Source organism: Hemicordylus capensis, chromosome 6 (genome assembly GCF_027244095.1).
Source record: "Hemicordylus capensis ecotype Gifberg chromosome 6, rHemCap1.1.pri, whole genome shotgun sequence".
Taxonomy (NCBI): domain Eukaryota; kingdom Metazoa; phylum Chordata; class Lepidosauria; order Squamata; family Cordylidae; genus Hemicordylus; species Hemicordylus capensis.
The window spans coordinates 153,947,050-154,052,602 of NC_069662.1; the positions used below are offsets into that span (position 1 = coordinate 153,947,050).

Genomic DNA, 105,553 nt, shown 5'->3' on the forward strand with positions numbered 1-105,553 from the left:
TTGGTAGAATACCGTGGCCATCTCCCGGCGCAATGTGAGATGATGCCTTTCAGCATCTTCCTATATTGCTGCTGCCCGATATAGGTGTTTCCCATAGTCTGGGAAAATACCAGCAGGGATTCGAACCAGCAATCTCTTGCTCCATAGACAAGTTACTTGCCCTCCAAGGAGCCCAGAACAGTGTGCATGCTTATGTTTATTCTCACAACAACCTGTGAGGTAGGTAAGGTTGAAAGATAATTGACTGGTTCCCAAGAGTTGCCCAGTGAGTTCCATGGCTGAACGAAACCACTACACTATGCTGGATCAGAAACATGTCGCTGACCCCAAGAGTACTCTGGACACTTAATCTCCTGTGTAATAGGACAGGGGAACTGCACACAGGATGCTGCTATGTGCCCACATACCCTCCTCACTTACATACTTTATTAGTCAGGGTGTCAGTCAAGATGTGTTACTATTTTTCCCCCTCACCTCTGAGAAATGTAGTTTTTAGCAACTTCTAAACCACCTTAAGTGGCACAGCGGGGAAATGCTTGACTAACAAGCAGAAGGTTGCTGGTTCGAATCCCCACTGGTATGTTTCCCAGACTATGGGGAAAACACCTATATCAGGCAGCAGTGATATAGGAAGATGCTAAAGGCATCATCTCACACTGCATGGAAGACGGAAATGGTAAACCCCTCCTGTATTCTACCAAAGAAAACCACAGAGCTCTGTGGGCACCAGGAGTCGAAATCAACTTGACGGCACACTTTACCTTTAAGGAATTACAGTACCTAACTCGTTTAGCTTAATTTCATCTAACCATGAGGACAAAATGTCATATACCCAAATGATGATAACTATAGATGATACTTTAATACTCAACAGATGATACTTTATCATCTACCCAAGAGGACAAAAATCTCTCAGATGTTTTTTGTGCACCTGGAAAAGACATTTTTAGCAATCTAGTACACAAATTTTTAATTTTTTTACTAGCAGTTTAATAGTCACCTGAGATCAAAACTCAGCATGCCAACATCTGCATGACGCATCCTACCAGATGTAATCCTTCATAAAGGTAATTGTTTTCCTAATTGGGTGAGATCATGTTCTAGCATCATATTCATAGTGATCTCTTGTCAAGGTTGCAATAAAAGCAGAAGAGAAATAGAACCACAAGACAGCTTTCTGCTGGGCTCCAGAGAGTTCCCTCTTGCGTCTTATCCTAATTTTAGTGTTATGGACACGTAGATGGGGACATAACTCAGGGGTAGAGTATCTGCTCTGCATGCAGAAGGTCCTAGGTTCAATCCCTGGAATCTCCAGGTAGGGCTGCTAGAGACTCCTGCCTAAAGCCTTGGAGAGCCTCTGCCAGTCATAGACAACACTGAGCTGGATGGGCCAATGGTCTGACTCAGTGAAAGACAGCTTCTTATGTTCCTGTGTAATGTTATGTGAACAACCACCTTGCATCAGTCCCTGGTATTTCTAGTTTCCCTTTACATCAAAAGCAGATTTTAGGTATATGCTTAAACGTATTCCATAGTTTGGGATACTGTACTCTGCTTGGACTGTTTCTGCAGAAAAGCAATGAACAGTAATCATAAATAATAAATGTAGCAAACATTTGACCACCACTTCAAACCATTTTCCCCCCAAGGGCTATAATTCAGTAGTAGAACATATGCTTCGGATGCAGAAGATCCCAGCCACAGCTGAGTGGAATTTTCTCAGGTAGCAGGCTGGTAAAGATCTTTGCTTGATACCTTGAATGGTTGCTGTCAATAAAACAAACAGTACCAAGTTACAGACCAGAGGTCTGACTTAGTATAAGGTGGCTTCATATACATCCCCACCACCACCTCCCGAAAGTAGTCATACAGAGGCGTAACTATAGGGGGGGCAGGAGGGGCACGTGCCCCGGGCGCCATCTTTTCTGGCCACGTGGGGGGCGCCGCCATGACCAAGTTTTTTCTAAAAATTTTTTAAATTTTTTGTTAATACAAATGTTTCCTGCTCAGTGCAGCAGCGCTGCAGCAGTCAAGGGAGCACGTCGGTGCCCCCTTCCCCATGAGCGGTCCCTTCCATGCCGCCTGCGGGCCCCCCCCCCCCCCCGCATTGCTTTGCTGGCACCTGGCGGCCAGTCAGTGGCCTGGCTTGGCGGCGGCGGCGGGCACTTGTGAGGAAAAACCTAAGTATAATGTAGTATGTTGGGGGGCTGGCGGGGGGGGCACGGTGGGGGGGCGCCATTTCAGTGCTTGCCCCGGGCGCCGTTTTCCCTAGTTACGCCTCTGTAGTCATATCCAGGAAATTCACAGCCTGCTTGGGAACGTGCACTAAGAAGATATTTGGGAATAAATGTATCAACATTCCACAGCCAGCATCCCAAAGATCTGCAGTTTCTTAATCTCAAAACATTCAGTTGCCCAAGTGCAAATAGAGAGAGCTACTTTGGTGGCTGGCCACTGTCAACACAGCCACATCTTATAGATGTATTCACAATTAGAAAGAATCCTGAGAGCACAGGGAGAGGATGGTGTCTGGCAATCTGACATATGAAGTAAGTGCTTGCTTTCTGAGGGACTCCAAAGGTTCTTAGAATAAAGACACACACACACACACATACACAGCAGTGGCTAAATCAAATGCCTTTCTGCAAAATCCAATGCATATTTGTCTCATCTTCATTGTACACAGACCACACTGCTCAAGTTATAGGGATTCTAAACATTCCAGAACCCTACGTCTGACGTCAGGTGGGGAGGGGGGGCATGGTTTGGCTCCTGAATGGGGACACACAGACCCGCTTGGGAGCTAGAATGGGGCCAGTGTTGTGTTCACAGCACGGCCAGATGCGACTCTCCCTGCCTTTAAGGCCCCACTCGGGAGCTAAACCAGCCCCCCCCCTGCATCTGACATCAGCCACAGGGGGTGTGTCAGGGCTGCGAGGTGTGGCCCCTGAGAGGCGGCGGCCCGGGTTCTTTGAACCCGGTCACCCAATAGTGGCTACGCCCCTGTTTCAGATTATCATTTCCCAGCTCTGCCTAGAGATGCCATAGACTGAACCTGGAAAGACTGGACTACGACCCTTCCCAGCCTCACAGGAGAATAGTGAAGATAAAACGAAACATGAAACCAGAGGTGCCGCACCCGCGATTAATTCTTGAAATCATGTATCGCATTGCAGATGTTCATCAAACCGCAGCCCAGCAACCTCTGGTTTCAGGGTAGGGGAGCCCCTGCCTCTTCCTTGTCTGCTGAGGCCACAACCCAGCAATGGATGCAAAGCGGCGCTCGCATCGCCAGGCTGTGGGCAAGGTGTCAGAACGTCTGCCGGGCAGCAGCCATTGGCCACAATCTTCAATGGGGCATGCCAAGCACGATTGTACCTTTCCAGAATGAATGGACCACCCACCCTCGGCAGGGAAAGGTCGTTTAAATGGCATGCAAGCCCTTCTCCTGACAACAATTGCCACTCTCGTATGAGCCCCAGAGCGAAACAGTCTTGCACAAGCACAATTGCTGGCACCGGGGGAATGCAGAGGGGGAATATTTTTCTGCTACTCTGAGAAGAGATCATGAGGACTTCCTTGGAAGGAATATGTATATGAGGGAGGGAAAGGGACCTTGGGGACTGGTCCACTGTGACCATGTTAGAGTTTGTAATTATTTTTCAAAGTGCCAGCCAAGGCAGCTACCCACTCCAGTTACAGCATAGAGTGCAGAGTTTTTGTTGCTGCAGTCATCTAAAGTCATCGTGGAGATTGCAGTCATCTAAAGAACATACATGGGGATTTTAGTACAATCCAAACTAAATAGTTTATTGGTGAGATACATTCTGGATAGGAAAGACCTAGCCCTGTCTAAAAAGCTACATAATGGATAGATGGGGCTGGGGGAGATGTTTCCATCTACTCTCTGAGAGGAAAGGAAGTGGACTGACTCCCCAATACCTGAGGAGTCAAGGCAGGGGTCACAGACCCGTAGCCAGGAGGTGGCATGGAGTGCACCTGCCTCTCCGAAAAATTTCTTCTTCCTGCCCAGCGGCCACCAGGAGCTCAGCTGAGGAGGGAGAAGAATAGCTCACCTCACAGCCTGCTGTGCTGGCACTCCAGCTGCTGCTCCTCCTCCCGTTCCCGCTGAGCGAGCAAGCAAGCAGCTGCTAGGCTGTTCTTTCATCTTCTCCTGCCTGCGCGCCTGCTCAAAAAGCCAGTGTGAGCGAGGCTGGCTTAAGGCACTGAGAAAGATGGCGGGAGAGACTAGAAACGACCGACCCAACAGCCGCTGCCGAGAGAGAGAGACTCTGCAGCTGCAGCTCAGAGCAGCAGAACATGGAGGAGGAGAGAGATGACTAGTCTCTAGTCCTCGCCTTCAGCTGGTAATATTGGGCAAGTGGCTGGCTGTGTTCTTGACTTGATAGATATTAAGCCATTATGCTGGGGGGGTGTTTACAAGTGAGGCAGGTAGTATGAGTAGGCATGTGTCCGTGTGTGCCTATGTCTGTCTTCCCACTCCCCCATGATGGATCCTGGCAGCAGGCTACTGCTAGCAAAGCAAAAAGAGAGGCTAGTGGGATGGGATGTGTGACTCTTGTCTGGGGCTCTGCAAGAGAGAGAGAGAGAGAGACTGTATGTACAGTCGCGGGCAGGCTCTAAAGCCCATCAGGTCCAGAAGCCAAAATTACCTAGGTGTGCCCTGTTAGCAGGGGGTGGAGAGGGATGCATAAAGGAGGCTGAGTGGAAGGAACACTGACCTTCAGCACATCATAAACCTGGAAGTCTTTCAGCATTCAAGGTGCATTCCTCTTTTCTCCACCTGGCAAAAGTCCCAAGAAGCACAGTCATCCCTTATGACTAAGTAACTGGAGAAGGAAGCCAAGATCCCTGCCAGACTCCTTCCTCAAACACTTCCATTCAATTACTGATATCTAAGAGTGTAAACTAGAACACCAGAGAGAAGGAAGAGAGGGAAAATGTCAGGCACACCAGCAGATATTTTCCAAATATTTGAATCCTGGCATAAATAGTGTTTCTATTTATGTGGTGCTCATCACTCTCATTGACTGGAGCTTTTATAACAGCTTGTTCATTCATTCACTTTTGATCTTGTGAATGTGGCATCTGGAAGCTGTGCCCTAGGATCACAGTTGTGTTAGGTTTCTTATAGGTAAAGTGGGCCCCAAGCTGGAATGATGCAGCTTGCCCAGATCCTTTAGGGCTCTTCCATGGCTGTGCCAGGTTTGAACCACAGGGTGGGGTATAAGTTTCATCTTCTGGCCTCAAACAACCACACTCAGCGTAGCTCACAATGTCATGCAGGCATGGACAACTCTGACCCCAATTTATATTTCATGTAGATTTTCTTATTGATATGGAATCATGTGCATGGGGTGATTCCATGTGAACCTCTGCTAACTGGGCAAAGAGGCACCTTGTAAAAGTGGTGACTCTCTTTATTTAGCAGGGAGAGAGCGGCTGGCCCTATCCATCCCCAGCACAGCATCCCTCCAGCGGCTGTTGCTGGTGTCTACCTTATGTTTCTTTTTTAGACTGTGAGCCCTTTGGGGTCCAGGAGCCAATTCTTCCTTCCTTCCTTCCTTTCTTATTATTTCTCTATGTAAACTGCTTTGGAAACTTTTGTTGAGACGTGGTATATAAATATTTGCTGTAGTAGTAGATTACATTTATATTCCACCATTCCTCCAAGGAGCTCAGGGCACTATATATTATTTCTCCCCACACTCTTTTATCCTCACAGCAACTGATATTGGCTATTGAGATTGGGGGGGGGGCGGTTTCCATCCCCTGAATTTCATGTCTGAGAGTGGATTTGAAGATTTGAACCCTGGTCTTTGCAGTCCATTACACTACACCGGCTCTCAGCAGTGCTGGCCTAAGGCTTTGGGGAGCCCTGGGGCATTTAAAACTGGGGTGCCCTTGTGGTCTTGTTCATATGACCAACACACGAGATACATGAGAGAGGAAGAGTGCCTTGTGCAGCCCTGTGAAGGTAGGAAGCAGGCTAGAGAGGGCAGGATTGTCCCTAGAGAGTGGTGGCAGTTTTCAGGGCCTGGGACAAATCAGTCAGAGCAGGGCCCACTTCCAGCTAACGTTAATGGCAGCAACAAGTGCATGGAAGCTCTCCAAAGAACAGGCCCTGGACAGTCACTCTGCCTGTCCTGCTCTAAGGAGAGGAGAGCTAGTCTTGAGGTAGCAAGCATGACTTGTCCCCTTAGCTAAGCAGGGTCTGCCCTGGTTGCATATGAATGGGAGACTAGAAGTGTGAGCACTGTAAGAGATTCCCCTCAGGGGATGGAGCCGCTCTGGGAAGAGCAGAAGGTTCCAAGTTCCCTCCCTGGCTTCTCCAAGATAGGGCTGAGAGAGATTCCTGCCTGCAACCTTGGAGAAGCCGCTGCCAGTCTGTGAAGACAATACTGAGCTAGATGGACCAGTGGTCTGACTCAGTATATGGCAGCTTCCTATGTTCCTGTGATCCTAACAACAGCCCGGAGTGAAGCAGACAACCCTATTTGGGGAGGAGGCAGAAGGGCAATATGAATGGGGGGCAGAAGCAGGGGCAGAAGACATGCTCATCTATGCCCCTAATTACCTAATTAAGATTCAGCTTTTGCTCTCAGGGCAAAGTAGTTAAGCACACCCTCAGTGGTGATGGAAGAGCAACTAGAAAATGCTCCTGGGCATCCTTCGTCATTCCAGCTCTAGCACTGAAAGCAAGTTAAGGCTACAGTTGCATGCACCCTTGTCTGAGAGAAAGCCCAACTGAACACAGTGCATTTAGCTTGAAGCAGACGTGCATAGGATTGGGTCCGCATGTCTGTGGCAGAGGAAGCTGCAGTCTGTTAAAAACAATAATCATTAATTATGTGTTTGTATCTTCCCTCCCCCCACTCTTTTAATATTTGACACCAATTTTGCTGTTGCTGCTTTTATACAAAGGAGATATAGTTGAAGAGACAGATGTATACTGTAAAAAGATCTTATCATATATTTGCTGGAAATGGTTTTTGGTTTTTTGTGGGGCAGGGTTGTAATAGAGCTTGTGACCAAAAGATTATTATTTTTGCATATTTTGGTGCAGTTTTGATGTTTTCATCTGCAAGCTCAATAAAAAGAGTGGAGAACTCACAAAGCACTACAGGCACCCTTCATGTTTGCATCCTGCCCTTCCTCAAAGTTCCTCAGGACCACTTGCATGGGGTGATTCCAGATGAGCATCACAACAGCCCTGTGAAATCACTAAAGTGGTGAGTCAGCAGCCTATCAAATCATCTAGGGCTCTTCCATGGCTGAGGCAGGGTTTTTCAGCCGAGGTGGTCTCTCTGCTCCAAATCCAATAGTAGGCAGACTTCAGAATTCCAGGACCTGTGCAAACAGCGGTATGGTCATGACAGGGTGGGGGCGGGGCTAAACTGGGATTTAACAAACAGGGCAGAGCAGCTGCGGAATTCATTTTCAGTACCAGAACTGAGCCACTATCGTAGCCCTATTCAGACATTACATTGTACATGCATGCAGATATCTGAACACATGAACATTTATGTGTGTGTGTGAATTACTGTGGACTTGTTCATTTAAAATGTGAGCCATGGTACAGGCTCCCTCAAATGCAGTGTACATATGGGGCTGTATTGTTGTATGTGCACTGAACATAAAGTGTGAATAACCGGCGCGCTGTTCAGACATTATATCTGTGTTCAGATATGTGACTAATTTCATCTGAATTAACACCTGAGTTCAGGCCCCCTGCAATGCAGGATATAGACTGGAAGTGTGCATTGCTGTAAAGGTAAAGTAAAGTGTGCCATCAAGTCCATTTCGACCCCTGGCGCCCACAGAGCCCTGTGGTTTTCTTTTGGTAGAATACAGGAGGGGTTTACCATTGCTTCCTCCCGCGCAGTCTGAGATGATGCCTTTCAGCATCTTCCTATATTGCTGCTGCCCGATATAGTACCAGTGGGGATTTGAATCAGCAACCTTCTGCTTGTTAGTCAAGCATTTCCCTGCTGCGCCACTTACGGTGGTGTGCACTGCTGAACCTGCGTTCAGTGTAACATGTGAATAGTTGCAAATATCTTTGTTTACACTCACTGTATACAGATGGTATGACTGTTGAACATAACATGTGAATAGGGCTATGTGCATGCCTTGGTATACACACATTTGATGTACACACATTTGAATGTAAAGTGTGATTAAGACACAAATCCACTCCTGAATGTAAGGTGTTCTTAAGACACATATCCACTCCTGGATTTCCCCCCAAGGTTCTTCATTTTGTCAGCTTTTAAAAAGTCCTTATGTTGCTGCTGTTGTTAAACTATTAGGAACCAGAAATCTTTATTGATCCTGCAAATCCCCTAGACAAAGGTGCAGACAGAGGGAAAGCAGGCTTGAGGAAAAACGCTTAATTTCATCTCCCGAGGGAAGAAGACACTTTTGCAGTGGACTTATGAGTTATTAGCCTTGGCGGGGGGAGTTTAGTAAAATGTGTGTGTGATTGGGGGGAGGGGACTCCTAAAACTCGTAGGGTGCGGTGTCTCCAGAGATCTGCCAGTAGATCCCGATCTTTTTTTCCTGCCGGCCTCTGCTCAATTCAGTGAAAATACATATTTTTCAAACGCAATTTCTCTGCATCTCCATTGGGGGGAAAGGCTGCACCTGCTGTACTTCTGCCTGTCACGCAGCTGTTCTACACTACAGGCAGCGGTGCCAGGAGGATTTAAAAAAAAAAACAACACACCAAACAAACAGAGGTGTCAACCGCAGGCAGCGAATGGTGGAGGAGGAAGAGGAGGGCCAGAGGAAAGCCAGAGGCCGAAGGAGGAGTCTTGGCGGCACGGTAGCGCACAGGACCCGGGCGTGCCGAGGAGCCAGTCTGGGCTGGGAAGCGTCGGTGGCGGCAGCAGCAGCCGGACGGCCAGGAGACAGGCAGGCAGTGATCGGCGGAGGGAGACCTCTGCGACTGCAGCCCGGCAGTGGGGCAGCAGCAGGAGCGTCCCGCGTGCGCGCCCGCGGAGAGAAGCGCGCTGGGGAGCTGCCGCCGCCGCGTCCGCTCGGCGCCCTTATGTTTCTGCGCGGGGTGGATGCCTGCAGCTTAGGAAGCCCGCGGAGCCCACCGCGTCCCCCTGGCCCCGGCTAGCTGCGCCCTCCCGTCCTGCACTCGGCTGGGATGAAGAACTTACTGATCTTTCTCTTCTCTGCCTGCTGGACTTGGGGGCTGGTGAGTACCTCTCGGAGTAGCTTCTCTGGAGCCCTGGCTTAGCCCCCGGGACCTCTTCTCCTGGTATGCCGGGACTCAGCCGCAGAACCGGGGGAATGACGAGCCTCAAAGCGGAGGGAGGGCTTTTGAGCATGTGCAAAGTTCTTTTCCCGACTACAACACCGCTATGTCACCGAACTAGTGCCTTAGGCGTCCCAGAAGGGTCTGAGCCCCGGCTCCTCGCCCTGTCAGAAGGAATGAATGCTTTCATTCCTCTCCTTCACTTTTATCCCGTCCCCTCGATCTCGCCAGGATCAGCCTTTTCGGGCCATGGAAGGTATTTTGTATATTGTCTCCGAGATGTTCGCAACATCTCGGGTTGTTTGGGGATGGGGGGAGTGAATGATCCCCTCCCTAAGGAGAGCGCGTGCACACAGCGGCACATGGAGCAGGACACACCTGTCTGTGTGCTGCGTTCGGAAAGAATGGACACTGAGACTGGTTCTGTACTTGCAGTCACGAACCCACATTCAAATCGTTACTTATTTTATTTGTTTTATATACTGGCTTTCTTCCAAAAACTTGGAACCCTAGGCAAGTAAAAAAAATGGCAGCGAATAGGCAATTAAATATCACAGCTTACAATAAAATACAGTAACCAAACCAGCCATTTTAAAGTAAATTAATTGTAAATTAAAATTAACTTTAAATTAGAACCATTAAACTTTAAATTAAAACCACCCTGATTGTCAGTCCTGTATGATAAAAGTGGTGAAGATGATAGGAGGTGGTGAAATGATGCTAAGTAGTCTTAAAACACCGCATTAAATACACAGACACTCAGGCACACCTTGCTGGTAAACTTGGGAGTCTTTTGGGAACAGGGTTGGGCGGATATTGATTGTAATGATAAATAAGCACTGGAAAGCAGATTTAACCGGCAAATTGCAGGCGAGGAAACCCATTAGAGGGGGGGGTTTCTTGATTCTTTTGCTCACAGAATCACAGAAGTGTAGAGCTGGAAGTAGAGTAGAGTTGGGCGTCTTCTAGTCCAAACTCCCGCTCAATGCAGGAAGCAGCCACTGCATCCTTGGCAGATGGCTACCCAATTCAGTTTCAGAGCACTTGCCAAGGGTCCACTCAAGTTTAGTCCCCAGCACCTCCAGGTAGGGCTGAGACCCCTGTCTGATGCCCTGGAGAACTGCTGCCAGTTAGTATAGACCAGGGTAGGCCAGTCAATGTAGACCCAGTGTAGATCGCCCCCCCAGGCAAACACCCCCCCCATTATTTGGTGGGTGGGGGCCGCCAGGAGCTCTCCGGAGCTTATTTCTAGGCAGGCGGCCCTCGCTTTTGGGATAACATTCATTTTGCTGCTTTGCAATGAACATAATCCCAGCAGCGAGGGCTGCTTGCCTAGAAATGAGCTCTGGAGAGCTTGCCCAGGCTCTGCGGGTCCTGGGACCTGCCCCCTTTGCGCATGACATCACTCACAAAAGGAGCAGGGCTCAGGATCCACAGAGCCCAGGTGAGCTCCCCGGAGCTCATTTCTAGGCAGGCAGCCCTCGCCGCTGGGATGACATTCATTTCGAGGAAGTGAAAGGAATGTTTATCCCAACAGCGAGGGTGGCCTGTCTAGAAATGAGTTCCTGAGAGCTCCTGGTGGCCCCCACCAGCTCAAAATTGTTTTGGTGGTTGCCTGGGGGTGGGAGCGAGGGGGGGGGCCACCCCTTTACTAACTGCTGGTCCGGGAAACTGTGCACAAAGGATGTACCGGTCCATGTCTCCAAAAACATTAAGAAACACTGATGTAGACAATAGTGAGCTAGATGGACAGGTAGTCTGACTCAGTAGAAGGCAAGAAGGCATCATTCTGTTCATATCAAAAACCGCATTCACACTTGGCTCCAGAGGAACCATTGCTAACATTCCAGCATTCCAGAAAGAAGAGTTTGACACATTTCCCTGAACTGCAGGATTCCTTCGTGACAGGACTGAAGAATCACGTATGACATCACCCAGAATTCCTCTGAGGTATTCCCTGTCCCCATAAACTTCTAGATTGTGCCGGAATACAATTAAGAAGGTCAGTCCAAACTAGCCAATATTAATCAGTTTATACATCAATCATCATAACCAGAAGTGTTCCAGTGGCATTCTTTTCCGCACCATTCACACAGACAGATTTGCCCCAAGGCAAAATACTTTGAGCCTCACACTTGAGATCATTTAGGGCAAGTTCATTTCCCTTGAACATAGAGCAAACTCTGTTTTGCACTCAACATCATGATGACTAAAGAGCAGTAAAAGGACCAAGTCTTTCCATTATTTCAATGCTAATTCATAGTTGGAGTGGACATTCTATTGTAATAGTAATATAAAATATGAAACCAGGGTGTGATTATTATTCTTGATTAAATACTCCAGAATAAAAAGTATTGTCTTTTGCATCTGCCCTTGGCAATTTTTTGTAAGACAAAGGCTGCACCAGATGAAAAGGTGTTCCTGCCCCCACCCCGGAATGGTGGGGTGTGTAGCATATTTTTATACTGCCCAAAATATATGTGCCATGGCGGTTTACAAAAAAGTTAAAACTAAAAAAACACATTAAAATCATACAGCAATCTAAACAAACAATTAAACAAAACAACAGTAACAATTTTTAAAAAAAACCTAACTAACAGCAAACTGAAGGCTTGATTAGGCAAATGTATCATAAGAGCACTTCTAGAAACAGAGCCCAGGGTCAGCAATGAAGAAGTCCCAACCTCCTATTCCATTACTAACTCCTACTAAGTGAACTTAAAATCAAATTTAAACTGATTTAAGGAGGACTCAGCCTGTTAAGTGGCGCAGCGGGGAAATGTTTGACTAACAAGCAGCAGGTTGCCAGTTCGAATCCCTGCTGGTACTATATCGGGCAGCAGCGATATAGGAAGATGCTGAAAGGCATCATCTCAGACTGCGCAGGAGGAGGCAATGGTAAATTCCTCCTGTATTCTACCAAAGACAACCACAGGGCTCTGTGGGCAACAGGAATCAAAACCGACTTGACGGCACAGTTTACTTTACATCTGTACTTACAGGAGAATGGGGTGGGAAAAGCCTCAGGTGGTGGAGTAGACTGCACCATTTCATGCTGTAGGTAGGAGACTCCATTTTTAAAGACTCCTTCATATGCAAAACTCCCAGAAAGAAAGAAAAAACCCGAGCTAGTATGTGAGGGAGAAACACTCTGCTCCACTTTGCTCTGTTTTGCTAGTTTGCTCCTTGCAAGATTTTGTTTTTAAACTGACGGAGGCAGAGAATTAAAAAGCTGCACCCCACACCTGCAGCATGAAGTGGTACAGGCTGTTCTACAACCTACCACTTCATTCTACTGCATGTAGACCACTTAGAGTAAAGCCCTATTTACAGGTTATGTTCAACACACGCATGGTCTGTGTACAGTGCATGTATGTATAGATTATTACAAATTATTACAAATATTATGAATACAGGTGGACTTAGCTGTACGTGGATTCATTATCCACAGTTTCGCATATCCACATATCGCATATCGTTAATTATCCATAGGATAATTAACATCTGACCTCGGCATATGGGGGGGGGACCAGCAAAAGGGGGGTTAATTTCACATAACTGAGGTTTGGAGAAGGCTAGAAATGACCTCGGAGGTAATTACTGGCCGCCATTTTGTAAAATGGAGGAGTTTTGTGGCTCATTTAGTTAAAAAAACCATTCCCCTCCCGTGAAAAATCATGGGAAAATGGAAGAATCTGGATTTGCTGGAGGCCCGCAGAGCATGGTAGGGCACTTTATTTGCCCTTTTTAATGGTTTTTGCAGCTTTTTCCTGCGATTTCCGACCCTCTGGGAACCTACCTCCCAAACATTAATGCCTCGATATCAGTGGCTTCGGCATCCGCAGTATTAGCAGGGAACGGAACCCCCGCAGATACAGAAGCCCACCTGTACTGATAGGAATAGAGATCTATACGCATGTACAGTTATTCACACATTATGCTCAGTGCATCTACAAAGGTATATTTCCTCCTGGTACCCAGTAATTTTTCACTCGGGATTACTTTTTAAATGAATACATGTTCAGTCACTCACAGAAAAAACAGGTAGATCTATAGATATATCAAGCGCCATATGAATATAAATAACTAAAATAAATGTACAGTATGTGTGTACAGAAACGTGTTTCTATGTATAACGTAATGTCTGAATGTGACTTAAGAGAGAACTAAAATGGCTCAGAGGGGAGCACTTTAGGTCCACTTCCAGCAGGGCATTTCCTGCTTGTGCTTTGACAACATACATACAGGGAAGCAGTCAGGAAATGACAGCAGACATTTATCTTCCAAATGGTGGAAAGTTCAAATCCCAACAGGTTTAGGTCCTCTGTGTGAATGGCATAAGGTGGGTGTAATCATGCTATGCGCAGGTCACATGCTCAAAGGCAGTGGCAGCTGCTGCCATCTGGAACTGTGGGGTAAAAGCCACACAGCAAATGTTACATATGAATAAGCCCATTGGAAGCAATGGGCCTACTCACAGGAAACAGCCATGGAGTGATTTGAGTAATTCAAATCTAGCAGCAGCCAGCACTCCTCTACCCCGACCCCCCCCCAAAAAGAATAGAAAATATCCCATGGCTGGTAAAAGATAACTCAGTGTCCATCTAGCTCATAAGGAGACTTTTAGGGGAGAAAAGAGGCGGCCAGTTTGCTAACTTGGCAAAGAGGCACCTTTTTAACGTGGTGATTCTCTTTATTTAGCGGTGGGGAGTAACTGGCCCTCTCCACCCCCAGCACAGGACCTCCAGTGACTGTTGCTGGTGTCGTGTCTGTCTTATGTTTCTTTTTAGATTGTGAGACCTTTGGGGACAGGGATCCATCTTATTTATTTATTGTAAATAAATGTGTAAACCACCCTGAGCCATTTTTTGAAGGGTGGTATAGAAATCTAATAAATAATAATAATAACTTGCTGCTTCCTCCCCACGCTGCCACTGGAGGCAGAGGCGTAACAGGGGGAAACGGCGCCCAGGGCAAGCTCTGCCCCTGAAACTGCTCCCCCCCCACATACCTACGCCCCCCCTGGCCGGAGTGAGCGCGGCGGTGGTGGGAGGTGGCAGATCGCGCGGCGGGCGGCGGCGGGAGTGAGCGCGGCGGTGGCGGGCAGCGGCGGATCGCCGAGTGCGGCGGTGGTGGGCGGCGGTGGATTGCCGAGTGCAGCAGAGCAACACCAAGGCCTGCCATCTGGCCCGGCGTCGCTTCCCAACTGCGAGGCGCGCCTGCACAGTTCATTCTATGAACTGTGCAGGCGTGCCTGTGCAGTTGGGAAGCGATGCTGGGCCAGATGGCAGGCCTCGGCATCGCTCTGCTGCACTTGGCGATCCGCCGCTGCCCGCCACCGCCGCACTTGGCGATCCGCCGCTGCCCGCCACCGCCGCACTCGGCGATCCGCCGCCTGCCACCACCGCACTCGGTGATCCACCCGCCGCCGCATTCGGCGATCCGCCGCCACCCGCCACCGCCGCACTTGGCGATCCGCCACCGCCGCACTTGGCGATCCGCCGCTGCCCACCGCCGCACTCGGCGATCCGCCGCCACCCGCCGCCGCCGCACTGGGCAATCCGCCGCCGCCCGCCACCGCCGCACTGGGCGATCCGCCGCCGCCCGCCACCGCCGTGCTCACTCCCACTGCCGCCCGCCACTGACGCGCGATCCGGGGGGGGTTGGGGGGGCATGCCACTTTTTGGCGCCCACCCACGTGGCCCACCAGAGTGGCGCACAGGGCACGTGCCCTGCCTGCCCCCCCATCGTTACGCCCCTGACTGGAGGGAATAGCCTGCTAATCAAGGCTGTTCCCTCACCTCATTGCTTGGAGCGTCTGGCATCATCATCTCCCTGGAGTAGACATAAAAGGGAGCTGGCTGGACACTGTGAGTTTTTATTTTAATTAACTAACCCCACAGTGTTCCCTCTAAGGCATGCACATGTGCTTGTGCTCACACAATTTTTGAAGTGAGATTCCGCTCGGGTTGAATCAGGAAGGCCCCACTGATGGTGGGGTGCAGGTGCACACACACTGCCTTGGTACTGTCTTCCAGAACAAAATTCATTCTGCACACAGATGAAAACGATTAGTGGGAACACTCTACCCACATGGTGTGTTCTTTTTTTCTGTTCTGTTCCTTTTTTGTTGTTGGGGGAGTTCAGCCCCTCCTGCCCTTACTGGGTGGCAGTAGGGTGTCCAACATTCCATTGCCTGAATATGAGACACAAGGGGGGGGTCATCTATGGGTGGGGTCATCCTAGAAGCCTGAGTAGCAATGCATTTGCAACAACAACACAAGCCCCATGATTTCACAAAGCTTCTTATTCACACAGAGCATTCCACACAGACATAGAGCAAGTGTCAGGTGGAAAATTAAGAGAATCCTCCAGGTTGACACACACATCACATCCCTGCACATTCCCCACTGAAAGCCTCACTGAAAGGCTTGCCAGAAGTGGCGAGTAAGTTAGCAGGAGTCTGTAGGTCTATTTACATTCGATAGCAATGTAAATAGACCTTCGATAACAATTCGATAATTACATTCGATACATTCGATAACAATTAGCAGTGTGCAAGATGTAACTAAAACCAGGCAATTGTGCCTGCAAGTTTGCCGAGCAACTGGGGCTTCTTTTGTGAATCTTGTTGTTTCTTTTACATGATAATATGGACTTCACCCAGACTTCAAAGGGCTCAGTGCAAGTGCTTGAGGGATGAGGGAGAGCCCCAGGCACTGCCAATAATACAGGGAAAACAGCATCCTGTCAGGGACAAGAGATTTTTGCCTCAGATATGGGGCTTCCCATATAATACCGGACAGTTTGGAATGCTAGTGGCCATCACTGCTCAAAGGCCTGCAGCATGGAAAGCAAGCGGTGATGTCACCAACTTCTCACCACACCCAAGGGCTCAGAGCATGCTCAGGGAGGACTGGCCACCTTAGGCTTCTTTGCATACTCCCAGAATGGATCACAGAATCCATTTCAGATTGCAGAACTACTCCAGAGCTGGAGGGGTGGGCTGGATTAATTCTGGGCTCTTCCCAAATTGTTGGAGCTGAAATAGGAGACTCTGTTTATCTCTGCTCACAACACCATTGATCCTACTCACTGTTAATGAGCACAATCGTGAGGGCATATTTTTCCATAAGAATTCAAATGTTCCGCCCAGATGCTCAGGGAAGCCTGCAAGAAGTCCGTAGAAGAGATACCTTACTGAAAACTGCAGTGGGTATTTTTATATGAAATCTCTGTAAATGCAGTGTGGAAAAAGCATCTCAGAACTGAAGGGGAATTTAAAGGGGTATCTTATTGTAGAGGTTTTCAAACATGGGTCCCCAGATTATGTTGGTCCCCAGTATGGCTGGGGATGATGGGGTTTGTAGTCCAGCAACATCTGGGGACCCAAGTCTGAGAACCCCTGTCCCTGCCTTATGGTGTACAGAGAGGATAAGCATGTGGAGGGATTTCATATATTTATGGGGAGGAATCTCCATCCATGTGGTATTTGTAAGTATGGGCTTTTCTGTGTTTAAAGGGACAATGACCTACTGGGTCTGTCCGCCTCTCTGTAAAGTGCCAGGGATGTTGCAACTTCCTAGAAAAGAAAAGTGAAGAGAAATAGACTACTCCCGTTTTTTATAGCACATTACTTGAGGCAGATATATTTGATGCAAAGGGACACTATGAAGATTAAAATAGGATTTGACGCTTATACGTTTGCTATCATGAAATTGGCTCTTCCAAGACATTTCAATTGCTTTTTTGTATTTGCTTAATTGAATGTGTATCTTCTGCAATTTAATGCATACATTAAAATGTGTTGTTTTTTTTTAAAAAGAGGGAGAACTGAGAGTCTGAGATGCACATCTTAAAAAGTTTTTGGGGCATTCAGCACAACTGATACATCTCCTAAATCCAGCTCCCAGTGCTGGATTTAGAAATGTTTGCATCTGAAACAAAACCCATGATGACACTCATTATAACATGTATGTATGCAAGATGTGGAAGAGAACAGGAAGTCACTGCAGGGAATCCTGTGCATTATGAAGCCCAACGCCCTGTTCTAAGGCTGCACTCACACAGAATACAGACATCCCTCGCCAACCCAGAGGGTTCCGTTCTGGCAAAACCTTGCCATTGGCATATTAGCGGTTGGTGAGCAATTGAAATCAATGAAAATCAGGAGGTTAGGGGAACTGCATTCGCAAAAAGACCGAAAAAATCAAAGAAAAAATACCAAAAAATGCCCAAAATCACCTGGAATCCTTTAAAATCACCAAGAACAAACAAGAGGAGTGAGCAAATTGAACCTCTGGAAAATTTTGGAATTCCACCACCCTCCCCCCAGCAAATCACTCAAAGGCACTTTTGAACTCCCCAAACTCACTAAAAATCACTTTAAATCTCAAGGAGTTGGTAGGGCCAGCAAGAGGAATGAGTGGATTGAACCTCTGAACCGCCCCCCCGCTTGCAGACCCCCCCTCCCCCACACACACATCACTAAGATAGCTTGCCAAACCGTGGATAATCGGGTTGCGGCTGGCGAGATCAGTCACAATTTCCCAGTCTTGGATATGGGGAAACCGCCTTTGGGGAGGGACGACTATACAATAATGCCACCTAAGCCCCTTTTATGCTGTTAGTGCCAGGGGCGTAGCAAGGTTGGAGTGGGCCCAGAGACAAGATTTTAAAATGGCCCCCGTGTGTGTGTGTGTGTGTGTGTGTGTGTATCTTCTATGTCCCACAACAGAACATCATCCTAAATTATTTTTTAAAAGGTTTTGTAACTTGTGGACAATGCAAGTCATTTAATGGTACTAGAGAAAGACATTCTGTTCTGGTAGCTCCAGGTCTCAACACTCACATCAATTTCGGAGGATGAATCCAACTGAAGGAAGCCCGGGCGGGTGCGCGGCCTGGGGAGTAAGTCATGTGACTTGCCTCTGGGGGGCCCCCCAAGGCAGTGGGCCCCCAGACAATTGTCTCCCCTTGCCCTATTATAGTTACGCCCCTGGTTAGTGCCATGTGTGAATGTTAATTTGGCCTGAAGGTGATCTTTAAAAAAACCCAAAATACATTCTGGCCAATTTGGTTTTATCATTTGTATTACAGATGAACTTAAACAAACTCACAGGGTAAACTCCAGGTGTAGAAAACTCTGAAAAGAGGATCTGATGCTCATATTATGAAGTCTCCCTTACAGGTGCATTGCCAATGTTTTTCTTTGCAGGCCTCTGAAAAAGGGCATTCTGCATCCTTCTAGCTAGCCTCGTCAGTTGCTGAACTGCTCTTCTAGTTAGACTATTTTTTCTTAATACATAAAAACTCTGATTTCTTCCCACTAAATGTGATGAAAAACATCATCTATCTATCTATCTGTCTATCTATCTATCTATCTATCTATCTATCTATCTATCTATCTATCTATCCTATAACTGCCTGTAAATCTTTCTTTAATCTTCCTTGCAGTAGCCTAGAATAGGGGCTCCCAACCGTGTGTCCCCAGCTGATATTGGTCTACAGTGGCCACAGGCCATCGAAGCTGGGGATGATGGGAATTGTAGTCCAACAACATCTGAGAACCCAAGCTTGAGAATTTCTGGACTGGAAATCTTTTCTGCTTGTCCCTTTCCTTCTAGACTTTTTATCATGCTCGTAGCTTTCTTTTAAATCCTTCTAACATCTTCCCTGAATCTGTTCTCCCAGGGACTTTTACACACAGCAGGCTTTACCTCGAGTTTACAGGGAGACTTCACTGCGAACTCGAAGTTGTCCCAAAAAAACAACACATATAGTGGAATTTTTTTACCCTGGATATAAATCTGGCTACACTCTAAGGCACAGTGGAAAAACCCAAATTGTGTGTGAACTGCTCCCTGATAACTTGCAGGGACTTCGGGGTAAATCTGGCCGATATGTGGACGCATCTCCTCCATTCTGGAGGAGATGCAAGTTAAAGGGCTTTAAAAGCCCCATGTGGAAAACTTCCGGGTGATTCCTTGTGCTTAGTTGCTTGTAAAAAACTCAGCCCTTATTTCTTAGAATTCATTTGAGCTTCAGTAAGACACTGAGGATCCAAGCACGCTATCATTTTCACAGGTCAAATCAAATCAAATCAAATACTTTATTACAGTCACAGACCAGTACAATAATAATTTATACACTCAGAAGCCCAGCAAACCATAAAAGCTGTAATATAAGATTAGCAAGTCAAACCTCAAAACAGAGCAGCTAAATTGAATTCATAATGAGCTCCAGGAAGTTATTCACACTTGGCTTCAGGCTTCAGGGTAAATGTTGAGCGAAGCCACTTCGAAGTGCACTTGCGGCATTGAGGGAAGCAGCCCCTCCCCTCTGCTCTCGGCGTTCGTTTTTGAAAGTCCACATGGCAGGCGTCAGTGTTTTCCTTCCTAGCCAATGGGAACGGGGTAGAGAGAAAGTTCCCCGCAGAGATAGATCTGCATTTCTGAAGAGACCATGCCTGTTATCATCATGCTAATGATTCTACATCAGCGCCTCTTCCTGTTTGCTCGGGCATTTTCAGAAAAAGTAGCTTAAAACCAGCATTTTAAAAATCTGGAAATAGCTCAAGATAAGCTGGAATTCGCATCACAAAGCCCAACTTGTGTGTGGAGTGGATCCAAGGGTCGCGAATGGACTTCGGGGCAAGTTTGACTGGTGTGTGAATGCACACACTCTCTCCCAAAAGAGATTCAGGACAGAAGCCCTGTGTCTAAAGCCACCTGGTGAATCTTACTGGCTACCAAACAAAACTTAGCCACACTATAAGACATTAAATCATTCTGACCAGCTAGAAGATAGTCAAGATAAGAAGAGTCCGTATGACCTGAATGACAACTTATAAAAGGAATTACACTGGAGAGCCAGTGTGGTGCAGTAGTTCAAATCCCCATTCAGCCATGACACTCAGTGGGTGACTCTGGGCCAATCACTTCTCTCTCTTAGCCTAACCTACCTCACAGGGTTGTTGTGAGGAGAAACATAACCATGTACACCACGCTGGGCTCCTTGGAGGAAGAGCAGGATATAAATGTAATAAATACATTTAAAAAAATATTTGTGCTGTAGCTCTCAGTAAAATTGGCAATAAAGGAGCACATGAGCTGTAGTTTTGATATTTCCTGAATTACAGTGGCAAAAACGTTCTTTATAGGGGATTTTTTAATAACTCCCTTCCAGAACTGTTGTTTGTAAAGCATTGCAGTGTGCCAGCATTAAAACTTTACTGTATTTTGGCTCTGTAATCAAGTTAAAATATCGAATATAGATCTCTTATCTATTTAGATACCTAAATAGACACCCACAGGAACAGAGCTTTGGTCAATTTGTCGCCCCATATCATAAATTCATTGTCTGGGGTTTGTCCTGGCCTTTTCATACCCCACAGATATCAATACAGGAGGAGAGAAACTACAGTAGTGCAGCCTTTCCTCTAACTCTTTTTTCCATCAGGAGGGGTAGGTGTCTAATAACACTGATGGAACTAAACCTATGGGGTGGAAAACCAGCTTTAGCCAAAATTCTAAGATGTTAATCCATATTCTGACCTCCACTTTAAGCAATCCTGCTTCCAAATGAAGGACAGCACTAGGAATACATTGAAGTACTTGGAAAAGACTGCATGGATTCCACCTTAGAGATATTAGAATACATGCCAAGTTGAGCTCCATATAGGAGGTGTGCTTGAAATTTGGCAGAAAAAGGTTTTATTGCAGAGGGTACAAATTGAGTGCCCCTAGAGCGGTGGAAAGATTGCATTGCTAGTGCAGTCTTGTGTGCGTCCTGCTTTACGTGTTCTCTATGCAGGTCAAGTCTGTAATAAAAAGTTGCTATTCAAACATTAGATACACACCTAAAATTGTGGACGAGAATGTGTTTGCAAACACAGTTATCAGACTGAGCACTTGTCAGCTGATGTTCCTTGTTGAGTGTACACTCAGTGGTGAAACTAAATGTGCTGTAATATAATGAGCCTTTTCTCACGAGCAGTGAGAAAAGGCCACAGGGTTTGCGGGGAGGAAGCCTTAAAGAGCTTGCCTTCCCTCAGACGATCATGCCATCTTCCCTAGGCGGGTGGATTGCCCACCCAGACGAGTACCGGCTGGTGCCAGCAGCTCCAAGGGTCAGGGTGCTGGGATGCGCCCCCTGCACCCGACCAGAGCTCCAATAATGCACTGTACAAGTGCATGGTACATTATGGAGATCCCACTATGGGGTTATCCCCCTCGGTCGATAACCCCACCGAATCGGCTAGCAGCCACAGCTGACAGATGATCTGGAAAACAGAGTTAAGGGAGTGATCGCTCCCTTGACCTCATTTTCAAGGGAGGCTCTATAGGCGTCTTTTCTGCCATGCTTCCACTGGGATCGGGCCTGGTCCTGGTGGTTCACGCATGTGTGCAAAACCGGGTGGGGCTCCCTTAGCCCGGTTTGGCACATGCGTGTGAATAGCCCCAGAGAACCACTTTTTGACTCCACATTTTCATCAGGTTGTTTGTTTGTTTGTTTCATCGTGAAATAAAACCGCCAAATGTTATATCATGGTTTTAGGTGTCCTAATTGCGCTAGAGAGTTTGCTAAGATCTAGGAAGCATGAAAGTGGACCAGGTGGAATACTGAGTATTTGGAATCTGTTATGTTGATAGATGGCAGTGTGTGGAATTATTGTCTTCTTTAAGGAGCTCCTGTGCTGTCTACGGGAAGCTGACAGGGGAGCCTGCTTCTGCTTGTTTTTTTACTTTCTTCCCTGAAGAAATGAGGGGCCATAAGTTAGTGGTGGAGTACAAGGGTGATTCCTGGATGATTCCGTTGGTGATTCAATGATGGAATACAGGTTCAGGTCTCTGGCACATTCAATGGATGTATCACAGCAAGGCTGGGAATGACATCATCATCATCATTATCTGGAACCATTGATTACCCGCTCTGATATGTTTAATGAATTCTTTGTGGAGAAAAATCTCTCATATTCGGGCCGACTTACACTCCATCTCCACAATTACTTCAGTGTCTGATGTGGAGGTGTCCAGCAACTCCTCTTATGTGATTAGGTTGGATCAGTTCCAGTTTGTGACTCCTGAGGATGTGGACAAGCTGATTGGAACGGTACGGCCTACCACCTGTTCTCTTGACCCTTGCCCGACATGACTTATACTATCTGGCAGGGGGATTATTGTAGAAAGCCTGGTACAGATTATAAATGCGTTTCTGAGGGAAGGTAGGATGCCTCCTTGTCTTAAGGAGGCAATTATTAGACCACTTCTGAAGAAGCCTACCTTGGATCCCTCGGAGTTGAGCAACTACAGGTCTGTCTCCAACCTTCCGTGGCTGGGCAAGGTAATTGAGAGGGTGGTGGCCTCCCAGCTCCAGACAGTCTTGGAGGAAACTGATTATCTTGATCCATTTCAAACTGGCTTTTAGGCTGGCTGTGGGGTGGAGACTGCCTTGGTCGGCCTGACGGATTATCTCCAGTTGGGAATTGACAGAGGAAGTGTGACTCTGTTGGTCCTTTTGGACCTCTTGGCGGTTTTCGATACTATTGACCATAGTATCCTTCTGGAGCGTCTGAGGGGGTTGGGAGTGGGAGGCACTGCTTTGCAGTGGTTCCACTCCTACCTCTATGGCAGGTTCCATGTGGTCTCCCTTGGAGACTACTCTTCTTCAAAATCTGAACTTTTGTATGGTGTCCCTCAGGGCTCCATATTGTCTCCAATGTTATTTAACATCTACATGAAACTGCTGGGAGAGATCATCAGGAGATTTGATGCAGGGTGCTATTAGTACGCTGATGACACCCAAATCTATTTCTCCATGTCAGCATCATCAGGAGAGGGCATAACCACCCTAAATGCCTGCCTGGAGTTGGTGATGGGCTGGATGAGGGATAACAAACTGAATCCAGATAAGATGGAGGTACTCATTGTGCAGGGTCGAAACTCAAGAGACAATTTTGATCTTCCTGTTCTGGATGGGGTCACACTTCCCCAGAAGGAACAGGTATGCAGTCTAGGGGTGCTTCTGGATCCATGCCTCTCCCTGATGTCCCAGGTTGAGGCAGTGGCCAGAGGTGCCTTCTATCAGCTTCAGCTGATATGCCAGATGTGTCCGTTTCTTGAGATGAATGACCTCAGAACAGTGGTACATCTGCTGGTAACCTCCAGACTTGACTACTGCAATGCACTCTATGTGGGGCTGCCCTTGTATGTAGTTCGGAAAGTACAGTTGGTCCAGAATGCGTTAGCCAGGTTGGTCTCTGGGTTATCTCGGAGAGACCATATTACTCCCATACTGAAGGAGCTACACTGGCTGCCGATACATTTCCGGGCAAAATACAAGGTGTTATTTATTACCTATAAGAACATAAACAGCTTGAGCCCTGGGTATTTAAGAGAACATCTTCTTCGTCTTGAACCCCACCACCCACTGAGATCATCAGGAGAGGTCCGTCTGCAGTTGCCACCAGCTCGTCTGGTGGCCACTCAGGGACGGGCCTTCTCTGCTGCTGCCCCGAGGCTTTGGAATGCTCTCCCTAGTGAAATAAGAACCTCCCCATATCTGGCAGCTTTTAAAAAGTCTTTAAAGATGCATCTGTTCACCCAGGCTTTAAATTAATATTGTTCTAATGGTTTTAATGCTGTTTTAAAATATTGTTTAAAATTTTTAAAATTATTGTAATATTTTAAATGTTTTGTTTTTGTTTTACACTGCAAGCCCTTTGGGGACAGGGAGCCATCTTATTTATTTATTATTTCTCTTTGTAAACCACCCTGAGCCATTTTTGGAAGGGCAGTATAGAAATCAAATTAATAATAATAATAAACTAGCAGTTCCGGTGCAGAACATCTGCACCCTCTTCCCCCAGGCGTCTCTGATACCCGTTTGACCCATTCTCCCTGCCCCGTTTCTAGCCAGCTTTCAAGCCGGCCCATCCTCTCCCCTTTTGCTGCTGCTGCCTCACCCTGGCAGCCGACCCGCTGCTGCCTCCTCGCTGCCGCCGCCTCCCCACTACAGCCAGGCCCGCTGCACCCAGGACCGCCGCTGCCTCCCCACCGCCAGGCCTGCTCCTGCTGCCGCCTCCCCACCGCCGCCGCCTCCCCACCGCCGGACCCGACGCCTTCCCACTGCCGTCGGGCCCACCCCCGCTGCCGCCTCCCCGCCGCCGGGCCGCCACCATCTCCCCGCTGCCACGGCTGGGCCCACCGCTGCAGCCACCATCTCCCCGCCCCTGCAGCCGGGCCAGCCACCACCATCTCCCTGCCCCCAAGGCCAGGCCAGCCGCCACCATCTCCCTGCCATCTCCCCGTCCCCTAGGCCGGTTCAGCCGCTGCCACCTCCCCAATGTGGCCAGGCCTGTCGCCGCCTCGACTGCTTCTCCTCGCTGCCAACAGCAGCCAGCTGTTGAGGCCCAGCAGCCAACTGGGAGGCGCAGCCAATCAGGTCCCTCCCTCGCCCGCACGCATAGCCTTGCCACATCCCTACGCATGGCTGGTGGCTGGCTAAGAGAATTAAGTATAATGATAATAATAATTAACTAATGCTTTACTTTTTCTGTTTTTATTTTGTTGTAAACTGCCCAGAGACATATGTTTTGGGTGGTATAAAAATATGATAGATAGATAGATAGATAGATAGATAGATAGATAGATAGATAGATAGATAGAATCATATGCTTTTGCCAGTGCAAAATGACAGGTCATGATGTTGCTATTTTCGCCCAGTAGTTGTCACACTCGATCTTGAATGTTAATTTGCCAGCTCAGCAGACTGCAGGATCGGGCCTTTTAGTCGTTTAAAGCACTTCATCGTACTTCATATGAATTATTGAATAGCTGTTTAATTCACGAATCAAGTGGAAACACACAAGAGGATTTCACGCCACCACACTGTCAAGAACCATCTATTATTAACCAAACGTGGAAAACAGCTTCTATCAAAAATGTTGGGTTTCTGCCAAATTGTTTCCTCTTGAATCCCCAAATGCTGGTTTTAATAATGTTGAAGACCCTTAACAACTGTAGTTCAGCAAGTTGTTCGCAATGGCAGTCGGCGTATTCCCTACTTCCTGAAATCATCTTTTCGTAAACTTGCATGGGGAATATGTCTGCAAATACTGAGCAAAGAGTAGAGTGAATACCTTCTGCTCTAGTATGGCATGAGACTACTGGGTAGCTTAAGGCGAAGCCTCGAGTTCTTCCATTTCCTCACAAATGCATGTGAATTAAACTGGTTCACTTGTTAGAAAATGAGTTCTCTTACACAATGTGACATGCAAAGAACATTCCGACAGGGAGTGTTTTGTGCAGCTAGTCTTTGGCCATGTGATGTGTATCTTGCCAAAGAAAGAAGAAGCCCCAAACATCTTTACTAAAATCACTGCTTATAGAACATTTACATCATGTAATTGAAACATGGAAAAGAAGACGTACTGTATTTGTAGGTGTTATTTAAGCAACTAACGATTACATTGGGATTTGCAATGCACTGACGGTGCACTTAATTGTATCTTTGTTTTTGTTTTGTGATTCTCATTATCAGGAGTAATAATAGGGACTGGGACACCCATTACACATTTGTGAACAAATAACGAAAAAGGAAATGGCGCAAGAAACTATTTGATTGAGTATGCCTTGCTGAGATTGCCTTCCTTTTTTTTACTAGCAGGGTGTATTTTTGCAGAAACCCAACAGTGCTTCTTGGTTTAGGCTGCAGGGTATGATTTTTGTTTTAGATATGACAGGTTCTAGGTTCAAATCCCAGGCAATACTTTGCCCACTGGTGGCTCGAGACTTGTGTACATCCAAGGCAGGGCATCAAATGTGGCCCCACTCTCAGGAAGTCCCCTCCCCACTTTCTCTTTTCTTTGTGGCCGAGGAGGGCATTTTGCTGCCTTGATGCTCCAATAATCTGCTGCCTGGTATGGCTGCCTCATCTCGCCTCATGGAAGGGCCGCCCTTGACTTTGCCCCTGGGTAAAAAGAAGTTTTATTTGGGGAAAAGGTGCCAGAGCTCGGTGGTAGATCATATGCTTTGCAAGCAGATGGTCCCTGGTTCAGACACTTATCAGACTGCACATTTAATGGAGTAGTTGCATGCCCTACTCCTCCATCATGTGCATAATGTAATGTATGACATGAGTGCTTCATATCGATAGGCTGATTCAGGTTGCTCCCAATCCACCCCTTTGTTTTTTAAGGAGAAAAAAATTATGACTCAGGCTCTCAGGTGTACAGGCCTGTGCATGGAACACTTGTGTTGTATACTTTGCAGACAGCAAAGGGATGTAGCCCTTTTCCGGGACCCCTTTGCCTCTTTGAATTGCCCATGTAAAGGTGGTTTTTTTTCACACAACCGAACTGACATGTTTGTCATGTGGGTTTAGTGGAGCCTTGCAACGGTGGCATGATTTCTGTAACATATGCCTTGTTTAACCCTTGTACTTCATGCTACCACAAAGGTCAGTTCAGTTGGGAGCTACAAGGAGTCGCACAACTGCTTCAGCGCTTGCTGAAATCTCCAAGGACCCACTATCTTAAGACAGGGGACTGAACTAGGCAAGAATTCATCATCTGCCTTCCTACTCTGTGGCAGTTTTTGGAAAGATGAAAGTAGCTCATCAGAACTAATTTTATCTCAGCCCTGCAAACACATCCACAAAAGCTACCAGCCCATAAACATCTCTGCTAGTCCAACTTTCTGCAAATGCTTAATGCTAGTCAGTTGTGACTTAGCAGAAAGAAAAGGTAAATTTTGTTTTGCTTCTCTACCTGGTCACCTGGAAGAGGTGGTCACCTGTGTTTTACATGCCACAGGCAACCAGACAACTGGCTATTTTAAACATATCTAGTTTAAATTTCAATAAACTGGGACACTCCAGTCCTAGGGATACTGTAGACATACCTATCCCTGCTAACTTGGCAAAGAGGCACCTTTTAATGTGGTGATTCTCTTCATTTAGCAGGGGGAGAGTAACTGACCCTATCTACCCCCAGCACAGTACTTCCAGTGACTGTTGCTGGTGTCTATTTTATGTTTCTTTTTAGACTGTGAGCCCTTTGGGGACAGGGATCCATCTTATTTATGTATTATTTCTTTATGTAAACCACCCTGAGCCATTTTTGGAAGGGCGGTATAGATATTGAATTAATCATCATCATCATCATGCAAAGAAACAGTTCATCTGCTACATTTCTACACACCAGACAGCTGCTAGATGTAGGAGCAGAGCCAGTTAAAACAAGTTGGCAACCCTAGCTACAGAAGCAGTGCCTGAGTGACAGTTACTGAGACACTTGCAGGGATGATTCCAAGGGGCAGCAGGCTGGCTCTCCAATATATTTCCCACTCCCCCGTCCACCAGGCTAGAACCTTATAACTAAGTGTTAGACAATACAGTCCCTTGCCTATCATGGTTTTCCCAGTCATGGGTTTGAGTATCCGTGACTGGGAAATTGTGACTGCCCTCGCCAATCGCAAGCTGAGTATCTGTGGGTTGGAAGTTTTTTTGTTTTTTAAAATGGGATATTGGGGGGTAATTCTGGGGGTCAGGGGGTCATTTCTGGGCTCAGAGGGTCATTTTGGGGGCAGTTTTGGGGGATTCAGGGGGTCCATTTCCTGGGGTCAAGGAGACATTTCCAGGGGTCAGGGAGCGGTTCTTTCTAATTTTTTAACCTTGTTTTCAGTCGCTTTACAGCCATGATTCTCCTAACCCTGTTTGCCATTTAAGCCAATGACTCATCTACAGCAAATTTGCCAACTGCTAGAGTTTCCAGGAACGAATCCTGTGGTTAGCATAAGAACATAAGAACAACCCTGCTGGATTAGGCCCAAGGCCCATCTAGTCCAGCATCCTGTTTCACACAGTGGCCCACCAGATGCCACTGGAAGCCTACAGGCAGGAGTTGAGGGCATGCCCTCTATCCTGCTGTTACTCCCCCGCAACTGGTACTCAGAGGCATCCTACCTTTGAAGCTGGAGGTGGCCTGTAGCCCTCTGACTAGTAGCCGTTGATAGACCTCTCTTCCATGAAGTTATCCAAACCCCTCTTAAAGCCATCCAGTTTGTTGGCTGTCACCACATCTTGTGGCAGAGAATTCCACAAGTTGATTAGGCGTTGTGTGAAAAAGTACTTCCGTTTGTTGGTCCTAGATTTCCCGGCAGTCAATTTCATGGGATGACCCCTGGTTCTATTGTTATGTGTGAGAGAGAAGAATTTCTCTATCCACTTTGTCCACACCATGCATGATTTTATAGACCTCTGTCATGTCTCCCCACAGTTGTCTATTTCTAAACTAAAAAGCCCCAGGTGTTGTAGCCTTGCCTCATAAGAAAGGTGCTCTAGGCCCCTGATCATCTTGGTTGCCCTCTTCTGCACCTTTTCCAGTTCTACAATGTCCTTTTTTAGATGTGGTAACCAGAATTGTCCACAGTACTCCAGGTGTGGCCACACCATCATTTTGTATAAGGGCATTATAATATTAGCCATTTTATTTCCAATCCCCTTCCTAATGATCCCTAGCATGGAATTGGCCTTTTTCACAGCTGCTGCACATTGAGTCGACACTTTCAACGAGCTGTCCACCACAACCCCAAGATCCCTCTCCTGGTCAGTCACCGACAGCTCAGATCCCATCAGCATATACTTGAAGTTGGGGTTCTTCGTCCCAATGTGCATCACTTTACACTTGCCAACACTGAACCGCATTTGCCACTTTGTCGCCCATTCCCCCAGGGACAACTGTACAGTCATAGTATATTCTAGACCTATAGCTTCAATTAATTATTTTTAAAGGACCCCATTATTTAAATAAACTTCATTCACTCACTCCTCCACCTGAGACCAAGCAATTAATTATATTACCTTGAAAAACTCAATCAGCATTATCAAATATGCCTATTATGTTTGTACAGTGGTTGCCTAGAACTGTATTGTACACTCAAGTAGGAATCAAGGATCTTTCTTTGTGAAGCGGGGTATGATTTTGAAACTTCATCCAGCATAGCCTATGAGCAAGATGAGCACCTACTGTTAAGTCCAACTTCACAAACTTTGAAGTGCTATAAAAATAAGAAGTATTTATTAGCATACGTTTTAGCAGCATAGTGGTTAAGATGGAACTTATTCCCATGTTAAGTCTGTTTAGGATTGCCATCCTATGCATTTTTTCTCTGGGAGAGACCTCCTACAACACAATGGAACTTGCTTCTGAGAAAATATGCATTGGATTGTTTTGTAAACTATGAATTTGGCAACCTCTGAACTAAGTTACAGGCAGGAGTCTTTCCCAGCTGTACCTGGAAATGCCAGGGATTGGGAAATGCCAGGGATTGGACCTGGGACCTTCCTCTCCAGAATGGAGGGTTCGACTTTTTTCTTTCTTTAAGGAAGCCAGAATGTGGGTCAGACCAAAGGTGGGCCAGACCTTAGTCATCATGGCCATCGGCAGTATGTTGCTAATAACCTTTCAGATTTGTTGTTAGAATTGCCGATTAATGTGTGGGAAGCTCTTTGAACGTTTTAGGGGGGGGGGAATTTTTAAACCACTAAAATATTAATTTCTATAATTGATACTACTAGCTGCATTCTTAATATAAAATCCAAGTGTTTCAAAACGATCTTCCCTGTTAATTTAACAGGTAAATAGTATTCATCCAGAATGCAGATTACAGCTGGAGATCCATGAAGAGGAAATAAAGTGTATGGCATTTTTAAAGAATGAAGAAAAGGTGGATTTTAAAGGTAAGAAGACCATCTGCAGTATTGTGCTTGTTTATTGTTTCGTCGATTTATATCTCACCTCTATCCTGTGGGTTCAGAGTGGCATACAGTAATTTTTACAAATGCCAATTATTTCTGTTGCCAAAGGACTCACTGAGCCGGGTCTCACGATCAATGAGACCCGGTTTGCGGAGCTGAACAGGGAGAGCGGGCTAAGCCCGTTCTCCCTGCACACAAGCAGGGCAGGAGCTCTGGGCAGCCGGATCGGCCACCCACACGATTGCCACCTCTGTGACGGAGCTGGCGGGGGCTGAGGGGAACGGGGGCCGATTGGCCCACGAAAGCTCCAGCATGTCTTGTGCAAGTGCACAGGACATGCTGGCGAGACCCCCGGAGCCGGGAGGTAGCTTTTTGCCTCCCCTCCTTGGGTCTCCTCATGAGTAGCTGCATCGCGAAGCCGCACCACAGCTACTCATGATTTTTTAAAAACGGGTTTGCAGAGCGCTCGTTCCGCAAACCCGGTTTTAGGGGCGGGCTACTTGAGCGGGTTACCTGCTCAAGAACCACTGGGCTCGCAGCCGAGCCCGGTGGTTCTCACGATCGCAGGAAATCGGGCTAGCGGAGGCTAAGTAATCAAAATAGCTTGGGGCCAAATGAAAGAGGTTAAATGAACAAATAGCATTTTATAGACCTAATCAATATAAAATGAACACTCCTAATATGCTCTACATAACTAATCTCAAGAGCCATCAAAAAGGCAATGCTTTGTAGCACTTAGCAATAGCACTTACATTTATATACCGCTCTATAGCCGAAGCTCTCTAAGCAGTTTACGATGATTTAGCATATTGCCCCCAACATTCTGGGTACACATTTTACCGACCTCGGAAGGATGGAAGGCTGAGTCAACCTTGAGCCCCTGGTCAGGATCGAACTTGTAACCTTCTGGTTACAGGGCAGCAGTTTTTACCACTGCGCCACCAGGGTAGAGGCTGTCATGGGCAAAATAGCTGTTTGTTGAAGAATTACTACAGAGTGGGATAGGAAAATGGGAACTGAGTCAGACCCTTGGTCCATCTAGCTCAGTATTGGCTACACTGACTGACAGCAGCTCTCCAAGATTTCAGGCAGGAGTCCTTCCCATCCCTACCTAGAGATGCCAGATATATATTTTTTTAATTGTGAGCCCTTTGGGGACAGTAAAGTAAAGTGTGCCGTCAAGTCGGTGTTGACTCCTGGCGACCACAAAGCCATGTGGTTTTCTTTGGTAGGATACAGGAGGGGTTTACCATTGCCTCCTCCCGCACAGTATGAGATGATGCATTTCAGCATCTTCCTATATCACCACTGCCTGATATAGTACCAGTGGGGATTTGAACTGGCAGCCTTCTGCTTGTTAGTCAAGCATCTCCATCTTATTTAAGTATTATTTATTTTTCTATGTAAACGACTTTGAGAACTTTGGTTGAAGAGCAGTATATAAATAGGAGGAGGAGGAGGAGGAAGGGGGGGAGGTAGATTGAACCTAGGACCTTGTGAATGGAAGCAGATGGCTCTAGCACTGAGCTATGGCCCCATTCCCTAAGGGGGATATTTTACAGGAGACAGTGCTCAAATGCAAACCAGGGTAGACTCTGCTTAGCAAAGGGGACAATTAATGCTTGCTACAACAAGATCAATCAACTACACCAACTACCACCAAAAGGGGAAGAAAGGGTTGGAAGGATGTCACAGTTTCCATTCCTTTGTCATCTCCACTTTTGAAATAATTTTTCACTATGGCTTTAACTGCAAGTGGAACAGAAGTTTATCAGAAAGCAAACACAGAAAGTGTGACATTTTCCATAAGTAGGCGCCTGAACCAAGGCCATCTGCTCAGAGCGTAAATAAGTGATCTTTCATTCTTCTCAGTAGGGAGACAAATATACCAAAGGGGGTTAAAACAGAAACATAAATATACATATCTGGGGATGACAAAGAAAACAGATCAGTAGCAATGAATTAAATTAGGCTGGATTTGTGAGACAGAGCTTTAAAAGAGCCCTTTGTAAAGTTGTGTTTTTTAAAAAAATTATTGGCAAGAATCTCTTTATTTGGCAAGGATTATATTGGCTTGTCATCTGACTGGAAGGCGAAACGGGAAGCCAATCAAGACCCAGAAGATCCTTGCTATGATATAAATATGGGAAGACATAAACACTTCCTGTCCTATACTGGCTGAGTGGCTGAGGCTTCTAACAAGACTCCAATTCTAGCACCACAAGGGCCATTGCGTTACACAAGCGGTTCCCAACCTTGGGTTCCAACCTTGGGTCTCCAGATGTCATTAGACTACAGCTCCAATACTCCTCCACCCACAATGGCCAATACACCAAGCTCTTATACCATGGCCTTGCATCAAGCTGTTGACTGCACCTTTGGTAAACCCTGCTGCCATTGTGCCATTAACTCAGATCTGGAGGGTCTCAAAGGATCTCTACGGAGAATGGACTGTACCATTCCAGACTGTAGGCAGGGGTCACATTCTTGAACACTCCCCGATGTGAGAGCCAGCGTGGTCTAGTGGTTAGAGTGCTGGACTAGGACTGGGGAGGCTCGAGTTCAAATCCCTATTCAGCCATGATACTTGCTGAGTGACTCTGGGAAAGTCACTTCTCTCTCAGCCTAACCTACTTCACAGGATTGTTGTGAGGAGAAACCTAAGTATGTAGTACACTTGGAGGAAGAGTGGGATATAAAATGTAAATAATAATTATTTATTTATTTATTTATTTATTTATTTACACAGTCAGACAGGTGTTATTGACTGGTTTGTTTTATCCAGACATTGAGTCCTTCCCAAGGACCTGGGATGGCTGAATTTTATTATCGATGTTGTTCCTGTTATTATAGATATTGTTGCAGAATATAGGCTGTTCCCAGTAAAGCTGATTTTTGTAATTGGCTGATGGTGATTTCTGTGGCCCCTATGGAGCACCTCAACACCATAGGGCACCCAACACTCAGAGTTTTGCACCCTGGGTGGGTGGGGCTGCCTCACCTCCCCTCAGCAGGCTTTCACCCCATGGCTGTTATGATGTTTGGATTCCGTCCGGGCCGAACTAACTCCCAGTCTGTCGCCCGGGGTTGGGCGGTCCTCCTTATGAGACTGATTCTTCGTTAGGGTAACCGCACACTGAATTGTCATGCCTTGCTGCAGGATTTGTGTTATCTAAATTAATTAATGTGGCCCTAGATCATCCAACTATACATGTTTTGTCTTTATTGGGGCCTGGGGGTGCAAACTGCCTAAAACCTTGGAGTGCTGTTGCCAGTCATTAGACAGGGCTAGCCCTAGCGTTTTTGTGCCTTAGGCTAAGTTTGACTTTGGCGCCTTTCGGCCAAGAAGCGCAGAGACCTGGTTTTAACTTGAGCTGAGTCGAAGGCCCAGCCTGCATGAGTGACCATAAAATGACTAGCGTGTGTTGGTTTGGAGGTACAGAGGGGAAAGAGTTAAGGCACTTGGAGCCCAACCAATCTCCACTCTTCCTCTGTTGCTGTGGTCCTCAAGGCCAAGCAGCCTCTCTGTCTCCCTGAGAGGCAACTTTTAGCCGCTTTTAATGGTGCTCAAAAAGGAGCTTCCCTCTGTGACCAACCAGGCCTAACTGCAGCCAAGCCAACTGTTGCATGCCCCCATTACGTTTGGGCCCAGGCACTTGAGGAACTAGGATGGAGGCTCAGTAACAGATGCAGCAGTAACAGAGCAGAGGGTGGCAGGGAGGAGGTGGGGGCAGAACATGCTGCAGGGGAGGAGGAGGAGAAAAGCAAGCCAGAGATCGGACAGGAGGCAGCCTCTTCCCATTCAGTGTCCGCCCAGGGAGCTGTGGCACTGGCAGGGATGCAATATTGCACCACAAGAACCCACCCACACAAAACCTGTGCTGACCCAGGTGACGCAGAGGCCTATTGCGCTGGCACGGTGACCTCCAAAATGGCCACCATGCCGAGGGGGAAAGGCCAAAAACTGACCAATTAATGGAATAAGGGAGGGAGAAGGGGGAACCTCCGCAGACTCTCTCTCTCTCTCTCTCTCTCTCTCTCTCTCTCTCTCTCTCTCTCTCTCTCTCTCTCTCTCTCTCTCCACCTCAGACAACTCCCTCAGAGGGGGTAAGTTAAAAATTAATAATAATAATAAAATCACAACCCTGCCCCTCCCGGAACAGACCCGGGGTGGGGGGGTTCAAGGGGGTGCCAGACCGAACTGGCCCGGTCTGGTTCAAGTCCAGTTCAGACTTGAACTGAACTGGACCAGCCGGTTCCATGCACACCCCTACTCCTCACTGCTTGCTTTTAGTTGGGCAATGAAGACTATTTTATTTCAGCATTTTTAGACTGAGATTATTCCTGCTTCTCATCATACTCCATCTCTTTCTATGATGCTGTTTTGGTCTGTGTTGTTCAGATTGTGTAGTTATCGGGGTGTTTTTCTTTGTTTGTATTGTATTTTTTTATTCAATTGTCTTGTGAGTCACCTTTATATTATAGAAATGCAGGATGCAATTAATAAAACATAATAATACATCCTGACCAATCAGAGTTACTTTGTAAGATTATCTTGCCCTCTGACAGCACTCTCTAACAACTTGCCTTCTTTAATTGTTTCAAGCTGCTTTAAAAACCATTTGGGGAGTTTGATCTGGCTGCTGCTTAAAGAGAAGCTGCTTCTTCGTATCCAAATGCTCCTTGTGTCTGGAGACATGCAGTGCGGTCCTCACATTACATTGTGATGGACTTTTCTATATGTATGTGCCTTCCAGGAGTAAATATGGATTTTTCTGAAGTGAAGTGAGACGCAGCCCTCAATGAAGCCCTTAAAGAAAGTAATTTCAATTTGGTGGTTTGAGACCCACCAGTGGGGAATTAAACCATTTTGGGTAGGGCAGTGTCACGTCAGCAGGGCATGTTAGGGACAATTTAGGAGCAAGGGCTAATCTGATTTCAGTTCTGGTTGAATGGTTTGCAATCCGTTTGTGGCTCTTGGACGCTTTCCAGATTAGACCCTGCAACGGGGTCACGACGTATCTCTGAAGTGTGCTTCCACACTTCCTGTGTTGTGACAACGCAGTCCCTAGGCTGACAGCAGGGTGCCGTTCAGATTTCCAGTGCCTTGTTTCGAATTTAATCGCTGCAATATAGCGACATAATTGCAGCTGCAATTTAATCGCTGCAATATAGCACCACAAAGCTTCACTAGGGAGCTTTGGAATGTGCTCCCTAGTGAAATAAGAGCCTCCTCATCTCTGACAGCTTTTAAAAAGTATTTAAAGACGCATCTGTTCACCCAGGCTTTTAACTAATATTGTTTTAATGGTTTTAATGCTGTTTTCAAATACTGTTTTAAAATCTTTAAATTGTTGTAATGTTTTAAACTTTTTCTTTTTGTTTTAACTAATGTTTTACTTTCTGTTTTTATTTTGTTGTAAACCCCCCAGAGATGTAAGTTTTGGGTGGTATAAAAATGTGTTAAATAAATAAAATAAATAATTTTGTATATCCAGTGTAAAAAAGTTGCTGTTTTTTCAGGTTAGTTTTTGCAAGACTGTTCCCACTGCCGGGTGCTTTGCTATTTACGTTTTAAATGTGATGTCCATGCATGGAAGCATTTTGCTGCTGTTGAGCGGCTATCTGGAAAGCGCTTTGGGAGGAAATCCATTGGTGAATTGGTAAAAGAAAACTGGTAACATCTGGAAATTGCTGCTCTAACACTGCTTTGTGTAATGTGGTCTCCTACGTACAAAAACTAGAAATGTCTTTGAAGCACACTAGAAATGTCTCTGAAGCGCACTTCAGAGATACGTCGTGACCCCATTGCAGGGTCTAATCTGGAAAGCGCCCAAGAGCCGCAAACGGATTGCAAACCATTCAACCAGAACTGAAATCAGATTAGCCCTTGCTCCTAAATTGTCCCTAACATGCCCTGCTGACGTGACACTGCCCTACCTAAAATGGTTTAATTCCCCACTGGTGGATCTCAAACCACCAAATTGAAATTACTTTCTTTAAGGGCTTCATTGAGGGCTGTGTCTCACTTCACTTCAGAAAAATACATATTTACTCCTGGAAGGCGCACACACACACACAGACACACACATATATATACCGTATTTTATGGACTATAAGACTCACTTTTTTCCTCGAAAAATATCCGCCAAAATTCAGGTGCGTCTTATATGTTTTAACAGTCTAATATGTTAAAACTCTGAACAACTGGATTAAAATTAAGGTGCGTCTTATAGTCTGTAGCGTCTTATAGTCTGTAAAATACGGGGGAGAGAGAGAGAGAGAGAGAGATTATATCTATATCTAATCTATATCTATATCTATATCTATATCTATATCTATATCTAATCTATATCTATATCTATATCTATATCTATGGTGGTGAGAAAAATAAGAATGCCCAAAAAATCTATTTCCAAACTCAATACTTTCAGCATTTGTACTCAGTGCAACATTTCTGTCCTGCATGCATTTCTAATAGCAAAACTTAAATTTCCATAGCAATAAATGCCTTCAGGATATTTCTTTTTCTGATTCTGATTTCCATGTATAATGATAATAAACTAATTCCTAAACCATAGAGATCAAACGTAAAAATCATTTCTTATATTCTTGTGGCACAAACTTCATCTTAATGATTCCTGCTACCTTTGTGAAATTTTAATGGAGTGCATCTTTTTAAATGTTTCTTTTATTACCCTGCCTGTCGGTACTAATGTTTGGTTTAGTGTTCTACCATATGCAGCAGTAATATGAAATTTCTGAAAAACTCTCAGCGCTGGGGCCATGATTGATTGATTGAATGAATGCATCTTTAGTTTGATCACAGACAAGAGAAAGGGGAAAAAACTAAAATAATACTAACATAATGCTAATCTAATACTAATTAAACAGTTTAACACAGTTAAAATATAGTTTAAAAAAACCACATTCCAATCAACTTATATTCTGTTGAATCTTCCCTGCTGTAAAATAAAACTTTGCTACACAAAATATCAGAGAAAAGATAACTTATATAAAACTTATCAGAACACCCTGGATAATCATTTTTAAAAGGCAGCAAATAATAACTATGGATATCACTTCAAAATTGCAAACAAAAAATAAGCTGTTGTTTCAACACTTCCTGTGTTACACGGACATAGATAGGAGTAGGATTTTACTTTTAACTTGCTGTAAGAACAAGGATAGGCTGTTGAAAACCTTTCATGAAAGCTTCACAACCAAATTCATAACTAGAGATTTTACCAAAAAAGATTTTATCATTTTGTGTTCAAAATCTTAGTTACTGTTTTTTTAAAAATTCATTTACTCAATACTTGCCATCAGTTTCAAGTAAATTGGAAAGTTTTGATGAGCAAAGATATATAAATTCATGAACAAAATTGATGAGCAAGGCTATAAATTTTGACTATTCAAGGAGTAGAGGTTGTCAAGTATTCCCAGGCTAATTGAAAACACAGGGATTCCTTGAGGATTAATAAAAATAACAACAGCCTGATGTTTAGTTATATGTGAAAAAGTTTAGGAGCAGCATAGGGGAGGTCTCTTGCCAATAAACACTTTTTGTAAAAGTTTCTCTCTCTCTCTCTCTTTTTAAATGAGTAGGACAGCATACAAGCATCACTGTTTATTAGGGCTAGAGAGACAGGTTTATAAAGGCAGCAGATATAAAAATTACATGCTGACACATTGAACTTGTTTCTACATTTTCCTGGCCATCTACATGTGTAAATAATGTGCAACAGATCCTATAATTATCCTCCAAGTGTTTCCGTGACATTTGAAGATGCTGAAGAGATTCAAGAGGGCCTTTCATATAACCGGGGGGGGGGTGAGTTGGGGAGTCAGAGAGCTCCTACCCCAGTAGCAACAGATCAGCAGAACCTCTGTTTGGGTCAGCAAACCCAGGATACCCAAGATAAAGCCAGGCAAGGTGTCTGTTGCTGAAACTGGGAGCTGGAAGCACGTAAAATCATACAGGCCTTCCCAGCATACTTTGCACCGCCTGCAGACTGGAAAGACTCATTACAACAGCAGCTGCCCTCTGGTCATGAAGGATCAGTTAGTGGGCTTAGCCCTACTGAAGCTTCTGCAGCTATAGGATCATACTTGTGCTTTGCAGAGTGGCACATTCATGAATGGCAGCCTCTGTAGCCACAGTTCTCTATTGTTTCCCGGCCAGCTGCTGCTAGAAAAGCTTCGTGGATCCACACAATCAGAAAGGTAGGAGACAGTGTTCCCTCTAACAGGGATTCCCAGATGTTGTTGACAACAACTCCCAGAATACCTAAGCAAAAGCCATTGCAGCTGGGGATTCTGGGAGCTGTAGTCAACAACATCTGGGGATTCCTGTTAGAGAGAACACTGGTAGGAGAGCTCTCCTCTCTTCCTACCTTGGTTAAGAGCAGGGTACAAAAGCTGGGCTACCCATCTTTGAGCAACCTGGGTCAGTGGGATTTTCATGAGTTCATACAATCATGCAAAGGGTACAATGCCTCCTACCCTTAAATTGAGGGTTGTGTGAATAGGCCTAAGGGGTAGGGGAGCAGGGAAGGCAAACTCTTTCGGAGGGTAGGTAAAATAGTCTGGAAAATTTCAAGAGGGGTGGTTACTGGTCTGTGGTGGTGTTGGCGGTGGCGGTGGAGACAACAGTAGGTGTAATTTTTCTTTTTTATGGTTTACTTTATGCCATAACTCTACAGGCAACGGTGGTGGCAGCAGAGCTAGAAGCAATGCACTTCCTATCTGTGCTATGCATCTGTTCCCAGGTTCACTTTTATAAAATGAATGCAGGTACAAGCCCTATCCACACGCTGCCATCCACACTTGTACAAAATGTACAGGTACAGCCATTCAAACAAAAACATGTTCAAGTGTGCATATATCTGTATATTCATGAAACATAATGTCTGGATAGGTTTATGATGTCATTCCAAGGGGATTCTGGAGGAGTGAGGGAAGGCAGGTGCCAATGGGATGTGTGTGTGTGTGTGTGTGTGTATTTGCATAGAGGCGTTGCGGCTTATGTGACGTAAGCCGTTAAGAGCTTTATAGGTAATAACCAGCACTTTGTATTTCGTTTGGAAACATATCGGCAGCTAGTGCAGTTCTTTTAGAATTGGTATTATATGGTCCCTTCAGGTAAACCCAGAGACCAATTTGCCTGTCGCATTTTGTACCAATTGTAGTTTCCAAACTACATACAAAGGCAGCCCCACATATAGTGCATTACAGTAGTCAAGCCTGGAGGTTACCAGCATATGTGTGCCACTGTTTAAAGGTCATTTGTCTCCAGAAATGGACATATTTGGCGCATCAGCTGAAGCTGATAAAAAGCACTCCTGGCCACAGCCTCAACCTGAGAAATCAGGGAGAGTTTGGGATCCAGGAGCACTCCCAGACTACAAACCTGATCTTTTATGGGGAATGTAACCCCATCCAGAACAGGCAGATCTAAACCATCAATCAGATCGCAACCTCCTGAAGACAGTACCTCCCTCCTCTTTGGATTCAATTTCAGCCTGTTATCCCTCATCTAGCCCAATATCCAGCCCAAACCCAGGCAGGCATTTAGGGGGGTCATGCCATTTCCTGATGAAGTTGGTATGGAGAAATATATCTGGGTGTCATCAGCATATTGATATCATCCCAGATCAAACTTCCTGATGATCTCTCCCAGTGGTTTCATGTAGATGTTAAAAAGCATTGGCTTGTGGCTGTAACATTAAAGAACTTGAATTTGAACTTGGAGACAGTATGGAGCCTTGTGGAACCCCACACTTTAGCTCTTGCTTTTCAGAGCAATAGTCTCCAATTGATACCATCTGGAATCTGCCAGAGAGGTAAGAACAGAATTACTGTAAAACTGTGCCATCCAGTCCAACCTCCTTCAAGCAACCCAACAGGATACCATGGTCAATGGTATTGAAAGCTGCCAGGAGATCCAAAAGGATCAGCAGAGTCACACTGCCTCTGTCAATTGCCAATTGGAGATTATCCATCAGGCTGACCAAGGGAGTCTCAACTCCATAGCCTACCCAATAGCCAGTCTGGAAAGGATCTAAATAATCTGTGTCATCCAAAACTGCCTGGAGCTGAGAAGTAACCACTCGCTCAAACACCTTGCCCAACCAAGGAAGGTTAGAGACAGGTCTGTAATTAGTTAACTCTGAGGGATCCAATGCAGGTTTATTCAAATAAGTTCTAATGATAGCCTCCTTGTCTTAAGGCATCCTGCCCTCCCTCGGAGAAGCATTTATGACATTTACCAACCCTCTCTGATAATATGACTGGCAGGTGAAATAAGCCAAGTTGGGCAAGGGTCAAGAGAGCAGGTGTTGGGGCGTACAGTCCGAAGCAGTTTGCCCACATCTTCAGAAGTAACAAACTGAAATGATCCAATTCAAGGTGGAGGGGACATGAACTAGCACCATCACAACCCTAGACAACTCAGCTGGACATAAATTTGGAGAAGCAATGCAGGCAGAGAAGAACCACTTCTTTGCTTTCCACACTGCCCCAATTGTTGTGATAAGGAACATAGGAAGCTGCCATATACTGAGTCAGAGCATAGGTCCATCTTGCTCAGTATTGTCTTCACAGACTGGCAACGGCTTCTCCATGGTTGCAGGCAGGAATCTCTCTCAGCCCTCAGTTAAGCAGCTAAGGAAAACAATTTATAGAGAGATTCTAGAAGTGGGTTTTTTAAAACCTGATTTAGAACGTAAACGCTACAAACACCGCACTTCACAGTACTTGTTGCAACCTGATAACCCTATCGCTCTCTTTAAGGAGAAAAAAGTCCCTTTCCATTTATGGGAAACAAGGTGGCGCTTATACTACCAAGTACTAACACTTAATGCGGCTAAGCCATGGCTTCCAGAGGACGAGCAAGAGTGTCCTAAAATCACCTGCAAACAGAAAGCTAGTGAGCTAGGCAAAACATTCAGGGAAACCCACTCACATTTCTTAAAAGAGTGTGTGGTAGCCAAAAGAGTGTGGCAGGGAGTAAGCAAGTTGTTAGAGTGGCCTGATTTGGAAAAACAGACTTGGGAAGAACTAACCTCGGGTTTGAGCGATAGAACCTCTTTTCGAGGTCCCAGAAAGAAACCTTCAAGGAAACGGGATGGAACGGGTGCCCTCATACTAGGGAATTGGAATGTTCCCCTTCTCGTAATCAGGTTAGTAAACCTGTATGTCATTTATGCAGTGCTACTGCATAGGAATAGAGAGGGAAGACGCGACCAAGAGGTTCACGCAGATGAGACAGTAAATCTCTTCTGGAAAGGTTTGTATGGTTATGTGCAAAAAGACAAGAGTATCTCTTCTAAACAGCAATGGGACAAATTATGGAAATGGACGTTGGATGTAACCACCACCACCCCCGATTACCTGATGTGCCTTGTAATCCTCCACCCCCGAGTTACAGTACTACCTGCATATGCTTCATAACCTTGTGGGTTTCCAAATCCTTGTGTGTAAATCTTTGTAGATATATCATGTACAAACAACCACTTTGTATGTAATTGTGCTTTGGCAACATACTGTATGCTTGGGTAGTTTGTTGGTTCAATAAAAAAATCTTGTCCTATTAAAAAAAAAATCTTGTCCTATCTTGGAGATGCCAGGGAAGGAACTTGGAGCCTAGATGCTCTTCCCAGAGCGGCTCCATCCCCTAAGGGGAATATCTTACAGCGCTCACACTTCTAGTCTCCATTTCGTATGCAACCAGGATGGATCCTGCTTAGCTTAAGGGGACAAGTCATGCTTGCTACCGCAAGACCAGCTCTCTTCCCATTAGCAGAAGGGAGATTGGAGATTGAAGGTTGACTGATCAGTGGAGGATGCTAACAAGCAACAGATTTTCCCATCATAATTGCTAATAATCACAGCCTCTTTTTAATGTATATAAGACCCAAACAGTTAGGATTTTATATATCATAACCAATACCTTGACAGTAGTCTGGTGGTGAAAAAATCAGTAGCACCAGAACATCTCAATAAGGAGTGTGTGTGTGGTGGGGGAGGCGTGGATGTTGCATAAAGAAAAGCATTTTTAGCAACATCTTTTAGATACTTTCCACAAGTGAGAGAAGTATGGACCTTTGCCCTTCATTTTTGGAACACACCCAAAGACATATCACTGGAGCAAAAGAAGTAATTTATTCTTCTGTCCTTTACCGCTGGTATGAATTATGCATCTATTAGAGCCAAGCATTTGCTCATTTTTCAGAATCTGCATAATTATCAGTGCCGCCAGATTTATTTATTTATTTATTTATTATTTAAAAATAGATTTATTGTCATTTTTTAAAAATTCTACGTGTCAGGTTGCTAATGTTATTTTTGGCCTGAAATCAAATGGAAAAAGGCAGCCTCGTCTGAAGTACTATGCATGGGTCCTCATTTAGGTGCTTGCCAGAAGTTGCTGGTTCGAATCCCCGCTGGTAGGTTTCCCAGACTATAGGAAACACCTATATCGGGCAGCAGCGATATAGGAAGATGCTGAAAGGCATCATCTCATACTTCACTGGAGATGGAAATGGTAAACCCCTCCTATATTCTACCAAAAAGAAAACCACAGATCTCTGTGGGCACCAGGAGTCGATATCAACTTAATGGCACACTTTACCTTTATAGGTGTTGTGTCACAAGGCAGTTAAATAGAGATTCTGCCCATGCAATTTAGCTAATGACACTTAAATGTGAAGTTGCCTCAATTAGTGATGGACCAGAAATCTAACTGAACTCTGAAGCTTAGTTAGGTTCTTAACTGAGCTTGAAAAATCAGACTGGTTTTCCTCAAACTTGGAAAATAGCTTTGTTACTCTGAGCCAGTGTTCCCTCTAACATGAATTCCCAGATGTTGTGGACTACAACTCCCATAATCCCCAGCCAAAGGCCATTGCATCTGGGAATGCTGGGAGTTGTGAACAACATCTGGGAATCCCTGTTAGAAGGGAACACTGTTCTGAGCCCAACCAGGAGAAAAACCGGGTACCTTTGGGCCCCATATTATGAATTTAGAAGCACAATGGAATCCTGTCTTCCCCCTGAACCTGCTGGAGAACCTCCAAGCCTCTCCATCACACCACAATCTATCTCTCTCCCCCACTCCCACTTCTACCTGTGAGCCTCCAAACCACCCACCTGTTTACTGTTGGCTTACAGTGGTGGCACAGCAGTGGGAGGTCTTTCTCATAAGAACATAAGAAAAGCCCTGCTGGATCAGGTCCAAGGCCCATCTTTTTCCAGCATCCTGCTTCACACAGTGGCCCACCAGATGCCACTGGGAAGCCTACAGGCAAGAGCTGAGGGCATACCCTCTCTCCTACTGCTACTCCCCTGGAACTGGTATTTAGAGGCATCTTGCCTCTGAGCTTCGAGGTGACTTATAGCCCTCAGAGTAGTAGCCATTGATAGACCTGTCCTCCATGAATTTATCTAAACCCTTCTTAAAGCCTTCCAGGCTGTTGGCTGTCACCACATCTTGTGGCAGAGAACTCCATAGGTTGATTATGCATTCTGTAAAAAAGTACTTCCTTTTGTCGGTCCTAAATCTCTTGGCAATCAGTTTCATGGGATGGCCCCTAGTTATGCGAGAGGGAGAAAAATTTCTCTCTGTCAACTTTCTCCACTTCATACATGATTTTATAGACCTCTATCATATCTCCCCTCAGTCATCTTTATCCTTAACTAAAAAGCTCCAGGTGTTGTAGCCTTGCCTTGCAAGGAACAAGTCAAGGCTACAACACTAGACTTCCCACACCCCAGTGCCTGTGACTTGCTTCAAGATTAGATCTTTGTGTTATTGTTTGTTGTTTGACTTTATAGTAGAAACTGTAATATCTGGTATATTGTGTGTGTGTGTGTGTGATTTGAGAAAAATAATGAAATGTGAAACTAAATATGTTTAAAAGCCTAAAAGTCATATTGATCATATTACTGCTGATGTTTATAGTGTAAATTAAGAGCAAAGTACTTTTGTACTTTGTACAAAGAATACAAGTTTTTGTATTCTTTATCCTTGCAACAACTTTGTGAAGCATATTGGAATTAGGCTTTAACCTAGTATCGACTATACGTATATATTTTTAAATATGCCATTGTAACAAGCAAGAATGCTGATTCTCTTCCACCACCAGTCCTTTCACCCAACCATCCCCCCACCCCCCGCACCTTGCAGCAAATCAGAGAGGAGAGTGATCCCGGCAGGGTGGGGGGCAATAAACCCAGAGCATTGCAGATGATGAAAATACTGCATCTTCCCTCAATGCCTTGTGACATTTAATGTGCAGCCATGATACCAAAACCTGGCAACTCTGTATCCTGTTTTACAGATGGGAAACTAAGGCACAATGAGAGAGAGGGAGGGAGGGAGGGAGTTGGCTTAGGCTACAAAATGAGTCTGTAGCAGAGGTGGCTCCTTAACCCTCCCCTAATTTGGGGAGTCGTGAGTCAAATTTCTATAATATTGCTTAGGAGCTGGAGGATTCAGTGGTGTTCTCATAGGACAGGTCCCATCTTTCAAAGCTATGGTGGATTTGGAGGACTCACCTGAGATGAAAGAATGGCCAAGAAGTTGTCATTCCAGTCAGTTGGGGTCCTGTTCCTCCCACCTATGAATGATGCTTTACACATCTGAAGGAATCCACTAAATCTGCTGAATAATGAAACCCACCAGGTTATACTTTTACAGAGAGACCAGATGTAACAGCATTGCCTTGGCATTGCAAATCACCTCTCACCACAAAGAGCTTCTCATTAAGAGAAGCCAGTTCCTGTTCCCCACAAGACAAACATTAGAAAGCAATCTAAAACAAGAAATCAGTTGTAGGTGCCTCTCAAAAGAGGGGAAAACACAAAAAGCGGTGGCCGGTGACCTAAGGAAATAGATGGGAGATCTGCCTCTCGTGTGGAGCCCTCTTTCCTGAAGAGCAGTCTGATCATGCTGCTTGGCGAACATTTCAAAAAGCAACTTAACTTGTAGTGTAAGATTTAAGGATTTCATTGGGTCAGTGCCAGACTCCCCATATTAAAATAGATTAATTGTAAGCAGCACCTTTCTTCCACACTTCCCTTCACTGTGCTTGGTTCCACTCTGTGTGGCCTAATCCTGCACACCCCTCATGCTCAATTGTTGTGCTTCCCCACTTGGTCCAAACCAGTCTTAGGCAACTTGTTGTTTTTGCTCTCCTCTTCCCTGGCCTTTGCCCACTGTGGCCAGAGATGAGGGGAGTTGTAGTTCAAAAACAAGTTACCCAAGGCTGCTCCAAACCATTTTCCTTCCTCTGAATCCCCATCCAGCCTTGCTCCATCCCTTCCCTGACCCTGCTTAGCAACCAAGAAACACATTTATCTTGTCTGGCTTAGACAATTCAAGAGCCCTTTCATAATTTAGTATCTAGTATCTAATTTAGACGTGGATGGTGCCACGTCTAAACAATACTTGGTGCTTTGAGGGAAGAGACTTCTACACAGCCAATAATTTTTTTTCCTCCCAGAAGTTCTGTGAAGTTTAGGGCAGGATTTTTAGAAATGCAGCAACACAAACATCTTTTGAGTTCAAAGACACTTCCTCAAGATAAAATGTACTGGGACATGTGGCCAGGGGTACGGGAGGGGGAGGATAGATGGACCAATGCTAAATATACATATTCTTCATTTCTTGTCATCATATTATTTGTTGTAAGCTGGCTTGGGGATCAGGCTCTCAGCACTATTGTGGAGGTGCCAGGGAGAGAACATGGAACCTTTTGCATGCAGGTGCTCTTCCATGAGTGGCCCCATCCCCTAAGTAAACTATCTCATAGTGCTCACACATGTAATCCCCCACTAAAATGCAAACCAGAGCAGACCCTGCTTAGCAAAGGAGACAATTCATGTTTGCTATCACAAGACCAGCTCTCCTCCAATAAACCAGTGCACCCATACTTTGAAGTCTGTATTATTATTATTATTATTATTATTTATTAATAATATAACCAGAAAATCAAACATCACCAAGACCTGACAGTGGCTTATGAATGGCAACTTGAAGAAAGAAACAGAGGGTTTAATACTGGCTGCACAAGAACAGGCACTAAGAACAAATGCAATAAGAGCAAAAGTAGACAAATCAACAACAAACAGCAAGTGCCGCCTTTGTCAAGAAGCAGACAAAACAGTGGACCACCTAATCAGCTGTTGTAAAAAGATCGCACAGACTGACTACAAAGAAAGACATGACTAGGTAGCAGGGATGATACACTGGAACATCTGCAAAAAAACCAAGCTATCTGTAGCCAAAAATTGGTGGGACCCTGAAATTGAAAAAGTGGTAGAAAACGAAGATGCAAAAATATTATGGGACGTTTGACTGCAAACAGACAAACATCTGCCACACAACACACCAAATATAAGTGTAATCGAGAAGAAAGAAAAACAAGTCAGAATAATCGACATAGCAATACCAGGGGATAGCAGAACAGAAGGGAAAAAATAGGGGAAAAAACAAAATACAAAGATCTACAAATTGAAGTTGAAAGGCTGTGGCAGAAGACGACCAAAATAATCCCAGTAGTAACTGGCGCCCTAGGTGCAATTCCAAAACACCTTGAAGAGCACCTCAACACCATAGGGGCCACAGAAATCACCATCAGCCAATTACAAAAAGCAGCTTTACTGGGAACAGCCTATATTTTGCGACAATATCTATAATAACAACAATATTGATAATAAAATTCTGGCATCCCAGGTCCTTGGGAAGCACTCAATGTCTGGATGAAATAAACCAGTCAATAACACCTGTCTGACTGTGTAAACGAGAAATAATAATAATAAATAAACTTTATTTGTTAGCCACCCCATAATAATCTATACTCTGGCAGCTCTACCTCTTCTGCAATATAGAATGATGTGTAAATAAGTAAATATATTACAATCTGTCTGACTTGCACAATTTATTCCAAGAAGAATTAAATTTTCTGATTAGAGCATTGTGTACCTTTTTAGCACAGAATTATGAATGATCCTGATTATACCTGAATCATGAAGTCTGAATGTTGAAATAATTCAATCTTGTTGGTATTATGTCCTTTGTTAATGAAAAAAATATATAGTAGTATTGTTCAGTAAATATGCCAGGAGCAAATCAGATTTATTACTCAATGAACAGCAAATTGTTTTAGAAGTGATTAACAGGTGTGTTATGATTTTATATATGCATTAAGGATCTCTTTAAATCGGAGTCAGGGTACACAGTTATAGAGTCTACTTATGAGGAAGTTTTTAAATATTACTGATGTTAACTTCAAACTGTGACTTTCTCAACTACACCATGATTAAATGTCTTTCTTTGTGCCACAAACCATCTCCCAGATGGATCATTCATTTGAAAGACATATTTTGTTAATTGCATCTAAATACCAGGTCGCTGATGCTCAGCGAGGAACACCATGACCTGGAAATACCTTTCATTATAAGGAAAATGGGAGTTTTATTCTGATGTGAGGAAAAAATTCAAGCAGAATAATTGCTTTTGTAATTATGTAGGGTTTGTGTTTTTTCTTTATTTCATTTCCCCCCTCTCACATTTAATAAGCATAACCCCACTGATCCTCAGTTGCTATTCTGTGAGTATTGTATATCACATGTCTAACTGATTTCACAAAACCATTGTTAGCTATGGATTGAAGCTGCTTTTGATGCCCTCTGCTGTCAGGAACACATGGACATTTATTTCTACATCTTATATCATGATTATTTATTATGAAATGAAAGAATCTCTGTTGTTTCTCCAAAGTATTATTCACAAAATATACATTGCTGCTATAAACCTGTATTGCATAAAGATGACTAGTTCTTATCCATAGGAATCTGTAGTTATTAATAATCTCATTTTTATACCGCCCCATATGCAAGTCCCTGGGTGGTTGATTCACACAGTCAAAAACTGTGTTCTACCCAGGTTTGGGAGCTGTGTGTGCTCCCAATTTTCAGTTGTGTGGAAGCAAGGTAAGAGGAAAAACTGGGTAGAAGTGATTGTGTGGAAGCAAGGTAGGAAGAAAAGCTACCCAGGTTTTCCCCTTACCTTTCTTCCACATAATCACTTTAGCCCAGGTTTTCCTCTTACCTTGCTTCCACACCACCAAAAACTGGGAGCACACAAAGCTCCCAAACGCAGGCATAACACAGTTTTTGGTTGTGTGAATGACCTCAACATATGTGATATGATCTAGCACATAGTGAGGCTCTACACACGATCCACTGTTTGCTGGGTGGCCGGATCGGCTGCCCAGGTGACTACCGGCTCCATTACAGAGCCGGTAGGGGATGAAGGGATCGGGGGCCGCCCAGCCCCCGGAAGTCCCAGGATGCCCCAGGGCATCCGGGGGAGACCCTCAACACTGGGAGGCTCGTTTTAGCCTCCCAGTGGGGGTCTCCTTGTGAGTCACCGCAGCACAGAGCCGTACCATGGCGACTCACAATGGGGAAAATTGGGTTAGCTGAGCGCTCACTCCACTAACCCCATTTAAGAGGAGGGCTTCTTTGGCAGGCTAGCCGCCAGAGAACCACCGAGCTCGCCCACAGTGGTAAAGGCTGGGCTCCTTTAGCCCGGTTTTCTCCCACTGTGAGAATAGCCTCAGGTTTGCAAATGGCACACATACCCCTGGGATTATGTGAGATACAAGCAGGGGATACAGAATGGGTAGGAGAGGGGAAAGAAGCCCAGCAAGGGGGGTGGAGGGAGTGCCTGTTTGCCTTTGCTGCTGGTTACTGCCTATAATCTCTCTCTCTCTCTCTCTCTCTCTCTCTCTCTCCTCTCTCTCCTTCCTTCTTCCTTGCCCCTTCCTCCTTGCAAAATGATGGCATGCTGCAGAATGCACAGCACTTGATATTTTTCAACAATAATTTGGCACTTCACACAGCACAGTGTTCAGTCCTTTTATCTTTGGCCAACACCACTGTTAGTCCAGGTACATACTCAGGTTGCGCACCCCTAGTGTACAAGGTAGTGACCCTACGCACACTAGATCAGACATCTGTCGTCTCACAGCCCTCTATATACAGTCCTTCTTCCAACGTATGGCACACATTACTGTAAATATAAAGTCTACTGGATAACTGAGGTACAATTTTTCAGAGGTTAGTGGGGTTCTTAAAAGGTTCAGAAACACTGAGCAAAACCTCTCTCTATTGATCCATAGAGCTCTTTCTTATGAGCAGTGAGAAAGGGCCAGAGGGCTAGCAGGGAGGAAGCCTTAAAGAGCTTACCTCCCTGCAGACTGAGGGCTCCAGCGGGCGAATCGCCTGCCCAGATGACTGTCAGCTGCTGCCAGTGGTTTGGAGGGCTGGGGTGTCGGGATGTGTCGCCCCCCCTCGCCAAAGCTTCCCAGGATCTCCGCAGTCTTCCAGCCACTGGCAGATACTCACAGAAACAGAGTTCAGAGAGCGCTCGCTCTCCTAACCTCATTTTACAAGAGGTTAGGGTTTGCCACCAAGGCACCAACGAGATCGGGCCCGATCCCAGCGGTACACAAGGACAGGCAAAACCGGACTGGGCTTCCTTTGCCCAGTTTTGCCTGCACATGTGACTAGCTTCATAGTGTTGGTGCAGAGCCCTTTGCTCTGTCGACCCTGATGTATGCTTCAATGCAATTTACGTGGATTATCATTGGTATATTCTGCAAAGATGTGCATACCTGCTCAGAGAGTATACTCTGACAATCATTTCTTTGAATATGTTTCTTTCAGAAGAATGGAATGGAAGGAGACCAAGTGCAATATTCACATATTGTTTGGGGGAATAGAGAAGATCACCAAATGGTCCATTCAAAACCAACCACACCAGGTCTAATGAGAGCCAGCGTAGTGTAGTGGTTAGAGTGCTGGACTAGGACTGGGGAGACCCGAGTTCAAATCCCCATTCAGCCATGATACTAGCTGGGTGACTCTGGGCCAGTCTCTTCTCTCTCAGCCTAACCTGCTTCACAGGGTTGTTGTGAGGAGAAACTCAAGTATGTAGTACACTGCTCTGGGCTCCTTGCAGGAAGAGCGGGCTATCAATGTAATAATAATAATAATAATAATAATAATAATAATAATAATAATAATAATAATTCAGATGTAGTCACACACAAGAAGTCATGGGTGGGGGTGCAAATCTATACACACATCAAAGGATGTCTCTAGGCAGTTTAATAGCATTCAGGTAAGCATACTGATGTGATTATAGACCAGGAGTTCCCAACCTTCAATCCCCAGATCTTGTTGGACTACAGTAGCAATGACCTTTGCTATTGCAACTGGAGACAATGGGAGTTGTAGGCCAATAACATCTGGGGACTCAAGGCTGATGTAAACACATGGAAAGGTACACAATTTTATCCATATTGTCTGTATAGACAAAAGCCTGTTTCAGCAGGTGACTCTTCCTTACTGTAATGGGATATTGGGATTGCTGCTGCTACCACTACTGTTGTTGTTGTGTGTGTGTGTGTGTGTGTGTGTGTGTGTGTGTGTGTGTGTGTTTGCTGCATCCTTAATAACCCTATGTTTTGCCAAATGGAGAAAGGATAGCCATTCAGTATGTCTTTTATGTTTTCCGTGGAAGAAAGATCTGAAAATGAGGGTGTCCCAGTGGGGAACCTGTAGAGACTGTGGTGGGGGTCAGAAAGGGATAGAGAGGGAAAGGAGAAGGAGGAAATGGAGTTGTTTCTGAATAAACTCTTAGTCTACAGTTGCCACTGGCTCCTCTGGTGGCTACTTGGGAACAGGCCTTCTCTGTTGCTGCCCCTGGGCTTTGGAATGTGCTCCCTGCCTCCCCATCTCTGGCAACTTTTAAAAAGTTACAGAAGATAATTTTGTTCACCCAGGCTTTTAATTAGATTTATAGTTTTAATACTTTTTAATGTTGGGTTTTAAATAATTTTAATGTTTTTTAATATTATTTTAATTGTAAACCATCCAGAGATGCAAGGTTTGGGCGGTATGGAAATATGTTAAATAAATACATAGATAAATCTAGGTAATATTTCTTTGTGTGCATGAGGGAAGCAGCTATAAAAGACGGGCACAGTTTCTAGGGGTGTGCAATTCGGGTTTTCGGGTGATTCGGCTCGGACCCGAGCCGAATCACCCCCGTTCTGTTTTGTGCCCGAATCTGGGTCACCCGAATCACCCTTGATTCGGTTCGGATTCGGATTTAATCCGAATCCGAATCCGAATCGATTCGGGGGGGTAAAAAGGGGCCCAGGGGCAAAATTTTGGGGTGGGGTGGTAGTGCCCAATGGGTAGAGTCTACCACCCCAATTTCAGGGGGATTGGGCAAAATCCTGATTTTTGGTGAATTTTTAAAGTTTTAGTGACTTTGGGGCAGTTTGGGGGCATAGCATGGGATTTGGGCAAAAGGAGTGGGGTGGAGTGGTAGTGCCTAATGGGTGCAGGCTACCACCCCAATTTCAGGGGGATTGGGTAAAGGGCTGATTTTTGGTAAATTTCTGAAATTTTCATGTCTTTGGGGCAGATTGGGGCATATTGGGGCAGAAAGTGGGGCCTGGGGAAGAATAGTGGGGTGGAGTGGTAGTGCCTAATGGGAGGAGGCTACCACCCCAATTTCAGGGGGTTTGGACAAAGGGGTGATTTTTTGAGAATTTTTGAAGTTTTAGTGACTTTGGGGCAGTTTGGGGGCAGAAAGTGGATCTGCCCCAAAATAGTGGGGTGGGGTGGTAGTGCCTAATGGGTGGAGGCTACCACCCCAATTTCAGGGGGATTGGGCAGAGGGCTGATTTTTTGAGAATTTTTGAAGTTTGGGTGTCTTTGGGGCAGATTGGGGGCAGAAAGTGGATCTGCCCCAAAGGAGTGGGGTGGGCTGGTAGATAGTGTCTAATGGGTGGAGGCTACCACCCATCCCCAATTTAAGAGTGATTGGGCAGGGGGTGAATTCTGGTGAATTTATATTTATGAGGTTTGTCTTCATAAGGTGAAGTGTGCTAAATTGATTACTTCCTCATATTATTCATAGTAAAGGAAAGTGTGAAAAAGTGAAAGTGGGGTCATGAGAGTTGTTTAATTGAAAAAAATCTCATTTGCTATGATAGAATGAGAATTCACACCTCAGAAAAAACTTCTGAGGTGTGAATTCTCATTCTATCATAGCAAATGAGATTTTTTTCAATTAAACAACTCTCATGACCCCCACTTTCACTTTTTCACACTTTCCTTTACTATGAATAATATGAGGAAGTAATCAATTTGGCACACTTCACCTTATGAAGACAAACCTCATACATATAAATTCACCAGAATTCACCCCCTGCCCAATCACTCTTAAATTGGGGATGGGTGGTAGCCTCCACCCTTTAGACACTATCTACCAGCCCACCCCACTCCTTTGGGGCAGATCCACTTTCTGCCCCCAATCTGCCCCAAAGACACCCAAACTTCAAAAATTCTCAAAAAATCAGCCCTCTGCCCAATCCCCCTGAAATTGGGGTGGTAGCCTCCACCCATTAGGCACTACCACCCCACCCCACTATTTTGGGGCAGATCCACTTTCTGCCCCCAAACTGCCCCAAAGTCACTAAAACTTCAAAAATTCTCAAAAAATCAGGATTTTTCCCAATCCCCCTGAAATTGGGGTGGTAGCCTCCACCCATTAGGCACTACCACCCCACCCCACTATTCTGCCCCAGGCCCCACTTTCTGCCCCAATATGCCCCAATCTGCCCCAAAGACATGAAAATTTCAGAAATTTACCAAAAATCAGCCCTTTGCCCAATCCCCCTGAAATTGGGGTGGTAGCCTGCACCCATTAGGCACTACCATCCCACCCCACTCCTTTTGCCCAGATCCCATGCTATGCCCCCAAACTGCCCCAAAGTCACTAAAACTTTAAAAATTCACCAAAAATCAACCATGAACCAAATCACCCGAATTTTTCAGGTCCAAAATTCGGGTGATTCGGCTCGTGCCCGAAAAATATCGGGGGACATCGGGGGTGATTCGGTTCAGCCCCGAATCACCCGAAATTGTTTGTTTCTGGCACAGATCGTTCTGTGCCCGAAATTTTTTGCACATCCCTAACAGTTTCTTCCTGACAATAGTTTCTGTGGTTCAAAATGGTTATTTGTTTTATTCCTCGTAGTTTCTCATTGAAAGGATAGTGCAGGTTCTAATCTTCAAGGCCAGATGCAAGATCTGGCCATCTGATGGTCAGAGGGCAAGCAAGAGGAGTTAGCAGCTGAGAGAATAACAGCTGTCCAGGGTAGGAACAAATATGAGAATGGGATAAACTGAACGTGGCCAGGTGGCTGGAATAGCAGCCAATTGAGTTTTTATGCAGAAGCAGCTGGAACGTTCTGGACTAAAACTGGCCTAACCTGGAAGTTTGAAGGAAGTGAACTTGCCTATCAAACTCTACGATTTTCACATGATATTGCCTTGTTTGGCAAGAACATTCCACAGCTTTCTTGATGCTCTAGGATGGTTGCAGGATGCTACTTTAGACCTATATGTGCAAAAGTCTAACCTCTGTGGTTAGAACTTGATTTGTGGTCACACACACACACCCTATTTTATAACTGGCCTTGAAAATGGCTATCCCGAACACTTCATGTTTTTTGTTTTTTTTTTAGTATAGTGCATTTCTATTCTGCTATCCCAGAAAGAAGAGGCATGGGGCAGTGGTGCTATTAAGACAGTGAATCAGATTTATAAAACACGCCCAACAGATTCCATCACACACTATAGCAGGGGTAGGTAACCTGGGCAGGTTACTCTCCAGCTCCATTTTGTTGTGACTAGGGATGATGGAGCCACCTGATAGCGCAGTGGGAAAATGCTTGACTAACAAGCAGAAGGTTGAATCCCCGCTGGTACTATATCAGGCAGCAGCGATATAGGAAGATGCTGAAAGGCATCATCTCATTCTGCGCGGGAGGAAGCAATGGTAAACCCCTCCTACCAAAGAAAACCACATGGCTCTGTGGGTGCCAGGAGTCAAAATTGACTTGAGGGCACACTTTACCTTAGGGATGATGGGTTATAGTTCAGCAACAGCTGGGGAGTCATGGTTGCATACCCCTGCAATATAGGACTGTTTGGGGAGATGTCAGATAGATTTTTTCATAATTCTTCAGTAAGTCTTTCTACTTGGTAAGCTCTTTTTAATAGCATTCCAAATCTAAAATGAATATGCTAACATTCTAATATGAATGAATATGCTAAAATTGTTCACTAAACATTGCTGTCTTTATTGTATTAACAAATTCAGCAAGCAGATAAAGGCAGTTGCATAAATTGCATAACAATTATATTTCTTGTATGATTATCTTTGTAAACAAACGCATTCTGCAAACAAAAGAGATAATCAATGAAGTATCGGGTTAATTAGTGTACTAGTCAAAGGATGACATTCTTCTTGAGTCGCTGCTGCAGAAGTCCTATAGGAGATAAACAAAACAACACATTTTTTTAAATCAAGCCTGCAACTTTGCTTCAGGTTGCTAGCATCACCATTTTAGGAACCCAGGAGGGATACCACGTTTATTATTTTTCTTGCCTTAACTTCTTATAATGTGCATCTATAATTTTGCTTTGGAGATTGATATCTCGCAGAGAAATAAGCACCTGATAGATAGAGATTTCAAAATATATTTCTTCAAAGCACAAACAATTCATTAAAGGTAGACCAGACCACTGAAACTCCTCTTCTTTGGCTTTCTGTTGGAGGGGGGAAACCCTGATTAAATGCTGACAAGGAGCACATATCAGTTATCCAGAATTGCAAAGCTGGAGTAAATTTGTCTTTCTGTTGTTGTATCCAACTCCCCATGCCTGGAGAATCCATAATTCCTAATGTAAGGATAAATTCCATAATTTATATAACCCCCCAAAACATACACATCTTTGACCAGCAAGTATGGCTGTAAAGTCATATTAACATGCATACGAATTTCAAAGTAAAATGGAGCAATTACAGGACATGACCAAACCATATGTGTAAGGGTTCCCACATCTGAATTACGCTTCCAACACCTAGAAATGTTGGAGCTCAGCTCCTTATGTTTGCAGAGATTCTTGAAGAATGTATGGGCACTTGCTGGTGTAACCTCAGAAGCTAAAGGCAGATTTAAAGCTGAACACGAGTTCCAAAAATTGTATATGTTTGACCCTATGGTTCCTTATGCAATTCCCATCACTGCTGGCATAACTAAATACATATGAACCTGTCTTCCCCTGCTAACTGAGGAGGGACCTTTTTAAAGTGGTGATTCTCTTTATGTAGCAGGAGAAGAGCAGCTGTTGCTGGTGTCTATCTTATGTTTCTTTTTAAGATTATAGATGTTTAGAGATCTGTGTGTGTGTGCGCGCGCGCGCGCGCGCGTGAACAGCTTTGGGAACTCTTGTTGAAAAGTGGTATATAAATATTTGTCGTATTTGTATTTGTCATATTCTACTAAGTCAGACCATTGGTCCATCTAGCTCAGCAGTGACGAGATTAGCTGACAGTGGTCCCTAGGGTTTCATGCTTGATCTTTCCCAACTAGGATGGTAAGACTTCCATTAGGATAATCACAAATCCTGATCACTACTATTGCTATGAGTTCTGTTATACTTTCTTCTTTTCCTTCACTTCTAGCACAACCTTGGTTGTCCAGCCTTGGGTCTAGGGGTGCCATTTCAGTGTGGGGTAACGTTTACAGGAAACCTCGGGGACTCGTCCTTGAATGTAGTGAGAGTGTTTTTTACGTTCCTTGTTTTGAAAGTATTTGTTGTGTGTATTTTTTAATTATTCATAATATCTGGAAATACAGGTGTTCCGTATGAAGTAATTGCATGTGGTCTGGAACACTAAGTGGGACGAGCTATCACCCCCTCCACCCGAAATGGCACCTCTCTTCTGGACCCAGGGCTGAAGCCAACTTAGATTCTATTCTGGAATGATGAATTTCACTCAAGTGGATTAAACTTGGATATTTCTTACTTATTTTTCCAGGATGTCTTGGTGCCTGGGATAACGTGACTTGTTGGCGCCCTGCAGAAATTGGAGAGACTGTGACTGTTCCTTGTCCAAAAGCTTTTAGTCATTTTTTCAGCAAACTAGGTATTTTAAATTTCTTTATTTAGCTTAAACTATGTTTAAATAAATAAAAAAAGATTTCTCGTGCACATCAAGAAGTTTAGAAATCATTTTACGTACAGTGAGAAGTCTGGTTTGCTATTTATTCTAGAGCTTTCCCTTATCCCTGATCTTCCTCATCCTATAATTGGATGAGGCTCTTAAAAAATGCATTTCTAGCAAAATTGAAATTTGTTGTGAGTCAGGAGTGCATTTATCTTTCTGGCTAGTGATTCATCACCGTTGGATCTGCAGGCTTTAATAACCATGCCATGGATCATGCAATATCACCTTAAATAATAGTGTAGAATAGATAGACAGAGACAGTTTTATTCAAATTACGTTCCCTTCAAACACATCTGTAACCACAAATGAGTCCTCACAAAAGCTGGAAGCTAACAGAGTGTCCCCAAAGTGATATTTAAATATTGTACAAAGTCCCTGGGATGCTGCTAATCTGATAATTTGTATAGGTTTGTTACTTCTTGGAATAATGTTTAGGAGACACAATTTAGGATAACCAGGGTTGCACGACTTCAGTCCTCCAGCTGTTTTTGGACAGCAACTCCCATAATCCCCAGCCACAGTGGCCATTAGTCGGGGATTATGGGAGCTGCAGGATGGCCAAGGTTGTGCTGCCCTGGCCTATACCATGGATGGATGTTGGACTTCATACTGGATTGAGGAGACACAGTTTGGCTTATTTCGAGTAGAAATACTGAATTTAGCAAACAGAGGTTTATGGACCTTCACAAAAAGACTTTGCTAGGAAAAAATTGCCAGATGTTTATATATTGCTGTGTGCTTTTCTTTCTTTCTTTCTTTCTTTCTTTCTTTCTTTCTTTCTTTCTTTCTTTCTTTCTTTCTTTCTTTCTTTGTTTCAGGAAATATCAGTAAAAATTGTACAAGTAATGGCTGGTCAGAGATATTCCCAGATGTCTTCTATGCCTGTGGGTTTAAAGACGTTGACGAGGATAGCACGGTAAGACAAACAATTCTATCGTTCAGATTTAAACTGCTGAAGAAAATATTATCTAAAATAGGTATGATGTTTTCATTGCATGGGCAAGAATCAAGTTACTTTTGATTTATTTCATTCTTTTCTATTCCTAGTGTGCTCCATTTTTTCCAAACTAGAAGCTGGTGACAATACATGCGTTTATAAATACACAATTAAAATCAGATTACACTTCAATGCTACAACTGTATCCAAAATTACTTTATCTAAGCTGCTGAAAACCAACATTAACATTGTTTCTGGGAGATACTTTTGGAAGACCTAGAGATCAGAAGTGTGCAGAAGGGAAGAGGAAAAAACTGCTTTCAAGAAAATACATTGAAGCTCTACACACAAGTGGTGTGTAAAGCCTGGGAGGGTTTGGTGGGGAGAGCAGGCTTAGCCCGCGTTCTCCGCAGATGATCAGTTGTGCAGCCCTGGGCGGCCGGATTGGCTGCCCACACAACTACCGGCTCCATCATGGAGCTGGTAGGGGCTGTGGGGATCGGGGTCGCCCAGCCCCCAGAAGTCCCAGGATGCCCCGCATGAGTGTGTGGGGCATCCTGGGGAGACCCCCAAGACCAGGAGGCTCATTTTAGCCTCCTGGCAGGGGTCTCCTTGTGAGTTGCCGCGGTGTGGAGCCACGCCATGGCAACTCATGATTGCCAAAATGGGGTTAGTGGAGCTCCTGCTCCGCTAATCTCATTTAAGGGGAGGATACTTTGGCAGGCTAGCCTCCAGAGAACCATGGGGCTCGCCCACTGGTTCTCACAATGGGGGAAAATCAGGCTGGGCTCCTTTAGCCCAGTTTTCCCCATCGTGAGAATAGCCTCATTGAGTACTGAAGTGCCAGTTACTCTTGGGAAAGTGGCAACAGTTATTCCCCCTTGCCTGTGGAAGGTCACTCGGGGCTTCTCAAACTTGGGTGACCTGATGTTGTTGGACTACAACTCCCAATGCACACACACACCCCGCCCCCAGGGATGGTGGAATTTGTAGGCCAACAGCATCTGGGGACCATCTGATATAAACCAATTTGAAGAACCTCTGCTATAAATCAATTTGGTGGTTGGCTTACTTTTGCAAACCTTGTACACATCTGAATTCTTGCTTTTAATGTAACAACCAATGTGGTCTTGCAGATCATAGCCATATAGTAGCCCTATCCAGACATTATGTCGTATGAGTGTACAGATGTACACGTGTGCATGTGTACACTCACACATGTTTTTTTGTGTGAATGACTATACCTGTGTTCATTTTAAAAGTGAATCTGGGTACAGGTCCCTCAAATGCATGGTACAGATCAGAAGTGAACAGCCATACCTGTATTCAGCATAACATGTGAATAACTGTACCTATGTACACTGTATACTCATTGTACAAGTGTTGAACATAGTATGTGAACAGGGCTAGTGGATCTTTGTGTATGGCCTCTGTAGCATACAGATCTTCCTGGGATACGATGTCTTTGTTTCTGCTTCAGGCATTACATAAGAAATAGGGATTCAGATGGTATTCGTGCTTCTGAATGTCCAAATCTGCTCTAAGGGCTGTTCTACATGCAATGCATTTTTATGTGGGGAAGCAGCATTCCAAAATGGCAATTTCCTACCCAGAGTATGAAATGGCACAGTCCAGAATTCTACCACCTCCTTCTTTGTAATAGGTGGAACAGCTCTTAGAGCAGATTTAGACTTTAGTTCATTAGGATGAAAGGTACAGCATCTCACTCGTATGCTAGTTTATTCCATGAAGAAGCTTGTTCAGGTAAAGGGCATTCAGAAACATGCCCCTTCCTCAATTCTTCTTCCTCAGTCTGCCATGTTATGCTGCCTAATGTGTAGAATGCCTCTATGAAAGCCTAAGAATCCCAGTCGAGAGAGGTTGTGATCTATGAATACATGAGATTCTGTGCTCCCTTGTTTACTATAGTATATCATTAGAAAGTGACCTTTTGGCAGAAGCTTCAGCCATGTTTTCTCTCGAGTTTTTAAAACTATAATTAACTCACTTATTTCTCATTTTGACCTGGCAGAGTCAAGCATGTACATATGAAATGCTTTACACATTTTGTGTGTGCAGACAGCAGCTGCCTGTAGACTTTTTTAAAAGAATGGCTACTTTCTGGTTATACATACAAAGAAGAACCTTATGGGCGGGCGAGGCGGGCGGGACACCCTCATCTAAGTTTCTTGTTAATTAAAGGATTCTAAAAGGCTAAACCATACCAAGTTCTCAAGGAAGCAGTACATGCCATATTGTACCAGATATGTTAACAAAAGCTGTAGCGTTAGCAATTTAGAGTGCAATCCACCAGGAGGTTATCTTGCACAGGCCTCCTTGACAAAAATAGCAGCTGACCAAGAACATGATAGCTCCCATTCATTTCAGGGGGCTGGTGGATTGTGCCCTTACTGATCTCAAAGGAGAATCTCAAGAACCAAGTAAGACAGGTGGGTTGATAATTTATTTTATGGAGTGTCTAATGCTGTGCTAGGTGCTGTACAAGTTAAAAGTAAGCAAAGCTCTTCGAACAGCTTACAGTCATAGGAACATAGCATCACCGGCCAATTCAGATTTCTCCAGAGGCTAAACCTCCAGAGAGCTTAACTTTACTTCATTAATACTGGACAACTGTTCCCATTATTAGAAAGGTCACTTTGGATGTGGGTGAGTGAGTTCTTGGGCTGGCTGGTTGGTTGGTGGTTCATTTGTTTGTTTTAAAACAGAAATATTTTCCTTTTAAACATTCTTCATAAATCTGTAAATCATAAATTAACACAACCTTTTTGAACTGCAGAAGCAAAATAGAAATATTTGTTTTATTACTCTTTACATTCCAGAGGTCTTGGTACATTTTCTTGGATATAAACACTTTCTGAGTTTGGTACGGTATTCAACCATGTAGTTTGCTCTTCCCTTACTCACATGGGGTGTGTAAGCATGTCCCCTCCCTATTCTGACATCATTGGCCTTCCCTGGATACCATCACTACAGCAGTGATGTACCAGTTTAAAGAGGTGTGGGTAACCTTTCATTGCAACTTGTGGAGATTGTGGAATGCACTCCCTGCTGAGATATGATCCTCCCCATCTCTGGCAATTTTCAAAAAACACCACATCTTTTCACTCAAGCTTTCTAACCTCCTAAATTTTGGGTTTTTTAATATCTGGTCTATTTTAAAATTCAGAACCTGATTTTGGGGTTTTTAATCACTGTAATTGTTTCATTGTTGTTTTAAAACGTTGTAAATTTGTTAATTGTTATATTGTTTTTTAATTTATTTTAGCTCTTTACTGTTTTAGTGGTTTGTTTTAATTGTAAACCGCCCTGAGCTATTTTGGAAGGGCGGTATACAAATCAAATTAATAATAATAACAACAACAACAACAACTTCCAGATGGAAGGCCATCAAACACGGCACTCTAGAAGCTGTATATGTGCTTCTCTTTCTGTTTCACTTCTCTGCTTAAGGCACTATAAGCCCTTTAAAGACCGAGGAGGAAAAGTAAGAGGGACAGCAAATTCAGCCATTATAGTGCTGTGCTGTATTTCTCTGTCTAGAAACAGCACCTTGGGACTAACCTGATTGCATTATATATGGATTTAAAGAGCTAAAACAGGCACTGGTGTTAGAACTATAGTGCATAGGGGCGGAGCCACCATTGAGTAGATGGGTTCAAAGAACCCGGGCCGCCACTCCTCGGGAGCCACGCCTCACACCCCAGACATGCCCCCACATCTGATGTCAGACATGGGGGGGCATGGTTTAGCTCCCAAACGGGGCCACATGGCCCCATTTGGGGGCTAACCACGCCCCCTGTGTCTGATGTCAGATGTGGGGGCGTGGCTGACTGCTCCCTGTGTCTGACATCAGATGCAGGGGGCGGCCTAGTGGGGCCACTGACCTCCCTCCGACCCTCTGCATACCAAGTTTCTCAGAAGAATTCAGAGTATTAAAAAGGAGGGGGGAAAGACACATTTAATAACCAAAATCACCTTTTAAAAAGCCAAAACCAAACTGAGAAATCCTAGAGCTTAAAACAGGCCGCTGTCCAGTTAAGCATTAATTGGAAGCTTGCTTTAAAATGGAGAGAGATTGGCTGACAGAATGCGCAACGTAATGCTGGCATTACCAATTGGCTGATGCTGCTGCACACATAAAAGTAAGCTCTGGTGGTGTGGCAGAAATGCTCAGTTGCACAGCTACTTAAAACGATGTAAGTTCTGTTACACAAGCACGCATGCGCCACTTAAGTGATTGTGCAGGTGCGCTCTTATGCAACACCACCAGGGCTGGGCTGACTGCAGATCAGTAATACTCATGTTGCGTTGTGCATCATGTTAGCCATTAGCAATAAGGAAAACAGTTCATATTACACAATTCATAGACGGAGGCAAAAATGAGCGCCATGAAAAGAGGAAAAACCAGCTACAAGGCTTCTGTCTTGTGAGAGAGGGGCTGATGAAGTCAACTCTCTCCTCCTCCGCCTCCGTCTTCTTTGTCTTCTTTTCTGTCTCACTCTCTCTGTATACCCCAACTTCTTCCGCAGATCAGTAAAATCCTCCTCGGCAACAACTGTTTTCTTGAATTGTTCTTGATTCTCTGTACACATAAATTATATGTTTTTTTAAACTACTCTAAGTCTCCCGTAGTCCTGCTGGCATAGGGAGGGATATATATTTAATTTAATAGTAACAAATACATTCTAAATACCGTGGGTGAAATAGTTCTGAGGACCAACTCTGAGGCTGCTCTTATCTAGCATACAGTAGATGCATGTGTGGCTGCAGCTTCAACCTGAACCCAAGGTCCAAACTAGGTGAGAGCCATGGTTGGATAAAACCAGAAGTAAAGCCCAAGCCCTATCTAGTCTGGCATCTTGTTTCCCACAGTGGCCCACCAAATGCCTCTGGAAAGCCCACAAGCAGGATTTCCGACTTCCTTAAATGTTTGTAAAATGCAACTGCAAAGAGGGAGGGGGTTCACCATGCTAGGGTGGGAATGAAGTAACTCTTTCCCCCATGTTATTTTCCTAATGAATTCACCTCCCCCCCCAAAAAAAAACAGCTGGTACAGCCTGGGGCAAATACTGCTTCAGATGGGAGCAATTTTTATTGCAAAAATAGCGGGGGTATTAAACGACTCTTTTAGTACCACTTTCCTCTTTCTGAATCACAGATAGTTAAAAATTACAAAATGTTTAAGAGATGGGAAATTCAATTGGAGGACTTCATCATCTTGTCTAGGTTGGCGTTTAGTAGTAGTTATTATTTTTGTTTGCACAGTCAAACAGGTGTTATTGACTGGTTTGTTTTATCCAGATATTTATTCCCAAGGACCTGGGATGGCTGAATTTTATTGCCAATGTTGTTGCTGTTATTATTATAGATACCATCACAGAATATAGGCTGTTCCCAGTAATGCTGCTTTTTGTAATTGGCTGATGGAGATTTGTGTGGCCCCTATGGTGTTGAGGCACTCTTCAAGGTCTTTTGGAATTGCACCTAGGGTGCCAATTACTACTAGGATTATTTGTTTGTTTGTTTGTTTGTTTATTCAATTTCTATACCGCCCTTCCAAAAATGGCTCAGGGCGGTTGACACAGAGAAATAATAAATAAATAAGATGGATCCCTGTCCCCAAAGGGCTCACAATCTAAAAGAAACATAAGATGGACACCAGCAGCAGTCACTGGAGGTCCTGTGCTGGGGGTGGAGAGGGCCAGTTACTTTCCCCCTGCTAAATAAAGAGAATCACCACGTTAAAAGTTGCCTCTTTGCCAAGTTTGCAACCTTTGCAACCCATCTGCTTTTCCTACAGACGAATGCATTCCAAAATATACTTAGTACAGGGAGGGGCCAGACCTCAGTGGAGTACCTGCGTTGCAAGCAGAAGGCCCCTGTCTGAAACCCTGGAGCACTGCTGCCAATCTGTATAGATAGAAGCACCACTGTCTCTACTGAGAGTCTTTACCGAGTTTCACCACTGACCTGACTCGGTGTAAGGCAGTCAGTCACCCTTTGCTTTTGTTGGAGTTCAGCATCCCACCCCCACCCCACTTCATCTGACACCTTTGCAGACTGTCATCCTCTGAAACGAGGAAGGCTGGCAGATCAAATGCCATACAGACAAGTATAAGACAGCTCGGAAAGGAGCAATTTACACACCAAAGGAACTGTGAATTGGTTAGGACCTCTACTTTGAGAAAGTATCAGAGCCTCATTCTGGGATATGAACGTGATAAATCAAAAATGTGTTGGGAATTTTTAGTCAATTCCTTTTAGGCCTCAAGTATAATGGTAATCTAAGTCTCAAGGGTAACAGCAAGATGCTCCTTCTGTAAAAGGCTTTCATCGCCCCTTAGCAGCTGCATTGAATTGTGGCTTTTTTGAATGTCTGAAAAGGCAAAAATAAGATTTCTGTGTCTCCAATTAAAATGTGACATATCTTACCTTTCATAAATGTTTCCAAACCTGCTCTATAACAAATAAAGTTTTATGAGCTCATGACTGTTCTTGGAAGATGATTCAATAATTTTAATTCTTCAGTTGTTACAAAATGAAACTTCCTTTATTCCTGATCTTGAGCCCGATTCATTCATTATGTTGAACACATATACAATCTGTGTACAGTGTACTCATGTGCAGATCTGTATGCACAGACAATTATTGACACATCAAATCAAATCAAATACTTTATTATAGTCACAGACCAGGACGATAATAATACTTACATACAGAAGCCCAGCAAAGTAAACCATAAAAGTTGCAATATAGTAGTTAAACATCAAAACAGAACAGCTAAATTGGATTCTTAATTAGTTCCTGGCAAGTTTTATTGGCTATTAAGCAGAACTTAGCCATGTTATACTGAATCGTTCTGGTTGGCTAAGAGATAGTCAAGATTTTTAAAAAGTCTGTACAACCTGGATCACGGCATGGCACCGTTTTTCTGTGAAGGAGAGGAAGATGGTCACCTCTGCTGCTAAGCTGCCCATCCTCCCAAAACTGTTTTCATCACTTTTGTGGGTCCCCCCTTCCCCAAAACGACAAACTTCCTTCCCCACTTTTGCAGCCTGTGAAAGTAGCAGGAGGGAAAGAGGGGAGGGGTTCATCCCAGCACTGGCTTAAGCAGGCCTATACTTATGTTCTTTAGCCATAGTTTAATGTTGGTTGGTGTCAAATCACTTCTTAGTAATACAGCCCAACGCTCCCTAGAAAGATGAATGTTAAATTCTGACAGATTCCAAAGGCTTCGTGGACCCTGCAGCAACAAATTAACCTTTTCGCTAACAACCTTTTTGTCTTGTTAAATAGAAGTGAGAAATATGCTCAGAAGTGGAAAGAACACCCTGTCAAACAAAACTCCAGCAAGCTAACTTTAGCATCTTATAGCCAGCAAGCATATTAATAGAAAGCTGTGTAGACTTTCTTCTACATGACTGAATATTTGTAAAGAAAAAGTTCTCAGCAGAAATAAATGTACTTTGGGTCAGAGAGAGAGAGATGATCCTGCACATCCAAGAATGGCTTCCAGATCAATAGGCACCAGTCTTATTAAGGTGACATGACAGAAATAGCTATACATCCATAATTATGGATGTTGCATTTACGTTAGAATATAAGAACAGCCCTGCTGGATCAGGCCCAAGGCCCATCTAGTCCAGCATCCTGTTTCACACAGTGGCCCACCAGATGCTGCTGGAAGCCTACAGGCAGGAGTTAAGGGCATGCCCTTTCTCCTGCTGTTACTCCCCTGTAAATAGTACTCAGAGGCATCCTGCCTTTGAGGCTGGAGATGGCCTATAGCCCTCCAACTAGTAGCCATTATAGACCTCTCCTCCATGAAGTTATCCAAACCCCTCTTAAAGCCATCCAGGTTATTGACTGTCACCACATCTTGTGGCAGAGAATTTCACAAGTTGATTATGTGTTGTGTGAAAAAGTACTTCCGTATGTTGGTCCTAAATTTCCTGGCAATCAATTTCATGGGTTCAAGTGTTATGCGAGAAGGAGATGACTTTCTCTCTATCCACGTTCTCCACATCATGCATGATTTTATAGACCTCTATCATGTCTCCCTGCTGCCAAACTAAACTAAAAAGCCCCAGGTGTTGTAGCCGTGCCTCATAAGGAAGGTGCTCTAGGCCCCTGATCATCTTGGTTGCCCTCTTCTGAACCTTTTCCAGTTCTACAGTGTCCTTTATGTTTATGTAACAAATGGTGACTGGCAAATGGCGGATTTAAGCCCAGCCTTTGTCTCAGAACAAGTCCACATGGGGGAAAGAAAATTGCTGATTCATTCCCTCCATGTTTGCTCAACAAAGGCCGTCCCTCTGGTAATTGCTGCCAACACACCCAAATTATTACAGAGTTTGCCCCCACACACACCCCCTGGATTTGGGTGAATGTCCAGGGAACTCTCCTACTCTTTTACCAATGGAAAAATACAACAACCTCACATGTGCAGCCTACACGTGGTGAGAAAACTTGGTAGTGTGTTGCTGAGCAATCAAACTTGAGGCATGTTTGCACCAGAGTAAAACCCCTTTGCAGCCCCCCCTTTCCTGAGTTGAAAATTCACTCAAAGAGGTTGGTTAAAATTGTAAAGGACCAAAAAGAAAAATAAACATTATTCAAAATACTACAGACTGCTTCAGTCTGAGCCTCTCTCTCAGCTTCATTTACAGGTAACAGCAAACACTCACTACTTTACAAGATTAAATCCAAAGAACACTCTGCTGATATTTGGAGTGGGACACTTTAAAGATCTTGATTACTCAGTTGCATAGAACATACAGTGAGGGAAATAAGTATTTGATCCCCTGCTGATTTTGTCCGTTTGCCCTCTGACACAGAAATGACCAGGCTATAATTGGAATGGTAGGTTTATTGTAGCTGTGAGAGACAGAATAAGAACAAACAAACCCTCAAAAGCCCAGTGCCCAAAAGTCAGCGATGGATTTGCATTGTAGTGAGGGAAATAAGTATTCGATCCCTTCACAAAAGTACTTGGTGGCAAAACCCTTGTTGGCAATCACAGAGGTCAGACGTTTCTTGTAGTTGGCCACCAGGTTTGCACACAACCCAGGAGGGATGTTGTCCCACTCCTCTTTGCAGATCCTCTCCAAGTCAGAAAGGTTTCGAGGCTGATGTTTGGCAACCCGAACCTTCAGCTCCCTCCACAGATTTTCTATGGGATTAAGGTCTGGAGACTGGCTGGGCCACTCCAGGACCTTCATGTGCTTCTTCTTGAGCCACTCCTTTGTTGCCTTGGCTGTGTGTTTTGGGTCATTGTCATGCTGGAATACCCATCCACGACCCATTCTCAATGCCCTGGCTGAGGGAAGGAGGTGCTCACCCAAGATCTGACGGTACATGGTCCCGTCCATCGTCCCTTCGATGCAGTGAAGATGTCCTGTCCCCTTAGCAGAAAAACACCCCCAAAGCATAATGTGTCCACCTCCATGTTTGACGGTGGGGATGGTGTTCTTGGGCTCATAGGCAGCATTCCTCCTCCTCCACACACGGCGAGTTGAGTTGATGCCAAAGAGCTCGATTTTGGTCTCATCTGACCACAACACTTTCACCCAGTTCTCCTCTGGATCATTCAGATGTGCATTGGCAAACTGCAGACGGGCCTGTACATGTGCTGCCTTGAGCAGGGGGACCTTGCCGGCACTGCAAGATTTCAGTCCTTCACGGCGTAGTGTGTTACCAATTGTTTTCTTGGTGACTATGGTTCCAGCTGCCCTGAGATCATTGACAAGTTCCCCCCATGTAGTTCTGGGCTGCTTTGTCACCGTTCTCATGATCATTGCAACTCCACGAGGTGAGATCTTGCATGGAGCCCCAGACTGAGGGAGATTGACAGTTATTTTGTGTTTCTTACATTTGCGAGTTATCGTGCCAACTGTAGTCACCTTCTCACCAAGCTGCTTGGCGATAGTCTTGTAGCCCAGTCCAGCCTTGTGCAGGTCTACAACCTTGTCCCTGACATCCTTCGACGGCTCTTTGGTCTTGGGCATGGTGGTGAGTTTGGAAGCTGAGTGATTGATTGCTTCTATGGACAGGTGTCTTTTATACAGGTACTGTAACAAGCTGGGATTAGGAGCACTCCCTTATAGAGGGTGTTCCTCATCTCAGCTCGTTACCTGCATATAGTGAAAAGACACCTGGGAGGCTGAAATCTTGCTGGTTGATAGGGGATCGAATACTTATTTCCCTCACTACAATGCAAATCCATCGCTGACTTTTGGGCACTGGGCTTTTGAGGGTTTGTTTGTTGTTATTCTGTCTCTCACAGCTACAATAAACCTACCATTCCAATTATAGCCTGGTCATTTCTGTGTCAGAGGGCAAACGGACAAAATCAGCAGGGGATCAAATACTTATTTCCCTCACTGTAAATGCAAGAAAATACAAAAGAATACGCCTCCAGTTGTAAGGAACCTTTAAAAGCACCTTTAAAGGTTACAGAGATTTTTGCAGTGCCCTGGATGGCTAAAAGGGCTGAGGATAGGGTTTCTTAGAAGGTTATGTTACAAAATAAAACACAATAGACCAGTAGTAAGGATCTGCAAAGCACTAAAATAAAGAAATCTGACATCAGCTACCTAACATACAGCTCCCTCGTTAAACCTTTCTCCAAAGTCAAGCCCTGGCTTATTTCCTGAACTCACCATAACCATGGTAGAGACTTCAAGCCCCTGCAGAGTTCCTGGTTGCTGCCATGGCTTGGCCAGCCAACCTGTTGCTTCCCCTGCCTGGCTCCAACTGAGAACAAAGAACATCTTCACTTCCTGCCTCAAGGCCCCTCTAGGTTCCGGTCACCGTGTGCTGAGTGGCTGATCCCTACAAGTAACTGCCTGACAGACAGGACAGAGTTCACTTCCAGTTAACTCTTCAGGGTAAGGAAGGGCCAGATTGCTACAATTTGTCTTCCAGTAGCTGCTCTCATCATCCCATTGTTGGTACTTGACGCATTCTGTGCTGGTATTGGCTCCTTGCCAGGTAACTAGCCCAGGGGCCTCAGAGGCAAGTGACATGGTCAAAAGAAATAAACATGTCACTGACCTTTCATATGTGATCTATGTCCAAATTTTAGCAAAACAGCATAGGAACGCAACAAAACCCAAGTGCAATTGAAGAGCTATGGAATTAGTGCATCAAAATTTTGTCATGGTCCAGCAAACCATCTGCAGGACTCTATAACTATAATTGAATGGGGGGCATCCTTGGGCCCCTTAGGAAGAGGGAGGCCACCAGCTGAGCAACAGTTGGCTCATGGCTCTCCTCTCATGCCTCCCCAGAGAAGAATGTGGAGACGGGGCAAGGAGTCACTACAACCTTGCTACTCCCCTACTCCTTACAATTTTTATTGAACTCACATGCTTTTGTTCCTTTGAGTCATGACTAATTAATTAAACATGATGAAGGATAATTGAAATCAATGAGACAACAATTAGTTGTGACTAACTCATTAGGCCGTCTTCACACACAACACCAAGCCGGAGGCAAATGAGCCAGAGGTTCCATTTTGTGGTTGACCTAATGTGTAAAGGTGGGTTTGTCACAAGAGCGACCTGAGGTTTTCAAGCCGAGATCATAATCTGAACCTTCGGGTTTTAGTGAGTTTTGCTGCTTCAACCTGAGGTTTGAAGGTGGCATTGTGTCATCTGAATTGTGCTGTGGCTGCTGCCAAAACCATAGAGAGTGGTTGGCTTTCCCTTCCTTCCTTCCTTCCTTCCTTCCTTCCTTTACTTTCTTTTCCTTTCGCAGCATACATTGCACTACACAAAACAGCATAAAAAGAGATGGGTCCTTGCCCATAGAGTTTACAATCCAAGAAACTACATGTTTTGTGCAACATATAGTTCTCTTTTGTAATGTGTGGGCTTACTTAACCTATACGATGACATCATCACATTTTGTTTATCTCAATTCTGCTGGTGAGAGCCAGTGATGTTGAGTGAGGAAATCCCCATGAGAATATCACAAAGTGAGTTATCCTAGAATTATATGGGATAGAAGGGGAATTTGACACTGGGATGCCATTTTGGGTGACAGTCCAATGTCATGTATAGTATGTAGATTGGCCTTAAGTTTTGACAGTAGGTCAACATAGGAGTCAACACAAGGAGAAGAGAGAAGGGAGAGGCGATGTGAACAAAACATCGACCATTGGGGAGGCATAGGAGGCATTTATTTCCACTTTTTACATCCTGATCCTAAAATTTGCTATGCGAGCAAGTAAGTGCCTAAAATGGAGTGCACTGGCCATGGGCAGGATGGCCCAGGATAAAATCATAAAATCACAACTGCATTTTAGTGTTGATAGGACATTTCTGTCTGCATTGCCGGCAGATACATCATGACAAGTCTAAAACCTAAGTTAAACTGACTTTGTTCTGTTGTCAGGAGACTTTTTTCCATTCACAGTTTAAATTGCAACCCAGTGAACAATATTATGCTAGTCCTGGAACAAAGTTTTCACACATGCATGTTCATTCCTCAATTACTGCAGTATCCAGGGACAACTGACATGGGTGAGACAGCCAACACAAATATCAAAACTAAAGCTTTTCCCCCCCATCTTATATCACTGCAGATACTTCCCTCCACTATAAATTGCAAAATAGGGCACACTACACCACCTGTGTGCATAGGAGGCAATACTTATAGGGCATTAATGTAACCTTTCCTCCCTGTTTCCATTATCTACAGTGGATCTGACCAACTCTTCTAATATGAGTCATTGATTGCCCATGGAGGTCCCGGGGAGGGGAGAAAGCCATTGAATGCATATGGGAGGTGCATAATGTCTATGTACAATTTAAAATAATGCCATGTTGCCAGGGGTAGAGCCACTATTGAGTGAAAGGGTTCAAAGAGCCTGGGCCACCAATGAAAAGGGCCACCAGAGCCCCTGCTGTGTGTGACATCACATGTAAAGGGAGCATGGCCTGATTGCCAGGGGACCTACCCCAGTCCTGCCAATCTCATTTCCAGGCGATGCTTGCTGCCTGGATGCATTTATTTCCCTTCCTCTCCATCGCTGAAGGGGAGAGCCCACTTGGGGCTTTTTAGAGCCCTGGCACGCCTCTTTTGCGCATTATGTCACCTGCACCTGGGCATTCCCAGGCTTCATAGAACCCCAAGCGAGCTTTCTCAGGCTTCAGAGAGCCCTGTGCGTGACGTCACATGCACGGGGGTGTGGCCCAGGCTTGAGATCGCCTGTGCAAGCTCTCCTGTCTCATCTCCAGGCAGCACTTGCTGCCTGCCTGCATTTATTTCCCTTGCTTTCCCTCCAGTGAGGGAGAGGATGGGAAATAAAGGCTGCCAGGAAGCAAACACTGCCTGGAAATGAGATGGGGAAAGCTCGCTTGGGGCTCTCTGGAGCCCGGGAATGCCCACATGCACATGATATCATGTGCATGGGCATCACTGGCAGGGCTGCCAGGCAGGGTGGGACACAGACCGCCATTTGGCTGGCTCCACCACTGCATGTTCCTTAATATTCTTTTGAAAGCCTTCTTATGGTAACTGATGGATGTAAATTGTTTCTTTGTAGATTTTCTATGTGCTTGTGCGAGCAATTTATACCCTTGGACACAGTGCATCTCTCATTGCTCTGACGACAGGAAGCATAATTCTTTGCCTGTTTAGGTACGTATGCCTAAATTGGAAGGGAAACGGAAATATATCCTTATACTGGGAGGGGATAGAAGAATAAGTCATGTGATTGTGGCAAATTGAATTTAGTAAGCAACATAAAAGACAACACTATTTCAAGTTAAAAGAAGGTATTCACCAGCATAAAATGCATTTGCACTAATTTAATACTAATAATTTTAACAATAATTTTAGAGTTTGCTGTGTTAGCTTAGACCAAGGTAATAAAACCTCTCCCAGGTTACCTGGGAGAGCGCCTCCTTCTTCATGATCCCCACCGCACATTAAGGTCATTGCGAGAGATCCATCTCCATATACCATCAGCTTGTCTGGCGGTGACTTCGGAACAGGCCTTCTCTGTAGTCGCTCCTGGGCTGTGAAATGTGCTCCTTATAGACATTTGTGGTTTAACATCTTGACCGGCCTTCAAAAGAGCACTTAAGACACTTTTTTTTTTAGCCAGGCTTTTAGTAATTTCTGTGTTTTAAATTTTTAATTGCTGTTCAGATTTTTTTAATTGCTCTAATTTCTGAATGTTTTAAAAATTTTAATTGCTTTTTAGACTTTTTAATTGCAGTAATTTCTGAATCATTTAGATTTTTTAAATAGCTGGTCATGTTCGTCTTTGTTTTTGTGAGCCCCCCGGAGCCTCTGGAGTCAGGCAGTAAATTTATAAAATTAAATTTTTGTACTCTGGTCTATGACCGTAATAAAGATTGGATTGGATTGGATTGGATTGGATAAAATTAAAATAAATATATAATGTGTATATAGTGTGAGCCATATCTGCCTATCTGCCCCAAACTCCATGGGTTTTTAGCTTGAGAGTGCCGACTTTGATAGTATCCTTCATGTTGCCTTGTCTGTAACTTGCATGTATATCCTGCTTCTCCACGACTTAACAGCAGCTGCCAACAAAATAAGCAATAAAACAATGAGACTATTCCCATGATCACTGAAAAGTGGGCTAAGGAAGCTTAGTCCGCTTTCCAGGGATTGTGACAACCACCGGGCTCGCAGGCGAGCCTGGTTCTCCCAAGGCAGCTAGCCCACCTAATTCCCCCTCCCCTTAAATGAGGTTAACGAAGCAAGCGCTCCGTTAACCTCATTTTTTTGCTCGTGTGTCGCCTCGTGCAGCGACACAGAAGTAGACCCCCACGTGGCAATACACGAGTAGACCCGATCTTGGGGGTCTCTCCAGGATGTCCCATGTGCTCGCGCAGGGCATCCTGGAACTTCCCCCGATCCCCGCAGCCCCTGCCGGCTCTGTGACGGAGCCAGCAGTCGTGTGGGTGGCCGATCTGACCGCCCCGGGCTGCCTTTTGATCATCTGCAGGGAGAGTGGGCTAAGCCCACGCTCCCCGCAGACCCGGAAGAAACTCTTCTCACCCATCGTGAGAAGAGCTTCAATGCCAGTAATAATATAAATAGTTTTAAAAGACAGCGACAGGAACTTGAGTGATGTTTGTGCATGTCTGAACCACCCTAAAAATAAAAGAAGTAGTGGAATCCTTGAAAGCGCTTCCAATCAGATTTTGAGGATTATGGAGAATGTGCATAGAAGCACACATTTGTTACAGAGGAGGGAAAGTGTACTTCCAAATGCTATGAAAGGATAAAACTAGAGGTTGCAAGCATGCACCATTTTTTAAATGTTAAATAGCAGCTGGATGTGGCAGAGGGGCATAGATGGAAGGCAGAATGGAAGAGGGTTTAACATCCCTACTAAGTAGGGCAAGAGGCACCTTTTAGAGTGGTAGTTCTCTGATATCTATCAGAGGGAGAGTAACTGCCCCTGTTCAGCCCAGCATAGCATCTCTCCAGTGGCTGTTGCTGGTGTTGTGTGTGTGTTTAATATTGTGGCTCTCTATAAATTGCTATCAATGCTTAAAGTTTTTTGTATGTCTACTTTTGTGTTGCTGGTCAGACACGGATATAAAACTGAACTGAACTGAGACAAAAAAAAAAAGATTGTGGCTCTCTGATAATTAGCAAGGAGAGAGCAACTGGCCTTATTCAATTCAAGCATGGCATCCTTCCAGTTGCTATTGCTGCTGTCTACTTTGTGCGTCTTTTTAGACTGTGACTGAGTCCTTTGGGGGACAGGAACCATATTTCTTCTTCTTCTTCCTACGTAAACCACTTGGAGGACATTTCTGTTGAAAATATGTATATCAATAGTAATTCATTCTGGGACAAAGAAATCCACCCCCCATGTTTTGCTGTGTAAACAACTAGAAAGCTTTATCATTGAAAAGTGGTATATTAGGGATGTGCAGAAAACTGGCTTGCCCAGTTCAGTTCGAGTCCAAACTGGACTCGAACAGAACCAGTCATGTTCGATTTTGGCACCCCAAACAAGGTGCCCAGCTTGGATTGAATTTGAGCCAGTTCAGGCCTGGTTTGGGGGTGCCAGGGATGTTTCCCCCTCCCCTGGGTTTTTTTTTTTTTTTTTTAATGGTGGACTTACCACCTCTGAGGTCTTGGTGGTGCTGTGGCTGTGGAGGGATGTTTTTCAGTGGCTACTCCTCCCCTCAGTCTCCCACAGGCTGGTTCAGCCCTCTCTGAGCTCACAGCAGCCATTTTGAAGGCTGCTGCACATGCACACAGACCATTTGCATGGCTGGGTCACTGGCTGTCAAAATGGCCGCCGTGAACTCAGAGAGGGCTGAATCGGCCTGTGGGAGACTGTGGGGGGAGGCCGGTGGGGGGAACCGCCAGAAACCCCCTTGCGTCTACAGTAGCAGCCCCTGAGGCCTCGGAGGTGGTAAGTCCCCCATTTTTTCAAAAACTGAGCCCGGCCTATGAGGTTCAGCTCAACCTTGAGCCAAACTGGGCCGGCTCGATGGTGAACTGGCTTGGTCTAGCTGGTTTGCACATCCCTACAGTATATAAATATTTATAAAAAATTTATCCTCTGTACTGCTGTTTTTCAAAGGACAAAAGCTCCCATTGGCACAAATAAGAGCTTCCTTCCTTGGAAGTGCAGGAGCCCTAATTGGATAGGACCATGGCAGGGGTAAATCCCCCCTATCCTTCCCCCTTTCCTGCCATGCCCTGATCCATGGGGGCCTGATCCAGCTGCAATTCAACTTAAAAAACCCATGCATGTGCTTGCAAAGCCAGTGCTTAGAGAATTGTAAAGTTTTCCCCTGAGATGGCTTTCTAGTTCCTTTTGTATTTATGCATGAATATGTTTTTTCCTTTGCATGTACCTAGTTATGTGAACTTGAAAACTCAAAAGCAAAAGAATGAAAGCCTTTTATGTCAGAGAGCGCCAAAATACAGGCTGAAAAGTAAGGCTTTTAGTCACCTGGCCATGTTGAAATGGAGAGAGCATGACAAAAATAGAAATTGAAGTGCCATTAAGGTTGCAATACAGCTCTGACATCTCATTTGTAGCCATATTGGAGATGGGGGCATAGCTACTTCTATGATCACCCTGAAAAGGGAGGCAATGGCTTAGAAAATGGTAGTGCAGGTTGAAACATCTCATTCACCCAAGCAGCAGATGAGAAAGTAGAGGTGTCTCTGAGCTGTACCAGTTCAAGCTGCAGATGAGGCTCATGTGGCTGAATGTTCCGCCAGACAAAAATATTCCCTGCACCTGGAAAACTGAATGTCAGGGAGAAGGGCTCCCGCCTTGCCCTGACGTACATGTAAATAAACATGTCACCAAATAAACTATAAACTGATGGATTCATTCTCTGTCCCTTAATTTTTTGTAGTTGCATTTTCAAACAGGTTGGGGAGGAAATAGGAAACTGCCTTATCATGAGTCAGGCCATTGGTCCATCTGGCTCAGTATAGTCTACACCAGGGCTGCTCAGCTTTGGTTCTCCTGCAGATGTTGGCCTACAACTCCCATAATCCCTGTCTATTGGCCATTGTAGCTGGGATTATGGGAGTTGTAGTTCAAAAACCAGCTGGGGAGCGGGGGCTAAGTTGAGCAGGCCTGGTTCTGCACTGACTGGCAACGGCACTCCAAGGTTTCAGGCAGGAGTCTTTCCCAGTCCTTCCTGGAGATGCTGCCAAGGATTGAACTTGGAACATTCTGCATGCAAAGCAGATACTCTACCACCAAGTTACAGCCCCATCCCCAAAGAGAGGGGAAGCTTGCAGGTGTCTTAGGCATCATAGGCTTAACCCTTTGATCAAAGGTTTTCCCTTCCCTGCTTAATAGCAGTTTGGGGTTAGGGGATGAGTTGGATCAGAGCTGCACCCTGGGGGGGAAAGGGTAACCCCCTTCCCTGGCACCACAACCCCAATCCAAATGGACCCCCCCACACACACACATTTGTTTTAAAAAATTTAAAAAATAAAAAACTAGGAAAGGGGTCATAGTTCAATGCAAGATCACATGCTTTGCATGCAGAAGGTCCCAGGTTGGCATCTACAGTTAAAAGGATCAGGTTGAAGGTGATGGGAAAGATCTTGGCCTGAGATCCCGGAGGGCTGCTGCTAGTCAGAGTAGACAAAACTGGCTTAGACAGAGCAGTAGTTTGACTCCATATGAGGTTACTTCATATCTTCATAGTCCAATACTGAATTGATAGATTAAAAAAGTGAGTGACTGGCATCATCATACCTTAATTGCCCTAGGACGCGGGGTTCCCAACCTTGGGTCTCCAGAAGGTATTGGGCTGCAACTCCTATCATTCCCAGCTACAGTAGCTGTGGATGATGGGTGTTGTAGTCCAAGGACAGCGCCCACACTTGGGAATCCCTGCCCTAGGAAATAACCTAAAAGTAAGCAAAATAATCTTCAACAGTGCTTCTGTTTTGGAAACCATAGTGCCTCTCTTTCCATATATAGGAAACTTCACTGCACTCGGAACTACGTGCATTTGAATTTGTTCCTGTCTTTCATTCTAAGAGCAATCTCTGTTTTAGTCAAAGATGAGATCCTCTATTCCAATACCAACACAGACCACTGCTCAGAGGACCAACCCTCCTGGGTAAGTAAATCAGTTGCTAATTAAGGATTCCTCCCTGTTTCTCCTATAGCTTTTGGGGACAGGGACATGATGCTGGTATTGAACAAGCTACGTAAGGACCGATGTGGCTTGTAGGATGGTTGTGATCTCATTGCCCAAATGAAAGGGAGCTGGCAAATTAAGGCAAGCCGCCCAAGAACAGAACCCATCTGCATTCAGAACACATAAGCTAGTCAGGAATTTGGATGGGCCTACAGAGAAGCTGGCAGTCAAGTGATGGAAGGGGGCAGGATGCTATAAGAAGAGTCCAGCAAGCCAATCAAAGTAAATGGAATCTGAGGGCAATCAAATGGAAAGACGTCAAGTGATAAAAGGAACTTGCCAAAAGACAGTGTGGGATAAGGACTTGGAGTGGGCTCTGAAGGCCTGAGTCCAAGTTCCACCACTGCCATATAGTCAGTCTGTGGCCCTCAACAAGTCACTGCCTCCATTTCCCCTTTGAACAATGGAAATCACAACCCATCTCACAGGGTCTGAAAGGTCAACCTAATTATAAAGCACTTTTTTGAGTCAAACGTTTGTTAATAGTATACGTGTTTTTTGCTTGGGTTTTAGCTCACCGGAACAAGCTGCAAAATGCCTTACACACACACACACACACACACCCCAAGCATTTAAAGGGGGTGCAGGTAGAGGAGAAGAGACTGCTTGCTGGCATTAGCCCAGATCACCTTTCAAGGCTGGCAAGAGGGCAGGGCAATGAGAAGAGGCTGCAGCAAGCAGCCCTGTCTGGCTAATCCCACCTTCCCACACCTTGCAAATGTCAGCTAGGAGCATCCCCACCCAACCTTTGCTAGGCTCTGGAAGGGTGTTGCATGAGGAGGGATGGCTGTTGTCAGCCCCCATCCCTATGCAGTGCCTTTCTAAAGGCTTGCCAGGGCAGCAGGCCACATTAGGCCTCCCGCTTCCCTCACCTGGTGGCTGCAGTGGCAAGCACAGCTTCTCCTCTTCTTCTTCCTTGCTGTGTCCTGCCTTCTGCCTGTTCAAAAAGCAGAAGGCTGTGTTTAATGTCTCCCTGCTCTTCCACTGTCCCCACCCTCCGCCTCTTGAACAGGCAGAAGGAGGGACACAGCAGGGTGGAAAGAGGAGAGGAAGGCAAGGGTGGCTCGTGCACCACCAAAATACATTTTGTGGGGGCAAGAGCGGTGGCCCCTCCAAGCAGGGCTCCAAGCTGCAGCAGTTCCATGGAGGCAACCAGTTTGCCAAGCTGCTGCTTGTGGAGACTGCCTCACCTCATCCCCTTAGCAAGGCGCCCCTGCAGTAACCAATAGCATGAGAATCAGAAGGTGAACAATGGACCAGGGCAGGTCTTCATTCACATAAAGGTTTTCATATGATACTTAGTTGACGTATCATAACAGCATCCTGCCAAGAGTCAACTCTTAAATCACATATCTATGTCACCTTCTGCCAGATGGGTATTAAAGAAGATCTCTTCAACCAACATACAAAGATTGTTCGGTTCCTTTGGTTTGAAAATTCACACTGAATGTTTCTGCTTCATTCAAGGCCAGTTTGCATGGTCTGCTCAATGTCCGATGTCCAACACAATCCCAATGTCCAACACAGTGTCACCTAAGATTCCTGTGGCGCTCATGCTCCCTCTGAGTATGTTATGTGAACCCAGGAAAAATCTGTGATCTTGGGTTGTCACCATGCCGACCCAACATTTAACCAAGATCGATGGCCGGAGTTCAAATACTAGATTAATGATCTCAGTTGAATATTGGGTTCGCAGGTGTGCCAGCCTGATATTTAACTGAGATCATTACTCTAGGGTTTGAATTCCAGCTGTTGATCTCAGTTAAATATTGAGTTGGCATGGTGGCAACCCAAGATCGCCGATTTTTCCTGGGTTCTCACAACAGCTTCTGTGGAAGCACCTGCGCTTCCCCAGTTACTGGATACCAGAGCTCTCCTTATAGAGCCCTGGCAGGGGGCAGGGCCTGGGGCAAATCAGCTAGTGCAGGGCTCCCTTCCAGTTAATTTTAATAGGGGTTAAAAGAGTGGGGTCTGAGGTGGTCACCTGCTTGCCCTGCCCTAACAACAGCCCTGCTGGATTTCGTGCTGCTCATGAGAACCAGCCCTCAGTATGCCCAAAGAAAAATCACTCATGGGAAGCATGTTATCCGTGACATTAAAAGAGATTGTCTCTTAATTAAATTCAGCAGGCTGATAGACTCCACAAAGAGGTTCTGTGATAGAAATTTCAAGGAACTGACATCTCTCCTCACTTTGCAGGTTCAGATTGATGAGTTTAGAAGGGATGATTTTTTTTCTCCCCTGTTTCTGGTTAATTTAGGAAGGGATTTTATGCTTTTCCTCACTGTAAGGGCTTGTCCAGACTGCTGGTACCACTGTAGTTAAACCAGTACAAATCAGTATCTGCATAAGCGTCCAGGTGATGTAATATCTGCAGTGAAGTCTTGTTTCTGCTGACCCTAGCTTAGTTGCATAAGCATGAGGAAGAGTTTTCAGCCTCTCCTCATCATTCCACATTCCACAGAGCTATTTTTGCTGCTGGCACAACTGCTCTAGAATAAACTAGCTTTAAAAAGTGATGGGCACATGTTCTGTAAACCAAATTACTTCTGGTTAGCTGGTGGTCCTGAATATCTTCTCCATACTCCCGATTAACCTCAACGGTTGTGGCATTTTTTTCCATTTCACCCCCTGGAATGATTTGCTCTAAAAAGCAAAAGGGATGCTTGGCCAGAGGAATCACACAAAATAAAATATGCTACCACTTTGAGAGGCAAGACAAACAGCAAATCTTTCACTCTAACCGGGCTTTGAGAAACACTTGACATTTGTTTTCATTCCTTCTTTTTAAAAGTTGCATTTTGAACCAAGTCCAAACAATAGAAAAAGGCCCTTTCAGGCTACCAACAGAAAAAGTTCATGGAAGGGGAAGCCTCGCATGTCAGAGCTTGTGTCTGTCAAAAAAAGATTCTCAACAAAGGAAGCCATTTAACTATGTTACAGTAATTTCTTTGCACAAACATTTCATCCTTGGTTTGTAACTTTCCAGGTCGGCTGCAAGGCTAGCTTGGTATTTTTCCAGTACTGTGTAATGGCCAACTTTTATTGGCTCTTAGTTGAAGGACTTTATCTCCACATCCTCCTCACGGTCATATTCTCTCCTAACAGACACTTCACCGTATATCTCCTAATTGGATGGGGTAAGAAGATCAATACATTCTTATTCTTATTCTTCTTTTTGTTCCACTGTACATTGTGTTGGGTTCTTGTGCCCTAGTATAGCATTTGAGTCAGGCTGCATAAATGTGACTCTTCAAGCTGAACATACATGTCACATACTGAGTCCTGAAGCAAGATGAGCTCCCATCTGCACTGAGTCACTTTATGAGATTTTGATAATGGAGGGAAGTGATAGCTCAGTGGCCAGAGGACATGCTTAACATGCTGAAGGTCCCAGGTTCAGTCCCTGGCATCTCCAGTTAAAGGATCTCAAGTAGTAGGTTGTGGGTGAGACCTTGGAGAATAACTGGCCATCAGAGGACAGCACTAGGGGAGAAGGGCCAAAGGTAGGGATTCCCAAACCTTTGGTCCACAGATGTTATTGGTCTACAATTTCCATCATCATAGCCAAAAACATCTGGGGCAGGGGTGTGGGGACAATGGTGCAAGGGGGGATGAGAGTCCCTCGGCTTCCAGGGTCTCAGTGGGTGGGGGCACCAAAGAACCCCCTCACCTAGGACATCGTCTTCCTCCAGACACTCCTGCACCCAGCTGGCAATGCTCTCCAACTGGGAGCAAAAGGTGCACCACTCTCCTTCCCAGCCAGTGCTTCATTGAAATGCTGGCTGGCTCACAACTTTCCTCCCTGCCTCTCCCTTAGCAAGGCAAAGGTGGGGTGAGGGAAGGGAACCCAGCCAGTCAGCATTTCATTGAAAGATCTCTAGTGGACATGCCCCCTGCATCCATGTCAGACGCAGGGGGCGTGGTTGGTGCCAGGATGGGGCCATTCAGCTCCATTGTGAAGTGGATTTCCACAGTCAGCAGTTCGTTGAATCGCTGACTGGAAGCTCCTTTCTCTGCCTCTTCATGAGAAGGCAGAGAAAGGAGCTCCCAGTCAACAATTCAATGAACCGCTGACTGGGGAAATTCGGTGACAGGGCTGAATGACCCGTCCCAGCACTGACCACATCCCCTACATCTGGTGTCAATTAGATACCCGCGGATATGTAAAAACATGGATGTTGAGTCAGCGGATGTTGAGTCAGCGAATTACAAAGTTTCCCTAATTCAATGGAAGAGCATCTGCTTTGAATGCAGAAGGTCCCAGGTTCTATCTCCATCTAACAGAGTTTGGAAGATCTTTGAGAGGCTGGAGAGTCAGTGCCCATCAGTGCAGACCAGGGCTGCACAACCTTGGCCATCCAGCTGTTGTTGGACTACAAATCCAATCATTCCCATCCACAGTGGCCAATACTCAGGGATGATGGGAGTCATAGTCCAACATCTGCAAGAGGGCATAGGTTGAGCAGGCCTGGTGTAGACAGTCCTGTGCTAGATGGACTAGTGATTGTTTGACTCAGGGTAAGGCAGCTTCCTGCTTAACTGTGTAAGCCGTTCTGCCCCATATCTAGTTCAGGGATGTGCACAAATGTCCCCCCGCCTTTTACAGGCCTCTGAACAGGTTCGAATGACTGGCGGTTCAGCCAGTTCGAAGGCGGGGAGAATACATTTGAGGGCAGGGGAGGGTGCTCTTACCCCTCCTGCTGCATTTCCCCCACCGACACTGCACTTTAAAAGGGTCCAGTGGGGTAGCAGCATACCTCCCTGCCACCCCGTTGTCTCATCGGACCGGAAGTGACCGGAAGTACCCGACACGCATGCGCACGTCGGACGCACTCACATCGCACTCACTCACACGCACATCAAGTACTTCCGATCCGACGGGGCAGCAGGGAGGTACACTGCCACCCCACCAGATCTTTTTAAAGTGCAGTGCCGGGTGCGAAACGTGGCGGAAGGAGTAAGAACACCCTCCTCCTCCCTTAAAGGTATTCCCCTCCCTCCTTCAAGCTGCCCCCCGCCGGTTCTGTGCACATCTAATCTAGTTTGGCCCTGGGAGACTACAAGTGTGAATGCCTTCCTTAGTGCTAGTTCTCATACTGTGTGAAGCTTTTTTGCATTCTGTATTATTTATTTTGCACCGGCAATGCACATTTTGCTTTGCCAAGAATGAGAAGATAGGTCCCTGTCTTGGGGTGCTTCCAGTAGATAAAAACAGATACAGCAGAGTGGTGGTGGTGGTGCAGGGGGATGGAGGCAGGGATAAACAGGGAAAGAATGGGCGATTGTTTCAGTTATTTGTTGTTTATTATGTTTGTTTGTTTGTTTGTTTGTTTGTTTGTTTGTTTGTTTGTTTGTTTGATTTCTATACCACCCTTCCAAAAATGGCTCAGGGTGGTTTACACAGAGAAATAACAAACAAATAAGATGGAACCCTCTCCCCAAAGGGCTCACAATCTAAAAAGAAACATAAGATAGTCACCAGCAACAGTCACTGGAGGGATGCTGTGCTGGGGGTGGATAGGGCCAGTTACTCTCCCCCGCTAAATAAAAGAGAATCACCATGTTAAAAGGTGCCTCTTTGCCAAGTTAGCAGGGGTTCATTATGGCAGGATATGGGGGAGAGGGGGCTTCACAGAAAAGGTACGGCTTGGAGAGGGATTTGAATGAAGTAAGAGAAGGAATGTCATAGAGGTGTCTTGTGAGGCAGTTCCAGATGTCGAGGCAGCAAAGGAGAAAGGGCAGAGTCATGTGAGGGAGCAGACAGCCTTTGGTTAGCTGCTGAGGGTGTTGCATTGCACAAGTGCTTTTCCCAAGTCATATATTTTACAGTCATTCTCCTTTTTCTCCTTTTTCCTAGGAGTCCCTACAGTATTCATTGTCATGTGGATAGTGTCTAGGGTCTACTTCGAAGACACGGGGTAAGTGCTGAATAGGAAATAGACTTTGTGCTTCCATTTGTGTGTGTGTGTGTGTGTGTGTTACTATAGGTCCTTCTGCCATTGCATCATATACATAGTTGCCGGACCTTGGGGTTTTAGCCATTATCTGAAATATAAAGTTGGGTATGAAACGTATCCACACTCACAGCCACAATGATACTGGGGAGGGGGAGTGATGGATGGTGGACTGAGATGGGCTACTTTATACAGCAGAGCATACGATGCAGGATAACAGCTGCATTGGGCCCACAGGGCCCGTAGCTCAGAGGCAGAGCACAAACTTTGCATACAGAAGGTACCAGGTTCAGTTTCTGGCATTCCTAGTTGAAAGCATCTCAGCTAGTTGGGCTAGGAAAGCACTCTGCCTGTAACCTGGAGAGCTACTGCCAGAGTTAACAATATTGCCCTGGATAAGCCAGTGATTTTCACTCTTCTTCATATGTTTCTAGGGTACTAAGAAGCTTTAAAGACAGTGGCTGACATGTTCCACAGTGGTGGTAGGGCAGAACAGAAAATGTGTTCTCACAAGGAGCTGTCTCAGAACACAGCCCAGAACTTTGCCAAGCAGCCGAATGTGCATGGAAGGGAAGAGAAAGTGATTTTTTCTCCCCCTCCATACACCAAAATATTTTTCACTGCCAGAAATATGTCCCTGAGGGCTGTACAGCTCTCAGGGACATATTTTTGGCAGTCAAAAATATTTTGGCGTGTGGTTTGCTGGGGGAGAGTGAAAATCACTCCCATTCCCTCTCTGCCCATGTTTGACTGCTCAGCAATGCTCTGAGCTAATCTCCGAGACAGCCTCTTGTGAGAACGCAGCTCCCATACCTCCCTACTAAGAACATAAGAGCAGCCCTGCGGGATCGGGCCCAAGGCCCATCTAGTCCAGCATCCTGTTTCACACAGTAGCCCACCATATGCCACTGGAAGCCTACAGCAGAAGTTGAGGGCATGCCCTCCCTCCTGCTGTTACTCCCCTGTAACTGTTATTCAGAGGCATCCTGCCTTTGAGGCTGGAGGTGGCCCTCCGACTAGTAGCCATTGATAGACCTATTCTCCATGAAGTTATCCAAGCCCCTCTTAAAGCCATCCAGGTTGTTGGCTGTCACCACATCTTGTGGAAGAGAATTCCACAAGTTGATTAGGCGTTGTGTGAAAAACTACTTCCGTTTGCTGGTCCTAAATTTTCCGGCAATCAATTTCATGGGATGACCCTTGATTCTAGTGTTATGTGAAAGGGAGAAAAATTTCTCTCTATCCACTTTCTCCACTCCATGCATGATCCACTAATGGATCCATTAATCCATCCACTAATACTGTGGAGCATGTCAGCCAATAGCACTAGAATACTGCCAATTTTCTCCTTTCTGGATATAAAGATAAAGTGTGCCATTTAGTCGCTTTTGACTCCTGGCGCCTACAGAGCCTTGTGGTTTTCTTTGGTAAAATACAGGAGGGGTTTACGATTGCCTCTTCCTGTGCAGTATGAGATGATGCCTTTCAGCATCTTCCTATATCGCTGCTGCCCGATATAGTAGAAGTGAGGATTCGAACTGGCAACCTTCTGCTTGTTAGTCAAGCATTTCCCTGCTGCGCAGGGGCGGGGTATAAATTTTATTTATTTATTTATTTATTTATTTATTTATTTATTTATTTATTTCCAAATAAATAAAATAAAATAAAATAAAGTGGCATCGTTTGTGTAGTGTGGGCCCAGGGCACACCCACTCATCCACCGCATGAAGAGGCGCAGTGTCACAAGTGGTACAGTACATGCTGTGAACAGGTGACTTCTGATGTCAACTGAACTTACATGTAGGTCTTTGTGCTGCTTCAGTTATAGTTGTGGATGCTGAAGGCTGGTTATCTCAGTCTTGGCCAGCAACAACTCAAGCCGTTGTGAAAGAGGCAGAGTTGCCTGGGTCTAGAGTAGCCAACCTGAGGGTTTCCAGCTGGTTTTGGACTACCATTGTTCCCAGCTGCAGTTTATTGCATCGGGGGTGATGGGAGTTGTAGTCCAATTGATTGCAGCTGGGGAAGATGGGAGTTGTAGTCAATCAACAGATGGAGAGCCTCAGGTTAGCCTCCCATGCTCTAGCGTTGCCGATGCTGTGGCTTCTGCTTCAGTTCGGCCCAGCTCTTCAGCGTGAACCCCGTACGGACCTTGCAGGGGGAAATGCAGAAGTACCGTAGTATCTGCTTCTGCCTAGAGATCAAGTTTTCATTCGGTCCTTTCCCAGAGGGCTTTTCATTTTCACTAGGTGTTCATGTGTATCTGAATTACATTAAAGCTTCCCAGAGACTGTCATATTTATGATATACCCTTGCTGGGTAGAATTAATGGTAACATTCTTCTTTCTCTCCCCCCTTCCTAATAGTTGCTGGGACACAAGTGATCACAGTGGTCCTTGGTGGGTTATAAGATTACCAATCCTAATCTCCATTTTAGTAAGTAAATTTTATATTGAAAATATTATGGGAGGGACAGAGCACATGCTTTGCCTGCAGAAGGTCCCAGGTGCAGTGCCTGGAGTCTCCTGTTAATGGGTCAGTTGATCAGTGATGAGGAATATCTCTATTGGAGACCCTGCAGAAACACTTCCAGTCAGAGCTGACAATACTGAGCTAGAAAACCAAATATCTGACTCAGTAAAAGGCAGCTTCCTGTATCTGAGTGTGTTAAGAATTATATATCAGTGCTGCAATTTTGCACAGTAGCTTTCACCCCTTCGTTCTGCTTGCGTGCATGTGTTGATTAGGCAAAGTGCTTTCAACGTTTGTTATTCATTAACTACAATTATCACCCACCTTTCAACTCAAGGATCCCCTAAGGCAGCTAATAATATCATGGTAGTTTAAAAGAACAACACATTAAAGCAACACCATACTTCAAAAAATAAATCTGACAAAATCCTACAAACAGTGGCAAAAATAGCCATCTCAAATGCCTGGCAGGATAAGAAGGGTGAGGTCTGCTTTCTAAATGTTAAAATCTGTATTATTGCAGGCGTTTCCCTTTACAGGTCACTGCAAGGGTGGGAACAAGCAGGTAAGGAGCTCCTTACCTGGTTTTTAAGGGAACCGCTCCTCACTTTGCTGGCGACTACCCAAGCCGGTCATGCACATCCCTTACCTGGAGATGGGTTGTGAATCTGAGAGTTTGTCAATCCTGTGCTATTCTGCTATATACAGAACCAGGCTCTTGGTTTGTGCTTTTGTGATCTTGGCTTGTTCCATCACTCTGCCCTCCCAACACACCAAGCTACAGAGACATCAGTCTAGATCAGCTGTACAACAGAGCCTCTCTAGACTGAGTAGTCCTTAGTCTTGTTGGAGCTCTCAGACAAGACTAGGCTTGTTCACACAATCGTTTGAATCTAGCTTTAATATGGGTTACCAACATTAAAGTGATTGTGTGACCTCATGCCAAAGGTGGTTTATAGCCCAAGATTTGCACCTTGGCATGGGTTCACACAATCACATTTATGTTGGTAACCCACATGAGACCTAGATTCAAACAATTGTGTGAACAGGTTGACTGTCTCCTCCCTTTGTCTGTTTAGTTTCTCCTTCCCCTTGCTTTGAAATGCATGAGCAGGCAGCTTTGCTGCTTAGCCACTTTGCCAGACAAACAAATGCAAAGTGGTCAAAAGCATCTCAACATGCATTTTTAATCAGGGAAACAAAGTATACAACAGAGAGGCCTTTAAAGCATTCCAGAATATACATTTCCTTTTAAAAATCTGAACCGTTGCACTTTGTTATGAGATTCGTGATATTACTAAAGTGGCTACTCAGGGAACTGCATAAGAAACAGGGAACCGCTCCCTGCCCCACCAAGACCAGCACCCAAATCGATTCAGCACTTCTCAGAGGAGCAGAGCACTGACTCATGTACATCCCTACTTCAGATCATGGTTCAAATCCGTGTTGGTTGCCCCAAAATAAACCATGGTTTGTTGATTGGCACCAGTTCAGATGATCAAACTAACCACAGTTAAACAAACTAAACCATGGCTTTGTGTGACATCTGAACCAGGCAGTGGTTTGAGGTTTTGTTTGAGTATCCTTTGGTAATACTATCAAAGTGAGCTGTTTACTTTTTCTGCTATAAACAACTCTCGTGATCAGTTCAGCCTATTAGAAACATTTCCCAGTCACATTTTGGCCTCTGAAACCTTGGCAAGCTTTGGCATTTCATGCTTTGTGCACATTTTACAGCCTCCCCTGATTTTCTAAATTGGAGATGTCCTGTTCCGGACTGTTCCCTGGGAGCATGACCAACATTTGGCACAACAGAATCCAGTAGTCTTCTCCTCTCTCATTTCTGATGTTCTGCTTTCTTGAACATGTCATTTTAGGTTGGCAAAAATGTGTACTGCAAATGGCACCCAACATTTGCAGCTTTTCAGTTACAAACTGCTTATTTTTCATATTCCTGACCTAGGCTGGTCAGATGATACATCGCCCACGGACCCATCCCCATGCGATAAGGAATTATGCTTGTCCTGTTCTCCTCCCAGCATGCAGGGACACCTTCCCTAATCATGTGGAGTCCACTGTTTAAATGGGTATTTCTAGCACTCCCTCCCCTCCCCACACACAATTATGGAAAGGTGCCCCAGTGCATCTGGAAGGGAGAAAGACATGCACACTCGATGAGGGGGTGGGTGGAACGCAGACGCAGTGGTAGAGCATCTGCTTTGCATGTAGAAGTCCCAGTTTAAATCTTTGGCATCTCCAGGGCGCTTTCCAGCTTAGCCACTCAACAGCAGCAAAATGCATCAGTTCAGGCAAATTGCTTTCAAAATGTAAATAGCAAAGTGCCCAGCAGAGGGAGCAGTCTCACGAAAACTAATAACCCAAAAAAACAGCAACTTATTTACTCTGGATATACGATGTCATAGCACTATATCTCAGCGCTTAAATTCGAAACAAGGCATTGGAAATATGAACGGCACCCTCTGTCAGTGTAGGGACTGCTGTGTCACAACACAGGAATTGCGGAAGCACACTTCAGAGATTCGTCGTGACCCCGTTGCAGGGTGTAATCTGGAAAGCACCCTGGTAGGGCTGAGAAAGACTCCAGCCTGAAAGTTTTGAGAGCTGCTGCGAGCTACTGTAGTCAATACTGAGCTAGATGGATCAATGGTCTGACTCAGGATAAAGACAGACCACAATAAGATAGAAATTACTATACTGTGAAATAAATATGATATAAATCAATTAAATATACATAATACAATGATCTATAACAACAGTAGATGCCATAATAAATATAATCAGATAAATGATAAAACCCACGGACTGTATATCATGAACAGAGCACATGAAGTCTATAACCAAGCTGATAATAAAGACATCCATGTTAGTAACATTATACAAGTAGCATCATAGTAAGTATTACAGAAGTTGCTGACCTTTTGTGGTAATGCAGTCTATTGATAAGATTTTTCTATATCCCCCACTAGTTGAGCATTTCAGCTCAAATTTTACTGAAACGGGAAATGGTTCCACCAAAATTGACAAAACAACCTCTCTATTGTAAGTTCCTTGTTTAAACTTTCTGTTTAACGCTATCTATAGGAAGTATTCCTTTTTGGAGATACATTGGGGAGGTATGTTTTTTGAAAAATGTGTAGTAGTTTAAATAATGACTGATTTTCATTTCTTAGAATATCAAGAAATGTGGATGCATAGATTTATGTCAACACACAAGACTTATGTCCATCATCACTTGACAAAGAGTCTTTTCGAAACAAAGGTTTGCCGGGTCACCGTAGCGTATGTGGACATCTTGGTTATAGACTTCATGTGCTCTGTTCATGATATATAATATCATGTGCTCTGTTCATGATATACAAAATATTGAGCATGTTTGAAGCTAAGAAGTTTAAGAGGTTGTCCCAGTATTCACTGAACTGTTTCCTGTGGGATAAATACTTTAAGGGATTTTTATATCCAGTTCTTAAAAACCAGAACATGGTTTAGCTTTACTGGAGAGTGGATGGTTTGGATCACAGCAAGGGGAGGAGTGCTGGTCTGGGGTGCAGAGGCAGTTTTGCAGTAACAAGCATAAATTGTCCCCTTTGCTAAGCAGGGTCCACCCTGGTTTGCATTTAGATGGGTGACTACATATACATGCTGAAAGATATTCCCTTTTGGGGATGGGGCCATAGCTCCATAGAAGAACATCTAGGTCTCAGTTCAGTCCCTGGCATCTCCAGGTAGGACTGGGAGAGACTTCTGCCTGAAATCTGGGAGAGCTGTTGCCAGTCAGTGTAGACAATACTGAGTTAGATGGACCAACGGTCTGACTCAGTATAAAGGCAGCTTCCAATGTTCCTAAATTTTTAGTATGTGAAATTCGTAAGGAACATGCTTTATTTTATGTTATTTTATTTTTGCAGGTGAATTTTATACTTTTCATTAGCATTATAAGAATTTTACTACAAAAGCTGAGATCACCTGATGTGGGAGGCAATGACCAGTCCCAGTACAAGTGAGTGAAAATCTATGGCACCCCCATCATGAGTCTCTGGGCCAGGACCTATGACAGCAAAACGATTAAGCTCTGATTCTCCTTGACTTGTCTTCTCAGGAGGCTTGCAAAGTCAACACTGCTGCTGATCCCACTGTTTGGCGTTCACTACATGGTGTTTGCTGTCTTTCCTATTCGCATTTCTAATAACTATCAGATCATTTTCGAGTTGTGTCTGGGATCTTTTCAGGTAACTTCTAAGTTTCTTCAAGTATTTTTTTTTTTTTACATTGTATTGTTATGTTTTAATTTTTAATATTTCCCACTTACAGGGCCTGGTTGTTGCAGTTCTGTATTGTTTTCTGAACAGTGAAGTAAGTTCATATTTACCTTGTTCTGATAAGTCACATTGGACTGGTCGAGATGAGACTTTTCTCACCCGCATCATTAAAAGGGGGGTGCATGGAGAGGGCACCTTAATCCTGATGTCTTTTGTGGACATCCCGTGGTTTTCACAACACGTTCCTTTACTGTTGGGGAGATTCACCCAAACTGCCCCTCCACATGCACTCCAAATACTACATCAAATGAAGATTTGGAGCACCTGTCGAGCAACAGTTGACAATCCCCCCCCCGCCCCCCACTCTGAGGCATAGCTATAACTAAACCAAGGAGAGCAAATGACCCCCGGGCCCCTAAGGGAGGGAGGGAGGGGTGCTGCCGATGGGTGACAGCTCACTCTTCACTCTTGATGTTGTATAAATATATGAGGTGATTGTCGCAGGTTTGTGGGTTTAAAAATGTCTCTGAGCCCAGGGAATGCATGCACACAAGTGTATATGTATGTGAAGGTGTCTGCAAGCAAGGGGAGTGTGTGATAGTATTTCTGTATGAGTGACAGAAAGGGCATGCTAAGGATGTTTTGTTTTTCACCATGCCCTTGCAGTTCTTCTGCAGCAAAGACGGAGTGGTGGGGGGGGGAGAAAAGGGCTGACCAGGTGCCCATCGTCACTTCTTGTCCCAGGGCTCACTCTAACCTTGCCTCAACGCGATAAAGGAATGTACTGGGAGGGTGTCGGGATGTCCTCCAAAGAGATTACAAAGGGCATGATCTCAGCTCACCTTTTAATCACATGGGCTGGTTCTAGGGTGGGAAGATTCATCTGAACCGGACCTTTATTTATTATGTAATGATTACATTTATATCCCATGTTTCTTCTACAATGGAACTCAAGGCATCATATGTGGGGTTCCCACATGCTCTCCCATTCAGGCATTGACTAGACCCAAACCTGCTCAGCTTTAGGAAGGTGGCTTTATCATGTTGGCAATAGAAGCATTTAGGTTTATGGCCATGATTTGGTGCATCACATTTTCCCACCCAAACCTCTAGCTTAGTAGTAGCTAGAGAGAGCTAGAGAGCATGGAAGCAACCAGTTATAAGCTGGATACCTTTTCACCTAACTGGAGAGAGCTAGTTGGAGAAACAGACAGAGTCCTTTGCTGGCTAGGGCTACTGGTGCATTGTTTTGGGAGGAGAAGTTCCAAATGATGTGATTTATGTGCAGTAGGCCACTGCCCCCCCACCAAATCAAGATAGATACAGATACTCCCAGTAGCTATCGCTCTGTCTCTAACTATCCCTATCTGCTGAACGTTATTTAGTGAGGAGTAACCTAGCAGCTTCAGGCATATCACAGTTCTGTCAGTTATCTAGACCTGAACCAATCCAGGCTTGGACTGGAATGTGGCCCTAAGGCTGCTATCCGGTGCACATTTGCTCAGAATTAAGTCTCATGTAGGGCTTCCTTCGAAGTACATACATAGGGTTGATCTGCAAGACTGCTTGGTCAAAATCTCTGCCTAGAGAGATTAAGAGGGCACCTTGCTGATCTGTTTAGTTGGGGGGGGGGCGGTTTGACAACACTTTGGCATCCTTGATCATGAGGTACTTTGACTTGGCTCCAGGATGTTGTGGATGTCCTCAAAGGACTGCTCTTGAATGATTCCACTCATTCATCGTTGTGAATGTCACAGAAATGAAGGTGATGGGATAGTGCTTCTCATTCTTTAGGACCCTTCCCTGTCTATCTTGTCCTCCATTTTATTCCATGTATGTGCAAGGCTATTGTCAAGAATTGTGCCATTGCAGCTAAAGCAGTAATGCAAAGGAAATCTCCCCTCCCCCATTCCCTAGCCCCCTGCTAGAAGGAAGACCATGCATTGTTGCACCTCAGTGTCTAGAGGCTGATGCCCTTGGGTGGCACCAGTCCTATTGCCACCAGTGCTTGGGAGTCTTGCCCACTCAGCAAGTGCTGTTTCTGAACAAATTTTGATAGCAGATCCACTATCACCCTATGGCACATATCTCTATACCTCTTCCCCAAAAGGGACAGTCAAATAGCCTTGCTGCATGTAAGGTGTTGGGTAAAAAGGAAAGTACTGTTGAAATTTTTGATTCCCACCCCCTGTGATGCATGCTTTTCATAGTATTGACGCAATACTCATAATGGGAATATGGGTTCTTGTTGTTTACATTTAGGTACAAGGGGAATTAAAAAGAAAATGGCGGAGTTGGTGTTTGAACCAAAGAATGGGCCGAGATTACAGAGTTCACAGCTCTTCCATTTCTCGGAATGGCTCAGAAAGCATCTCCCAATTGCATCGTAATTCAACAACTCAGTTTTCTCTCCAGACAGAAACCTCAGTGATATAAGCCATGTGAGTGGTTGCTAAAGACTATGGGGCATATCACTGTGTGTAGCTCAGTCAGTGTGATATTTTCTAACTCGCAGACTTTGTATTCTGTTCTGTCTACATGTCAAGAAGGACACAGGGGTGGCCTACTGCAGTGCAAGGTGTGATTTGAACTTAGCCCTAGTACTTCTTGTACTAAGTTTTATCCCCAGGACACAGGAAGAGGCGCATTGTACATTCATTTGCATCAGTTGTCCTGCTTCAAGAGATGTTGATTCCAATCTGATAATAATTGGGATTTACTAGCTTATTCTTCTAGATGTCCATTGGGTATATTGTAAGTCATCCAGAGTCTGAATTATTTGCAGACAGTGTTCACCCATTAGTCACTGGCCTGGGTGATGCCAAATACCATTAGGCCTGAACCCCTGCCTGACTTGCTGATGCAGGTCATGATACTGATGCATGTTAATCTTAGCCCATAGTTGCCACTCCCTGATGACAGCCTGTGGAGTTATGCTTTGAAGTATTAAGGACACTTTCAAATTGTTTTCAGCGACACTTCTGAGAGGTGAAGCTGCAACAGGCAATTCCTTCTGCCTTCCTTGATAGATCTTGTTTTCCAGACCCCGAACCACCTCCATTGCCCTCCACTGATCACTCACCTGACTCCTGGTATGTTTGAGGTTTGCTGGAGTTCAGCTGCCTGTATTGGTGCAGGAAAGGAAATCAGTCAGACCACCCCACTGATTCCCCTTGCTGCATCGCCTCCCACAATTCCGCACCAACCATAGAATCAGCCAATTCACAGTGTAGCCTTTTCAGCAGTGGGCATTTTATTTTATGCATTATTTTTCCCCTTAAGGAGAAAATGCCATCTCAGAGAGAAGGGAAATTGATAGACCCAAACATTGTGCACACATCCGACACAAATCGCTTTTCCTGAATCATTAATTCAGAGAGGTATTGTGCAATGTGTGTGTTATAAACAAAACTGGTCATCATATCAAAAATGTTTTTTTGTATATTCCCCACCCCCAAAATAATTTGCATAGTGCTATGTAACAGCTTGTTTGGCACCTAATATTCAGCATATTGAATTATAAATATTAATAGGCTATGTAAATACTCTTAGCATAATACCACTTTATATCTGTGTGCTGACTACAAATACAGACCTAACGAAGCCGGGGGGGAAATCTGACATGATCCCTTTTTAATTACCATAAAAGGCATAAACTGAATGGGACTATTTTGTTTTAACCTTCTATCCTTATGCAGCCATTGCAAATGAAAAGACAGGAGGCTGACAGGTTCTTAGAAATATAAGCATGCCATGCCTTTTTAAAAAAATCTTTTTTAAAAAGGCACATGGCTGTGTTTACTTCTGTTGCCGCCTCTGACCAAGTTTTTTCTAAATTATAAATGTGAATGCTGCTGTACTCTTCCACAGTGCGTTTTTTAGCTCATAAATGGAAGTGTTACCAGAATACTACAGGCAGCAAACAAAACGGAGATATGTAGAGAGCTGATTTACAATTCAATTTAGACAGGGAGCTTAAACACCTTTAAGTACCGTATTTTAAATAGAATAAGTTCTCATAGACCCTATTTAAACATGGTTCAGGGGATTATGAAAGATGTCAGGGCCAACTCTAGAACAACTGGTTTGGGATAACATTGGGATGGCAAAGAACATTATTAGGGGAGCAAGGATTTTGCTATACATTGAAGCTATTCTCATGAGCAGCGAAAACCGGGCTGGGTTTCCCTAGCCCGTTTTTTGCTGCTTGTGAGAACTTCTGGGAGACGTGTGGCTTATGGCAGTGGCACGGCAGCGAGCCCTCTAAAGGTTAAGAGCCCTCTAAAGCCTGCTGCTTAACCTGGGTTTGGGGCACAAGCATGCCCCCAAACTGGGCTGATTGTGCATCTGCTATGGCTGCTTGCAGCAAGCAGCAAGCAACACTCGGGGGGGGGGAGGGCTCCCAGTAAAGCACCATGTACTCGCACGGTGCATTATCGGGGCTCCGGGGGACAGGGTGCTGAATGGCGGCGCTTCCCTGCACCTGACCCTGCACTCTTCCCTGCTCTGTACTGCCAGAAGACTGACAGTCTTCAGTGCATCATCAGCTGTCCCCTGACTGGCCATGATGGGGAAGGAGGTGGGGACCAGCTCTACTGAAGGCATTGCTAGCAAAGGACAATAGAGTGTGCTGTGCAGAGCAGCACATTCACAGATGCAGCACATTCACAGATGAAGCCCCTGTAGCCACAGCACTCTATTACAAATATGGCGCTCGCTCCCAGAGATTCCTAGAAATGGCAAATACACCCACACAACAACAACAATTTATATACGGCTTTTCAACAAAAGTTTCCAAAGCGGTTTACATAGAGAAATAATAAATAAATAAAGATTATTTATTGACACAGCCAATGCATCGAGTAAAAAGGCTCCTATTTTAATCCTACCTTGGTTAAAAAAAAAAAAACAAAGTACAGAACCTGTGTGTGCACACCATAAATGCAAAAAGTGTGCTTCCAACCAGAACTGTCTCCTTTTGTCAAAAACAGCCACACAGGGAAGCAAACCCAGTTGGGACTCAAATGCATGGAAAAGGGAAGGTTTACGCTTTCCGTGCACCCTTCTTCCCTGCACCTTGCTGAAAATTGTCCTGCTGAAGTGGTGACTTGTCCCTGAAGCAAGGATTTCTGCTTTCTGCCTATTGACCATCTGCCGCAAATGAAGTGGAGATGTTACCTCCTTGAAAATATTCATTGGTTAAAGGATGTGTTGATACGCTGCCCTTTGGGCTAATCAAAACCTGAGCAAGGCTAGGGAAAACATGCCAGTTCCTGGGGGGCCACTAGAGCAGGGGCAGGCTGTTGCCTTCATCTCCGGCTTGTGGGATTTCCAGAGACATCTGGTGGGCCACTGTGGGAAACAGGATGCTGGGCTAGATAGGCCTTGGGTCTGATCCAGCAGAGCTCTTCTCAGGTTCACCACCATCCCTTACTCACCTTCAGAGTGGCCCTTCAGGTGAACAAGTTGCTGCCCAGGGAAATGGAGGCTTACTTCCCTCTGCTGCCTTAAAGAAAACCTTTGTTTCCATGAACAACGTGTTTTGCAATCTTCACCAACTTTGGCCTCACAATAGTCCTGGGAGTGTAGCTTGCCCAATGCCACCTAAAAGGCTTCATGGCAGAGCAAGAATCTGAGCGAGTGTCTCACAACGAAATGCTGTGCACAGCACTGATGCAGGGTAGCCATGTCGCTGTAGCTGATTACGTTCCGGTGCCTGCTTTCCCCTTGGGTAACTCCAGTTTTATGCCAGTTTTTCTCTCTTGATGTCTATCTATTGCAAGGGCTGTTTATGTTCTGCACCAAGAAAATTCAGTGTTTGCACCAGGGCAACTCACAAGCTAAGCTCAAAATAAGCCATGCCCCCGCAAAAAAAAACACACACACCAAGTGTGCAACAGTTAATTCTGTATAAATATGCAATGTTTCAGTGAGTTAATGCTACCTTGTTGCATCATTGTCATGTAGTTTACCCAGCATAGACAGTGGGTTGGAGGTTGAATTGCATTTTGCGTGGTGTGATTGTTTTTGGATGCTTTATCCCTCTCAAAACATTCTGTAGGAGAGGTTATTTGCCAATGTGGACTAATAGCAATTATGTCAATGTTGTCCTGTATTTTTAAAAATTAGATCCCTGTGTCAGGCTTCTGTGACCATATTAAGCTCGCAAACATCCAGTGCTAAAATACAGTAATTTGACAGTAATTCAAATCAACCAGATGTCAGTGGAGTTTGCTTCTATATAAATAAGATCATTATTTAAAATGCCCAACCATAGTCCATTGCATTTAAACGAAATACAATACAGTCAGAACAAATGCAGTTAAGACAGCTGCCTAGCAAGAAATGATGAATTATATAAATCCCATAAAATCAACTTTCTTGATTGCTTGAAATAAAATGAGCCTGTAGCTTTTTGGCTTTTCTATATAAATGAACTTGGGATCTCAACCCGAATAAAACATATTTCTAGAGAGTCCTTTATACAATTTGGGGTCTACATGTGGTTAGCATTGGTACTGAAGCCTTCATCTCCCCTGTTACTACTGGATTCAAATGGATTCTGTGAGTACCAAAACTCCCCTTATATTACTGGGGCCAGCTGAATAGACTTGGGTCTGACTTGTCTTGTCTTGGGGTGGTACTTTCAAAAGCTCAGGATATATTTTATGTAGGGTCAGGAGCCTGAGTAAAAGATTATGCCTAAATTAGAGAGCAACCCATCTCATTGCTTGTGTAAGTTTGCTGTGTTCCTGAATATGCCCCACTAAGGAAGAAAATGGAATAACAAGTCCAAGTCAATGGCTGACATGTTGCGCAGTATATCACAGGTGATTCTGCACTGCTTGCACTGCTGTGGGTGTCTAAAACAACGCTGACGCTGCTATGCAAGAGCACTGTTGCACTAATATTAAAATTGTGCAGTCTTTCTTGCATAACACTACAGCGATTATTTCCAACAACTGTAGTGTCGCACAAGCACAATAGCGCAATTTTATATATTAATGCACTCTTGCGCATCAGTACTGGTGTTTTAGATGCAGAAGCACAGGTGATACAGAGCCGCCTGCAATACACTGCATATCGTGTCAAACACTGCCTCCTGCAAGATGAATTTATTAAATTATGTTATTTGAATTAGCGTACACAGAGGAATTTATTCACAAAAAGAATGTATGTGTACCAAGAGAATTTATAGAAGAACAGGCTTTTCAATAAGAACAAGCCTTGCTGAAAGAGAACCAGCATGACTTCTGCAGGGGAAAGTCTTGCCTCACTAATGTTTTGGAGTTCTTTGAGAGTATCAACAGGCATGTGGATAAAGGTGATCTGATATTGTATATCTGGACTTCCAAAATGGAGGGAAGTAAGAAGTGGGATCCCCCAAGGATCTGTCCTGAGACCAGTGCTCTTTAACTTATCCATAAATGATCTAGAAGTTGGGGTAAGCAGTGAAGTGGCCATATTTGCAGATGACACTAAACTATTTAGAAATCCACAACAGATTGTGAGGAGCTCCAAAAGGATCTCTCCAAACTGAGCGAGTGGGTGACAAAATGGCAAATGTGGTTCAGTGTGAGCAAGTATATAGTGATGGGTATTGGGCAAGGGGGAAAGCCAACAAAAAACCAACTTCACATATACACTGATGGGGGTCTGAGCTGACTGACTGACTGACCAGGAGAGAGATCTTGGGGTAGTAGTGGACAGGTCGTTGAAAGTGTCAATTCAGTGTGCAGCAGCTGTGAAAAAGGCAAATTCCATGCTAGGGATCATTAGGAAGAGGATTGGAAATAAAATGCTAATGTTATAATGCCTTTATACAAATCTGTGGTGCTGCCACATTTGGAGTACTGCATGCAGTTATAGCCCCTGTATTTCAAGAAAGACATTGTTGAACTGGAAAAGGTGCAGAAAAGGGCGACCAAGATGATCAGGGGCCTGGAGCATCTTCCTTTTGAGGCAAGACTACAGCATCTGGAGCTTTTTAGTTTGGAAAAGAAGCAACTACAGGGAGACATGGTAGAGGTGTATAAAATTATGCATGGAGTAGAGAGAGTAGACAGAAAATTTTCTCCCTCTCTCACAACACTAGAACCAGGGGTCATCTCATGAAACTGAAGGTTGGGAAATTTAAGATCATCCAAAAGAGGTACTTTTTCACACAGCACATAATTAATCGATGGAATTCTCTGCCATGGGATGAGGCCACTAGCTTGGCCACTAGTTTGGATAGCTTTAAAAGGGGCTTATACAAATTCATGGAGGACAGGTCTATCAATGGCTACTAGTCTGGTGGCTGTGGGCCACCTCCATCATCAGAGGCAAGATGCCTCTACATACCAGTTCCAGGGAGCAACAGAAGGTGAGAAGGCATGCCCTCACCTCTTGCAGTGGGCTTCTCAGAGGCATCTGGTGGGCCACTATGTGAAACAGGATGTTGGTCTAGATAGGCCTTCGTCCTGATCTAACAGGGCTGTTCTTATATTCTTATTAGGGATATGCACAAATCACAATTTGCAGCATGATTTGCAGCACATCCCGGCACCTTTGAAACAGAGGTGATCAGGTGCATACCTGCTCCTCTGCCTCTCGCTGCCACACACCGCTGGCACGCGAAGATAGCTGGGGGAAGCACTGCTGATACTGGTAGTGGCAGCAAGGAGCAGGTATGCACCTGCTTTCTTCTATTTTAAAAGTGCCTGAGATGTTCTGCACATCATGCTTCGAATTCTGATTCAAACATCCCTAGTTCTTATTAATAACTCAGGTTGTAAATGAAGTCACAAGTTACTGTGGCGTTTGATCATTGGCTAACAAAGGATAATTTTAATCAGCAATGTTTAAAACCCATTTCTCTAATTCAAGGTTTAGGGTTTCACAGGAGCAGCTTCATAGTGGAACAAAAGCCCAAATTCAGACATTATGCAGTACAAGTGTACAGTTGTCTGTGCACTCATTTCTTTGTCTGAGTGAATGACTGCATGTGGGTTCATTTTAAAAGTGAACCTGGATACAGGCGCTTCAAATGCATGGTACAGATAGGAAGTGTACCGCTGTACCTGCATTCAACATAACATGTGAATCATTTTGTGTACAGATCTGTACCTGTGTACAGTGTACCCTTGTTCGATTATTGGACAGAACGTGTGAATGGGGCCTTTTGTCAAAGTCATGTTTTTCCAAGTGTGGAATCTCCGACAGCTTTGACAAACAACCGTACCGTCAGTCTATTTTATTAGCTAATACTAAATCCATATTCCAGTGGCACAGATTCTTACAATATGTATTTAACCATATGCCTCTTACTTTGCCAGTAAATACAATGGCTTATTCATTAGAATTAGGCATAATGGTACATGGCATAAAAGCTTTTAAAAGTAATTAGGCTGATAATTATTCATACGGAACGGCTGTACCTCTTTCTGTTATGAACTGAATTTAATATGCCTTCCGATGTTTTTGGCAACACATTCTCATAAGAAAGAGTCATTAAGGTGTTCTGTTTGGTTTCCTACCATTCGTCTTTCTTTTAATTTGTCAAGCACAGTAAATTGTGATGTAAATAAATCTGGTTTTTTTAAAAAATAAAACAAAATGTACAGATTTATGATGTTGTATAGGTAGATGTGTGTAAATAGACTGGCTTTTCATATTTGTAAGATCGCATTTGTATCTCCTGTTTCTTTTCTTTAATCTATAAAATATTCTATAAAACGTATAACAGCTGTCCTTGTGGGTTGTTCCCAGGGGCGTACCACTGAAAGAGGGGAGACAACTTAAGGAGAAGAGCTGGGTGACAACTTGCTCCTTGCTCTCGCCCTTGTGCCTCTGTGAAGAAGACGGCAACTGGGGGCACAGCGGCCCTTTCCTTTTTGTCCCAGGGCCCATTCCAACCTTGCTATGCCCCCATTGTTCTATATGAATGCAAGAAAACAGCTTCATCATTTAATGTCAAAAAACATTGCTTGGTTCCACTTAGGAACTGTTGAAGCCATTGTCTTTGCATCACAAACCAAATCCTCTCCCAAAAGCAGTGGCTGTAGGTGAATGTGCCTTCCTTGCCTCCTTCAGAAAATAATCCATAGCATCAATCAGCTGCTTGCATGGAGAAGGACTCAATTTACTCCCCTTGTCCCTGTGAAATAGATGATAGGCATGTTTGCTGATGGTCTGAGAGCACTTGACATGTTCAAGTTGGATTGGGGCCATGCAGAACATCTGGTGCTCCCAGATCGGTATCTCCATCTGCATCAAAATACACTCAGACAATTCAGAAGGACCACAGGTGAGCTTCACAGCACTGATGCTGATGCACATCTAGTTGTGCCCCTGCAATTTGTTGCATTTACAACATTGGTAGAAAGAATAACAGTGGAGTTGTTACTAATTAGACTAATGATGACATATCTGCTCTACCACTTAACAGCAGTGACTTGACAATTCTACATAAATTGATCCATGAAAAGGCCCCTCGGGCTTGGTAGATCAGATAAGAAGGTTTCCACAACAGCAGGAAAGCTGTAGTCAATAAACCATTTCAGATGAACAACTGATCCAGATGAGCATTGTTCAGCAACTTCTAGGCTCCAACGGAACTGCTTTACAGCTGACTCTCCAACCCCACCTCTTTCTGAAACATCAGCAGGGCCCTGATTTAGAGCCTATCGTGATTCTGGCCTCCTCCTCCCAGATAGGGCTCAAGGGTGGGAGGCTTTGTGCTGCCAGGTGGGCATTATACCTTCTGTACTAGGCTTGCATTTGGACCTACCATTGCCTCTGCTCCTAGGACTTCAGGATGACTTTGGAGAATGGAGCTGAAGGGACCAGTCATGGTGCAGGGTGTACCGTGAATCTGCAACCTCCTTGGATATGACACATCTCTACATGGTAATCAGGAGTTTTCCATGTCCATGGACAACCCTTGATCCCATCAGTGCTAGAACTGGTGATATGGTTCTCCATTCTGGTCTGGTCCTCACAGGAAGGTGGTATTGCCAACATCGCCCTCACATAGCCTAATTGATTAGAGGGAGGCTGGTTGGTATGGGATGAGATATGGGAGGAGAACACACAAATCCTATTCTCCAGACTATGGGCAGCTTTGGTGCATGCTATGGGAGGAAAAAGACCCCAGAGTATCATTTGTACTGGTACATGTGGAAGAATCATGCCCTTAATTGGGCATTGCATAATCTGAAAATGCCAAATTGTTGTTCTTGTAATCTGTCCCATCCTGGTACCGTTTCCCCCCCCACACACACACACACATCTGCATTATAGACAAATCCATTATTTGCAACTTTCAAAATGCAAAGCCATTCAACGATATGAATTCCTGCCAGCAATAAATGAGCATGAAAGAGACATTTAAATATGAATGCCATCCACCAGCCTGGAATCGAAATGGAGGCAAACTGAGTTATGAAAAGCTGCCACTGAATAAAACTCGGCAAGTTCTTCACAACGGATGTTCAGAACAGACACTGAAGGATGAGAAAATCTGAGGTCATTTCAGGAGAGAATTCAAAATATTTCTCAGCGACAAGAGACAATAACATTAAAGAGCTATTTTGGGGAGTTTGTCTTCAGTGAGACATATTCAGAATAAACCTTTTGGAATCTGTCCTAGTGCTTAGTGCATTGCTTCCTATGGAAATACATTATGCAGGGAAAGGTACTTGCAAATAAAAACTGGCAAATTTCATTCAAATCAGAACACATCATAATACCAGAGTCGAGGTGGTATTGTAGGGATCTTGGATGGGGAGTGCTATTGCTGCTTCTGCTGTGTCTCCTCCTCCTTCTCAAGGGTCTTCTCTGGGTGGGAATCTGGATAGGTCCTGATGCTACTGGAAAATGGTGTTCTTATGCTAAAATATACTTGGCTAGCGATTTGTCAACAAAAGAGGTTTTATTCTAAAATAATTAAAATTTCAAGACACAATGGGCACAATGTTTATTTTAGGGTGGGTTTTTTAATTAATGGCCAATATCCAGATTGACATTGCTGCCTTTGCTGCATACAGACTATTGTTCCAAAAGTGCACGTAATTTATTTTTTCACATATGGATGCAGAAATGTAGCATGTGAGGTTGCTCAAAGCTACCCAGAAAATGGCATGGAGTTATAGCTCTGAGTTGTAGTAACCCCCACATCTCCACATATTTATGCTTATGGGAAATTGAGGTGCAGTGTCATGTTCTGCCTCTTGCTTCTTGGTCTTTCCACATTCATCCCCCCCATTATAGCTCCTACCAGAGCCAGAGGGGAAGGGGGAGTTCACTGGAGTGAATCTTTGACTGTAAGGGATTCACAGTAGGCTGCCACCATCCACTTTATTTTAATGTGGGACAAAGCACTCCATATAAGATTCCTAGGGAGGAGGGGGGTAAAGTGGCAAAAACCTCCCTAGAAGGGGCTGAACATTCCTAAGCCTCCAGAGACATGTGACTAAGGCAGATCCAAAATGAAGAGTAGCACGCTTCACCAACAAGAGTTTATTCTTAGATTAAAAACAAAACCAGAGTATGCAATAAGAACAATGGTCTCTTCATAAAGCAGATTGTAAGTGGAGCAGTGGGGAAATGCTTGACTAACAAGCAGAAGGTTGCCGGTTCAAATCTCCACTGGTACCATATCAGGCTGCAGCGATATAGGAAGATTTTGAAAGGTATCATCTCATACTGCGCGGGACAGAGGAGACAATGGTAAACCCCTCCTGTATTCTACCAAAGAAAACCACAGGGCTCTGTGGACACCAAGAGTTGAAATTGACTTGACGGCACACTTTAAGAGAGAGAGAGTTTTTATTAACCAGGACACTCAGTTTCAAGCAATACAATAAAAGGAAAATCACCTCCCTCACACTTCTAACTGAAAATAAAAGGGAAATAACTTCCCTCACACTTCTCACTGAACTGGTCTGGTCTGGTCCCTATCTTATTACTCACAGGCAGGGCTCTTCTTGCTGTCTCCAGCCTCCAGGCTGTGGTCTCCCATTTCCCCAGCAGCTTCTCAGCCAGCGGCTTCTCTGGGTAGAGTTGCCATGACCCCCTGAATTCCAGGTTTCACCCAAATTTTAAGCATCTTACTCAGATTGCTTAGCCCACCCAAATTCGCCTGGGTTTCAGCTTTCATTTTTTTTTTAAAAACTAAGCTTTAGTCTAGACCTTGTAGAAGAGGAGTTATGGAGAAAAACATGCAGCCACTATTCTGCTCAAAAATTATTTTCAAGTCAGTTTACATAATATGCAAATCATGCACCCAGATTTGGAAAGCAAGAATATGGCAACCCTATCCCCAGGACACTCTTGGGACTGAACAACCAAACTGAACAAAGTGTTCTCTTCCTCTGCTGGTGGCTGTGAGTGCAGTAGTTTCTGCCCAGCCTGGATTGGTCCTTCTGTTTTGATTTTCCTGAGCTTTCCCCGCTATTAGGAAAGGCCCACCCTCCCGACAGTTGCTCTAAGTGAGGCCTAGTCCTCCCTCAAATCTTTCCCATCACTGCACTCTGTTTTAAAGGACCTGTGCTGAATATTTTTACACAGAGCTGGTTGTAAGCTGTAGGTGCTGGTTGGAAGATTTAGGTGCCATGCATTCAGGGATCACGCAGCTGTGCTGTTTTCAAAAGATGTCTAGGATAAATCTTGCCTTTTCACTTTTTCACCTTTTCATTTAAAAAAAAAATCTTGGGCGGGGGGGGTAATTGGGAAGAAGCATTTAGCACATATTGCCCAAACATCAGCATGATCCAGCCAAATTTAAGAACTCTGAAATCTCACTAATTTTAATTCAGAAATTCAGCATGTACTTCAATCTCTTTTGCTTAAATCAGAAATGTAAAGGTACTTGGCCAGATTGTGCACCAGTTCCAGCTCTGATGTCTGTTTTTCATTGGTCAGGTACAATGGGCCATGCCCCAGTGTTGTGGATTCTTAAGTATGTTTTGTTCTCTGAGCACAAGAGTTTTTATTTTTTATTTTTTTACATTTTATATCCCGCTCTTCCTCCAAGGAGCCCAGAGCAGTGTATTACATACTTAGGTTTCTCTTCACAACAACCCTGTGAAGTAGGTTAGGCTGAGAGAGAAGTGACTGGCCCAGAGACACGCAGCAAGTATCATGACTGAATGGGAATTTGAACTCGGGTCTCCCTAGTCCTAGTCCAGCACTCTAACCACTACACCGAGTGTTCAAATTTTCTGGAATGGACCAAGTTAACAGCTGAAGTAAGGAAAGGTTTCCCTTGATGTTCCTAACAAAAGAAAACAAAAACCTTATACATGTGTCAAGAACAACCTTACATGCCATTTATAACCTTTAATATAAATAGAGGGTGGCCATAATGTCATTTATTGCTGGATCCATTTAAAATACACACACACACATACACACACTGACTGGAGCAGTTTAGTATGGCTGGCACTCCTTGGGTCCATCCATCAGATCTGATGAATTCTAAATCTACAACTCAGTATGGAAAAACAATGCTCCAGTTTTTCACATGGATGTAAATACTTTCTTCTGAATCAGAGTATAAGATTTATTCAGGGTTCTGTGTGACTGGTTCATTCTCACTGCAACAATTTTCTTGAAAATATATTGGCTTCGATCCTGTGAATCTCTCGAATTCTTCAGGCTATTCCATCATTTCATGACACAGTCATTTTGCTGTGTGTGGAGACCAGCCCTATATCCCATGGAAACCAGTGGAACAAATTAGTCACACCTCATTTATATCTCAGGGCTTTCAATGGCATATGGTCATAATAAACCTTGGCTGGATTGGGGCCATTGTCTTTCTTTTCAGATTGCAAATTTAAACTATTGGCTTAAATTACGTTAAAGCTGCCCCATTTTTAACAGTAACCAAATATATGAATCCAAGCAAAAGGAACACAGTTGGAAAAGTCCAGTTAAGTCCTTTGAGCCAAGATGGAGCTCCTTAGAAGATAAACACGTGTTTGCAATATTTGCAAAAGCCAGCTCTTCGTTGTATAAACAGCGGCCTAGAGCAACCAGGGCAGTTTATCTTAAGCTTTTGCTTTTACAAGTGCATGTGTGTTTGTGTTCCTCTTGCTCTTGATAATCCTTTACCAATAGGAATTTGTTTTATAGCTCAGCTCTTTCATTACACCATGCATTGTTTATAATGGAGCTATATATAGTGATGCCTATTTCTTCTTTACACTGTCTTCTTTACCACAGGCATTCATGTGCTTGATACAGTTTGTGCTTTGGGGATTCTTGGAAAAATACTGGGAAATAGTACCATTTGTGCGGTTGGGAAATAGCACCATTTGTGCTATTGGGATTCTGGGCCATCCACTGTGGCTCAGATCCAGTCAAATGCATCTGCTGTACATGCATGCTGCAACTTGGTGAAATGGTGCAGAATGTCTTGCAGACCAAAATAATTGAAGAGAATGATACTCATGGATCCAGGCTTTGAACATTTCAGCAGAAGCCATCACAAGGTATATACGAAGTTCATTGAGTGTATATATGTGTCATTTTTCCATGGAAGACCATGCCCACCACCAGGAAGGACCCATAGCTCAGCAGCAGAGCATATCAATGTTATGCATACCGTCCCAGATTAAATCCATGGCAACATCACGTGGGGTGGATGATTGCCTCTTCTAAGATGGTGCCTACTGCCACAAGGGCATGCAACATCTATACAGACAATGGTTTCAATTCAGAATTATTATTATTTTCATATGCACATTCACTGATTTAATCTGCAAGTGCATGGGCATGAACTTGAAACCAAGCATGCAGTACACACAGCTTGCCATTTCACACACCACCACCACTATGGAGGTACAGCTTGAACTGTGCCCACATTTCTTTCCCTTGCATGCTGTTACTTTCAACTGCATAATACCTAGATAGATACTATGGCTTTCTGCCTTTTTAAATGCAGAATGTTAAGTTGCAGAATATACATTTCTGATAAAGGTATCAAACACCTGCAAGGCAATGATCATTTCCTCACAAACCTCAGTAACAGCGTCTTCCTTATGGGGAGGTAAAAACATGAAATGTCTTTTACTCTTTTTTACCTGTGCAAGATGTATCTACTTTCTACCCCACTTTTCCTCTTAAAGACAATGTGACTTGCAATTATCACTTAAAGTGAGACATAAAATGAAATAAAACAATGCAATAAAATAATCAAATACAAAACAGGAGCTCAGCAGCAGCATGGGAGAACTTTGATAAACCACACGGCTAAAAGTCTTCCAGAATAATAAAACAGAATTAATCTGACATTTACAGGACAACTACCCAGGGAGGGCATCCAGTTAAATTTCCCAGGGAGGAATCTCCATAGTCTTCTGGACACCACCACTGAGTAAGCCCCTTTTTTGTGTGTGTGGGAGGGTACCTGTGCCAAATACATTTCTGTCAGTGGCAGGCCAGAAAGAGCCAGGTTTCCATGGCTAATCTCAAGGGCTGGGCATGGGATTATCTATCTATCTGTTGTTCAATGAGCCTGTAACTATAGCTTCCTTTACTAGATAGATCAGCATTTCATAGGCCAACAGTGTTTAGGCTTCATAGCTCAAGCTGAAAGAACTCTCACCTTTAGATTAGCAGCTCCCTTGAGTAGCAACATGTTGGCTGAGTTTCACACATGCATTGCTCAGAAAGGAAGTGAAAAATCGTTCCACTGCCCTGGGGGTGGCACATCTGTCAGTACTGAGGATCCACTGTTTAGACTACAAATAATGATTACTCTCTTTAGCAGAGCATATTTAATTGATGCACAGTACTTATTTTCTATATGTGTATACAGGTCATTGATCTGTGTGGGAATTGCATCTCATAATTATCAACAGTAAGTAATCTCCAATGCCCTTAGCATTATCACAGCCACAGTATTCTTCATTGGGCTGTCTGCAGATTTGGGAGAAATGGGGATTAAATGGTGGGGCATTTGATGTCAAACCAACAGACATTGGCTGGAACT

The 105,553-nt window shown here is 44.6% G+C and overlaps 1 protein-coding gene across 1 annotated transcript; it reads left to right on the forward strand.

The window, feature by feature from the left end:
- Window positions 1–8,882: 8,882 nt before the first annotated feature.
- Window positions 8,883–98,290, forward strand: VIPR2 (vasoactive intestinal peptide receptor 2). The gene is made up of 13 exons (XM_053266103.1): window positions 8,883–9,229; window positions 29,929–30,031; window positions 56,031–56,138; window positions 57,038–57,135; window positions 70,730–70,824; window positions 75,647–75,788; window positions 78,859–79,009; window positions 81,730–81,790; window positions 84,190–84,259; window positions 88,222–88,313; window positions 88,413–88,542; window positions 88,625–88,666; window positions 90,835–98,290. Exons 1-13 carry the CDS (start codon window positions 9,179–9,181, stop codon window positions 91,006–91,008), a joined length of 1,317 nt encoding a protein of 438 aa, XP_053122078.1. The 5' UTR covers window positions 8,883–9,178; the 3' UTR covers window positions 91,009–98,290.
- Window positions 98,291–105,553: the final 7,263 nt, after the last annotated feature.

Excerpts from the sequence above, each read along its gene's own strand:
- VIPR2 (XM_053266103.1), top strand. The coding sequence starts at position 9,179 with ATGAAGAACTTACTGATCTTTCTCTTCTCTGCCTGCTGGACTTGGGGG. Across the intron at positions 84,260-88,221 it reads CAATCCTAATCTCCATTTTA|GTGAATTTTATACTTTTCAT; the intron begins GTAAGTAAATTT and ends TTATTTTTGCAG. Across the intron at positions 88,543-88,624 it reads TGTGTCTGGGATCTTTTCAG|GGCCTGGTTGTTGCAGTTCT; the intron begins GTAACTTCTAAG and ends TCCCACTTACAG.